We start from the raw sequence: 115,497 nt of genomic DNA on the forward strand, positions 1-115,497 counted from the left end.
TTAGTGTAGTATCTCAAATGGAGATTTTTATGGTAACTGAAAAAAGTTGCTAGCACCCCTGCTTGGCCTTAAACTTCAGAAATGACGAAAACTTCTATTCGAGTCTTTCCAGTTGTTGTGAATGCCAAGGGTGGGAGAAGCGACTCCGACTTTTTCCTGGAGAAGCGATTAGTCTCGGGGGGAGAAGCGACTGGCAGGTGAGAGCCGTGCAAGACTTCGCGCAGGCACCTCTCCACCACCACCTCAACACTAGCTCTCTGAGTATCTCCTTGCCAGGACAACTCCAGCTTTGAAAGTTGTTAAAATACTTCCGGTTGCAAAATTTATAAATGACCTTTATAGAATTATTAACTACTTAGCAACCTTTTTGTCACCAAAAGGAGAGTTATTAGTACAAAGAAGCGTGCTATCGAAGTGTAATAAAAAATTGGTTTTTAACCTTAACACAAAAATAAATTATAGATTTCAATCGGAATAGTTTTCTCTTGATAAGCATCGAATAACGCATAGCTAATGTGATTTTTAAATTTTTAGCTCCACTAGCGACGGAAATAGAGGGGGACACGAAAATTACTCACATTTTCCTGTGTGATGGCACCATTTTTAATTTAAAAATTATATTTTAAACATACTCATTGAGCTCTTTCCAATGGTGTAGTTATAGGTTGTCGACAATTTTATCCCACATTTTAACCCCCCCCTCTATTTCTCAGACAAATTTTTGTCAACAACGATCAATATGGCATTATGTTGGTCCACTTGATGTGCAAACTCATGCAAAATTTCTAGTCAATAGGTTGAGTGGTTCCAGAAATACAATGCTGTGACAGACGGACAGACAACCGAGTGACATTTTAAGGGTCCTTCGTTAGACTATGGCCCCTAAAAATAATAAGTAGAAACAATTTTATAATAAAGTTTTTGTAGAATCTTCCAAATTTTTATTGTTTTCATCCGATACCCTATGTTGACTTCTTTGTGTGTGTCGGTTGCTAAATAACGTTTCCGAAGCAGCCACGAATCAACATATTTTGCTGGATCGAAGCAGGTCAGCGGTGGGCATACAATTTTAAGAAACAGTAGTGAAGAAACTGTTTTTGTCATCAACGAAGCTCTGGTTGGGCTACAATCATATTCATTTGTGAAAATCCTCATTCATATTCAATCTGAATGAGGATTTGAATAATAATAAATTTTAATTTTTTTTTTTTGAAACTGTCCAAAATGTCAGTGTCATTCGGATATTCTGGTACTGTGACCACGTAAACAGAGATAGGGAAAATTTACAGAAAAATGTGGATAACGCACTTCCGTGAAACAACAGATGATTATTTGTCGGGGTAAAAGAAAATCACTTTTCTAATTCTCGAACGGGGGCCGCTTACAGTTGATTCACGAAGGTGTCCAACCTACGGCCCACCAGGAAAGTGAATTAAACAGCATTTTAAATCTTGTTAATTATCAAAAACATTTTATAATTAAATGTTTTGTTCATTAAATGTAATTGTGTATTGTACTTAATAAAAGTTTTGAATATTTTCAATTTTACTTTTACAAGAAACAAGATATGGAAAATGTAACACACTAAAGAAATCTAAACTTTGAATTTTTTTGAATATGGCCCCTGTATGGAAAATGTTTGAACACCACTGCAGTAGGTGGACCAGAGCCCATTGGGAATAAACCTTGATCTGCTCACTGCAGACCAGCGCGACTTCTCCGTACGTGGGACGGGTGGTCGAATAGTTTTTACCAGGTACCACTAAGTTGTAGAATGGTAATCCCTTCAGCTCTCTTAATTTGCACAGCAGCACACTGCCTAAATTGCCTGAAGGCCAGAGAAGCAAACAGGGCGTACCGAGTTAATTCTCTCTTAATCCATTTGCTATATGAAAATTTTCTCGCTCAACGGAAACTATTTTAAATGTAACTTCCAAGGGAAGGTCAAAATAATTCGCTATAAAAAGACTTTGTTAAACAGAGGCCCGACTGAGTAATTTAGAATTGCAAAAATGGTTATAGTTTTATATAGAAAATATCTTAACAATAGACAGTGAAAAATGTAAATTTAGTTAAATAATTTTAAGCTTATTTGAATAGTAGATAAACATGTTAAAAAAATTTACGGAATATTACAAATTTCAAAGTGCACTATTTCCAAATGTCACACGTCACTGTTAATAAAGGTGCCGGTACGCCGTATCGTTACAAAAAAAGCACTGCAAATAACTATAGACCTGTTAGTTTAACTCGAGTTCAGGGGAAAATAATGGACTCACTGGTTAAAGAAGCATTGCAGGATCATCTAGACAAGACTGCAGTAATTGTTAAGACACAGCATGGGTTTGTTAAAGGGAGGGCAGCTTGTCTGACCAATTTGATTGGATACTATGATGTGGTCACAAAGGAACTGAACGCCAAAAATAATTTTTATATCATATACTTGGATTTCAGGAAGCTTTTGATAATGTTGCACAAATTGGAGATGGCATTAAGAGTAAGCTGCTACAATGGATAAAGGGACGGCTGAGTGGGAGACGACAGAGAGTGGTAATCAATGGACACTACTTTTCGTGGACAAATGTTATTAGTGGAGTTTCCCAGGGTTCGGTGTTGGGCCCATTGTAGTTTTGTATATTTATCAATGATATTGATGAAGGTATATCAGGTTTATGTCCAAGTTTGCAGATGATACAAAGGTTGGATCTAGATAAATTGGGCAAATGGGCTGAGAAGTGGCAACTGAAGTTTAACATTGACATAGGTTAAACTGCATATGGATAGCAATAATCGAAGAGAAATGTACCAACTGTGTGGTACTACACTCAGGGAAGTGGAAAGTGAAAGAGACCTGGGGATAATTGTGCAATCAAATATGAAGTTCGCTGAGCAGTGCAGATGGATTGCCAAGACAAGTCATGGAGTTTTGTCAATGATATATAGGAATTTTGCTAGCAGGGACAGGGAGGTGATTATCCCATTATACATGGCAATGGTCAGGCCACACCTAGAATATTGTGTACAGGTCTGCAGGCCTCATTTTAGGAAGAATGTAGAGTTGCTAAAATGAGTACAAAGAAGGGCAACAAGATTGGTGATGGGAACAAAGGGGTGTTCATACCAAGATAGGCTTAAATTCTGCAAACCGCAGCGCCTGGAAAGTAGGCACTTGTGAGGTGATCCGATTGAGGTATATAAGACCTTGAATTGGTTGAGCAAACTGAATGCTGATGGGATTCTTCCTCTTGCTCAGATTAAGAATCTGAGGGGGGCATAGATTCAAATTATGGAAAAGCAGTTGCAGACTAGATCTGCAGAAATTTGCCTTTAGCCAGCGGGTAGTTGATTGGTGGAACAGACTTCCATATTTTGTTGTGGAAGTTGATAGCCTAAATAAATTTAAGACCGAGCTGGACAGGCATTTGGAATGAATGGAGAGGTGAAATGGGAGGGTTTTTTTTTTTTTTTTTTTTGGCTGATGCTGCATAAGCTTGCTTTCTTGCATCGTATGCTTCTATTATGGCTAATGCTAATTAGCGGAGTCCCCCAGTGTTCAGTGTTGGGACCATTGTTGTTTTGTGTATTTATCAATGATATTGACAAAGGTATATCAGGGTTAATGTACAAGTTTGCAGATGATACAAAGCTTGGCAGGGTTAGTGGAGAATGAAAAAGACCTGCGGGTAATTGTGCAGTCAGATATGAAGTTTTCTGGGCAGTGCAGACAGGCTGCAACAGTAGCTTGTGGTGTCTTGTCAATGATATACAGGAGTTTTGCTAGCGGAGATAAGGAGGTGATTTTTCCCTTGTATAAGGCAATGGTCAGGTGGTACTCTACTGCAGCAGGATGTAGAAAAGTTGAGAAGATGGGCTGAGAAGTAGCAACTGAAGTATAACATCGATAAATGCAAAGTACTGCATATGGACAGCAGCAACTCCAGAGTAACGTACCGTGTGGTACTACGCTCAGGTTAATGGAGAATTAAAAAGACCTGAGGGTAATTGTGCAGTTAGATATGAAGTTTTCTGGGCAGTGCAGACAGGCTGCAGGAATAGCTCGTGGTGTCTTGTCAATGATATACAGGAGTTTTGCTAGCAGCAATAAGGTGATTATTCCCTTGTATAAGGCTATGGTCAGGCCACACCTTGAGTTCTGCATACATGTCTGGAGGCCTCATTTTAGGAAGGATGTAGAGTTGCTAGAATGAGTACACAGAAGGGAAACAAGATTGGTGAGGGGGATCCTGTTAGCAAAAAAAAAAGGCTTTAGTCCTGCAAATTGCAAACATGACATGGATTTTCTCCATTGTCCCTGGCTCCCACATTTACCTGATCTCAATCCTATTGAGAATGCATGGGATATGCTTGGAAGAGCTAACGGGCAACAAAGTTGCCCTCTTCCTTCAATTTTTTTACAGCCACATGACATTTTGCTGGAAGAATGGTTGGAAAAACATACTAAAGCACCTTATAGAATCCATGCCACATCGCACACTTCCTGTTATTTGAAAGAAAGGCAGCCTGATTTGATACTAAACAAAATTTCGTATTTTTTTGGCCTGTGCGTGCATGCGCGCGCGCACACACACACACACACACACACACACACACACACACACACACACACACACACACACACACACACACACACACACACACACTTCTTTCAGGTAAGCCCTCCCAAAATATATCATCTTTATACATTCACAAATGTATATTAATTAAACTGGCACTGAATTTCTGAGCATCATCCTACATATTAAGCTTTTGTTTTTTGTTTTTTGAATAATAAACACAGAAATAGGGAAGGTGATAATCACTATGAAAAGTGAGTGTCGTGCATCATATTCAAATTTCATGTTTCATGGTGATCCGAATTTGAAATAAATTAAAAAAAAATTTTTTTAATGAAAATTATTCTCAGAGCAAACTCAGATATATGCTCCAAGAATAATTTTTTAGCACATATATTTAAGATTTCAGATTTTGAAGGCAAAAACAAATTCTTAGCCTATTTATAAAAGCTTTCCTTAAATTTATTTTAAACTATCTGTACAACCTTTTAAGCATGCACATTATCTGAATACAGAAGTTTCAACATTATATAATTTTATTATTACATTATTCCTCTCAGAATTAAATTCAAAAGTAAAAAAAAAAAAAAAAAAAATCATTTTCAAAAGCATTTTAGTGTACTACATTAGCAATTGTTTTATTGTTTAATATTTCAATCCAGTAGCCATCAGGATCTTCAACAAATGCAATTCCTTTCATTTTCCCTAAAATTAAAAAAAAAAAAAAAAAAAATGTGATGATTTCAAATAGTAGTACAGGCAATCAAGTTTTATATGACAGTGTGTGTTCTTAGAAAGCATGACTTAAATCAAAATGTCTTACTGCTTCTTTAATTAACCAATTTATTCATTGTACAATTCAACTTCATTCAGATGACAAAAAATTATTAAGCCACACCAAATTACTCTTCTGGGGAGTTGTTGGTAAAAGAAGTAATGTGGATCATCTTTACAGGAATAGAATTAAAGGAAATCACTGCATGGATTTGTCTGACCAATCTGATTAGCTACTATGAAGTATTCAAAGAAACTGGATGTAAAAAACAATTTTGACATTTTCAGTCCTCCCCGAAATGTTACCACCTTGTCGCGGTGGGGAGGCTTGAGTATCCCAATGACCCAGAGAGCTATGCTGGTGGTAGCTAGAGGTAGAGCCACCCTAGCTAGACAGGTCAAAGGGAGGGATCAGAGAAAGAGTAACACACTGGTCCTCCAGGTTGGGATTGTGCAGGAGGCTGGTTCTCTCCCCATGTAAAAAAAAAAAAATAAAAGCTTAAAGAGGAAAACCGGACGGACGTGACTCGGACTAGAAAAGGAATAACAGGCATTTTAAATATTGTAACATGGAACATAAGAGGAGGATTAGGATATAAAGAAGTCGAACTACTTAAACACTTAAAACAGAAGAAAGTAAATATAGCAGTAATAACAGAAACAAAGAAAAAATTAAGGTACGAAAGGTTATGATTCTTATACAATGATATACAGTGGAGTAGATCAAAAGGAAAGAGCCAGTGGAGGGGTAGCAGCAATATTAATCGATTGGAAATGGAAAACCAAAATACAGAGCTACACATTTATATATAATAGAATAACAACAGTTAGATTTAAATTAGACAGGGGTTATTTATGAATAATTGGAATTTATGCTCCAGAAGATGGAAAAAAGGAAGAAACATAAATTTTATTTAGAGTTACAAAAAGAACTAGATAAGAATGTAAAAAAGGACCATGTAGTTATTTTGGGAGATTATAATGCTCGGGTAGGGAATAAGCCAATAAAAAATATTATGGGATGTTAGGGAGAAAATAAAGTAAATGGAAATGGATATAAATTAAGAGATTTTGCAACATTTAATAATTTAAAGATAACAAATACATTTTTTAGAAAATGTGATATACATGGTCGGCAGGAGGTACACAATCAATAATAGACTATGTAATAGTAAATCAAAAATTAGCAAAACAATGTCGAGATACTAAGGTGTTTAGAGGATATGATATTAATTCAGATCATTTTTTAGTGGCTTCAAAAATAGAGTTATGGGCTAAATGGAAGAAGAGAAAAGCTATTAAAGAGAGGAAGGAGGAATTACGCCAAAGTATATCTACTTCAAGAAAGAAAGTATACAAAATTTATATGAAAAAAGGCTTAAAGACGAAATAAGTAAAACATCGGAGAAAGACGAATAGAAGAAGAATGGAATAATATACAATATATAATTCAAAAGAGACACTAGGACAATTCAGGAAAAAGTATAAGGGGGGGATAAAGATATAGAATGAAGAAATAGCTAAAGCAATACAAGACAAACAAGATAAATATCTTAAATATATATACAAAACAGGACAAGTGGGAATGAAGAAATATATAAACAAGAATGTAGTTGTTGTGGGCATCATTTGCTCTTTCTCAGCACAATGTGAAGCACAATATGAGAAAGAGCAAATGATGCCCACAACAACTACCTTGTAGTTTTTTAAGAGTTGTCTATGGTGTATCTACACACCGATATTATATAGATATTAAACTCTTAATGTATTATGCCTTGTGCATTTAATTATTTTAAATAAACAAGAATGTAATAAAACTAAAGATATAACAAGGAAGGCTAAAGCAGAGTCGTGATAGATTTATAAATACAATAGAACATGATATTCACGGAAGACAAAATTTGGGCATATAAAATGATGAAACACTTGAATAGCACAGAGAAAGACACTTCAAGAATATAATAAAGGAAGAACAATGGAAAAAACATTATGAAGAATTGTGGAAAGATCCTACATATCAAACAGAAGAGATATAGTTAGACCCAGTTAGTGACATAGCTCCGATAATGAAGGAAGAATTGGAAAAGGCATTGAAAGCTACAAAAAATAGGAAAGCAGTGGGAATGGATGGTATAAATGCAGAACTGATCAAGTATGGAGGAAGTTTTTTAAAAGACAGGATACTAAATTTATTTAATAAATGTTGGGAACGATATAAAATACCATTGGGAACGATATAAAATGGAAGATAGCAAAAATTATTTCAATATTTAAAAAAGGAAACAGAAATGATACAAAGTATAGAGGGATTAGTATATTAAATACAGTATATAAAATGTATAGCAAAATAACAAATAATAGAATTAAAATTATCTCTGATGAAATATTAATAAAAGAACAGGCAGAATTCAGGAAAAGATTGCGTACAGATAATATATTTATATTAAAACAAATAATAGAAAAACGAAAAGAGTTTAATTTAGAAATAAATTTAGCATTTATAGATTATGAAAAGCATTTGATTGAGTAAACAGACGAAAACTACAGGACATATTGGGTAATAAAGGATACCCAAAACATCTTACAAAAATAATAGAGTTTATATCAAGGAACAAAAATAGTAATAGATACAGGTAATAAATTAACAGAAAAAAAGTATAATAAATCAAGGAGTTAGACAGGGATGTAGCTTGTCACCAACATTGTTTAACACATATATCGAGGATATGATATGATATGTAAATGGAAAGAGGAAATTAATACAGGGATACATTTAAATACAAAGAATAGGATTAATACACTGTTATTTGCAGATGACCAAGTAATTATTCAAGATAGTGAAAACAATTTACAAAGAGCAGTATAACCAAATAACAGAAGAATATAAAGTTAAAATATCAACAATGAAAACTAGAATAATGGCTTTTAAGGAAAAAAAATACAGTGATAACAAAAATAGTTATAGACAATAAAAAATTAGAACAAATAAAACATTTTAAATATCTAGGATGTGATATAACATATGATGTCGAAGAAGATATGAACCAGAAACTGAAAAAATTTCAAAATATATGTGGAACAATAAAAAGAACTCTGGATAAGAAAACAAGGAAAGAAACACAATTGAAATTTTACAAAGTAATGGCAATACCAACACTTCTTTATGGTTCTGAAACATGGATACTGAAACAAAGAGACATTAATAGAATACAAGCTGCAGAAATGAAATTTTTAAGATATGTTAAAGGATGTACAAAATTAGATAAAATACCAAATGTAAATATTAGAAAGGAATTAAAGATTTACTCAATTAATGGAAAAATTATAGAATATAGACAAAGATGGAAAGAACATGTGGAAAGAATGGAAGATAATAGATTCCCTAAATTAGCTTACACATATAGAGCAAAAGGAAAAAGAGACAGAGGAAGACTGAAGAAAAGATGGGCAAACCTCTTTGAGATTGGAACGGGCGGATTGCCTAATCCGCGAAGGAAGACAAGACAAGACTTTTTCAGTAAAGGTTTTGATACTTTTTTCACATGAACAACTACTATACAAATTGGAGAAGTATAGCACTGGAGGGGGGGGGCAATATACTGCTATAGATAAAAGAAAGGTTCAGTAGCAGGAGACAGCTTGGTTATTCATGGCCACTGTTCTTCATGGACTGATGTTATGATCAAGATCTCTCAAGGTTCAGTGCTAGGATCCTTATCATTTTTAATTTTTATTAATATAGGCATATCAAGGTTAATGACATGATACTGACAAGGCCCATACTTGTCAATGATAAAAGGGTGAGCTGGGGAGTTAATCAAGATATGCTATTCTAACAATACTTGATAATAAGCAGACAGGCTTAAAAATGGAATTTCAGGTTTAAAATGATAAATGCAAGGTACTTTATATGGGTAGTAATAATCCAAAAATAACATACCATTTGAGAGGTACTGAAATGGTATGAAAAAGACCTGTTGTTATTGTTGTTTGGTTTTTAGGAGCATTAGCAACTAAGGCCATATTGCTCCGGTGCGGTGGTCATTCCCTGACCTTTCCGCATCCTCCGTATTTGGTGGTGATGGGCTCGAACCCCGGTCTAATCAAGAAGTGTGTGCTACGCACTGCTGCTCCTTCCCACCTGGCTACGGAGGCGCCTAAAAAGACCTATGAGTAATTATACAGTGGCGACTGCTAGAACAGCTCATGAGGTGCCATCAATGATTTAGAGGAAATCTGCCAGGAGTGGAATGGAACAGAGTAATCACTGCATTGCATTATATGTAAAGTAATAATATTTATTACTTTACATACTTTTTTTTAAGTCTGCGTGCACTCACGCGCACACACATTCACAAATGACATTATGTTCACAATGTCTTATTAGCATTAGCTGATGCAAGAAAGCAAGCTTATACAGGATCAGCCAAAAACATGTTCCCATTTATTTAAGCTATCAACTTCCACAACAGATGGAAGTCTGTTCCAGCAATCAACTACCCACTGGCTAAAGGCAAACTTCCGCACATTTATTCTACAATTGTCTTTCCTCAATTTGAATCTATGCCCCCTCAGGTTCTTAATCTCAGCAAGCGGAAGTATCCAATCAACATTGATCCTGCTCAAACCATTCAAGGCCTTATACACCTCAATCAGATCACCTCGCAGGTGCCTAGTCACAGACACAGCATGGTTTTGTTAAGGGGAAGTCTTGCCTGACCAACTTGATTGGATATTATGATGCAGTCACAAAAGAACTGGATGCAGGGAATAACTTTGATATTATATACTTAGATCTTAGAAAGGCTTTTGATACTGTTGCACATGGAAGACTGCTACACAAATTGGAGCAGTGTGACATTGGAGGCAAATTGCTGCTATGGATAAAGGGGTGGTTGAGGGGGAGAAGACAGAGAGTGGTAATCAATGGACACTGCTCATCGTGGACTAATGTTATTAGTGGAGTCCCTCAGGGCTCAGTGTTGGGTCCATTATTGTTTTCTGTATTTATAAATGATATTGATGATGGTATATCAAGCTTAATGTCCAAGTTTGCAGATGACACAAAGGTTGGCAGGGTTGTCAAGGACACTACTGACACTATGCTGCTGCAACAGGATCTGGAAAGGTTGAGCAGATGGGCTGAGAGGTGGCAAATGAAGTTTAACATTGACAAATGTAAAGTACTACACATAGGAAACAGCAACCCCAGAGCAACGTATCAACTCTGTGGTACTACACTGACAGTGGTAGAGAATGAAAGGGACTTGGGGGTGGTTGTGCAGGCAGATATGAAGTTCTCTGAGCAGTGCAGATGGGCTGCAAGAGTAGCTCATGGAGTATTGTCAATGATATACAGGAATTTTTCCAGCAGGGATAAGGAGGTGATTATTCCATTGTATAAGGCAATGGTCAGGCCACACCTAGAGTACTGTATACAGGTCTGGAGGCCTCATTTCAAGAAGGATGTAGAGCTGCTGGAACAAGTACAGAGAAGGGCAACAAGATTAGTGAATGGAAGAAAGGGGTGCTCTTATGAAGAAAGGCTTAAGTTTTGCAAATTACAGTGTCTGGAGACTAGGCACCTGCGAGGTGATCTGATAGAGGTGTATAAAGCCTTGAATGGTTTAAGCATGCTCAATGCTGATGGGATTCTTCCTCTAGCTCAGAAAAATCACCTGAGAGGGCATAAATTCAAATTGAGGAAAGACAGATGTAGGATAGACGTGAGGAAATTTGCCTTTAGCCAGCGGGTGGTTTGTTGGTGGAACAGACCTCCATCCCTTGTGGTGGAGGTTGATAGCCTAAATAAGTTTAAGGCTCAGCTGGACAGGTATTTGGAACGAACAGAGGGGTGAAGTGGAAGTGGGTTTTTTTTTTTTTTTTTTTTGGCCGATGCTGCATAAGCTTGCTTTCTTGCATCAAATGCCTCTACTAATGCTAATGCTAGTCTCCAGATGGTGCAACTTACAGAATTTAAGCCTCTCCTGGTAAGAGAACCCCCTTTGTTCCTCTCGCCAATCTTGTTGCCCATCTCTGAACTCGTTCTAGCAACTCTACATCCTTCCTACAATGAGGACCGCAGACTTGTATGCAGTACTCAAGGTGTGGCCTGACCATTGCCTTATACAAAGTGATAATCACCTCCTTATCTCTGCTAGCAAAATTCCTATATATTATTGACAAAACTCCATGACCTGCTCTGGTAGCCTGTCTGCACTGCTCAGAGAACTTATGTAACAATACACACAAACAGTTGCAGATTCTGTAAAGCTAACAATACTGCATTAAACCACATTTAATCTATGAATTTTTTCTTTCCATAAAAACTGTATGAAAAAAAAAAAGAAATAGTTGCCTGCCAGATTTATATTTGTCAAATTTGAAAGAAATTTGGGATGGCTTTGGTTTACTGGAAGTCAAGTTGTTATGTGCATATGAATGGATGTGCAAAGGCACTTATGCACAGTGGCAGCCCCATAAATTGCATCTGTAAATCTTCTTCCAAAACAAGCACTGCAATTAAAATTGCCACTATAGCCTCAAATTTGTTATACACTAATGAAATATGTTTATGCACTTTATTGATAAAATAAATTAAAGAAAAACTATTTAGACATATTTTTTACAAATAATCACAGAAATACACTTCAGGACATACAAATGCCTTTTCATTGTCACTAATGTTTGAAATTAACATTAAGTAATAAGATGGGAAAAAAATATACCATCAACAAACATATATGGTTATGATACCATTATGTTTTCTATAAAAGACATCAGAATTTTGCTGGCTCACCACAAGCTTTAATTACCACCTCGCACCTGTCTGGCATGGAGTGTTATAATCACTTGCTATAATCACTGCTTATGATACCAGACTTGTGAATAACAGTTTCTTGCAATGTTATCTAGCTTGATGACTTTTTAGGGGCAATTTTCTTTCCCATAACACCCCATCAGTTTTCAAGCAGGTTCAAATTGGGAGTATTTCCTGGCCATGATAAGGATTGGATATGAAGTGCTTACATTAACTTCTTCACCTAAAAAAAAAAAAAAAAAAAAAAAAACTCAAGTGTTTGAGACAAATTAAAATGAGCATACTAAATATTGTATTAAATAATTATGTAATGTTGTACTAACCTTAAGTTACATTACAATATGGTAAAGTGCAGAATCATGTTGGAAAACAAAATTTTCTGTTCCTTGAAACAGGTTGCTGATGGCAGGCAGAAGAGTCTCCTTTAAAATTTGTGTAGTAGTTACCATTTACAAAATACATTCTGTCCACTACTTTACTAGTTATGCATCCATCGCAAGCCATCTGACCCAATGAAAACGATTGTTGTTGGCTGTAAACAGGGTGATAAGTTTCATTAGGTCTATGCTGAATGTAGCTGTTGTTGTTTTTTGGTTTTTAGGAGCATTAGCAACTAAGGCCATATTGCTCCGGGAATATGCGGTGGTCATTCCCTGACCTTTCCGCATCCTCCGTATTTGGTGGTGACGGGCTCGAACCCCGGTCTAATCAAGAAGCGTGTGCTATGCACTGCTGCTCCTTCCCACCTGGCTACGGAGGCGCCTACTGAATGTAGCATTCACCACCCGATCCATGGAGGTTAAATTTGGATTCATCAGAGAATATTAGGTTCCCATTGCTCAATTGTCCAATTAGCACGTTGTTTTCCAATTAACATGTTCTTTAGCCCAGTTTACTCATTTTTACCTTGTGCATTTTGTCAATAAGGACTTCTTACAAGGTCAGAATAATTCTTCAGCAGACAGTTCTGATGAAGACAGTTCTTCATTTCATGTATTTAGCTCTGTAGCATGCTCCTTCCACATGGATTTTAGGTCTGTGGAACTTGCATAATGACCACAGAAGCACAGACACTTCAAAACTGTCACGTGCTGCAGTACCTTTCCATTTCAGTCTGGCTCCAGATTTTCTTTTCACATCTGCAGTCCTGCATTCCTTTTTAAGTAACATTGACACAGTAGACTGGTTACAGCCAACTTTTGCAGCTATATGTCAACAAGAAAAGCCCTACCAATCAAGAGTAATAATTACGCTTTTGTTCCTTGGGGTTAACCAAGTATAGCATATTTGGTTAAACCAAAGGAAGAAATAATAGGAAATGAAGAATAGGAAGTGAAGACAGATAGCATCAGATGGATGCTTTTACAAACAAGATGATGCAATATCACACTAGTTTTACAGGATGATGTAACAGTGTCTTCATATGACATAATTTTAACTGCAGAGGGAGTTAAGGAAATATTAAACTTAATTTTATTTTAATTTCATTTGACTCACTCTTGTATGTATACAAATATATATCTCTAACTTCCTTTTCTTTATCTCATTACTTTATATACCCCACACATACAGACACACTTTTTTCAAGTTAACAAACAACTCACATTATAGACAAGCCTTGCTAGAACCCAGAATGAAAAAAGAATCTGAAAAAGAAATTTTTTTCCAGCGATCTACACGCTTCGCCACTGACGGTATTTATTCCTAAATTTATATCCTGCTAAATATCTTATATAAGAGAAATTTTTTTCTCCCATATAAAACTAAAATTAATTAATTAAATTTAATTAATGAATTAATATTTGAAAAAACTGTATTAACATCAAGTGTCATCTACTACAATTTTAAAAAAATGTATTTGAACTTGAGTGGATGAATAACAAAAATTTATCAAAAAATTATTGATTTTCGCAAGAATTGAACTCGCATTCTTCACCTTCACGTGAAAAATACTGAAATCCTTACCGATTGAGCTACTGCCTGTTGATTTCAATTTTATTCCTAAATTTATATAAGAGAAATTTTTTTCTCCCATATAAAACTAAAATTAATTAATTAAATTTAATTAATGAATTAATATTTGAAAAAACTGTATTAACATCAAGTGTCATCCACTACAAGTTTAAAAAAATTTATTTGAACTTGAGTGGATGAATAAAAAGTATTTTATTAATGATTGAAAATTTGAACAAGATATATAAATATATATAGGGAGAGTGTGAACTAATAGTAGGAATTGAATAAAAAATATTAAAACACATTGTAATACTGTATTTTACTGCAGTTATCAGAATGGAGTAGCAGAGCTTGAAATTTTGCTGTATTGCACATGTTGGTGACTCTGACCTAGAGGATCAGATGACAGTCTACTAATGTCTGAACACCTCACACTACTGTGTGGGATACCCAGATTGTGGTGTACATAGGAGTCTGATAGAAGACTTAAGGATCACTCCTGTTGATTACAAGGTGCTATTCAGATAGCAAACTTTGAATACTAATGGTGGGAGAAACACAAATACCTTTATATCCGTAGTTCTGTTTCCAATACCAATTATAACAGAAGGATTCACATTCACCCTATAATAGAGGTTATTATTCTGCATATAATGACTGATGATGCAATACCTATAAAGCTTTGGTATTCATTGATTGCTGTCCACTGATCCCAAAAAATGTTCCTCCCTCCATGTGTTTTTCTTTTTTAATCCCTTTTTTGTATCTCCTTATCTGTACTGTGATATGAGTTGATAAAGAACTCATTGTTTACAATATTTTTATGCTTTTTATGTTTACAAGCAGTTTATTTATCATTTTTTTGAGTTAAATTTATTTAGTACAGTCAGCAGAAACAAGAATTTGTTTTTTCCTTCCATTAATATTAACCCTTATGATGAAGATCTTTTTATTAACATTTTAAAATTTGTTTTTTAAAAGATTTTTGAATATCAAATCATTTTGGAAGTAGGCACTGAACTCATTTAAGTGAGAATACACCTTCTATTTCTTCTAATGAACTGCTAATATATTATCTAACTTTAACAACTAAAAGTCCTAATAGTTATGACAGCCACAAAAGAGTAATACACAAAAACTCACCATCTGATGGTTTCTTTATAAATTTGATGCCTAACTGTTCAAATCTTTGACATGCCTCATCCACATTTGGAACCATTATGCCAATATGTCCTGTAAGAAAATTACCATTTTAAAATATGGCTAGACAAAAATGATAAATATATGAATATAGAGATGAAATTAATTACTTTGCAATACAACTAAGCACACATTATTAGTATTACATTGGTGTGCAAAATTTAAGGACCAGTCAGGCTTTCACCTGTAGCTTCTCACAGGAGTGGCCTGGATATGGGAAAAGCATACCAAAGGAACCTCACAAGGTACAGAAATGATGAAGGAAACAACACAGACACAACAACGGAAAAAAAACGGTACAGAGGGACTTTATTCAAAAATGGCAACATAGCACTGGCTGCCATGATACAGATGCATCACTGCCAAAGATGGAACAAAGGGAAGAGGTGGTCCTCAGTAGGAGATATGACCACCCCTAATGTCGATGTAGGCTTTGCACTGCCTGTCCATACATAGAACAATGTTGTTGCTAAGTTCTTGCAGTAACATCGTTCATTCCTCTGTCAGCACCATCTTCAGCTGGTGAACATTTCTGGTAGATGTGGATGTGCCACTAGGCATCTCCCCAGCACGTCCCATATGTTCGATGGGATTTAGATCAGTAGAACGGGCAGGCCAATCCATACGAACAATGCCCTCACTTTCCAAAAGCATATCAACAGCTGCAGTGGGATGAGGTGTGGTGTTATCATCCATAAACATGAACTCGGGGCCAATGGCACCTCGGAACAGATGTACACGGGGAAGGATTACCTCGGTACGGTAGCGTGCACCAGTTACAGTACCGCCTTCCAGTATCTGGAGTTGTGTACGTCCATCCAAGATAACACCTCCCCAGATGAGAACATTGTGATCACCATATCGATCCCTTTCAGTGATGTTTGCGGGGTGATACCATGTGCCAACCTCTCGCCGGATTAGCAGACATCCATAATTGATGCTGAGACTGAATCTACTCTCATCAGTAAAGAGTACCTTACGTAAAGATTTTGTGGTTGTAACCTTTATAAATAGTGTTGGTCCTTAAGTTTTGCACACCAGTGTAGTAGTGGCAAATTATGCAAGAAGGAAAGCTTATACAGCATCAGCCAAAAAAAACACATCACCTGTCCTATCTCCAATAGTTTGTCTAGTTCTTACTTGAATTTACTCAAACTAACCACTAAAACAACAACAGGTGGAAGTTTGTTCCAACAATTAACTTCTGCACACCAAATGAGGCCTACAACACCTGTATGCAGTATTAAAGATGCACCCTGACTATTAGCTCAGACAAGGGATAATCATCACCTTGTCCCTGCTAGCAAAATTCCTGTACACTGCTAAAACCCCATGCGCTGTCCTGGCAGCCTGTCTGAAGTGCTCAGAGAACTTCATATCTGACTACATAATTAACTACATCATCTTCATTTTCCACTACCCTGACTGTAGTACTGCACAGCTGGTACACTATCACACATTACATTTGATACTTGCAAAATATAATAAAAACTTTTAAGCAGCCATACTTGTTGAAAGTACTTCTACATATTTTAATAATAAACAGCATAAGTTACGGCAATTTGCTAACTCATTATTTAGACTCCTCTTACTTGAATTTACTCAAAGTGAGTGAGTTTCAGAAGATTAAAGCAGAGTAGTGATATTAAGTCACACAGAACAAAAGCAGAGTAGTGAAATGTAAATTACACAGAACAAAAATGAAGCAACTCAAAATCACTTATGCCAATCTACAAAAAAAAAATAATAAATAAAATAATAATAACTGATCAAAAGCATTAAATTTTGCAGGCATCCATCCTATGGAGGCAAGGTAGATATGACTGAAACCAAAATAAAATTTAGCTCAAAGTCACTTGAAAGGCCTATGTCAGGTTAATTGCATACAAAATTAGAGTTTCGTACCTTTATAGCATAGGTGGGCTCATAGTTTTTCTAATAATTTTCTACCAAAGCTACAAATCTGAAAAAAAATTATTACAACTGCTACAAATCACATAACGGTTGTCATTAAACTACAGTGCACTAATAGTTAAACTGTTTTACCACAAATACTAGTAGCATGCCAGTAACAGTGAGTGAGTTTCAGCAGATTAAAGCAGAGTAGTGATATTAAGAGAGGTTCATCAGATTAAAGTGCTACAATGACAACTGAAACACTTGAAAGGGATGGAAAGAAAATGATGGCAAAGTATAGCAAAGCATAAAGTAAGATGAAAACCTATTCCTATATGATGTATTATTGTAGCAACAGAGGAAGATGCATTTATGAATGCAAATGGAACTAGCAGATAAATGTATGGTGTTGCATGTTACCTTGGTCTGTTTCATACATGAATCATTTGAATTTGTGACAAATTATATGACAGCAATCTTGTGACAGCTATCTCTTCTGGTAAACTGGAAAAAAAAAAAAAAAAAAGAGATGGTTTTATGTAAAACATCCTTGGGGGTACCTACAATGGATTTATGATAACTAAAGTAAGAGATGTATACTTGTGATTGCAACGTATCTAAATGTCACTGGAAAACAGCATTGAATGAGGTACCCGATACTTATGACCTTCGTCTGTATTGATGTGATTTGTTGAATAGTATGATTACAACAATACAAGTATTTGTCACATGACTGTAACAATACAAATATTTGTCAACGATTTCTTTGGAATCACTTCCATAACTGATCAGATTTACTCCAAGGATGTTTCACATAAAAAAAAAAATAACTTCAGGAACAGCTTCTTCCACTACTGAAAGTTTTCCACTACAGAAAAGTTGTAACGTTTTAGGTCTGTACAAGTGTGCACTCATGGGCTGATTTGTATGTGTGGGCTAAAAAAACTTGGAATAACTCACCGGGTGGGGGGGAAAGAACCCTACTCCTTCTGCCTAAGTCTGGCTAACTATAGCCTTGACTAAAAAGGACTTTTGAAATTCCTCCATTCACAGATGAAATGGATCCACACACCTCTCCAAATATCTGACACGTGGAAAACCACTCTATTGTCATAGAGGATACTAGTGCAAAGCCATTTCCACTTAAATGGCGGTGTTAATACCAACAAACTATAGAATTTCATTGATTCAGGAAATACAGTGGATTCTGGTTATTTGGAACATCGGGACTAGTGCATTTTGGCTCAATTAAGCAGATGTCCCAATTATGCAAAATTTCACATAAATAGTTAAAAATACAGTATCGATCGTAACAATCAATTCTCTGTACGATCAAATCACATTACGATGTACTCACCCATAGTAAAGTACAGTTCACCATATGATATGCAGTAAGTGCCAGCCATTGTAATCACGCTTGTGAATTGAATTTTAATTCTATTAAACAGCGATTATAATAAGCGAAAATAGGAGGAATATTATCCACAGGCTATAAAAGTAAAGATATATTAAGCACAAATTTACACTTTAATACCTTACCAATTAAAAAATTAATATTTTACGCAGGGGTTAGCAAAATAAAAATAAATTTACTCTTACATGCTAGCTTAATTAATACGTACTGTAATATGTACATACTAACTAGTTGATATTTCTGTTCACTGACATTTTGGTGGGGGGGAGGCTTAAAATTTTAAACAGTAAAAAAGATAAGCAATCATAACAAAGAACACAGCACGCACAAATTGCAACTAACACAATATATGCAAGTGAGATATGCAGTAATGAGTTAAGCTTAAAAAATAGGAATGAAGAGAAGATTCTGAAAATTTATGTTTTTTATATGAGTAAAGATTTCATGGAAGGGGAAACATGTTTCACTATAATAATGTAAAAACCCACAGAATTCTAGCTGTCGGTATTATCGCAAATTCAATAAGATCGAGTTTACTATTCATTTATAATAGATTACACTAACAGAAAAGCCCAATAAACTGGAAACTGCTAATTGTTTTTGTTTTATGGTTGTGAACTACAGAAATCCAACCTGACCACGTGATATGGTCGGAGACAATCATAGGGTAATCAAGAGTGCTGCGATCTCCTACCTCGATTAAACAGGATGTTGTCCCAATTAAGCGAAGAAAACCCTGGCTATTTTCTCGATTTGCTTCTATTTTTTTTTGTCCATTTATTTGTCCCAAATAAACGGCTTCCCTGATTAACCGGTGTCCCAAATAACTGGAATCCACTGTATCACTACACTAATCTAAAGTCACTCTGTGCTGTACATCCACATCTAAAATTGTTACTGGTTTGCTCTGTTTTAAGATATCCACCCATCACAACCTATTAACCAAGCTTCAGAAATCCCAGGTCCAGATCCTCACCTTGAAATATAACCATGGTGCCCAGACTTTGTGATATTATTTTATCAATATTTAGCATATAAATAACTTCAGATGCATAAGAGAAAATATTCTCATGAAAAATCAGCTTTATCCTACATTCTCATTACAGTTGCATTCAGGTAACTTTTTTGCTGCACAAATGGAGTTTAGTTCAAATTATTGACAAAGTGCCAACAGTTCAAAACACCAACTACTTGAAAACAATGACACTTTAAACACTGATAAGTTCAAAAAATTAAAAAAATAAACAAACACAATTAAAATACCAAAGTAATCATAATGCCAAATTCTTAAAAATATGCTGTTTCAAAATGCTAACTGCTCAAAAACCAAAAGCTTAAAACAGGTTATAATACTAATCAATTGCACTGTTGTTACATAAACTGTATGCGTTATAAGTAATTTAAAAGTTCCTGACAGGAAGTTTTTCGACAAGCTTCATGAGTTAACATGAGGCTATAAATACAAGTTTTCTCAAAAAAACAGGGATGTATTACCAACGTTTGATTATTACTGTCATTATATGGGAACCAAAATAGTTTATCTTCTAACCTAGTTTTAGTGGAATCAATGAATTTTTGGGTTTTTTTTTTCCTTTTGTTACCCTTACTAATTTATTTTAGCTTTGTTTTCATTTATTTTTTTATTTTATTTATAAGAGATTTTATAAAGATTTCTAAATCCTTGAAATTAAGTCCTATCCCGAAAAGAATTGAACAGGCAAATGTACCTAAAGGATTATTACAGCTCTAACACCTCCCCTCACATACACACCCAAGAAACCACTACTGTGAACATCCCAGGCAGAGAGAGACCCCTTCTTTCAGTGACAATATCATCAACTCCCTTTCATGGATAGATTCATTCCATATCAAATATTCAACATGATGTTGATCTTTTACAATTGTCAAAGAGGTAGGATATCATGGAGACATACAGGAGCAACTTAAGCTAACAATTAATTTCTAAACATCCAACTTTTCTCTTTGTTCAACTCACCTAATTGCTGTGCAGCTTTACTATATCCACCCTCCCACCAGTGATGCAACAAACAGCTTCACTAATTGCCAAGAAACCTTAGGTGTTTTAAGAAAATTATTTAATGCCATGAAGAGGCAATTATAGTTGTCCTGTATAGAAGATAATTCTGCCATAAATATATAATAAAAGCAATCAAGTATTTTCTTTTGTCATGATGTTACAAACAGACATGTAATAAAGATAATATATAGTTGGTTAAAAATCCAAGTCTTCATCATGATTCCTAGCCAGAGTACACCTTGGTGGGGGGGGGTCGGATATCTCAGGTCTTCTGCAAGGGATTTATAAGGAGCATATTGCCATGGGCCTGGTGAAAAGGTACTTTTTTTTAAATTAACTTCTTTATTTGTCAAAATTATTAACAGCACCTTGCTATGTTTACTAACTCTTTCCTGTACATTCAAGTTTTCCATATTTTATTATCAGTGAACTTAATTTACAGTACACAGAGCACTAACTGACTTTAAGCATAACAGCAGTATATATATATATATATACAGGTGACCCCCGCTTAACGCTGATCATTCGTTCCGAAAAACAGAGCGCTAAGTGAATCCACGCTAAGCGAGCGCCGCTTTCCCATAAAGTAACATATGTATTTGTGAGCTGCGGTCGGTGCCATAGGATATTTCCTAATCAACAATAAACGGTAATGAAAAGATGCACAAATGTCGGTCAAAATATTTAATATTCAAATATTTGCACATATAAAATATTTTGCATTACATACGTATAATTATGTGGTAACTACTTGCGTATCAAAAGTAAACTTAAAATTCCAATTAAAATAATGAATTTAATTGATTTAATTTAATGGATGAATTTAATCATGAAAAATGTGTGGATTTTGAGTTGAACTTTGGCCCTCTTCCAAATAAACTAAAAGGGGTATTAATTTTAAATGGCCCGCAGTTTAATTACCACCCAACAATAAAGTCAACTGATCCTTCGCCGCTTTGAAATTTGGCATATTTTTTGTTCTTTCAATATGAAACTTCTTTTAGGCATTCGTTTCCACAAAAGTCCCGCTTCATCTATGTTAAAAACTTGTTGAGAAGTATAACACACAATACCCCTCTTCAATAATTTTAACAAGTTCTTTTTTGAAAGTTTCAGCTCCTTGATCTGCACTAGTGGCTTCTCCCTGGATTTTAAATATATTCTACTAGCCCTTACCAGTTTTAAATGGTTCCACATTTTTTTTTTTTTTTTTTTTTTAGGCAAGTTTTCTTCAGATCATCATATTGGCATCATAATCTCTTTCTCTCTCTCTCTTTTTTTTTTTTTTTTTTTAAATATTTAACTTAACTGACTTCTGCATTGGAATATTATCTTCAATAAAATTAGTCTTTCCATTTCAATCCTAATAGCCGGCCTAGTCCTAGTTGCTTGCAGTGGAACAGCTATCTTTCCCGCTGATAAAATTAATTTTTTATAATTGTTCTTACAGTTAAACTTGCAAGTCCTAAATTATGGCACACATCCGCTTGTCATTGACCGGAATCGATTCGCTTCAAAACGTGTAATTTAATTTTCAAATTCAGTCTTTTTCTTACATTTATAGTCTTCATACTGCGCCCAGACGTTGTTGCTTTTTCATTCCTGTCGGTCATTATTAGCTCTTCGAAAATATAACCGCGTTGGTTGAATTAATTATGATACAATGTTCAAGTAAACTTTCCGTTACGCACGATGTCTAATACTGTACTGAGTGATGACTAGACTTCGGATAAATGCATATAACCCAAATATTACATGCAATATATTTGATAATTTTTTAAAATGTTGATCTCGGAACTACGTAACAAGTCACTGTACTGCAATTAAATTAGCGTGCGAGAAAATTTCACTGAGCGTGGGAACATTTTTCAAGTCGGCGTGGGAAACATTTTAATGCTGTTTTGCTATTCATTTTCAAGCTATTGACTCCATCAAATGAAACGATTTCGTTAAATATGTCAAAAAATGTAATCTGTAAAAGAGCGTTATAGTGATCTGCGACAGCGTTATAGTCAGATACTGGTTATAATATAAGAACAGCGTTATAGCGAATCAGCGTAAAGCAAACCGCGTTATAACGGGGGCCTGCTGTACCACCTTTCTTTAAATCAGTATAATTATTATTGGTAGTAGCAGCTGGGAATCCAGCAGAAGTGGATACCATATTCACATTCATGGAGAGGGAGAGAGGACTTTCTGCTTAAGTTGAGACAGAACTGGGTGAGGATTATATCTCACTGAGAGTAAAGCCTGTAAGACACTCGAAGAATCAGAATATAAAATGAACCGTTGGTATTGGCATTTACTAATAAGATCCAAGGCTAACTCTGCAGGGCGTGCAGCTCTGCAGGAAATATACTGCATTCAGGGAGAATCTGCTCTGACATAGTGGTCACTGTATAGACAGCAGCAGATCTTACATATGATTCCAACTTTGAACTATCTGTGTAAACTGGTGCGAAGTCAGAATGTTCAGCTTGGTGTGCTGAATAGAGCTGCAGGTAGACAGACGATGGAGTATCTGACCTTCCCCAGTTTTTAAGGGAAAGTCACATGTAGGAACGTGAGCATGGCAGGTTGGAATGGGGTGCTTTGGTGACCGGGCAACATTGTCTACCTTGATTTTAAGTTCTCTGAGTAGCTCTTGGAAATGAATACCAAAAGAAAGATTGGCAGTCTGACAGGTGTTGTACAAACTTTCCCATCATGGCTCAAAAATGGATGGCCACATAGGATGGTCTGGCAGGGATTTCAGTTTTAAAGCATACTTCAGAGATAATTGCTTATGTCAAAGCAATAAAGATGGCTCATTTGCTTCAACATATAGGCTCTTGACAGGAGATATTGATATGCTCCAGTAGCAATATGGAGAGCCTGACGATGGATAGGGTCCAGCCATCAAAGTACACTGCTTCTGGCTGATGCGTTTATTTGGGACCCATAGTCTATTCTAGACTGTACAAGTGCACAATAAATATGTAGTAGGATGCATCAGTCTGCACCCCAAGATGTAGAGAAGAGAGCACGGAAAATATTCAGGCCTCTCAAGCACTTTGTACGGAGTTAATGGATGTGATCCAGAAAAGTCAACTTTTTATCAAATATGAGTCCCAAAAATTTTGTCTGACACTACTGGAATAGCATTTTGTCCAAGCCTTAATTCAAGTTCAGGATGATGATTACACTTGCTACAAAAGTGTATGCAAACAGTCTTCAGCGAGAACCTGAATCCATTATCAAGTGCCCAGGAAATAAGACGATTAATAGTTTGTTGCAATTGGCTTTCAATAACTCTTGTGTTACATGACTGAGAAAATATGTTAAAGTCATCAACATAGAGGGTGCTGTTTACCGTTGGAGGAAGTTGTTCTGTGATGGAATTTACTTTAATGGCAAAAAGTGTTTTTCGACAAGTTGTTCTGTGATGGAATTTACTTTAATGGCAAAAAGTTTTTCGACAAGCTTCATGAGTTAACATGAGGCTATAAATACAAGTTTTCTCAAAAAAACAGGGATGTATTACCAACGTTTGATTATTACTGTCATTATATGGGAACCAAAATAGTTTATCTTCTAACCTAGTTTTAGTGGAATCAATGAATTTTTGGGTTTTTTTTTTCCTTTTGTTACCCTTACTAATTTATTTTAGCTTTGTTTTCATTTATTTTTTTATTTTATTTATAAGAGATTTTATAAAGATTTCTAAATCCTTGAAATTAAGTCCTATCCCGAAAAGAATTGAACAGGCAAATGTACCTAAAGGATTATTACAGCTCTAACACCTCCCCTCACATACACACCCAAGAAACCACTACTGTGAACATCCCAGGCAGAGAGAGACCCCTTCTTTCAGTGACAATATCATCAACTCCCTTTCATGGATAGATTCATTCCATATCAAATATTCAACATGATGTTGATCTTTTACAATTGTCAAAGAGGTAGGATATCATGGAGACATACAGGAGCAACTTAAGCTAACAATTAATTTCTAAACATCCAACTTTTCTCTTTGTTCAACTCACCTAATTGCTGTGCAGCTTTACTATATCCACCCTCCCACCAGTGATGCAACAAACAGCTTCACTAATTGCCAAGAAACCTTAGGTGTTTTAAGAAAATTATTTAATGCCATGAAGAGGCAATTATAGTTGTCCTGTATAGAAGATAATTCTGCCATAAATATATAATAAAAGCAATCAAGTATTTTCTTTTGTCATGATGTTACAAACAGACATGTAATAAAGATAATATATAGTTGGTTAAAAATCCAAGTCTTCATCATGATTCCTAGCCAGAGTACACCTTGGTGGGGGGGGGTCGGATATCTCAGGTCTTCTGCAAGGGATTTATAAGGAGCATATTGTCATGGGCCTGGTGAAAAGGTACTTTTTTTTAAATTAACTTCTTTATTTGTCAAAATTATTAACAGCACCTTGCTATGTTTACTAACTCTTTCCTGTACATTCAAGTTTTCCATATTTTATTATCAGTGAACTTAATTTACAGTACACAGAGCACTAACTGACTTTAGTTAGTTAGTGCTCTGTGTACTACTCTTGGCAAAATGAACTAGAGAGTAAGGATCCTACATGAACTTGGAAGGACTGGTTGGGTAGAAAGTTTTTAATAAAAATGGGTTGATGCTCTCTGAGGTTATGCAAATCTTTTAAGATGCCAAATCTCCAAGTTGTGTCATATACTTTCTCCATATCAAAGAATACAGACACCAGATGTTCATGTTTTATGAAAGCACCCTGGATGGATGTTGCCAGTCTAACAAGGTGGTCCAGAGTGCACCTGTTCCTTTGGAAGCCACACTGGATGCTGGAGAGAAGGTTTTTTGATTCCAAATACCATATTAAATGAAAATGAACCATTCTTTCCAGTATTTTGCATAGACAGCTAGTCAGAGCAGTAGGACAGTAATTAGTAGGAACTTTAGGACCCTTTCCTTGCTTTGCAACGGTAAGAATGATTACCATGCACCAGGCATACAGAAACTGCTAATCCACAGAAGGTGTTTAATCATTTCATAACAGATTCCATCTGGTCTAACAGCAATTGCTTTAGAAAGGGTGAAAGCTCTTAAGTTCCTCTATAGTGAATGGACCGTTGCAGGGATGAAGACCCTTTAATGAGAAATTAAGTGCCTCTTTTTCACATTTTTGTTTCGTTGTTTGTTTGTTTGTTATTAGGAGCATTAGCAACTAAGGCCATATTGCTCCGTGAATATGCGGTGGTCATTCCCTGACCTTTCCGCATCCTCCGTATTTGGTGGTGACGGGCTCGAACCCCGGTCTAATCAAGAAGCGTGTGCTACGCACTGCTGCTCCTTCCCACCTGGCTACGGAGGCGCCATTTTTGTTTCAGGACCAGGAATTCTGGAGAACAGGAACATATCACAGAGATTTTAGAAAAGGTGTCCCCAAGAGAATTGGCTATTAAGTTGATATGCTCCAGTAGCAATATGGAGAGCCTGACGATGGATAGGGTCCAGCCAACAAAGTAAACCGTAATGAATGCACTATTGGGTAGGCAATAGTGCATCCATTATACTCTAGGATTGAGGAAGGATAAGATGTATATTTTCTCTTCATTTCCCTGATTTTATCGCATACCACCTTAGTACTAGTGGACTTGGTAATTGATGATGTGAAATGGATTCACGATTCCTTTTGACTCTGACAGTGGATGTAGTGTGCTTTGGCTTGTGCGAATTTTTATAAGCTTGACAGTGGAAGGATATCGTCGAAATATTGTTTTGAGCCTTTTTGCTGCATTCTACCATGATTTAGGAAATGGTGGAAACCAGGTGGATGTTTTGGGAATTGCAATTGAAGCTGCTTGGATGATATTTTCTGTAATGTACATAACTGCATCATTGATAGGTTCCTGACTGATCACAGTGATGTCAAAATTTGCCTGATGTTGAAAGGCTTTCCAGTTAGCCAGATTGATCTTCCACTGTGATAACCTAACAGGAAAACACGATCTCCCATTAATTAGGGTGGTCATCATGGGGAAGTGATCACTTCCGTACGTGTTTTCCTCCACCTTCCAAGTAATTGAAAGAAGGAGAGCAAACAGAAAGATCAATGGCAGAAAACGTATGGACAGGCACATGGAAAAAAGGTTTTGATTCCCACATTTGGGAGGGAGATGTCACTGTCACTGAGCATATACTCTATGACTCGTCTCCCTCCAACTGATGCTAGCACTACCCCACAGGATGTTGTGTTCATTAAAATTCCAAAGAAGTAAGAAGGGAGTGAGGCAACTGCATTATAAGATCATCAAGGTCTTTCTGGGGGATATCAGTCCCATGCAGCAAACAAATAGAACGTATAGTTAACAAAAATCCCATTGTAAGGTGAACTGCAACAGCCTGTCTATGCCGATTGTAAGATGCAAAGGCTGAAATAGGGTCTGGGTGCCCACAAGGATAGCCACTTGTCAATGAGTAGGTTTGTTATTTGTTATTTTGATTTTTAAGAGCATTAGCAACTAAGGCCATATTGCTCGGGGAATATGCGGTGGTCATTCCCTGAATTTTTCCGCATCCTCCATATTTGGTGGTGATGGGCTCGAACTCTGGTCTAATCAAGAAGTATGTGCTACGCACTGCTGCTCCTTCCCACCTGGCTACGGAGGCGCCGTCAATAAGTAGGTCCATCCACAATTCTATCCTTACGAAAAATTGTGATGTTACACATGGTGGGGCTAGCATTTGCCTTTAGGTAAGTCTCATGCAAGCAAAAGCAAACTGGCTCATACTTTTGCAGGAGAGCCTTGATGTCATCAGTATTTTACCGGAATCTATGACAATTCCATTGTAGGAATTTAGTCATTGCTTGGTTCCATCAGGTGGCTTCTGAGGTGCTGACGGCTTACTTTTCTCAGTCTTGGATTTATCTCTTTTGGGAAAGTATGGATGCTGTCCCGTGTCCATTTTCTTCTCCATAAAGAGTTCCAAGGCTGAATTATCTGGCACCTCCTCCTAGACATCCATTTTTTCTTGGGAGTTATGGGGTATTTCAAGCTTCTTGTTCTTTTCTCCAGCAACTTCTTTCCTTACTGGAGAAGCATTAGGAGGTACAGATATAGGGGTGGCAACTGACTGATCTTTATGAGCTTAACAGGTAGCATGCAATAGGAGTGAATAACTCTTTTGGCAGTATAGTCATTTCTGTTTGGGTTCCAATGGAACATCTCCCTACTACCTTCTGAACGTAGGTAGTTTTAGGTTTTTTTTTAAGGGTTTCACTGCTTTTCTTGCCTCCTGATATGATATGTCCAGCTCTGCCTTAAGTCTCTGAATTTATTTTTATTCTTTCCACCTCTAGCATGCTCGTGAATAAGCAGGGTGCTCTCCTTGGTGCTCTCCTCGTCATCATGTTCAGTTAATGCTGAACATGATGAGGTTTCATGGTCCTTTGAAGCACAGCAAATGCACACAAGGGATCCACGACAAGCCATTTGCGAGTGTCCATATTTCTGGCACTTAAGGCACTAAAAAGGATTTGGCACACACAGATGCACTGGATAGTTAACATAGCCAGCTTTGATCTCATTAGGAGATGCTGGTGAATTAAACATCAAAATGATATTTCTAGTGGGAACAAGTTTCCCATCCCTATGCATAAATATACATTTTGCAGCTGTCATTCCCTGGGGTTTTAATTCAGAACAGATATCCTCTTCAGTCACATCCATAAGATCCCATTCGGCAATGACACCACGGAATCAGTTCAATGTCTTGTGCCCATCACTGTTATCCCCACAAGACATTGAACTGATTCAACGTCTTGTGGGGATAACAGTGATGGGCATTTTCCCCATAGATGTAACTCAGAGGAGCTGTTTTGAATGTTTGTCACTTTGATTGCCTGATCAAAGCAGTTTGACAGATTTTGGAGAGCCTGCCAACCTTTCCAAACCCTTCTGGATAAAGAATGGTTTGGAAGGATTGACAGGATATCCTGCCTTTACCCAGCATGGATAAAGAAGGGTGACATTTTTCTTAAGGGCTTCTCACTAGCGGAGTGAATTATCAGGTAACAAAGTGTTGGACCTGATATGACTTTGGTTTTCTGTCTTTTTTCAGAAGTTACATTATCTGAGTCAACAGTCAAATTTTCAGATAGGGACTGGGTTGGGGGGGCCCCCCAGAAGAAATACTTTTATCAGGATTCATGAGGTTTTTATTTCTGTTCAGCATCCAGGCTCTCCACCCACAACGTAGCCTAAAGGGATACCCACTACTCTACCCGGAAAGCAATAAATGCACTCAGGATTGGGACACCATGGCTACCTGGACACTATACCTGCATTGCTGCCATCCTGAATTCTGTCCCTCAGACCATGAGGGCAGGGACATGGCATTGACAAGGTTGAACCCATTAGCTGATTGATCTTGGTCGAGCCATTCAGTACCACCCGTCCTGCTGAAGCAGGGGGCAAAGTGGTGTATTGAAGCTGGGTCCCTCGACCACCAGGATCCCCTCTTTCTGAATTTTCACAGGTTGCAGCGTACAGCAAACATGTCAGATTCCTATGATGTTGGCCTGGAACCTAGGCTGGAACTGGATCCCAGTGATGCTAATCTGGCAAACCAGCAGTGTCATTGGAAGGTCCCCTCACTATGCGCAGGTGCTCACATCGAAGGGTCATACCAACTAAGAAATACTCTTCAAAGCATACAACTAAATGGAAGTCAGATGAACTAATGAGACTCGTGGCAGAGAAGAAAAATGCATATAAGTTAATAGGTGATACAGAAGCCTATGGGAGATATAAACTAGACTGCAATCAAGTTAAAGAGATGAAGCAAGCTATGGCAGATTACAAGAAGGAACAGACTTCCATCTGTTGTTGTGGAAGTTGATAGCTTAAATAAATTTAAGGCTGAACTAGACAAACATTTGAAGTGACTGGATGGAGGTGAAATGGAAAGTTTTTTTTTTTTTTTTTTCCTGATGCTCTAAGGATTGCCTTCTTGCATCATATGCCTCAACTAATGCTAATGCTAAAGAAGTCTCTTGAAAAGAATAAAAGATCATATAATATAAGTAAAGAAAGAATTCTTTACTTATATTAACAGTGGAAGAAGGAATTGAATCACATTGGTACACTTGATATTGATGGTTTTAACTGCTGACAAATACAAGGTGCTGCATATGAGTAGCCCAGATTAATGATCAACTATGTGGTAATACACTCAGGTTGATGGAAAATGAAAAAGATCTGGTGGTAATTGTGCAGTCAGATATGAAGTTTCCGGATCAGTGTAGAGAGGATGCCAGAACAGCTCATGGGGTTTTTGTCAATGATATATGAATCTTACTAGAAGATATAAGGAGGCGATTACATTGTATAAGGCAATGGTTAAGCCACATCTTGAGTACTACATACCAGTCTGCAGGCCAGGCTTCATTTTAGGTGGGATGTTGTTGTTTGGTTTTTTTTTATGAGCATTAGCAACTAAGGCCATATTGCTCCGGGATATGCGGTGGTCATTCCCTGACCTTTCCGCATCCTCCATATTTGGTGGTGACGGGCTCGAACCCCGGTCTAATCAAGAAGCATGTGCTACGCACTGCTGCTCCTTCCCACCTGGCTATGGAGGCGCCTTAGGTGGGATGTAGATCTGCTGGAATGGCTGCTGAGAAGTGTAAATAGACTGGTGAGGTCAACAGAATGGTAGTCTTACCAAGAAAGACTTCAGTCCTGCAAATTTCAGCATCTAGAGACTAGTCACCTGAAAGGTGATTTCATTGAGGTGTTTAAGGCTTTGAATGGATCGAGTAAGCGCAATGCTGATGGCATTCTTCTTCTTGATCAGACTACACACATGAGGGGGCATAAATTAAAATTGACAATGGATGGTTGCAGGATAGAAGTATGGAAGTTTGCCTTCAGCTAGCTGGTGGTTGTTGTTGGAACAAAGTTTCACCTGATGTTGTGGAAGTGGGTAGTTTTAAAATTCAAAGAAGAAGTAGAAAACTATTTGAGGGGATGGTCAGGTGATGTGTGTTTCTTTTTTTGGCTGATTCTTTATAAGCTTGCATTCTTGAGTCATTTGCTGCTACTAATATTAATACTAATTTCCTTATAAGTGGGATTACGACCTCACCAAATCTACTAGCATTTGATAAATTGATAAATCATTCTGCACTTTTTTGCATTAAAACATAGACACCACTTTTCCAACCATTCTTGAAGCCTATCCAAATCATCTAGAACGAGAGATGTTTGGATCTAATCATTAACTACTCTTCCGATCTTGACATCATCAGCAAATTTTGACATCACACTCAGTATGCTTCTGTTGATGACATTTAAGAAAATAAACAAAACAACAGAGTTCACAGTACCAATCCTTGAGAAGTCCCAACTTCTGATATTAGCCCTATGCTTTATTTTGAAATTTAGAATTTCAGTAAAATAAGAGCAAAATGTTACTGGTGCATTTCCTTTAAATAGAATGGCATGGATACTACTTTTTCATAATCCATTATGATTGTTAAAAAGTAGTGTTTTGTTACTTGTAGAAAATGGATTAAACTAATAATGTCACTTCCAGGAAATGGATTAAAACTAATAAAGCTGCTTTCTTCTATGAAACAGATGAACTAGAATGGCAATTGTTTGTATCATGAAAAACAGGAGTGTTATCTTTCAGGGAATGTGTGCACAAGTTGAAAAAAATTGGTGTTTGACACTTTTCTAGTTCTTTCATGTAATTACTCTGTGAAAAACCTAAAATATCTAAGATTTAAAAACATCCTGAGTAAATCTAGGTCTATATTTAGGAAGGTAGAGGAAGTTTCAGTCATTAATCTTCCACCTAACAGGTCCAGTGCAACCACTGTCAGGATGAATACGACTTTCCCTTTAGAAAACTGTACTGTATTTTGATTGAAAACATAACTTTTGTTACATGATGTGTATTCTTCAGAATCATATCTATCTTAATGTCTCTCAGGCTAAACCGACTGGTCTGTAACTACTACTTCAATATTAGAACTGCTTTTATGTGGGGGGGAGAAATATTACCTCTTCCCCATTCTAAAGGAATTTCTCCCAAATCCAGTCATTGGATTTGGGAGAAATTCCTTTAGATTGGGGAAGTAGTAATGTTCCAACTGCCTCCCGCCATCAACTTCATACGACTTATTTACCTTTAGGCGCAAAAGGTTTTCTAATAAACAATTGAGTAATTAAAATATTACTAATTTCATACTGCTCAGCTTCACTCAGTTTCTCCTCGCCACAAAGGGTTTTTCTTCCATAAAGATCAATGCAAAGTACTCATACAATTCATCAGCAAAATGAGTCAGGTAATCCAAGACTTTCCCTCACTCATTACAAAGTTCAGATCTGATTTATTCTTTTCTTTATATTTTTCATATGTGTAAAAATAAGAAACAAGCAGATCTTGACTTCTGATTTGGTCTTTCCTCTCTTAGTCAGCAATTTGTCATAATCAGAATTTTCTTTAGATAAACTTGCTGCTATTACAGGCTTCAGTTCTTATGTTCTACAATTTTCCTATGCTAACTTTTTACTCTCTATTAAATCGAGTAGGTCTTTATTTATCCGTCTTGGCACACACACACACACTATCCCTGTTCTGTATTTTCTTAATGGCATGTGTATGCGTTTCTGACTGCTGTGACTACATCAGAATTGCTTTAAAGGAATTCTGAAGTATTTGTCCCTCATCCCCATTCATGCTATCTGCTCATATGATAGCAGCTGTGTAGTACCTTAAGGAATCCCAGTGCCCTATCCTGAAATAAAAACACATGCCTTTAATAGCTGCAATCTCTCTCTCTCTCTCTCTCTCTCTCTCTCTCTCTCTCTCTCTCTCTCTAAGAACTATAATTAATCCCCACTAATGGTTTTTGCAATTGTGTTTTTAATAAAATTATAACAATTACAATACATTACAAAAAGTTTTAAACAATTTCACACCTGCTCAAGTTGGTGATTGCTGGCCAAGCTAATGGGAGTAGTGTTAAAGTAGTTTTGGGTAAGATATTACTGATGAAAGGGGAGTATGTGGGTGGGGATAAATAAAATTTGTAGGTAATAAAATAATAATTCTGTATTCATAAAATTCAAGGCTCCAAAATTCACATGCATGGTGACATAACAAAGAAAAAATGAACTTGAAAAGACATGACATCGGTATGATGTGGGAATGCCTGTATAACTGATAATACGCCAGCTGTTTGTTTGTTTATTTGGTTTTTAGGAGCATTAGCAACTAAGGCCATATTGCTCCGGGGATATGCAGTGGTCATTTCCTGACCTTTCCGCATCCTCCGTATTTGGTGGTCACGGGCTCGAACCCTGGTCTAATCAAGAAGCATATGCTACGCAATGCCGCTCCTGCCCACGTAGGCGCCCAATACGCCAGCCCTATAATTTTAAATGTAAACTGATTGCTATTGGATTTAGACAACATTTTAGAGTCAAAAGCAAGGAAGTAAGCTAGGGAAACAAATACTCACCAAATCCCCTAGGTTCACTATTTCCATTATGGTAATGAAAAGCTGGATCATCTTCTGTACCCCAGTTACTGCAATAAATAGTTTAAGTTTTATATTTAGTTTATATTTTTCTTTTATATACAGTAGACTCTCAATTTCTGGGATAGATGGTAAAAAAAAAAAAAAAAAAAAAAAAAATTCCCATATAATCAATTTTCTTGTTAATTGAAAAATACAGTAAGTCCCTGACATACGGTAAGAGATACGTTCCAAGACTTACATAAATCGAGTTTAACGTAACTCGTGAATGACTAATAAAATATTGCTAATATATTCCTGATATGCCAAAATTACAAAATATCCTTAGAAGAATGAAGAAAAATAGTTATATATTTTTAATTAGTTCAATTAAAGTAGCCAGTGAAGTAGCCAGAGTGGCACATAAAAAGGAAAAAAAAATGCATGTTATTGTACTGTAAAACTGATATGTATTTTGTAGTCTTGGTTATTATAGTTGATTTTATTGGTGCCGATCGCTTCACCGCTTCTCGTATTCTGTCTTTCTCCTTTATTGTGTTCACCGTTGTCACTGACAAATCTGAATTCCACACGATATTTGTTAATTTTTTGGCCATTTTCATACATCCTTATTATTTTAATTTTCTGATGCAACTTAATCACTTTCCTTTTCAACCTAGATTTACTAGTACCACTGTCACTTACTGTCTTAGTCAGCACCATGATAACAGTCAAAATTAAATTTTCTGAAAAGAACTTCACAGGGTTAAGGCGAAAACTCACTATTATCACCCCACTCACATTTTACTAAAGCACATTTCTGGAGGTCACTACCATAAAACAATAAAAACAATTTGCACTTTCCAGATTATTGGGCTTTTCTGTTAGTGCAATTCATTATAAACAGGTAGTACACTCAATTTTATTGCATTTGCAATAATACCGATAGCTGGAATTCTGTGGGTTTTTATGTTATTATGGTGAAATGTGTGTCTCCTTCACCGAAATCTTCAGTCTTATTAAAAATATATAAATAATGTAACCTAAGTCCAAAGCTACATAAGTCTGCAACTTACTGTATTGAAAAATGTTCAGCAACCTACGTAAAAACTATGGTGACAGATAAAAAAAAAAAAAAAAAAAACTTACCATGCACTACTTGCGTGTCCAATACGATGCTTCCCTTTATTTTTTACAATGACGTGTATGGTTTTGTCACCAATATTATAATGGTTCTTTAGAGATTTAACGGATGCACTGTTTTCAAACTTTTGAATAATTTCAAGTTTTTATTTAATTGAAAGCACTATACAGTGCTTTCAATTAAATTTCAATAAACTTATACAGATTAAAATTAAGTAAAGGCGTGGGAAACTTCTTAAAAATCAAGCCATTGAAATGCAGTCCATTCCCAGTTCCAAACAAGTACATTATAGCCATCAGTGTGCTATTATCACTGGTAGAAATGGCACCAGTTATCTTCAATCTTAAGTTCATTTTAGTTCATTTTAAGTTCCGGATCAGCTAGTGTATAATCTTGCTACTTCTACTCTGCCAGATAGTGACTGGAGGGAGTCCGAGTAGTGTGTATGCGGGGAGCATTGTCGAGGCCACATTATGGTCCTTGAGGTTGTCACAGACATTCTCTCAGATATGCCAGACAAGCTGTTCTTGCTACCTGGGAGTCTAAAACACTGATGGAACTGATATTCGGGTGACACTCAAGTCAAGTGGACCCAATTTCGGCGAAGTCCGGACCGTCTATGACAGCCAAATCCTCTGCTTGCACCTTCACGATGGTGGGACTGTTAGTAATCCTGGGTATAACCTTCATGCACAAGTACATGGTGGGTGACCACCCAGGTGTGAACCAATGTAAGCAGGGGTCGAGGTGTGGCGCCCACACCACATGGAGGAACGCCGCCCTTCTATGTTACCAGGCAGTACTAGGTGGTAGATGACTCTCATCAACCGGTGAAATAACACCACTTTGCTTATTGGAGGCTTGAAGTGGTGGAACCCATGTTTAGTCTCTAGAGCTAAGTTCCGGCCAACCCTTCCCTATCTCTTCCATCATGCAGTATGATTGATGATTTTTGAGGTCATGATGAATGTCGTGGCGAGATCCAATATTCCTTACATTTCGAGGGTACAGCTCTAAAACGGTGTTCGCAGGCCGGCCACTAGATAGTACACCGGACCAAACCTATTGGTAACTCTCTAGGAGGCTTCCGGATCAGCTAGTGTATAATCTTGCTACCTCTACTCTGCCAGATAGTGACTGGAGGGAGTCCGAGTAGTGTGTATGCGGGGAGCATTGTCGAGGCCACGTTATGTCAAGGATCAGGGTATATTCTTACCACGTGTACACCATATCCAAAAATTTCATTACTTCATACAGCATGTCCCACCCACTTTTTCTTCCTATTGAATACACCATGAATTGTCAAAATAATAGAGCAAGCTTATCTGCGAAAAGATCTAAAACTCCCAAGGACTTCCTAATTCATTTCACAAATATACGTGGTCTCAATTCCAATCACAACGATGTCCATTTCGACTTGCAGTCTTCCAAACCCCATGTACTTTTTCTGACTGAATCTCAGTTATCAGTTGATTCAACTACTGCTCATCTCAGATGTCCAAATTATTTGCTGTATGATTCCTTTCGCCTCAAAGGTGGTACTTGTGCTTATGTCCATTCTGATATTCCCTGTCAGAGACTTGGCAATTTGGAATCTCCTCTCTTTGATCTTTTCTGGCTAAAAATCTGTTTGTTTGTTTGTTATTTGGTTTTTAGGAGCATTAGCAACTAAGGCCATATTGCTCCGGGATGTGCGGTGGTCATTCCCTGACCTTTCCGCATCCTCCGTATTTGGTGGTGACGGGCTCGAACCCCGGTCTAATCAAGAAGCGTGTGCTACGCACCGCTGCTCCTTCCCACCTGGCTACGGAGGCGTCTGGCTAAAAATCTCTCTACCTCATTGTGTAAAATTCATCTGTTGTCTCTACCGTTCTCCCAACTCCACTAATCACTTGGAGCTCTTTGACTTCCTCTCTTTGCAACTTGACTTTCTCCAGTCCAGCTTTCCTAACAGTGAGGTAATTTTCTTTGGTGATTTTAACGTTCACAACTCCAGCTGGCTTCCATTTTCTAGTCACACCGACCCAGCAGGTCGAGATGCTGAGGCTTTTGCAATTACTAATGACCTAGCACAGATTGTTCATTTACCTACAAGAATACCGGACAATCCTAATCATACAGCCAATACGCTTGATCTTTTTCTCACAAACAACCCTTCTAAGTACAAGGTTGAAGTGAGAGGTCCTTTAGGCACTTCAGATCACAACTTGGTGATTGTCTCTTCTCCAATGGAACCTTTATCTCATGGCTATTCCCAACCTCGTATTGTTTGGCATTACAAGAATGCAAAATGGGATGACCTGTGAGACTTCTTTTCTTCTTTTCCTTGGTCGGATTACTGTTTCAAAACTTCTGATGTCAACGTTTGCTCAGATCGTGTCAGTGAAATTATTCTTGCAGGAATGGAATCCTTTATCCCACACTCCACTTTAAAATCTCGTCCTTTATCTAAACCTTGGTTTTCCAATAAATGTGCTAAGGCTGTCCAAGAGAAGAATGTTGCATATCGTAATTGGCTTGTTTCTAATTCTTCAGTTTCATTTTCTGCCTACACCAAAGCTCGCAACAATTGTAAAGCAGTTATTAATCAGTCCAAAATAGAGTTTGAACAGGCTAAGAGTAGAAAACTTGCTTCTTGCCCTAATGGTAGCCGAGCATTCTGGTTTCTTGACAAAGCTATTGGCCGCAACTTTCGCCCATCTCTGCTCCCACCTCTGTCCAAACCAGATGGTTCTGTTGTCACTTCAGCCAAGGATAAAGCTGACCTGCTAGCATCCCATTTTTCTTCGAGCTCACGTATTAATGATCTTGGTAAAACACCTCCCACCATTCCTAACATGCTCCATTCAATGCCTCCTGTGGTCTTCCGTCAAAAGGATATCAGAAGGATTTTGATGAATCTTGATGCTAAGAAAGCTCCAGGTCCTGATGGTATTTCTTCACTTGTTCTCAAAACCTGTGCTCCTAAACTTACTCCTATTCTTTGCTGCCTTTTTTCACTTTCTTATACCAAAGGTGTTTTTCCTTCTGCTTGGAAATTTGCTCATATCCAGCCAGTTCCTAAAAAGGGTGACAAATCCCTCCCATCCAATTATCGTCCCATTGCAATTACTTCTACTCTTTCTAAAGTAATGGAGAAATCAATTAACCGCCAACTCTTAAACTACCTAGAAACCTTCCGTCTGATCAACGATTGCCAGTATGGATTCCGTCAGTGTTGATCCACTGGTGATATTCTGGCTTATGTTATCCATTTATGGACTAATTCAATGGAAAGGTTCGGTGAAACACAAGTAGTTGCGCTTGACATCTCAAAGGCTTTTGATCGTGTTTGGCATAAAGGTCTTCTAAACAAGCTTCCATCTTATGGTTTGCCAACTGTTTTTAGTAATTGGTTATCCAGTTTTCTCTCTATTCACTCACTGAGGGTGATGGTAGATGGCTCTCTGTCTTCTTACTTCTCCACTAATGCCGGTGTCCCCCAAGGTTCAGTTCTTTCCCCCACTCTTTTCCTCTTGAATATCAATGACCTTCTTCCATTGACTCAAAATCCTATCCATAGTTTTGCCGATGATAGCACATTGCATTCAACTTTCCATTTTGAGAAACCTTGTCCAGCTCAATCAGCTTCAAGTTCTCGAAAATCTGCTGCCAATTCCTTAAATGCCGATCTTCAGGTAATTCTTCAGTGGGGCAAAGACAACTTAGTTGATTTCAACCCTTTTAAAACTCAGTCTTGTCTTATATCTCGCAAAAAGGATTCTTCTGCTCCTATGCTTATCTCCGATTTCTAGGCAAAATGATATATCTCTTTTGGGGATTACCCTGACTTCTAATCTCTCTTGGTGGCACAAGCACATTACAAATATTGCTTCCTCTGCATCTAAAAAACTTGGTTTTCTCTTTCGCTCTCGGCGTTACTTTTCTTCCAAACAGCTGCTCACTCTGTATAAATCGCAAATCTGCCCTGCCATGGAATATTGTTCCCACATCTCGGGTGGTGCCCCCAAAACCTCTCTCAGGCTTCTTGATTCCATTCAGAAGAGGGCATTTAGGTTAATTAATGATTCTTCTCTAAAAGAGTCTCTCCACTCGCTTTCTCATAGATGCACTGTTTCTGCTGCATGCCTCTTCTACAGATACTTCCATGGGCACTGTTCTTCTGAATTGGCTTCTATAATTCCCGCTCTCTCTTTCAAAACAGTCCGAACACGTGCCGCCAACATCCATTTACTGTCCAACTTCAAACCCACAGAACCAACTTTTCATCTTCCTCATTTATTCATTCAACTGCCGTTTTCTGGAACAACCTTCCTTCATACGTATTTCCTGAAAATTACAATCTACAGAAGTTCAAGTCCAATATCAACAAATATCTTCTTTTGTCTTCTCAACCTCCAACCCAAGCACAATACTAAGTACTATAGGTTCTAATACCTCTCGTGTTTGTGGTTCTCATAAAAAAAAAAAAAAAAAAAAAAAAATTTAGCTGGGATATTTCTGGTAAACCTTGTTTGTCAAATATCCCAATACAAATCCTGCAGGGCGCAGTATTGATGGGCTGACACTACTTTCTGTTGAAAGGTGACAGATAGACATTCTGACTTCAGGCATGTTGCAGCTACAAGAGGGCATTGGGAAATTCTGCGGCCACTCAAAAAAAAAAGAAAAAAAAAAAAAGTTATTTACTGATATTATATACACATGTTGAATCCTTTGTGTCATCATACTAATCAAATAATAAAGTATTTTTTTTTTTTTTTTTTTTACAGAACACTTAAAATATTAAATATCAGAAATTTGTTGAAATGGAAAATGAAAAAATTAGAACTGTTATAAAATAGCTGTAGAAAAAAAAAATTATCAAGAAAAAAAATATTCAAAGTCATGCAAGAAACAGGAGCCTCTGCTAGTGCATATTCAATACCTAAAGAAAAATGGTGTGTTGAATTAAAACATGGATGACAGTCTTTTAAATACCTAGATGGCCATCAACATCAAAAATCTCTGAAAACATTTTAAAAATCCTATATATAACTGTTTGATAGACGGCTAACCACTGTAAAGATAGCAAAAGAGACATCTCGAAAAAAAAGTACAATTAACATGATTATAAAAGATCAACATGGAATGTATAAGGTCACTGTTCAATCTGATGGCTGAGCAGAAACACTATACTAGTAAGTCTCACATTCTTATGGCTGCAAGATAGGGTAGATTTTTTTCAATATGCAGTCATGCCTCAATGAATACTTTGAGAATGAAACCTGGTTGTAACAGTCAACAATCTTTTTTTATTATTTTCAATTTTTGGTAATAGTTGAACACATTCTGACCAAACCATGGTAAGTCCCTTGTTTTGAAGGGACTTCCTCTAGTGCACCTCAGTGTACACACGACAGTTGTTTCTGTGCTTGTACTCTGTTCAATCTGTTATACAATTTCAAAAACTAATTCTGTCAATGGTCAAAGTGTCACAGTTAAAAGCATTTGCAAGTGTACAAAGAAAATATTAAATATGAAAAAAGGAAAAAAAAATCTTATTCAGCAATGTCATGAAATGAAAAGCAATAAATTTAGAATCAAAAATGGACATAATAAAAAGAGTAGAAGCTGAATTTAACATTTCAGACTTGTGCCAACTTTGAAGATACTTTTAAACCAATCAGATAAAATTAAAGCATCCATGCAAAATCATATGGATATTAGCATAACCCAAGTTAATATACACCTGAATTAGTGTTATAGAAAGGATGGAGAAAACATTAAATGTCTGGGTGGATGATATGGCACCACATGACAGTCTCAGTTAGCAATACTTGGACTTATAATAAATGAGAGCATCCTTGGACTCAGGGGAGGTTCCCACGGACTGGAGATGTGCAAATGTATCCCCAATTAACAAAGGGGAATCGAAGGGTGACACGAGTAATTACAGACCAGTTAGTTTAACTTCTGTTCCGGGTAAAATAATGGAGTCACTGGTTAAAGATGCATTGCAGGATCGTCTAGACAAGACTGCAGCAATAATTCAGACACAGCATGGGTTTGTTAAGGTAAAGTCTTTTCTGACAAATTTGATAGGATATTATGATGTGGTTACAAAGGAACTGGATGCAAAAAATAATTTTGATATCATATATTTGGATTTCAGGAAAGCTTTTGACACTGTTGCGCATGGAAGACTATTGTACAAATTGGAGCAGAATGGTATTAAGGGTAAGTTGCTACAATGGATAGAAGGATGGTTAAGTGGGAGAAGACAGAGGGTGGTAATCAATGGGTGCTGTTCTTCGTGGACTAATGTTATTAGTGGAGTCCCACAGGGTTCGGTGTTAGGTTCACTGTTGTTTTGTATATTTATCAATGATATTGATGAAAGTATATAAGGCTTAATGTCGAAGTTTGCAGATGATACAAAGGTTGGCAGGGTTGTTAATGACAGTAATGGCAGTGTGCTACTGCAACAGGATCTAGATAATTTGGACAGATGGGATAAGAAGTGGCAACTGAAGTTTAACCTTGACAAATGCAAAGTACTGCATATGGGTAGAAGTAACCCCAGAGAAATGTACCAACTGTGTGGTACTAGGTGGTAGAAAATGAAAAAGACCTGGGAGTAATTGTGCAGTCAGATATGAAGTTTTCTGAGCAATGCAGACAGGCTGCCAGGGCAGGTCATGGGGTTTTGTCAATGATATATAGGAATTTTGCTAGCAGGGAGAAGGAGGTGATTATCCCTCTGTATAAGGCAATGGTCAGGCCACGCCTTGAGTACTGCATACAGGTCTGGAGGCCTTATTTTAGGAAGGATGTAGATTTACTTGAGCATGTACAGAGAAGGGCAACAAGATTGGTGAGGGGAATGAAGGGATCCTCTTTCCAAGAGAGGTTTAAGTTCTGCAAATTGCAGTGGCTGGAGACTAGGCACCTGTGCGGTGATCTGATTGAGGTATATAAGGCCTTGAATGGGTTGAGCACGCTGAATTATGATGGGATCCTTCTACTTGTTCAGATTACAAACCTAAGGGGGCATAAATTCAAATTAAGAAAGACAGATGTAAAATAGATGTGCGAAAATTTGCCTTTAGCCAGCGGGTGGTTAATTGCTGGAACAAACTTCCATCTGTCGTGGAAGTTGACAGGTTAAATAAATTTAAGGAGGAACTGGACAGGCATTTGGAGGGAATGGTGTGATTTTTTTATTTTATTTTATTTTATTTTTTTTCTTTTTCTTTTTTTTTTTTGGCTGATGCTGCATAAGCTCATACAGTTGCTTTCTTGCATCACATGCCACTACTACTAATACAGCACAAAAGCATTAAAGTTTATTTAATTATTTAAAAGTCCAGAAAGATGAAGTAACCACCAAAAAATTCAGGGCTTCCCGTGGATGATTGAAAAATGCTACAAATTGGCACATTTAAAAAAAAAAAGTGCCAATTCATAGCATTCACATTACAAGTGTAGCAAGTGTTATCAAAGCCACAGTAGAATTTATCATACAACTAAAAGCCCTATTAAAACAAGGCAGATTACTACCAAATTTAGTATTCAATGTGGATGTAACGGGGAATGTTTTGGAAGCGAGTAAGTAAGTGTTTAAGGACACATCGACATCTGAGGCTATAATGCAGAAAGTCAATGTTTTGGACGCGGCTGCCTTTTAAGACTTTTATTTCACAATATGAAAGAAGAGCTTCGGGCTTTAAAGCAACTGAAGATCACCTGACTTTCTAATTAGATGGATATGCAGCAGGAGATGTGAAACTCCAAGTACTTCTCATTTGCCATTCTTAGATGGCTAAAACAATGAAGGGTTTCCCCAAATATAATTTACTTTTGCTATAGAAATGCACCAAAAAAGCTTGGGTAATAATGGATTTGTTCAGTGAATGATTCGTTAATCATAATCATTTCTGTCCTACTGTAAAAAGCTATTGCCTTAAAAAAAAAAAAAAAAAAAAAAGTGGGACTCAAAGCATTATTAACCACAAAATAATGTTCTGAGCCATCCATCAAACCTTGACTCACTCACTTGATTCCTGTAGAGGTGATGATTTTTCCACGAAATATGACATCACTTAAACAGCCAATAGGCCGAGCTTGTTATAGCCACATATAAGGCCATATTACGACACAGACACACTTTTAGAAAATTAATCGAAGCTAATGACTCAATGGCCAATCAAAGAATTTTGGAAGAATTATAACATAATGAAAAAAAATATGCAATAATATCAATGAATGGAAAGAAGGCATGGCCTGAAGCAGTACAAGAACATCATACACTAGAATCAGATATTTCTAACATTCAAGAAGACATTGTGCAAATGGCACGGGAAGTTAACTTCCCGAGGTCACCATAGACAATATTCAAGAGTTGTTGAATAACAATGGCAAGCCTCTAACAAATGAAGAACCACAAGAGAGATGAATCTATAAACAAGTAGTAGAAGAAACCATGGATTCTACGAAAATGAAGAAATTCTTCTGGAGAGAGATCATCTCAGTGATGTCTTCTGCCAAGCCTCACTTTATCATTTGCCTCGATCACTGCTCATCTCAGTTATCCTAATTATTTGCTGTAAAAATCCTTTCACTTCAAAGATGGTTTGTTTGTTTGTTTGTTATTTGGCTTTTAGGAGCATTAACAACTAAGGCCATATTGCTCCAGGATATGCGGTGGTCATTCCCTGACCTTTCCGCATCCTCCGTATTTGGTGGTGACGGGCTCGAACCCCGGTCTAATCAAGAAGAGCGTGCTATGCACTGCTGCTCCTTCCCACCTGGCTACGGAGGTGCCTTCAAAGATGGTACTTGTGTATATGTCCACCATGATATTCATAATGAACATAGTAAATAGAGTGGCCAAGTAAATCAGAATGTCTAATAATGGGCATTTTTAACTTTCCAGATATTTACTGGAACTCATGGGTTGGTCATTCACACGCTAGCAAGACTTTTGCATATTTATTGAATGACTGTTTCCTACAATGGCATGTTAGAGAGGCAACAAAAGGAAACAGTATTGTTGATTTGATTATCATGCATTAAGAATCTGCAGGTAAAAGATGCACTGGATGGCAGTGAACACGTCATACTGATGCGAGATTTACTTAGACATAACTACTGTCAAGAGCAGAGGGAAGAGCTTTTGTTTATGTAAGGGTGAATAAAATGATCTCACACAGTTTTTAAATTCTATGCAGCAGAACCAAGTGATTATGTTATAAACAACAAATTCTGAATGGGAGGCATTCAGAGAAGTAATTGTAGAAGCTACTAGGCTTTTAATACCAATGAAGAATTTACTGTTCACGGGTTAGACTGAAATGGATGTCAGATGAACTACTGGGACACGTGAGAGAAGAAAATTCATGGGATGCATATAAAATACCAGGTTATACAGAAGCCTGTGGTAAACATAAACTAGTCTGCAATCAAGTCATAAAGGAGGTTAGGCAAGTTAAAGCAGATTACAAGAAGTCTCTTCTTGTAATCTTCTCTTCTGAAACCTTCTGATCAATGATCACCAATATGGATTCTATCAGCTGATCCACTGGTCATATTTCGGCTTGTTACACATCTACGAACAAATTCAATGGAAAAGTTTGGTGAAACCCGAGCTTGCTATTACACTTCTAAGACTTTGATCATGTTTGGCATAAAGGCTAAAGCTTTATCTTACAGATTGCCGACTGTTTTTTTGCAATTGGGTATCTAGTTTTCTCTCTGATTGTTCTCTATGAGTGATCTTTCTCCTACTGACTGGAAGTCCTATCATAGTTTTGCTGAGGATAGCAAATTGCATTCTACCTTCCAATTCGAAAAACCTCACCCTGCACAAACAGGTTCAATTTCTCGAATATATATCACCAATTCCTTAAATGCTGATCTCCAGGTAATTCTCCAATGGGGCAAAGATTTGATTTCAATCCTTGTAAAACACAGTCCTGTTTTATATCTCACAAAAAGGATTCTTCCTCTTATGCTCAGCTTCCCCCAGTTTTCTGGACAAGATCACATATTTCTATTAGAGATTACCTTGACGTCTAATCTTTCATGGCATAAGCACATCACAAATATCGCTTCCTCTGCATCTAAAAAACTGGTTTTTCTCTTTTGTACTTGGCATTACTTTTCTTCTGAACAGCTACTCATTCTGTACAACTCTCAAATCCCCACCCTACAATGGAATATTGTTCCCACATCTGGGACTGGGCTCACATAACCCTCCCCCCTCTCTCAGGCTTCTAGACTCCATTTAAAAGGAGGTAGTAGGTTAATTAATGACCCATCTCTTACAAAATATTTCCATTCTTTCTCATAGATGCTCTGTTTCTGCTGCATGCTTTTTTATAGATATTTCCACAGGCACTGTTCTTCTGAATTGGCTTCTGTAATCCCCCCCCCTTAAAACTAGTCCAAACATATGCCACAACCAGTCAACATCTTTTTACTATCCAAATTTTCTTCTTCCCCATTTATGCTTTAAACTTCTGTTTTCTGTAACCTCCCTTCATACTTATTTCCTGAAAATTACAATCTACAGAAATTGAAGTGTAATGTTAACAAGTATATTCTTTTATCTTCCCAATCTTCAATCCACGCAGAGTACTAAGAACCACAGGGTCTAATATCTTTCTAGTTTGGAGTTTTCATTAAAAAAGAAAAAAAAAAAGTTATTTGATCGACAAAATGATATCAATCATACATTAGAAGTTCTAGCTCAAAACATTCCCAATTTTGCACAGTGAAGAGAAGTGTACAGAAAGCATTAAAATTCTTATAGTAAGATGTTAAATGAAAAAAATAAAGAACATGAAACAATTTATATTAGATTAATTTTTGAGAAAACCTTCAAGTGCAAATAAAAAATAACTACATCATTCTGCATTTGTTTGTTTAATTATTATTTTTGTGCTGTGTTTTTTTTTTTTTTTATTTAATTGTGAAGAGCATCATGTACCATTTATTTAGAATAAAAAAATTTCTTTAAACATGTTTAATTTTGCACATATGAATATATCCCTATTCTTGTTGCATTATTTTTCCTCTGATAATGAAGTTTTTGTTAAAGAAATGATGTTCTAGAACACATCTACTCTGTTAAGTGAAGTATAACTATACTTACAACTGTCACCATTATGACTCAGAATCAAAATTACCAAGTTTGCAATGGAAGCACCCTCATCACCAACCCCTAAAAGTCTCAGTTGTTTCTTAGAAAGATTATAGCCATAATTTTTTGGAATAGCAAGGGTATTTTTAGTAGGCTTTTTGGAAGGGTTCACACTATTATAGAGGAGTATTATAAATCTCTCATACCAAATTAAAAGAGATCAGGAAAAAAGGAAGGACAAATATTTAAGCCTTCAGCTGAATGCTTTTTAAGATGCATGCATTAAAATCATATCCCACCCTCCCAAAATCACTCACCCAATTTATTAAATGTCTTCAGAAACTTCTGAATAGAGGGAAATATAGACTACTGTATTCTGAATACATATTGTCATTAGAGAAATGCTGACTTTGAAAAGTCAACATTTCCCTAATGACAATGCTGATAAATGTGCTATATGATTTTTTAGGGGCAGATGATGACTTCTTTAAGAAGGGACTGCAAGCCTTGAATACTGTTTGAATATATATTTGAATACCGTCTAGCACTTGGGGGAAGGGAGATGCTTATGTTTAAAAATAATGTACTTTTAGGTTTGCACTTTCTTTCTGATTTAGGCTACACACTTTCTGGATATCTACAACAGCCGCTGTTGGTAAGGTTGTTTAATGGCACAGGGGCTGTTAGATGTGCCAAGATTTGTTTATTTGGTTTTTTAGGAGCATTAGCAACTAAGGCCATATTGCTCCAGGGATATGCAGTGGTCATTCCCCGACCTTTCCGCATCCTCCGTATTTGGTGGTCATGGGCTTGAACCCCGGTTTAATCAAGAAGCGTGTGCTAAGCACTGCTGCTCCTGCCCACCTGGCGTGCCAAGATGTGCCTAGCCAGAGATTACCAGACTGCCAGTTCATGAGACATCTATAATAAATCAGAGTTTATGATATAACTGGATCTTTTTTAAATAGTTGAAAAGGTCAGTCAGATTTGCATAGTTATCTATAAAATGTTTTAATGTCAATGGCTCCTGTAAGTTCATTACAGATTGCAGATTTGATGTGCTAGCATTATGTTAGTAATTACAGTCAACAAGGATGTGCTTAACTGAAATCTGTGTATTACAATGTATGTACTGAAGAAAATTCTCACCCATTAGTAGATATATGTGAGTGAGATATGCATGGCCAATATATGAGCGAGATATGTATGGAAGAAAGGAGCATAGTATACCACCTAATTTCCAAGGATTTCAATGACAAGACCCACACACACACACACACACACACACACACACACACACACACACACACACACACACACACACACACACACACAGCAATACCCCGCATAACACTGATAATTGGTACCGAAACTTTTCTGTGTTATGCAAAACCGTGCTGATTGAGGTATAATTATAATGGGTTTTAATTGAATGCGTACCAGAGAAACAGTCTATAAAAAAATTATAATAAATCTATAAACAATTTGCACTTGATAGCCAATTGAAAGGATTTGAAATAAAAAAAATATTACAAAATGTTTTTTAATGAAAAGGTAACACAAGAGACGAGAAAAAAAGGCGGTTGTTTATTTAGGTATTTCAAAATTGAAGTCTGGTGAAGTCGCCTTTTCTTTTTCTTGGTGTTCAAGTCTTTGTAGCATCGAATCCCATCTTGTAAAATTTGCCATATCTTGATGCTATGTTCAACATTTGGATCTCCATTCATAATCGCCTTGCAGGCCATGTCAATCCCCCAAAAAACTTGCTCCAATTTTCTGTTGAAAATACTTCTGGTGCCACTTCAGAATTGTTTTCCTCTTCTTCATATGCAGTTTGCTCATCAATTTTAAGGAGAGTTGCATCTAAGTCACTTGCATGCAAGTCAATGCAGTCACCATACATTGACAGTGTCCAAATTTTCGAATCCGAATCCCAAGTCAGTTGTCTGAACTTGCCATTTAAAACCAGTGAAATTATTTACCAAATTTTAAAGTTCCCTTTAAAACCCCATCCCAAATGGAGATGGGGTTTTAAAGGGAACTGGGTTTGAGTACTCAGTTCAGATCGCCAAATGGCGTGTTGTGTCGATTCCAGTAGGATGGTCAAACTGCTCATCCTGCTCCGGGGGTAGGATATGTTCGCTGACGGTGGGGAAGAGAGACATTTACTTCATTTACAACCTGCATTCTCACTCTATTTGCATTCTATTTTTATACTTTTTTCTTATATTTTATAATATATATATATATTTTTTTGTTAGACTACACACATATATATATATATATACACCGATGAGCCAAAACATTATGACCACCTACCCAATATGACGTTGGGGCTAAGGTAAAGAAAGCCTGCACAAGAAGCATGCAAAAGTTAGATGAAATTTACTGGTAAAAGTACTTTGCTGTAACAGCATTTGTATTGTTGCTCGCTCGGTAAACAGACTGTGGGTGTTATCGGTCTGGAGTAGAAGTCGAATCCCACGGGAGCTTGAAACCCTCCTGAAGTGGAGGGGGGCTAATCTGAACTTTTTTTTCTTTAGAATCACTAATTGAATCAAGAACAGAGTCATATTGGAAGTTGTGGTGTCATAAAAATTGTTTGTAACACAGTTTCACTGGTAAACTTTTTCGAAGTTTGCCTTGCTTCCTTTGCCTTTTTTTTTTCTTAATAAACAATTTATCCACTAGTCCACAAGTGATTCTAAAGAAAAAAGGGTAGGTTACTCCCTCCACTTCGGGAGGGTTTCAATCTCCCATGGGATTCAATTTCTACTCCTGACCGATAATGTCCACCATCTGTTTACCGAGCGAGCAACAATACAAATGCCGTTACGGCAAAGTACTTTTACCGGTAAATTTCATCGAACTTTTGCATGCTTCTCATGCAGGCTTTCTTTACTTCACCGATGTTGGTCCTCCATGTGCAGCCAAAACAGCTCATACCCGGCGAGGCAAGGACACTACAAGATTTCTAAATGTGTCTTGTGGTATCTGGTACCAACACGTAACCAGCAGATCCTTTAACTCCTGTAAGGTCCGTGGTTGAGATGCCGCAGATCAGGGTTGCTGTTCTAACACAAACAGATGCTCGATGGGATTGATGTCTGGGGAATTTGGAGGCCAGAGCAATACCTGGAAGTCTTCCTCATGTACCACAAACCAGTCTCAAACAATCCGGGTGGTGTGGCATGGCGCATTATCCTGCCAAAAGACTGCACCGCCAGAGGAGAAGACCATTGCCATGAAATGGTGTACCTGGTCAGCAATGATGTTTAAGTATTCAAAGTATTTTATTAAATTTTTGCGGGCTCCAGGGTTTCCCCTATCTGCTGCTAAAAGGTAACAGTACACATTGTGTGCAATTTAAAGCAACTATATACAATGATAATGATACATAAATGCTATTTACAATGATAATGATACATAAATGCTATTTACAATGATAATGATACATAAATGCTATTTACAATGATAATGATACATAAATGCTATTTACAATGATAATGATACAAAATAAACACTGGGCTTCGGAGTCCAGCAGACTGATCAATACATCAGGTAAGAGAATCCAAAAACGGAAACCGTCTACAAAGAAGCCAAAGTGATCAGTCCCCAACAACCAGTTGAGTGTTAAAGATTTATACTTCAAAAGAATAGTTACAAATTCTGGTTTCCAAAACAAGAGAAAGGACCGTAAACCCTTCCATCTAAAATTCAAAAAACCCAGTAAAGTCTTTCCAACCAACCAACAGACGGTGGTCTTTTACTATCAATTGACATTAAGTTAGTATTTTACTGAACCTCAGGAGTAAGAATTATTTTCCCCCGTTTAAACATTTTCTCTGCATAGGTGGAGAAGGCTGCATAATACTCAGGACAGTTAACTAATCTTGGCAGTTCAGAGCAATCGAATACATTTGTGAGAAGTTGAAAGTCCAGTCTTAAATCATCATACAGAGGACAACGAAAGACAAGGTGCTCAACAGTTTCATGAGCACCACAACTGCAGAGAGAAGTGTTACTTAATCCTAATGAGAACAATTTAGAGTTAAGACTGCTATGACTGGTATATAGAAATGTAACATATAAGCCAGGATTGAACCAGTCCATTTTCTTATCATAATCAGCAACCTCGGGAAAAAAACTTAAAGGTCTCCCTACCCAAGGTAGAAGTAGACCAAGTATTTTGCCACGCTCTACAACACTCATTTCTCATTCTTTTAATGTCTACATTTTCTTGTAAGTCAGTATTATAAGTAAAATCATTTACAACCACAGGAACATTTTTTCTTCTACAATATAAAAGATAGTGTAACATTACTTCATATTGGATTGGCAATCGATGACCGAGGCCCTGGAGAGTAGCTGTAGAGCCAGTTTGAAAAGATCTACTTACAAGCGAGAAGAAAAAAATCTTTGTGTTTGAGTAAGATATTTTTATACTGCCTAGTTCTCCTAATAATTTCTCCATTTAGCTTAATAACAGGTAGTCTATTCACGTCGAGGAAGCCCTTTAGCAACATTTGATTTGTTTTGTTAGTCGAGATTTGAAGTTTATGTGCTTGACACCAGATATTCAAGTCCTTGAGAACTTCATTTGCTCTGTGCTCAAGCTCCTGGTGGGAATTGCCAAAAATCAGACTAACAAAGTCGTCTGAAAAAACAGAGCCACCCATCAAGGATCATGTTCCAGCACAGAGGGCCAAGAACAGATCCAAGTTACAGATCTTGTGATCTGTAACTTGGATCTGTAACTAGGGGGTGCCCTGAGGGCAGCCCCTAGTTACAGATCTTGTGACAGAACAAAATCCTGAAGTGACTGTGATGCTGCAAGAATCACAATAATTTAAAGGAGGCGGTAAATGGGAACAGAGACCTGGTGAGGTCCTCTCTGGACCTCACCAGGACACTCTGCCACCAAACAGCATCAAATGTCCCTTTGAAGTCAACAAAGAGACCCAGGACATATTTAGAAGTGGAATTTTGAACAGTATTCAGAATCTGGTAAATAGCATCAACAGAAGACCTTCCACAGGTAAAGCTAATTGAAGTGGGGAACTTAGATTTCTATCTAATAGTAATTTAGAAAACAAGAAACAATTTTTCTAGGACTTTGCCAATGATGGGTTTAGGTAGGTGGTAGACATCAGAGTGTCCGGCACATGGATGACTAGACTCAGGGTATCCTAGCAGAACATCGCCCAAAGCATGACAACGCCGCCACCGGCTTGTTTTCGACCCGCAGTGCACCCAGGCACCATCACTTCCCCAGGTAAATGAAGCACACATACCAGGCCGTCCACATGGTGCAACAGGAAACGTGATTTATCGGACCAGACGCCCTTCTTCCAATCACTCAAGGTCCAGTTTCGATGCTCGCGTGCCCATTGTAGGCGCTGTTGCCAGTGAACCGGGGTTAGCATGGGCACTTGGGTGGCCTGCAGCTATGTAGCCCCATTCTCAGCAGGGTTCTATGTACTGTGTTGTGACACATTACTCCTGTCACCAGCATTCCAATTATCGGCGAGTTGTGCCACAGTCGTCCTTCTGTTGCCACATACCATCTGGGAGAGCCTTCACTCATCTCGAGTATCGATGAGCTCTGGTCATCCAACATCTCACCGACGGTTCAGGGGTTTTCCCTCCTTAGACTACTTTCGGTAGGTACTAACCATGGCTGACCGTGAGCATCCCACCAGCTGTGCCATTTCAGATATGCTCTGACCCAGTCATCTGGCCATTACAATTTGGCTTTTCTCAAACTCGCGTAAGTCCGCTGCCTTTCCCATTTGAAGAACAAGAGTAACACTGATTAACAGAGCTCTGTATCAGGTATTTTATATACAGTGTCCTGACCCGCACATGCACCTGCTTCGGTTTGCATAAAGACTCGCTGGTCAAAATGTTTTGGCTCATCGGTGTGTGTGTGTGTGTGTATAAATATATATATATATATATATATATATTTTTTTTTTTTTCATTCACTCATTCATTCATTTTTTTTCTCACAGAAAAAAAAAATATATATGCAATGATTTGTAGTGAAAATTTAATATTAATGCATAATAGTTAAATAAGTAAGAATATAAATGATTGAAACAACTAACATTTATGTTTTGTGTTCATTTTCTCAAACAGTTACACTCATTCATTCTTCTGGCATTCATTTTATTTGTTCGACTCTTGCTTTCTGCACTGCACTCTCTGGGCACCTTAACTTACTGTTATTCTTCAGTTGTGGTACAGGCCTGGCCGCAAGTTTTTTGCAGGCCTTCATGTAGACGTGTTTTTGTAAAGGGTGGATCGGCTTCTAGAACGTCGGTTCAGCTCTGTCTCCTATCTCTGTGAAGAACTGTTTCACTACCAATGAGCCAGTTATGTGTGTGTGTGACAGAGGTTTGTGTGTATTATTTGTGTGTGTGTGTGTGTGTGTGTGTGTGTGTGTGTGTGTGTGTGTGTGTGTGTGTGTGTGTGTGTGTGTGTGTGTGTTCTGTTGTTGTGTTTGGCCACTTGGCTACCCAGAAGCATCAGTCACCTGGACAGATGATTCTGGGTCCTCGTCCACACCATGGGAAGGTGGGCCAGTAGTGCTTGTAGTGTCTCAATTCGAGACTCTGACCCACCCAATGTTGCCAAAAGGTGGGCCAGATTCTTCCGGGGGGGGCACTCCAGAGGAAGAAAAAAAAAATAATAATAAAAATAAAATTTAAATTTAAAAAAAAAAAAAGTTCCTGTGGTGTATTTATAATAAAAAATAAATAAATAAAAATTTTGGAAAAAAAAAAAAGGGGAAGAGAGAAAAAAATGTGGACAGCATGGCCTAGAGGAACTGAAGGAAGAGCATTGCCATTGTGGAGAAAAGCAGCTTTTAAACTTAGCTTTGATGAGTCCATGAATAGCCTCCAGTGGGTCGTGCTCCACATTCAAAACCACTGACATCACAGCAGGCAACAAGGTTGTTTTCGCTTTTAAAATATGGAGTCAAAGCATTCTGCCTACTCCTGTACACGGACACCTTGACATTTGGAAGATTCCAGAAGCTCTGTTTTATCTTTCAAATTAGATCACTTAGTTCACCTTGAGTGATTCTGTGCGACTCACTCGGCAACTCAGGTTCTGGCACAAAATCAGGATCCTGTGATGTCGAAGCCTAGGGTTGATCATTATTCCCCACACTGTCCCCATCTTCATCAGACTCCAAAGTGTACTCTTCCGGAGGGTAAAGTACAGGCAGACCATCCCCATGTGATACTGGTCGGATAACTGACAAGACGTTGAGGTATTCCACAATCCACTTCCTTTTTTTTTTTGACATGCCATGCTGAAGAGGAGGCACCATGCAGAAATAAGTCATTTACGTGATTTGAAGATTCCCTCTAAATCAATTTGATGGCAAAAGGCATTGAACGTCCTTTGTTATTCAACCATCCATGGAGATTTACAGCACACGTGTTGCAACAAATATGAGGTGCCCATGGTTTGCCTTCATTCCCTACCTTATAGCCAAAATAATGGTAGTAGGCTGTCTTCACAAGTGGAAAATGTCACATCACCACACACATAACAAAAATGGCAATACTAATTTTTGTCCATAAACCAAAAAAAAAAAAAAAAAAAAAGGAAATGAAATGAACATCAATTGCAAGGTAAATGATACCAAAAAAAAAAAAAAATGCCATATCGGTTTCTGTTTCGGTGTTACGAACCTATCTATTCTCTAGACTCCAAAATTCCCTAGTATTCACCAATATTCCCCTAAATCATAAGAAGGGCTATATCACAGAACTGAGAGCTAACTAAGAGTTTTAAATGTTATATTCGTTTTTCTCATGCTGAAATTAAGAAGAATTGACTATTTTAAAGCCAGAAAAATTTTTGGTGTTGACCAGTGTTATCAGATGCTACAGAAGCATATGGTAGATATAAATTAGTCTGTAATCAAGTCACAAAACAGGTAAAACAAGCAAAAGGGAGATTATGAGAAGTCTCTGGCAAAGAATGTAAAGAAAAAACAGACTTCTATGCTTATATTAACAGTAGAAGGAAGGGGATGAATCACATTGGGCCACTTGAGGTCCATGGGTTAAGTGTTAATGACCCCTTCTCAGGTTGCAAAAAAATAAATAAGTATTTTCCATCTACATTCACACATGAGGAATTCTTGGGGATGCCAGTAGTTTATCAAACTCTAGCGAGGAGCTAAATGATTTTGTGATAACTGAGAGGAAAGTGAAAGAGAAATTTTTGAAACTAATAAAAAAAAAAATTATGTAATTATGTACCAGGTACATAATGAGTTGCTGCCGCTCTACTCTGAGACAGATAATGTCACAGCTGTTAAAAGCGGCAGCCGTTAAAAACATCTTTACTGCAGCAACTCATTATTAAACTAAAATTATGTGTAAAGTTACCATTTCATGTATATGTTCACGAAGACTTGTATTATAATTCCGATACCGAATTATTTTTGGAAATTGTCTTTTCACCCATCTCCCATTTTCTTTTCGATAATGAGCAGTAAATTGTGCAAGAGCATAAATTGTGCATCTTTTAATGTTTCACCCTATTTTTCGTATTAATCAAAAATAATATCTTTCCATATATCCAAAGACTCACTATCAACTTGTTAATCATCCAATTCAGCTTTTGATTTATGTAATTTCTGACGCTCATGTGGCCATACCATTGGCACATATTCAATCGCTCTTGAAGACAGGGACTTTGGGTATCATAATAAATATCAAGCTCTTGTGAACTCATTTCCACAGAATTCAATACATCTACACTTAATGCTCATGTTAGATCAGTTATATCCATATCAGGATATTCTTCTTGTAGCTCTATAATTTTCCTTTCAGGTTGCTTATTCCTTTGTCAGTTTTATTCAAATATTCAACTACATATGCTGCACATGAATATTCTATGATAAATTGTAAATCTGAATTAGACTTGAGCACTCCTAAAATCCAAGGATTGTAATTATTCATAAATTTCTCTTCTATCTTGCATTTAAGAAATACATGTAGTCATTTGATACCAGCCCTCAAAATATTTAGATATTCTTCTTCTGATTGGCATTGATTTGATTTAAGGTATTCCTCGAAATTAACATGATTATCCAATTCTAATGAGTCGTGCATTTTGCAATAAGCTAATCTTCGATTGTTATCTGTAGCCATCAGTATCAATATAAGAGTTTGCGACACTGGCCAAAAAAGGTGCTTCAAATCTTAACGCAAACCGACATTCAGGTCGGTTTGCATTATTATTTTATAACAAGTAAAAGTATGTTTATGTTGCTGTAAATTCAAATAATCTGAAGTTCTCTCCATAGAACATAATGCATCTATCATTTGGATTGCTTCTTCCATCCCACCTTCTTTTTCTTCTAATGGTGTAGAGGGTGCATTGTTAATCCATAATAATATATGTGCACGTGGACTTCCTCAATGTTGAAATTCAATGCATTTAAAGAAATTCACAACATATTTCCCAAAAGGACTATAGGTTTTCCATAACTTCATTAGTTGTAATTTCTCATTTATATCTGAATTTGTATAACATACATAGTAATACAGGCTGTGTTGGTTCACACACACTCAACGTCAAGAACACTGTAGGTTTTTCTAATTGATGAATTTACACTGACTCCAATAATATGCTGAATTGATTTTAGAAATGCCAAGTTAGACTCTAATGACTTGTTTATAAATTCTTTCGATTCCAATATAGAACAAGTAATGTTAGCTGTTATTCCGACTGATTTAAATGGAATTTGGAAATTTTCGGCGGTATGCATTCACATAATTTTCGTTGCCACATATAGCAAATGTTGGGGAATATCTCCACGACAATCGGATCTACGAATTCCACTCGATGCCATCATAAAGGGAGTAATTTTCAATCCATTTTTAAATTTGTGCATGTCCCAAATATATCACTGGAAAAGAAAGTTATTCTGCATGTATATCAAGTATGAAACTTGTTGGAGATGATTTCTGACCCGGTGCTATACATAAATATTTATCTTCAAGACCATAATAATGTTTGTTATTGATTTATCAACAGTTCATCATCACTGTTGACAGGTTCCAATTTCATCTGAATGTTCCTGTTCTCTATCATCATTTGTCCCCAAGAAATTGTCACTCACTTTTATGACATAGATACAAAGGTGAATTTATCAAATACTACAACCATATTTTCACTATTTTCTTCTGCACACATCCTTGTAGATATGATAATTTACATATGCATCTTCATTTTATATGTACATTAATGGCATAATCATCATCTAATTCTCTAGGTAATTGATGAACCATCATATTTACATTAACTGGTATATTTATTACTTGTGCAACAATCCCATATTGTCCATGTTCATAACGTAAAAGATGAATTTGCATAAAGGATAATCTTGGTGATATCAAACGCTCAGTTACAACATCCAGTGGAGGCAAATGAGTAGGATATGTTGGATATATAAATCCATTTGACGTGGTCATAGTTGGTATCAGTCCCTCTTTTAATGAAGTATGACATGTAAACTTCTAGTAAATGAAATTCATTTTGAAGTAATTCATATGAAGTTGTTGGGAAAAAAAACCATAAATGATCACAAACATTACAACTAAATCCAAATGGGTTTTTGTACACTAGTTTTTCAAACTCACTGTCAGCTCATGTAGACACTATAGGAATGCAATCAGGAATCTCATTATTAGCCATTTCTAATTTTACTTTTTTTCGTGCACGATATTCCTTCATTCGTTCTGCTGGAGTTTTAGATTCCTGACAAGTATCAGGCATAGTAGAACTCTGTAGATGAATTTCATTATGATTCAGAATAGTTTGAATTTCTAATTTCCTTTTCTTCCGACCACAATATTCCTTCATTATTTCAGCTCGAGTTTTTTTGGGTGCAGTTTGAGAACTCCCGGGCTTAACAAAACACTCTTGTTGAATTTCATTCTGGATTCACGTTTCTGTCCAACTTCCCTTTCTTTCTTTCACGACATTCCTTGGAAAGCTGGGCTGTAGATTTTGGCACAGTCACTCGCATATTAATCATTAGGCTGATATAACGGTATAACATAGCATGTCCCTGCTCAATTGTACTTGTGTTACGGCAACTTGTTATATCACTGCACTTGTTACATACAATTGGGTTTTCCTGGGTGCATGCATGGTACTTGTTGCGTCACTGCATGCAACAAGTACAAAACATGTGTATCAGGTTTTGTGATGATTTCTAGGTAACGTGTAACTTTTTTTCCAAATAACACCGGTAAAAACATCTTTAACGCAGAAAAAAAAAGCCTTGGATGGGATCTATCCAATTATAATAATGGAAACAGCAAAGGAAGTAAGCAAACCATTATCCATAATTATGAGAGCATCCTTGGATTCAGGGGAGGTCCCTGAAACCCCAATTTATAAAGGGGGATCAAAAAGCACCTTGAGTAATTACAAATTTACTTGAGTAATTACAATTTGTTCCAGGTAAAATAATGGAATCACTAGTTAAAGAAGTAATGTGAGACCGTCGGACAGGATGAAATTATACTGCAATCACAGTATAACTTTGTGTATTTGTTAAGGGGTGGTCTTGTCTAACCAATCTGATAGGTTACTATAATGCAGTTGCCAAGGAACTTGAAGCAAAAAATAATTTTGGCATCATATACTTGGATTTCTAGAAGGCTTTTGATACTGTTGCACATAAAAGACTGCTCGGCAAACTGGAGTAATATGGCATTGGGGGCAAGTTACTGCTATGGATAAAGGAATGGTTAAGTGGAAGAAGGCACTGAGTGGTTATCAATGGGCACTGCTCTTTATAGACTAATGTTATTAGTGGAGTTCCCCAGGGTTCAGTGCTGGACCCATTGTTGTTTTCAATATTTATCAATGATATTCATGAAGGTATATCAGGCTTAATGTCCACGTTTGCAGATTATACAAAGGTTGACATGGTGAGATACTGCAACAAGATCGAGAAAACTGGGTCAATAGGCTGCAGTTGAAGTTTAACATCAACAAATGCAAGGTACTGCATATGGGTAGCAGTAATCCTAGAATAACTTATTAACTGTGTGGTACTACACACAGGGTAGCAGATAATGAAAAAGACTCAGGGGTGGGGGGGATGTGCAGTCAGACGTGAAATTCTCTGAGCAGTGCAGACATGTTGCCAGGACAGCTGATTGGGTTTGTCAATGATATACAGAAACGTTGCTAGTAGGGATAAGGAGGTGATTATCCCATTGTAAAAGGCCATGGTTAGACCACATCATGAGAACTGTATACAGGCCAGATGCCTCACTTTAGGACTGGTTTCATTTGGTCTCTTTGGGTTTTATTGCCATGTTAGCAACTGAGGCTATGATGCACCAAAACCAGGTCATAAATGTACACAATTAAAATTTTAGTGACCAAAAGAATTAGGTCACTATGTCAAAGTAAATAATGAAAAAGAAAAAATATAACACATTTTTTTTTTTATGAAAACCCCAAACGAGAGGTATTAGAACCTATAGTACTTAGTACCGTGCTTGGGTTGGATGTTGTGAAGACAAAAGAAGATATTTGTTGACATTAGACTTGAACTTCTGTAGACTGTAATTTTCAGGAAATACGTACAAAGGAAGGTTGTTCCAGAAAACAGCAGTTGAATGAATAAACAAGGAAGATGAAAAGTTGGTTCTGTGAGTTTGAAGTTGGACAGTAACTGGATGTTAGCTGGTGGCAGCAGGCATTCGGAGTGTTTTGAAAAAGAGAGCGGGAATTATAGAAGCCAATTCAGAAGAACAGTGCCCATGGAAGTATCTGTGGAAAAGGCATGCAGCAGAAACAGTAGGTCTATGAGATAGAGTGGAGAGACTCTGTTAGAGAGGAGTCATTAATTAACCTAACTGCCCTCTTCTGAATGGAATCTAGAAGCCTCAGAGAAGTTTTGGGGGCACCACCCCATACGTAGGAACAATATTCCGTGGTAGGGCAGATTTGCGATTTGTACAGATTGAACTGTTGTTTGGAAGAAAAGTAACACCAAGAGCAAAAGAGAAAACCAAGTTTTTTAAATGCAGAGGAAGAAATATTTGTAAAGTGCTTGTGCTGAGAGAGATTAAATGTCAGGCTAATCTCCAAAAGAGTTTGTTTGTTTGTTATTTGGTTTTTAGGAGCATTAGCAACTAAGGCCATATTGCTCCGGGAATATGCAGTGGTCCTTCCCTTGACCTTTCCGCATCCTCTGTATTTGGTGGTGACGGGCTCGAACCCTGGTCTAATCAAGAAGCGTGTGCTACACACTGCTGCTCCTTCCCACCTGGCTACGGAGGTGCCCCCCCAAAAAGATATATCAACTTGCCTAGAAATCGGAGTGTCACCAAAGGTAAGTATAGGAGCAGAAGAATCCTTTTTTGTGAGATATAAGACAAGACTGAGTTTTAGAAGGATTGAAATCAACTAAGTTGTCTTTGCCCCATTAGAGAATTACCTGGAGATCGGCATTTAAGGAATTGGTAGCAGATATTCGAGAAGTTGAAGCTAATTGAGCAGGGCAAGGTGTCTCAAAATGGAAAGTGAAATGCAACGTGCTATCATCTGAAAAACTATGGATAGCATTTCCAGTCAATGGAAGGAGGTCATTAATATACAAGAGGGGAAAGAACCGTCTTGTATATTAATGAAAAGAAAAGAGTGGGGGAAAGAACTGAACCTTGGGTGACACCAGCATTAGTGGAAAAGTTAGCAGACAGAGAGCCATCTACCATCACCCTAAGTGAGTGATCAGAGAGAAAACTGGATAACCAATTACAAAAAAACAGTTGGCAAACCATAAGATGGAAGCTTGTTTAGGAGACCTTCATGCCAAACACGATCGAAAGCGTTTGAGATGTCAAGAGCAACTGCTTGTGTTTCCCCAAACTTTTCCATTGAATTAGTCCATAAATGGCTAACATAAGCCAGAATATCACCAGTGGATCGACACTGACGGAATCCATACTGGCGATTGTTGATCATATGGAAGGTTTCTAGGTAGTTTAAGAGTTGGTGGTTAATTGATTTTTCCATTACTTTAGAAAGAGTAGAAGTAATTGCAATGGGACGATAATTGGATGGGAATGATTTGTCACCCTTTTTAGGAACTGGCTGGATATGAGCAAATTTCCAAGCAGAAGGAAAAACACCTTTGGGATAAGAAAGTGAAAAAAGGCACAAAGAACAGGAGTAAGTTCAAGAGCACAAATTTTGAGAACAAGTGGAGAAATACCATCAGGACCTGGAGCTTTCTTAGCATCAAGACCACAGACCATTTGATGCAAGACCACAGGAGGCATCGAATGGAGCATGTTGGAAATTGTTTTACCAAGATCATTAATACAGGAGTTGGAAGAAAATGGGATGCTAGCAGGTCAGATTTATCCTTGGCTGAAGTGACAACAGAACCAACTGGTTTTGACAGAGGTGGGAGCAGAGATGGGCAAAAGTTGCAGCCAATAGCCTTGGCAAGAGACCAGAATGCCCAGCTACCATTGGGCAAGAAGCAAGTTTTCTACTCTTAGCCTGTTCAAAATCTAGTCTGGACTGATTAATAACTGCTTTACAATTGTTGCGAGCTTTGGTGGAGGCAGAAAATGAAACTGAAGATTTGGAAACAAGCCAATTACGATATGCAATGTTCTTCTCTTGAACAGCCTTGCACATTTATTGGAAAACCAATTGGAAAACTTAATGTGGAGTGTGGAATAAAGGATTCCATTCCTACAAGAATAATTTCACTGACACAATCTGAGCAAACATTGACATCAGAAGTTTTGAAACAGTAATCCGACCAAGGAAAAGAAGAAAAGAAATCTCGCAGGTCATCCCATTTGGCATTCTTGTAATGCCAAACAATACGAGGTTGGGAATAGCCATGAGATAGAGGCTCCATTGGAGAAGAGAACCACCAAGTTGTGATCTGAGGTGCCTAAAGGACCACACACACTTCGACCGTGTACTTAGAAGGGTTGTTTGTCAGAAAAAGATCAAGCATGTTGGCTGCATGGTTAGGATTGTCCGGTATTCTTGTAGGTAAATGAACAATCTGTGCAAGGTCATTAGTAATTGCAAAAGTCTCAGCATCTCGACCAGCTGGGTCGGTGTGACTAGAAAACCAAAGCCAGCGGGAGTTGTGAACATTAAAATCATGAAGGAAAATTACCTCACTGTTAGGAAAGTGGGGCTGGAGAAAGTCAAAGAGCTCCAAGTGATTAGTGGAGTTGGGAGAATGGTAGAGACAGCAGATGAATTTGATACAATGAGGTAAAGAGATTTTAAGCCACAGAAGATCGAAAAGAGGAGATTCCCAATTACCAAGTCTCTGACAAGGAATATTGGAACGGACATATGTACAAGTACCACATTTGAGGCGAAAGGAATCATACAGCGAATAATTTGGGCAACTGAGATGAGCAGTGGTTGAATCAACCAATAACTGAGATTCTGTCAGAAAAAGTACATGGGGTTTGGCATACTGCAAGTGGAAATGGACATCGTTGAGATTAGAATTGAGACTACGTATATTTGTGAAATGAACTAGGAAGTGTTTGGGAGGTTTAGATCTTTTTGCAGATAAGTTTACTCTATTAGTTTGACAATTCATGGTGTATTCAATAGTAAGAAAAAGTGGGGGGGCATGCTGTAGGAAGTAATGAAATTTTTGGATATGACATACACATGGTAAGAATATACCCAGATCCTTCAAATAACGTGGCCTCGACAATTCCCCCACATACACACTACTCGGACTCTCTCTAGTCACTATCTGGCAGAGTTGAAGTAGCAAGATTATACACTAGCTGATCTGGAAGTCTCCTAAAGAGTTATGAATAGGTTTGGTCCAGTGTACTAACTAGCTGCCAGCCTGCGAATACCATTTTAGAGCTGTACCCTCGAAGTGTAAGGAAGATTGGATCTCACAATGATGTTTATCATAACCTCAAAAGTCATCAGTCATACTGCATGATGGAAGAGATGGGGAAAGGTTGAACGGAACTTAGCTCTGGAGACTAAACATGGGTTCTTTTTTTTTTTTTTTTTTTTTTGATTTGGTAGTTGTTGGTGCATCGGCTTTTGTGGCCATATTGCACCTCCCAAGGTTTTTGCAGTACTTTGATCCAAGCCCGAAGCGGGAATCGAACCCGCGACCTTTGGGTTGCCGGGCAGGTACTTTACCCACTCGGCTAGCCCGGTCGGCCAAACATGGGTTCCACCACTTCAAGCCACCAATAAGCAAAGTGGTGGTATTTCACCAATTGATGAGAGTTATCTACCACCTAGTATTGCCTGGTAACACAGAGAGGTGGCATTCCTCCATGTGGTGTGGGCACTACACCTCAACCTCTGCTTACGTTAGTTCACACCTGGGTGGTCACCACAGTGTGCATGTGCATGGAGGTTATAAGGAACCATGTGCATGCTGTCCATGCACATGGAGGTAACCCAGGTTTGTTTGTTTGTTTGTTATTTGGTTTTTAGGAGCATTAGCAACTAAGGCCATATTGCTCCATGATATGCGGTGGTCATTCCCTGACCTTTCCGCATCCTCTGTATTCAGTGGTGACGGGCTCGAACCCGGGTCTAATCAAGAAGCGTGTGCTACGCACTGCTGCTCCTTCCCACCTGGCTATGGAGGCGCCTAGGTAACCCAGGATTACTAACAGTCCCACCATCGTGAAGGTGCAAGCAGAGGATCTGACTGTCACAGACCATCCAGACTTGACCAAAATTGGGTCCACTTGACTTGAATGTCACCTGAATATCAGTTCCATCAGCATTTTAGACTCCCAAGTAGCAAGTATAGCTTGTCTGGCATATCTGAGACAACCTCAAGGACCAACACTGTAGAAATAACTTTGCAACAGTGATGGCATGTTGCATTACCAAGGTACCTGCCCACCCACTGATGACAAAGCCCACTAACTTCGAAACGATCGTCTGGGTGGTATCCACTGAAAATAAATAACGGTGGTCTTCTCTACTAGAGAAGAGTTTATTTATTTATTTATCTTTTGAAGTAGTGCAATACCAGCTATCTCACTGTGAAGGCACCCACAATATGAGATTCAATTAAAACGATGCCTTTACACTATATAAAATATAACAATAAAAAGGTAAATTTTAAATAAAAGTAAAAAAGTTAATTGATTTTAAATAACTAAAAAAGAAATACATTGTTATTATCTGATAAAATCTGACTGAGTATATAAGGCTCAGCTAGATGAATAAAAGCAGTAAAATATAAACAACTTTCCTCTCTATAATGTGGACACTCAGTTAAAATATGATGAATTGTTAAAAATGAGCCACAGTTCTCACACATAGGAGAGTCATTTGTCCTAAGCAGAAATGCATATATAAGATGATTGTGTTCTATGCAGAGGCAAGCTAAAACAACTTCCTTTCTGCAGTTCCTGTGCAGACTAGACTGCCAGTAACAGAGTAAACACTTTATGTGATATAACTTGTGACCTACCTACGCCAAGATTTTTGCCATTGGGAGAGTAATTTACATTGTATCAACTTCCTGTAGTCTGTATAGGGAACTAACAGGCATTGAGTATTGTGGGGTTCAGGTGATTTGGCCGTTGCATCTGCCAGTTCATTCCCCTGATCCAAATGTGGAATCCAGCAGAAACGAATTTCAAATGAACATTCAGAAAGACAATGTGTCTGCTGAATCCGGGCCAGGAACGGATGACTATTATGCCTCATTCCCGATAAAGCATGCAGTATACTTAGAGAATCAGTATACACCTTGGTGTTTGTGGGTATTAATATGGTCCAAGGCTAATTGTATAGCATACAACTCAGCTATACACAGTGGCAGACAAAAAAACTGCATCACCTTAAAAAAAAAAGTAGCATTTGTAGTGAAATGTATAAGATATTGTTTGATTACAGTAATTTTGTTTGTCACAAAGCAAAGATATTGTGTCATAACGCTTCTATTGCATCAGCCGTTTCTATAAATACGGCGTTGGAAGGGTATACACGCTCATTAGTATCCTGTTTTGCGGAGGTGTAAGCATGGCTCCATATGTTCAGTTGACACCAAGAAAAAAAAAAAGCGTGGCTGTTGCTCTGTTCCAGGAAGGGCTTTCTACGTGTGCTATTTCTGATAAAACAGGTTGCCACCAGCCAACAGTATCCCAGGTGCTGAAATTAAAGCGTGAAACTGCTGATGTGAAGAGAAGACCGGGATCAGGCCATAAGAGAGTGACTACACCTTCCCAAGATCGATATTTGAAACGGCTATGCCTTCGCAATCATCATGCTTGTGCTCCTGATCTAAAACTGGACTTTGAGATGGCCTTTGGTGTTGAAACAGTGCACGAACTATCAAAATGGCTTTCAGAAAGTGGTCTGCATGCCTATCGACCCAATAAGATGCCTTTGTTGACCCAACAAATGAGGAAGAATCGACTTTTTTGAGCTAAATCACATTTCATGGACAAAAGAGCAATGGGACATCTTTTCTGGCAAACCGAAATTAACCTGCATGGCTCGGATGGGAAGCGATATGTCAGAAGACAAAAATCAGAGGCATACCATCCTGACTGCATAACACCGACTGTAAAGTTCACCACCGGTCAGATAGTCTGGGGATGCATAACAAGCAAAGGGGTGGGGTAAATTAAGTTTATTAACAGAACAATGAATGCAGAAACCCACACTGCTATCTTGCAGGAGTGCCTGAAACCCGTTATTAGGGATCACTACACAGACGTCCAAAACTGCATTTTTCAACTGGACTCAGCACCTCGCCACACAGCAAAATTGGTAAGTTTTACGTTATTTGGATTTAATAATGAGTTTGTCTTCTTGTCTCACAAGGCTTAAAACATACTTATACATGTTTTTCTCCCTTAAGGTGCAGTCATACCTCAGAAATGCTGGCATTACAGTGTTGGAGTGGCTTGGCAACAGTCCAAATTTGAACCCTATTGAAAATTGCTGGTACATAATGTCATCTAAAATTGCTCAGAAGAAGCTAACAAGTAAGATTCAGCTGCAGGAGAGCATTATAAGGGTGTGGTACCACTAAATTGGGCAATCGTATATCCAGAAGTTGATTAACTTTATGCCAGATCGTTGTAAGGCTGTAATTGCAGCTCGAGGAGGGACAATAAAATATTGAGGACTTATTTTGCTGATTTACAGTACATAATACTATCATGTTAACTTGTCATTTCAGTTTGTACACGTAAATGCAATAAAATGTATGTTTGGTTGTCATGATTACCATTTTTGCATGATTTCTCATATTTCCATTAATTATGTATTTTACCCTTTGGGAAGATATTTATGGCAATTAGGTATATCAGGTGGAGTCTTTTTTATTGGATTTTATTCACAGAGATATATATCCCATCTAACAAATGCATTGCGAACATTTCTGCAACCCACAATGCAGCGCAAAACACATTATTGGAAAAATTCACAAGTGATGCAGTTTTTTTGTCTGCCACTGTATATGCTGCAATCGTGGGGAATCTTCCCAGATATAATACTATCTGGAAAGACAGCAGCAGATACTACAGAAAACTCTGACTTTGAGCCATCAGTGAAGACAGGCAAGAAGTCAGAGTGTTCGGCTCTGTGTACAGCATAGAGTTGTTGGTAGACAGAAGAAGGGGGTGTTGGCCTTACCCCAATCTTTAATCAAGCACTTTGTGACTGGGCAACATTGTCTTCAGTGATGTCAAGCTCTCTGAGCAGCTCTTGGGCACAGATATCAAAGGGATGGTTGGCAGTCTGATGGCTGTTATAAAGAGTTTCCCATTGCGGCTCGAAGATGGAAGTCCACGTATTGTTGTCTGCCAGGGATTTCGATTTAAAAGTATATTTTAGACAATTGTTTTTATCAGAGCAATAGTGGTTATTCACCTGCTTCAATGTATAAACTTTGGACAGGGGATGTTCTAAATTCTCCAACAGCAATACGGCTTGATGGTGAATTGGGTCTAGCCACCCACTTAGTATGCTGTTTCTAGCTGATGCGTACACTTGGGACACACAGTCTAATTTAGACCGGACAAGGGCATGATAAAGGTGGAGCAGTCTGCTCCCCATTTATTGGAGTAGGTAGCACGTAGAAGGTTCCATCCTCTTGTGCACTTTGTCCACAGTTGACGATAAGAAGTTAGCAAAAGTGCCAACTTCTTAAAGAATATGGCCTCGGGTACTACTGGAATGATGTTTTGTACAAGCGTGAGTTCTGATTCAGGGTGAAAGTTCCGTTTGCGACAAAAGTGCATGCAAACGATCTGTGGTAAGAACCTGAAACCAATAGTCACTGCCCAAGAGTTGACGTGGTCAATGGCATGCTGCAATTGTTTTTCGATAACCCTCATATTGCATGACCCCAAAAAAAAAAAGATGCTAAAGACGTCTACAAAGAGGTCACTGTTTATGATTTGAGGAAGTTGTACAATAACAGAGTAAATAGTAAAAAAGGCCTACGTGCTCTGGATTCATTACGAAAACTTTTTATTTTTGTTGCTCAGAGCAAAACTATAAATACAACTAATGAGCTTTCGGCTGGGAGGCAGCCTTCTTCAGATTGAATACATGAATGGCAGTTGGAATAGAGATGTGCACTGCCAGGATGGTGCGTGAGGCGCGTGGTTAATTGTTTGATGCTTGTGGCTGTGACATATCGTGGTGACGTGGCCAGCGTTTGTCTATGGATAGAATTACTGCCTCTGTGATGGGGTTAACTTGGCAACCACTGTTCCTGTTCAAGGAGGCATCCGAGCATTTTATATTTAACGATTCCAACCAGGTGCGCTTTAGGTAATGGTGGGACCTGTCCACAACCACGACATCGCGGTATGGGTCGATGTCGTGGCGGGTTGTCCAGACATGCTCGGCGATAGCTGAGTGTTCTATATCTGCCAAGCGGATCGCCCTTTTATGTTCTGAGAGACGTTTCTCGAGTCGACGTCCAGTCTCTCCAAAGTAGCAGCTGGTGCAGTCACGGCAAGAGATGCGGTAGACCAAACCGCTCTGTAGAAGAGTGGGGACGGGTGTTTTTACGTTGGAGATAAGAGAACGCAGTTTCTTGCCTGGGAGTTCGATGCACTTTATCCCATATGATTTTAGAATTCTACCGATCTGTTGTGACAGGTTGGGGTAGTATGGGATAAATGCCCTCGTGGATGACTCGTCCCTGTTGGCGTTGTTGTTGGTCGTCACGTTGTCGCGTGCCTGTAGATCACACCTGTCAAGGACGTCGATGGGATAGCCACACCTCGCAAGGTCTACTTTGACTCTGGTGATCTCTTTGCGTCTTTCATCTGCGGAGCTGGAGTGTGTCCAGGCGCGAGTTAGCAAGGTTCGGGCAGTGGAGAGGAGGTGGCCCCGCATGTGTGCTGACCGGAAGCTGGTAAATTGGCCAGCACACATAGGTTTGCGATAAACTGCCGTCTTCAAGCATGTGCCTTCGCGCCGGACAAGTGTATCTAGGTATGGTATAGAGTTGTTCGACTCCAGCTCAATCGTAAACTTTATGAAGGGCGATAGTGAGTTGAGGTGGGTTAGGAGTCGTTGACCTGAGTCTCTAGGGATGACAACGAACACATCGTCTACATAGCGACACCAAAAGGCGATGTGATCTGGCGCGTGTGTAAACGCACGTCCCTCTAACTCCTCCATCACGATGTTTGCTGTGACAGAGCTGACAGGGGAACCCATGGCTGTGCCATGTATCTGCTGGTAGATGGAGTCGTTAAACATGACTGCACCCCCTGTTAAGCACAGTCTCTATTCCAACTGCCATTCATGTATTCAATCTGAAGAAGGCTGCCTCCCAGCCGAAAGCTCATTAGTTGTATTTATAGTTTTGCTCTGAGCAACAAAAATAAAAAGTTTTCATAACAGAGTAAACTTTGGTAGCAAAAAGCATAATACTTAGAACTGATCCTTGTGGAACTCTCTCTTCTTGACAAAATAGATGAGAGAGAGAGAGAGAGAGAGAGAGAGAGAGAGAGAGAGGGGTGGATCCTACATGAACTTGGAAAGACTGGTTTGAAAGGAAGCTTTTAATAAAGATGGCAATTTGTCCCCTAAAACCAAAGTTAAAAATGTCTTTTAAAAGTCCGTATCTCCAAGCTGTGTCATATGCCTTTTCCATATCAAAGAAATCAACACCTGGTGGACTGGAAAGGAGGTCATTAGCTTCTAAATACTGCATAAGGTGAGCGTTGATCATTCAGGATCCTGCACAAGCAGCTCCCCAGAGCAATAGCACGGTAATTTTTTGATATTTTAGGGTCCTTTCCTGGTTTCAGAAAGGAAGGATGGTTGTCATATGCCATGTGTCCAGAAATTCCTCTTCAATATAGATTATATTATAGAGACAGAACAAGCAACCCATGGATTCTGATAAAAAGTGTTTAGTCATCTCATAATGGATGTCGTCTGGCCCAACAGCACTCGCATTGAACAGTGAGAGTACTTCTTTCAGTTCCCACTGTGTAAAGGACTGATTGTAATCCTCGCAATTGTTAGAAGATAACTTTAGTTGATGTTTTTCTGATCTTTATTTAAGCGTGGGTTACTCTGGGGGGGAGGGTACAATGTTTCTGAAGACTGTCTCTCTGAGAGTATTTGCAATTGCAGTTAGGCCTGCAATTGTACATCCATTATGTTCCAGGATCGATGAAGGGTGTGAGGTGCATTTGCCCTTCATTTTCCAAACTTTGCCCCAGATGGCTTTGGGATTGGCAGCACGTGTGAGGGAAGATGCAAATTGGATCCAAGGTTCCTTTTGGCTCTGACGCCTGATGTAATGTGCTTTAGCACTTGCACATTTGAAGGCTATTAAATTATATGTGGTGGGGTAATGACGAAATATTCCCCATGCTTTGTTTTCAGCTTTTCTAGCTGCTGCGCATTCTCCATTCCACCATGGTTTTGGAAAATGTGGAAACCGGTACGATGTCCTCAGGATTGCAATTGCCGTTGCTTGGACAATACTTTCTCTGATGTGCTTTACTGCCTCATTCCAGGTGGGAAGGAGCAGCAGTGCGTAGCACGTGCTTCTTGATTAGACCGGAGTTCCAGCCCGTCACCACCAAATACGGAGGATGCGGAAAAAGTCAGGGAATGACCACGCATATTCCCCGAGCAATATGGCCTTAGTTGCTAATGCTTTCAAAAAGCAAATAACAAACAAGCCTCATTAATTGGTCCCTGACCAACTGTAGTGGTGTTGAACGCTGCTAGGTGTCTAAAGGCATTCCAGTACTAGGTGTCTAAAGGCATTCCATTCGGCGTGATTGATCTTCCACCGTGGTATCCTCGACAAGTGGCATTGTCCCTATTAGAAATGGTGGATAACATGGGGAAGTGATCACTACCATAAAGGCTGTCCTCCACCTCCATGTACAGAGAAGGAGAAGTGAAGAGGAACATATAGAGAGATCCACAGCAGTAAAGGTACGGGCAGACATGTGGAAGAATGTGTTAGAACCAACATTTAGAAGGGCCAGGTCATTGTTTTCAAGCATACGCTTGATAATCCGTCAGAACTACTCCACAGAGTATTATGTCCATTGAAGTCCCCTAATAATAGAAAAGGGGATGGTAGTTGCTTAATGAGATCATCAAGGTCTGCTGGGAGATGTTTCCAGGTGGCAAACAGATGGAGCAGACAGTTAAGAGGAACCCTACCCTAAGATGAGCTGATACAGCCTCTAGGCTGGTGGTAAGTGGTGTTGTTTGAAAGGGGGGGGAGGCTACCCACAAGGATGGTGACTCCTCCGTGGGCAGGTTCATCCCCAGTCCCGTCTTTTCGAATAATTGAACAGTTGCATAAGTAAGGGTACTCATCTGCCTTTAGATACGTCTCCTGTAAGCAAAAGCAAGTTGGCTCATGCTTACTCAGGAGGGCCTTGATGTCATCACTATTTCGACAGAATCCACGACAATTCCATTGTAAAAATACGAATGCACCCATTATTTAAGTTTGTTGAGTCCATCTGATGGTAAACAGATGGTGCGTGTTATCGGTAGCGGCAGTAGAAGTCGGTAACGCTGTATTGATTAGTTTTTTTCTTATTATTAAAAGCAGATTATCAGAGTTTGTGAGTGGGCTGAAATTTACTTATGGGTACACCCTCCAGACTGCCTCTCTTAGGGCGTTTATCCCCCCCTTCCCGCTGTTTTAACCCGATACGAAAATGGCTTCTACAGACCGTGCGTGTTATTGGTAGTTGCAGTAGAAGTCATTTTCCTATTGGGTTAAAACAGTGGGAAGGGGGGGATAAACACCCTAGGACCGAGGCAGTCTAGAGGGTGTACCTGTAAGTAAATTTCAGCTGCAAAGGCATAATACTCATGAACTCAAATAATCTGCTTTTAATAATGAGGAAAAAACTAATCAATACATCGTTATCGACTTCTATTGCCATTACCGATATAACATGCACCATCTGTTTACCAAGAATACAGGGAGAAGGTACAGGGAAACGCGTTTGACTGCTAAAAGTTTCCCTAAGTTTCCCGTGGGTCTCGTGCTGGCTTTCTTTACCTTTGCTGTCTAATGCTATACAAGCTTGCTTTTTTTGCATCATTTGCCACTACTACTATACCCTCACTCAATAATGCTATTCTTCTGAACATCTGTAATTCCACTCTTTCTTCAAAGTGAGTCAAAACTCATGCATCATTTAATCAACATCCATTCAAACTCACCAACTTAACTCCTCCACCCTATATTACCTCTCTTATTTCAGTTCTTTGGAAGACCCTTCCTTCTTTTACATTTGCTGAAAATTACTGTCTCTAATAATATTCAAGTTTAATATCAACAAAATTCTTTTGTCTTTTCAACGAAGAGATGATACTATAGTTTCCAATGAACTTTTTCATTTGGGGTTACAAAAATTCTTAATAGTTTCAAATATTAAGCTTAAAATAAAATATACAAGACAGCTGAATATAATTAAGGCAATATTTGTAATTATTTTAAAATTTTATTATCCGAACTTTACAAAATTCAAGTTACAAACTCACTGTGTCAATTCTAGAGTTGCTTTCTGTGAAAATGTCCATTCAGTACGTTCCTTCAAATCAGATGGTATATCTTCATTTGAATAGCCAAGAAAATATAATGAAAATTTCATCTCAGGAAAATCTAATTTTTGAAGTAACCTGAAAATAACACACAGGTTTACTGTATATATATATATACAACACACACACACACACACACACACACACACACACACACACACACACACACACACACACACACACACACACACACACACACACACACACACACACATCATCAGCCATTTTCAATCCACTGCAGGATGAAGGCCTCTCCAGCAACTTTCCAGTTCCTTCTGTTTTGAGCACTGGCCATCCATTTACTACTCAAAAACTCATGGATTTCATCTATCCATCTCTGCCTTTGTCTTCCAGGTTCTCTTCTAGCTCCTCTTGGGTACCATTCTGTTATTTTCTTAGTCCATCTGTCATCATGTCTTCGAGCTATGTGTCCTGCCCAAGACCATTTTAGTTCTTTAGTTTTGATAAGAATGTCCTTTACTTGAGTTTGCTGCCTAATCCATGTGTTTCTCTTCTTATCTAACAGTCTGATTCCCAATATAATTCGTTCCATTCTTCGCTGTGTAGTTCTTAGCTTCTCTTCCATTCTTTTGGTGAGTGCCCAAGTTTCACTTCAATAAGTCATGGTGGGGAGTATACATTGATTCATTATTTTACGTTTCAGACAACCTGGGATATTGCTCTTCAGTATGTGATTATATTTCCTGAATGCTATCCATCCAAAATTTATTCTTCTCTTGACTTCCAGCCATTTATCATTATTACAGCTAATAACTTGTCCCAGATAAGTATATGACTCCACCTTTTCAATTACTGCTCCTTCAATCATTATTTCCCTTTCCGTGGCATACTTGTTCATCATTACTTTTGTTTTAGCCATATTCATCTTTAGTCCAAAATCCTTACTAACTGTGCATATCTGATTAAGATTTTCCTCTAATTCTTTGGGATCGTGGCTTATGACCACAATGTCATCTGCAAATCGTAAATGGTTTAGGTACTCTCCGTTCACATTGACTCCTTTCTGCGACCAGTCTAATATTCTGAAAGCTTCCTCATGGGCAGCAGTAAACAGCTTCGGAGATATTGTGTCTCCTTGTCGAACTCCTTTCTCGATTTTAAATTTCCTACTGTCTTTGTCTAGTCTAATAAAGGATGTAGCACTCTCATATACTTTCTTCAAAATCATAATATATGGAGTATCTATGCCTTGTCTTTCCAGTGCCCGAAACATTGCCGTATGCTGTATGGAGTCAAATGCCTTTTCATAATCCACAAATGCCAGGCATAATGGTGTTTTATATTCATTTGCTTTCTCCATTAGCTGTGATATTACGTGAAGGTGATCCATAGTTGAGAATCCTGTCCTAAAGCCAACTTGCTCTTTCGGTTGATTCTCATCAAGTATTCTTTCTAATCTGTTAGTAATGACCCTTGTGAGCAACTTGTAGATATGGGATAACAAGCTAATTGGTCTATAATTTCCAATTTCTGATTTATCTCCTTTCTTATGCAGCAAAACTATGATTGCATTATTCCACTGCTTAGGCATCACATCTTTTCTAATGCACTTTGTGAAGAGCCTTGCCAGTTTTTGTGTTATGTCTCTTCCTCCCAATTTTAACAACTCTACAGTAACTTCATCTTCCCCCGGGGCTTTCGATTCTTCATTTTCTTCAATGCATGTTCTACCTCATCAGGAAGAATATCGGGTATGTCGTATGTGTTGCTACTTTGCAATCCATCTTCCCCACTGCTGGTATCATTCCCTCGCTCCTTGTATAATTCTCTATAGTAGTCTTCTGCTATTTGAATTATGCCTTCTCTGCTGTTTATAAATACACCATCGCTATTCTTCAGTTTCAGTATCATTTGTCTTTCTGTATTACTGCTCATGGCTACTGATTTAAATCCTTTGTTTTCCCTTAATGCTTGTTCTACTTTTCTTGTGTTAAATCTTCTTATGTCCTCTCTGAGTCTCTTTCTAATGGCTTTGCATAACTCAGTATACTCAATTTTCTCCCTGTCAGTGTTTTTCTTGCTCTTCATTTGTGGTCTTTGGTTCATCATGACAAGTGTTTCTTGACTAATTTTTTCTTCTTTGGATTTCTGTTTCCCTATAGGTTTCTTGGGCTTTATCACTTTCAGAAAGTTGTAATAGTCCTCGTCGATATCTTGGTCCTGAGCAGTCTGAAGAAGCTCAAACTTGTTCTTAAGTTCCAGTACATACTGCTTTTTCTCCTCCTCTGTTATTTCAAAGACCTTTGTATTATTTACTCGAGTCAGTTTTTTCCTTTCCTTTCCTACATCTATATCAAGTGTACATCTTACCATTCTGTGATCACTTCCAACATTTACCTTATTCAGGACGGTAACATCATTCACAATATATCTTCTGTTAGTGAGGATGAAGTCGATTTCATTAGTTGTTAATCCATTTGGACTCTTCCATGTCCACTTTCTGTTCACCCTTTTCTTGAAAAAAGTGTTCATTACTGACATTCCTTGAGATTCTACAAATTCCACAAGTCTTTCACCTCTTTTATTTCTTTCACCAATTCCAAAATTTCCTATAGTTCCTCTTTCTGCGCTGTTTTGCCTTTTTCCAACCTTAGCATTGAAGTCCCCCATAATAATAGTGTAGTGGGTTTTCTGCTCATCTAGAAGACTCAATTTCAGTGTACATTTCTTCAACCTCTTCATCATCATGGCTCGATGTTGGTGCATAAATCATTATAATCTTTAGCTTGTACCTCTTAGAAATCTTGAGTATTAGTCTTGACACCCTTGATGATGTACTTTTGAATTCCAAAATGTTGTTTTTAAAATCTTTATGGACCAGAAACCCAACTCCACCTTCACTTCTTTCACTGTTTCCATTGGTGTACAGCAGATTTCCACTTGATAAACTTAAGTGATTCATTTCTTCTTCTTCTTTCAGCCAAACCGATGATATTCCAATTCACATTTTCTAATTCCTTTTCCAGCTCTAATATCCTGTCTTCACACACACACACACACACACAATTTTCCTTTAAAAATTTTTTCAATAATTCATACACCATAATTGAACATATAGTTTATTATTGGAAAAATAACATTTGTGGCAGGTATATATAATAGTATGTAAATGACAAAATTTATTAGGACCAAATTTAAGCTTAAATAATTTATAAAAAAAAACTAATTTTTTTTAATAAAATTGTGATTGAATCTCAAACCACGGAAGAGAAGAATGGTGATGATCAAAATTTGGCATTGATGATAAAAATCTATCACCAATGCCAAACCAAAAATCTATAAAAATCTATCACCAATGTCTACTACAGAATAATAGCTTACTTCATCAGCAAAGTAGCTGGTATCAGTTCCCTAGCATGAGCAATCCATTGGGGCACATTTTCTATTACCGATTATTAACCTTAAAATAATTCAGTAGTTTAAAGTGATATTAAAATTGTACTAATTAACTAACATGGTTTGAAATAGCACTATCTCAGTGAAGCAGCATAAAATATCAGTTTATTAGTCACTCGTCAAAGGAATAACACTGACAAGGAAGAGGATCCACCCTACATGGCACGTGGCCAAAGGAGCTTAATATTAAAATTAATATAACAAACAAAATATTAGATTACAAGTCAACAACTTGTATGCATAACAAATTTACACTTTGAATATTACTTACAGTTTTAACACTAATGGTTAAATATAAATTTAAATATCATCCAGAATAGGCAGCAGAAGAAAACAGAAAAGTATTTTCAGTTGTGCCTATACATACCAATTAACTACCTTTAATTGGTTTAGATTCAAATTACTTAATCTCTGGATTTTTTATATTTTATATATCTTAGCAGATATTGATCATTACAGAAACAGAGAACTGCTTGTCGTTTTTTGCCTTCAGTCTGGGTGGTTGGCCCCAGTTGAAGTCATCTAGATTGTGGGTAGACAGCGATAAGTTTTATGTATATATATATATATATATATATATATATATATATATATATATTTTTTTTTTTTATATACCTTGCATTTCTTTAAATCCAGCTTGGTATTGTCTGCCTGAATTACCTTCTATATTATTATCTTCAACATTATACAAAATATTTTATATATATACATTAAATATAAATAATGAAATATATAATATTATATAAATATTTGTTATTTATTTATTTTTTATTACTGTTATTGTATATTTTTTATACACATAGGCTGTTTCATAACATGTGGGCTGTAATTTCAGAATCAATTCAGGTCTTGAAATTACAAACCACATGTTCGAATAATAAAAAAAAGTGGCTGTGAAACATTCAATGATAAAAATATGAATAAGCAAACATGTACCTAGTATGAATAAATATTTTACTGGATATGTCTGATTATTATTTTATTATATTAAACACTCCACAGCCATTTTCTTAAAATTCAAACAGCCATAACTTTCTAACTTTTCAGAATTGAGCTGTTGTTGTTTGGTTTTTAAGAGCATTAGCAACTAAGGCCATATTGCTCCGGGATATGCAGTGGTCATTCCCTGGCCTTTCCGCATCTTCCGTATTTGGTGGTGCCGGGCTCGAACCCTGGGCTAATCAAGAAGTGTGTGCTACGCACTGCTGCTCCTTCCCACCTGGCTATGGAGGCGCCTCAGAATTGAGAATCATATGTTTCTACACATCTGGTTTATGAAAATTGATAACATTAAGTAGCTGATACCATTAAAAAAGAGGAATTTTTTTTTTTTGATGAAATATAAAAAGTTGTTTATCTTTACTAATCTTTATTTATTATTCAGTATAGTATATATAGCACTTGACACACATAACTATAATATAAACACATATCAACCAATTTCAGTGCCCAAATTAAAAAATATAAAATAATAAAAAAAATACTGATTACAAAAACATATAAACATACCAAATGTATTTAAAAATTTCTTCAATGTCTGGTGTTTAAAATCCTTAATAGTTAAATTTTCAACAAATTCTTGTAACCTGCATAATAATTTATAGGCTTCACTTTTCCCTCCCTTAAGTGCTGATGCACTCCATAACAAAAGATTTCCTAATTTCTCTGGTCATTGGCATAACTCTCTGGACCTCGATATCTTAGTTTTCAGAATTTTCATTTTCCTCAGTGTCAAGTTCATCTGATATAATTCCATCCTATATTCTTTACTCTAGGTCAGCGGTTCTCACTGGTTTGCCATGACCCTTTTCAAGTGTACCGCAAGATTATGAAAAATTCCATTGAATTCTATGGCAATCACTATTTCGGTGTGCCGTTAATATTTGTCTTTTAACTTAAATCATGACTTGGGTATTGGGAATCACTGCTCTAGGTAAAGGATGAAAGTATCAGGTATAATTCCATCCTATATCCTACTTTCAGACAACAGATCACCTGTTGTCGGAAATTTTTCATCAATTTTAATATATAATTTTTAATAACATTAGTCCAAGAAAGACAGTGCCCATTACTAACCACCCTGTCTTCTGCATTAACCATCCATTTATCCATAATATTAACTTGCCCATAATGACACATTGTTCAACTTTGTACAGCAGCCTTCCATATGGAACCATGTAAAAACTTTACTGAAATCTAAGTATATGATGTTAAAATTATTTTTTGCATCGAGTTTCTTTGTTACTATGTCATAGTAGCTAATCAGATTGGTCAGACAAGATCGCCCTTTAACAAATCCATGCTGTGATTTGTGTATAACTCTAATCCTGTCAAGATGATTCTACAATACTTCTTTAACAACCAACTCCATTATTTTCCTTATTTTGATGCTCATGTTTGAGGTAGATTTTGAGATATCTTGCCTGACACTGTTGCCATAATGGTTGTAATCACCATTCTTAATATGTTTATGGCTCTGATCAACCAGCCTACAACTATCCTACCAATAGCCATCCCCTTCTCTGAACTTTACAAATGCCCATGTTGCACTCTACAGAAAGAGAAAAACCTATCAGATGCATTAGTACTATATTAGTAATGTTGTTGTAATATGCATTTTTAGTCTACCAGAATTTTTTATTTGAGAAATTAAAATCATATTCAGATTTATGTTAAATCAGATTTACAAAATTCATGTTTTTAACAATTTATACAATTGCATTTTTAAAAAAATTGTAATTTAGCCTTTGGACACTTAATGTTAATATTTTCATATATCTTTTAATTCCATTTTAAAGTCATACCTCATTCCCAGAACTCTTGTGTAGAAGTCAAGAGACATTTTTGGATTTTTAATTCTAAACATCGTCTGCTGAAAAATATAGTCCTTCAAAAAAATAAAGAAAGAAACATTACATTTTAAATTTATAAAACTTAATTTAAAATAATGTGAATATGTAAAATAGTTGCCAACCTTTGTTGTGGGATCCGGTTTTGAGCATGACTGCTCTATTTCCAAATCGCTCAAAATGGAACTCATGCTTTTCTTATGTCCGTATTAACTGCAAATAATGCAAAGGTAAATATATATGAATTTAAAGCAAAGAAATTGTACTTACTATTCTTTACACTGTTGTTATAATTAGTTTTTTTTTTTTTTTTAAATAAAAACAAAAGAGAGATCTGTTGGTCTCTTTTTTCTTTTTTGTGTGTATTCCAAAGCACAATCGCCTAAAAAATTATAACTGCTGTTTTTTATTTATTTTATTTTGATTAATTAACGGCAGTGATCACACTGGACCTGTTTCTCTCGCAATTTTTTTTTTTTTTTTTTATTCAAGTTTAATGACAAACTTTTTCTACCTCCGTAAATATGGACCTAATTTAATTGGAGTTGCTTTTGAAGGCAACATTTCATGATTTTCAGTGTAATTAGGTGAAAGCACCAATTGAGAGACATCACAAGACCCTTTAAGCAACTTTTTTTTTTTTTTTTTTTGGCCTGAGGTGCATGGTACTTCACAAGTCCTCATTATACATTGTTCCATTGTATCACTTTTTAAATATAGCATTGTCTCAGTCTTGGGAGGAATATTTTACAGCTTTTCTTGTGATCTTCTTTCTCCCAATTCCTTTCCAATATCATTCCATGAACTTTCTACAACTTCAGTAGTCATTATTTAGAGAAAAACCTTTTCTCTAAATCTTTCAGCCTCAGAATTCATAATCCTCAAGTTAATCTAATCCCCAAATCTCAATAATTTTTAAATGGCTCAGGCAATTTCTGCTGATCTCCCTTATTCCCAGGAGCTATATCCATCTTTCTTCCCATTGGTTTCACACTAGTGTTGTCTAGCCTGAAACATGCATCAGACAATATTCCATCTAATACACAATTTATTCAATTATCAAGCCATATCCCTCCCCCCCCCCCCCCACAACTCCCTTTAGCTAAATTAGTCCATGAAATTTCTGCAACTTCAGGAATCATTATTTCCTCCAAAATGTTTAGCATTATTCATAGTCTTCGGTCAGTTAATCTGGACGATAAACCTCAACTGTTCAATGCCACTTGAGATAATTCCATCTGATCTCCAATACTCTTGGAGATCAGATGGAATTATTTCCAATACCCTTGTTCCCAGGAATTTTAGCGACACGTTCCATTGGTTCACACTTGTCTACCTTAAGGTTTAAGCCCAGCACCTCCATATGATCTGTAGTTCTGGTAGGTTCATGCCTGTTCGATCCAACTTCCGGGTTCCAGTAGCTAAAGCCACTTCTATCCAGGAGTCTTTCCAGTTCCAGTAGTTCAAGCCTCCTCCTCCATACAGATGCCTCTCCAACATGTAATCCTTTTTGATGCTTTTTTTTTTCCCAACTTTTAGGTTCAGTATTTCCCTCAAATTATATATCTTCCACTAATATCATATATGTGTGTATGTGTGTGTACATATATAAACACAAACAGACAGACAGAGACAGACACACACACACACACTGCTAAAAAGTATAAATAAATGACTGCTGGTCTATGTAGAATTCTTTTTTCACACTCCAAACATTCAGATTTCAGTACATGTATGTGCAACAATATATATATATATATACACACACAGTGGAGTCCTGCTAATCCGAACACGTTTTGGTCGACGGAGAGGAAATTGTTTAGGTCACAAAATATACGTTAAATTTAAATGGTATTAATGGTACGAAAACATTTAGAATTCCACCAAAAAATTGTATTTTATTGTAGTATTGCATTAATACAAAATTAATAAATCAGTATCTGACATAGCCTATTAAAACTCCAGATCTATGCACTTACACACCAAAACAGGAACAAAAGTCAATTTTCAGAAGTAACAAACTCTGTTGGTTTCTTTTGACGTAACGATGAAAATTGGCTAGAAGATGCTATGTTTTGCCACCGCTTCATAAAAATGTAGTCTGCCGGTGTAGTGCTGGGATGTTGTTCTAAGTAGCGTAAAGCGAGGTCAAGGGCTGCTGCCACATCTGCGGGCGACACAAGTTGTCCTGCAATACCACTGGGCTAGTCATCATTCTGCTTATAGTCTTCTTGGGTGACAGCTGCCATGATGCCCTCATCCGACAGGTTTTCATGACCTATTCCATCCACTGCAATCTACTCGTTAACGTCAGATTCTATTGCTTCCTCGCACTCAGGAATTTCCTGTACGAGCTGAATTAATTGTCCTGTGTCACTGTTTTCGTCAGAACTATCGATAAAGCTGAGAGAGGGCCATAATTTCTTCCATGATTTTTGTATGGACTGCTCGGTTACACCCTCCCACAACTCAGCAACCCAATATACAACATCTTTTAAGTTCACTTGTTTCATTTTCTCATGTAAAGAAAGTGAATTGGTGTTATCTTCTATCAAGGACCTAAGATATTTCTTTCTGTATGCAAGCTTGATAGACTGTAACACCCCTTGGTTCATGGGCTGTAACAACGGTGTTACATTAGGTGGTAAGAAAGCTGCCTTTATATCCCTGATGTCAACTCGGAAACGTCTGGGTGGGACGCTGCATTGTCTACGAGGAGAATGGCACGAGGTGGCAAATTGATTATGAAACCACTCAATGAAAAGCTGTCTGTTCATCCAAGCTTTTTTTTGACTTTTGTAATGAACTGGAAGATTGTTAATGTTCATATTTTTAAAAGCTCTTGGCTTCACTGATTTACCGATCGTCATCAAAGGTAGCTCGTGATTTCCTGAAGCATTACTACAAGCTATCAATGTCACTCGCTCCTTATTCATTTTAAAACCTGGGGCATGCATTTCTTGTTGAGATGCTAGACTTTTTGTGGGCAAAGCCTTAAAATTTAAACTTGTCTCATCAGCGTTATATATCTGCTGAGGTGAATAATGTGATACCAAATCAGCGATCTCACCCAAATATTTCTCTGCTGCAGCATGATCAGCTGATAATTGCTCCCCGGTGATCGTTAGCTGGCAAATCCCATGGCGCTTCTTCCAGCGATCAAACCAACTGGTACTCGCACTAAATGATTCATCACCTTTCACTAGTTTGTTGAGATGGACTTTTCTCTAACAAGAGGTTCACTTAGGGGTGTTTCCCTTTCTCTTTCCCGAGTGAACCACGTGAATAAGGCTTCATCAAGCTTGTTAAACGATGAGGGCCTTACTGTTTGTCGATTTTCAACTGATTTTTCTGAAGCAGAGATACAAAACTGCTCGATCTTTGCGCGTTTTTTTTTCCAGTCAGTTATGGCCTTGCCCGCTCCAAACTCTATTGCCAATTTCATTGCAATTTCAGCCTTTTCAAAACTTCCAGCTTATCTTTCAACATACACGCTGTGTGTTCCGTTTCGTGGCCATTGTGGCAGCAGACTGAACTAAACTAAACTACAATAATGTAGAGCGAAGATTTAAACATTCACGTTTAATGCACAATGTGGCGTGCAATGAGTCATAGCACGGAGTGGGAGGGTTTGCTTCCGGTGTGTCATGCTCGCGTACAAACGCTAGTAGGCCTACTATACATTCATTCCTTAATAAACCAGACCTGTTTTACTGCTTGCTTCTGCATTATTGCAGTTATTCAGCTAATCCGAACAGGGCTCAGTCCCAATTAGTTCGGACTAGCAGGACTCCAGTGTATACAGGATGTCTCAAAAATATTGGTACAAATGTTTAGGGGAGGTAGGTAACATCTAAAGGAATGTGAATCGCATAGGAACCCATAACTAAACGTCACCGCAAGTCGGTAGACGGCGCGATAGTCGCCGCACAAAGAGCATGCATCGATATATGAACTGTGAGCTGGCAGACATGCACCTAGTGTATGGATTAGCAGAGGGCAATGGACGAGCCACTCAACGAATTTATGGAGAATGCTTCCCAGACAGACATGTACTGGACCACCATGTGTTTGCGCGTGTGCATCAAAATTTGTGCGATTATAGGTCATTTAGAGGTAACTGGAGTAGTGCGGGCAGACCACGTTCAACGCGAACTCCCGTCATGGAAGAAAGTGTGTTGAATGCCGTCCAGAATAATCGTACTACCAGCACACATGACGTTGCCTCTGCCTTAGGAGTGTCTTGTTGCAGGGTACAGTGTGTCTGGCACGACGATTCCTTACACCCCTTTCACCTCCAAAGGGTTCAGTTACTGCTCCCCCAAGATCATCCTGCACGTGTGGCTTTTGCGCAGTGGTTTCCTCCAAGAAAGTGTACAAGACTTGAATTTTCCAGCCTATGTTTTGTTCACGGAGGAGGCTTATTTCACTCAGGAAGGCTTATTCAATCAGCACAATGCTCATATATGGGCTCACGACAACCCACACGGTGTGCACCCCCATGCGGCACAATATCACTTCGCAATAAATGTGTGGGCAGGTATGGTCGGTGACTGCTTAGTCAGCCCATACCTGTTACCATCCCGCATGAACTCCACTAAATATCGGATATTTCTTGAACAAGTTCTACCAGGGTTACTTGACGATGTTCCAGCAAATGTGAGACGCAACATTTGGTTTCAACATGATGGGGCGCCTGCCCATTATGGAAGGTGTGTTCGTGACCATTTGAACAGGCATTTTGGGCATCGATGGACTGGCCGTGGTGGACCCGTTGCCTGGCCCCCACGCTCACCTGATTTATCGAGCCTTGATTTCTTTCTGTGGGGGGGCCCTCAAATCTATCATGTATGAATCGCCTGTGGAGACGGAAATGGATCTCGTGGCGAAATTCGTCTGCGCTGCTGCTACTGTCAAAGAAACTCCAGGTGTGTTCGACCGTGTCCGCCAATCCATGCTGCATTGGTGTCATGCATGCATCGCGTCTCATGGTGGAACCTTCGGGCATCTGTTGTAACATCATGAAATGCATCCATTTCATACTTCTTTGTTAATATTATGTCAAATAAATGTTTACCACTAATTACTGTCTTGTGTCATTTCTGCTTCTTGTGCCTCTGCTACTATTTTCCCGTGACGTTTCCGGTTATGGGTTCCTATGCGATTCACATTACTTTAGATGTTACCTGCCTCCCCTAAACGTTTGTACCAATATTTTTGAGACACCCTGTATATATACTTTGAAGACTAAATGCTCAAGACATAATATGCTATGGGTTGAAATTAACTATATAATATCTGTGTAAATACACCATAGTTTACCCATAAGTTTAACTACATACATAATGTAACAGCATCATTTAGATTTTATCTAGGTATTGCACTAGTTCAAATAAATAATGCTTCTCTAGTAGAGGAGACTACTCTTATTTATTCTCAGTGGGCACCACCACCTTCAGTGGGCAGGCAATGCAAACATGCATTGCCCTGGTAATGCAAACATGCTATCACAGTTGTGAAGTTAATTGCACAATATGAGAGATGTCAAATAGTGAAGATAATGATAATATTTTGAAGCCTGAATGCTCAATGCATAATATGTTATGGGTTGAAATTAACTATATAATATCAGCACAAATATAAAATATATTATCATACCTTCACCATTTAGGTAATTTTTATATTCTCAGTGGATACCATCACCCATACGATACAGCTTCAGACCTCATTGGCTCCTCATCGGTGGGTGGGCAGGTACCCTGGTGTTGCAATGACAACAACCCAGTTGCGAAGGATAACTCCACAATATGAGAGATGCTTGATAGTGTAGGGTAATTTAAATCGCAGAATAGTTTGAAGGGCTGAAGCCTCATTTAGGGTTGAAGCTAAATATTCAGAATATGAGATATACTTAATGATGCCAATTTATAGCTACTTAAGTAGTTGGCTACGTACAGAAATGATGCAATTGCACTAACTTGTACACTAGTTAACTCCCTACATAACCCGAGGCTGCAGCCCTAAACTATTCTGTAATCTATTCTGTGTTCTATAAAGTTATTAATCTTAGTAATTAATCGATAAGGAGATTATTATATTTACTTTTTACTTTTACTAATTACAGAAAAAGATAAAAAAAAAATTAATTTAAGAAAAAAAAAATCGAATGCACCGGACATGTACCGGTGCATAAAAAAATGCACTGCATACATTTATTTAACTAATTGTTTTTTATTATTTTCAGCAGAATTACGTGGGTTTTTTTGTTTTTTTTTTTCCCTGGAAAGAAAATGGCTAACATTGTTCAAATTCATATTTTCATTAAAAAAGTAAATTACATTTAAAACGTATAGCAATCCATAACAGGTTATACACTGTATACACCAAGCAGAATTTAAAAATAAAAAATTGATTCCTGTCAGGTGGAGCATCGCTTGTTTATTATGATGGGGTGAGAACAACACTACCAAGTTAAGGGTTAGAGAGGGGAAATAAGTTACGCATGTTGGTAATAATGATATTAAGCTTAAGGCAATATGAGAATTTATTAATAGATATTAAGCGAAGTTTAGAGAAAGCTGCAAATCAAGGAAGAATTTGAAAGTGTCTGGAATTTTGCCAATGCATTATAGGAGAGAATTCATGTTGAGAGCCTTGTCTATCAATTTAGTCCTGGCGAGATTATGCAGGATTATGGGATAGAATTTTTCCCATAATCAACACATACAATTGTCTCATTGTATGACATCCACTAGCCAACCAATAAAATCAGCTATATCCGATTGCAATAGACAAGCCCATCGCAGAGCCTTACAGCTAGTGCCAAGAATTAATAAAAATTTATACACATTATAAAGAACACAACAGGATTAGATATATATATATAAAACCCTTAACTAGATTTGAAGGCAAAATTTTGTACATAGAATTTAGTTACATACTGAGATAACATTTGCTACTGTTCAGCAACACTGAAATTGACATTAGCCTGAGCCTGTTGTGCAGATTTGATGAGACTTCAGACAACGTTTCAGCAATTTGTGATCTCATCTACTCCAGTCACACAGCTGCAACTCCTAAACTGTTTCTAGATCTAATTATTATACAATTAAGGAATTATCCAGGAGTTAAGTTAAACCTAATTATATATACATGCTCAGTTTTGTTTTGTTATTTGGTTTTTAGGAGCATTAGCAACTAATGCCGTATTGCTCCAGGAATATGCAGTAGTCATTTTCCGCATCCTCCGTATTTGGTGGTCACGGGCTCGAACCCCAGTCTAATCAAGAAGCGAGTGCTACGCACTGCCACTCCTGCCCACCTGGCTACGGAGGCGCCTCCCATGTTCAGTGGCATCTGTCACGTATGATAACTGATGGTGAAATGGCTTTCTTGACATGCATTTTCCTCCCATCAGTAATGCTCTCTGATTTCTTGACTCTGAAGAATCATCTGGAATCAAACTGTTGTTGCATTAGCATTCATCATCATCATCATCAGCATCAGCCATTTTCAATCCGCTGCAGGATGAAGGCCTCTCCAGCATCTTTCCAGTTCCTTCTGTTTGGGCACTGGCCATCCATTTACTACCCACAAACTCATGAATTTCATCTATCCATCTCCGCCTTTGTCTTACAGGTTTTCTTCTAACTCCTCTTGGATACCATTCTGTTATTTTCTTAGTCCATCTGTCATCATGCCTTCGAGCTATGTGTTCTGCCCAAGACCATTTTAGTTCTTTAGTTTTGATAAGAATGTCCTTTACTTGAGTTTGCTGCCTAATCCTCTTCTTATCTAACAGTCTGATTCCCAATATAATTCGTTCCATTCTTCGTTGTGTAGTTCTCAGCTTCTCTTCCATTCTTTTGGTGAGTGCCCAAGTTTCACTTCCATAAGTCATGGTGGGGAGTATACATTGGTTCATTACTTTACGTTTCAGACAAACTGGGATATTGCTCTTCAGTATGTGACTATATTTCCTGAATGCTATCAAACCAAAATTTATTCTTCTCTTGACTTCCAGCCATTTATCATTATTACAGCTAATAACTTGTCCCAGATAAGTATATGACTCCACCTTTTCAATTACTACTCCTTCAATCATTATTTCCCTTTCTGTGGCATACTTGTTCATCATTACTTTTGTTTTGGCCATATTCATCTTTAGTCCAAAATCCTTACTAACTGTGCATAACTGATTAAGATTTTCCTCTAATTCTTTGGGATCGTGGCTTATGACCACAATGTCATCTGCAAATCGTAAATGGTTTAGGTACTCTCCGTTCACATTGACTCCTTTCTGCGACCAGTCTAATCTGAAAGCTTCCTCAAGGGCAGCAGTAAACAGCTTCGGAGATATTGTGTCTCCTTGTACTCCTTTCTCGATTTTAAATTTCCTACTGTCTTTGTCTAGTCTGATAAAGGAGGTAGCACTCTCATATATTTTCTTCAAAATAATAATATATGGGGTATCTATGCCTTGTCTTTACAGTGCCCGAAACATTGCCTTATGCTGTATGGAGTCAAATGCCTTTTCATAATCCACAAATGCCAGGCATAATGGTGTTTTATATTCATTTGCTTTCTCCATTAGCTGTGATATTACGTGAAGGTGATCCATAGTTGAGAATCCTGTCCTAAAGCCAGCTTGCTCTTTCGGTTGATTCTCATCAAGTATTCTTTCTAATCTGTTAGTAATAACCCTTGTGAACAACTTGTAGATGTGGGATAACAAGCTAATTGGTCTATAATTTCCAATTTCTGATTTATCTCCTTTCTTATGCAGCAAAACTATGATTGCATTATTCCACTGCTTAGGCCTCACACCACACCTTTTCTAATACACTTTGTGAAGAGCCTTGCCAGTTTTTGTGTTATGTCTCTTCCTCCCAATTTTAACACTCTACAGTAACTTCATCTTCACCCGGGGCTTTCTTATCCTTCATTTTCTTCAATGCATGTTCTACCTCATCAGGAAGAATATCGGGTATGTCGTATGTGTTGCTACTTTGCAATCCATCTTCCCCACTGCTGGCATCATTCCCTCGCTCCTTGTATAATTCTCTATAGTAATCTTCTGCTATTTGAATTATGCCCTCTCTGCTGTTTATAAGTACACCATTGCTATTCTTCAGTTTCAGTATCATTTGTCTTTCTGTATTACTGCTCATGGCTGCTGATTTAAATCCTTTGTTTTCCCTTAATGCTTGTTCTACTTTTCTTGTGTTAAATCTTCTTATGTCCTCTCTGAGTCTCTTTCTAATGGCTTTGCATAACTCAGTATACTCAATTTTCTCCCTGTCAGTGTTTTTCTTGCTCTTCATTTGTGGCCTTTGGTTCATCATGACAAGTGTTTCTTGACTAATTTTTTCTTCTTTGGATTACTTTTTCCCTATAGGTTTCTTGGGCTTTATCACTTTCAGAAAGTTGTAATATTCCTCGTCGATATCTTGGTCCTGAGCAGTCTGCAGAAGCTCAAACTTATTCTTAAGTTCCAGTACATACTGCTTTTTCTCCTCCTCTGTTATCTCAAAGACTTTTGTATTATTTACTAGAGTCAGTTTTTTCCTTTCCTTTCCTACATCTATATCAAGTGTACATCTTACCATTCTGTGATCACTTCCAACATTTACCTTATTCAGGACGGTAACATCATTCACAATATATTTTCTGTTAGTGAGGATGAAGTCGATTTCATTAGTTGTTAATCCATTTGGACTCTTCCATGTCCACTTTCTGTTCACCCTTTTCTTGAAAAAAGTGTTCATTACTGACAGTCCTTGAGATTCTGCAAATTCCACAAGTCTTTCACCAATTCCAAAATTTCCTATAGTTCCTCTTTCTACACTGTTTTGCCTTTTTCCAACCTTTGCATTGAAGTCCCCCATAATAATAGTGTAGTAGGTTTTCTGGTCATCTAGAAGACTCAATTTCGGTGTACATTTCTTCAACCTCTTCATCATCATGGCTCGATGTTGGTGCATAAATCATTATAATCTTTAGCTTGTACCTCTTAGAAATCTTGAGTATTAGTCTTGACACCCTTGGTGATATACTTTTGAATTCCAAAATGTTGTTTTTAAAATCTTTATGGACCAGAAACCCAACTCCACCTTCAATCCTTTCACTGTTTCCATTGGTGTACAGCAGATTTCCACTTGATAAACTTATAAGTGATTCATTTCTTCTTCTTGTTTCAGCCAAACCGATGAAATTCCAATTCACATTTTCTAATTCCTTTTCCAGCTCTAATATCCTGTTTTCGCTGATGAGCGATCTTACGTTATAACAGGCCAAGTTCAGTTTCCGTGCATGGCGGCCTGGTCGTACCCAGAGATTCTTAGCACCCTCTGCTTCTACTCTGATCCTCTCGCTGCCGTAAGAGGGAGATTGAAAGCTGCTGGGGACTGAGGGCCATTTGCTTTGTCGTGCTGTCATATGCTGGAGGGTTTGGTCTTTTCCTCTTCACGCTGACCAGGCGTCTTGAAGAGAACCACTCTACACATTCGTTGTCAACTAAGTGACGTAACAGGGCTCACCAGCGACAAGGTGTGCATGAGTGGATTTTAGGGAGGCAGGCCAACCGGACTTCTCCTAAATCTTCTGTAATAAAGAGATATTGGATCCATCAGTGTTTTAGTCTGAGTGTCTGATAACACACAGGATACCTGTTCCCCTCAGCCCCTCTATGATGCAAGAAAGCAAGCTTATTCAGCATCAACCAAAAAAAAAAAAAAAAAACACCAGTTCCATTTCACCCTTCCGTTCGTTCGAAATACCTGTCCAGCTGAGCCTTAAATTTATTTAGGCTATCAACTTCAACAACAAGTGATGGAAGTCTGTTCCACCAACCAACTACCTGCTGGCTAAAGGCAAATTTCCGCACATCTATCCTGCATCTGTCCTTCCTCAATTTGAATTTATGCCCTCTCATGTGATTATTCTGAGAAAGAGGAAGAATACCATCGGCATTGAGCATGCTCAAACCATTCCAGGCCTTATACACCTCTATTAGATCACCTCTTCGGTGCCTAGTCTCCTGACTCTGTAATTTGCAAAACTTAAGCCTTTCTTCATAAGAGCAACCCTTTGTTCCATTCACTAATTTTGTTGCCCTTCTCTGTACTCGTTCCAGCAGCTCTACATCCTTCTTGAAATGAGGCCTCCAGACCTGTATACAGTACTCAAGGTGTGGCCTGACCATTGCCTTATACAAGGGAATAATCACCTCCCTATCCCTGCTAGAAAAATTCCTGTATAGCATTGACAAGACACCATGAGGTACTCTTGCAGCTCGTCTGCACTTTTCAGAGAACTTCATATCTGCCTGCACAATTACCCTCAGGTCCTTTTCATTCTCTACCACTGTCAGTGTAGTACCACAGAGTTGATACGTTGCTCTGGGGTTACTGTTTCCCATATGTAGTACTTTACATTTGTCAATGTTAAACTTCATTTGCCACCTCTCAGCCCATCTGCTCAACCTTACCAGATCCTCTTGCAACAGCATAGCATCAGTAGTGTCCTTAACAACCCTGCCAACCTTTGTATCGTTTGCAAACTTGGACATTAAGCTTGATATACCATCGTCAATATCATTTATAAATACAGAAAACAACAATGGACCCAACATTGAACCCTTAGGGACTCCACTAATAACATTAGTCCACGATGAGCAGTGTCCATTAATTACCACTCTGTCTTCTGCCACTCAACCATCCCTTTATCCATAGCAGCAATTTGCCTCCAATGCCACACTGCTCCAATTTGTGCAGCAGTCTTCCATGTGCAACAGTATCAAAAGCCTTTCTAAGATCCAAGTATATAATATCAAAGTTATTCCCTGCATCCAGTTCTTTTATGACTGCATCGTACTATCCAATCAAATTGGTCAGGCAAGACTTCCCCTTAACAAAACCATGCTGTGTCCGAGCTATAACTGAAGTCTTGTCTAGATGATCCTGCAGTGCTTCTTTAACCAGTGCCTCCATTAATTTTCCTGGAACAGAAGTTAAGCTCACAGGTCTATAATTACTTGTGTCAGCCTTTGATCCTCCTTTGTGAACTGGGGTTACATTTGCACATCTCCAGTCTATGGGTACCTCACCTGAGTCCAAAGAAGCTCTCATAATTATGGCTAGGGGTTTGCTTACTTCCTTTGCTGCCTCCTTTAATATAACTGGATAGATTCCATCCACCCCGCGTGCCTTTTTTATGTTTATCCTCAACAATTGCATGTGCATGATGCATGTGCTTCACATTTCATGCAGTGGTGTTCCTGTAGTGACAAGTTGAAATCTAATTGGTTGTTGAAGTGCACATGTTTTTTGATTCGCACCTCTCCCAATGACAGTTTTAATTTCAAAAATTAATTAAAAATATGTTTTAATATAAGAATTGGATTTCTGCCGTTGTGTTCAGAAAACATTGAAAATAAAGGTGGCATAAAAAAAGTAAACATTCTGAATTATACTTTGCTGATTTTTTAAATGCACATGTATGTGGGGTTGAAACAACCCCAAGTGCATAGAGGAAGAACAATCTTTTTCGTCACTTCTGACAAGTCAAATTCATCTTTGGCTAACAATGATGTTTTGAACCTCCAGACAGAGGTGTCGATCTGCAATACCATTGGCTGGCCTGAAAATTCAGATAATGTATGAGGAAAGACTTGGACTAGGTGGTCTACAGAGCTTAGCAACCAGATACATTAGAGGGGTCCTGACTGAAGTCTATTAAGGCTTTGAGAGGGGATAGTAAAATGACTGAAGCTACCATTTTCACTGTTATAAAAAAAAAAAATTTCAGAACTAGGGGTCACAAATTCAAATTACAGGTTAAAAGGTTTAGACTGGATTTCAGGAAGTTTTCTTTTAGCCAGTGAATTGTTCATTATTAGAATGGATTGCCTCCAAGGATGGTTAAGGCTGACAGCTTGGAGGAATTCAAAGGTCAACTAGATAATTAGTTACATGAGGTGGGAAGCACATAATTGGTCTATTTTGTTATCTACTTTTTTTTGTTTTCTTTCTCCTTTCTCTCTCTCTCTCTCTCTCCTTTTTTTAAAGCCTGTGGCTTCCTTGCACTATATGACTAACACGAATAATACTAATGTGCAAAATAAATGAGGAAATTTTTGAGAGATTTAGACCTTTTCACAGATAAGGTTGCACTTTTAGGCTATTAGATAAGTGGAGAGAAGAACAATGAAATTTTTGGTAATGGTGTATAACAGCAAGAATATATCCAGCTCCTCACCCCCCCCCCAACATACACAATACTTGGACTTCCTCCAGAGAGGCAGTTAGATAATATACTAAAAAGTTACCAATAGGTCTGGTCCAGTGACTTATCTAGCAACTAGCCAATGATTACCATTTTAGAGCTGCACCATGCCCTGGAAGGAACCTTGCCCTGATGCCCATCATAACCTCAACATCAATCATTAACATTAGCATATGATGCAAGTTCATACAGCATCAGTCAAAGCAAAACAAAACAAAACAAAAAAAAAAAACTTTCCATTTCACCTATCCATTCCCTCCAATAGTTTTGTCCAGTTTCCTGAACTCACTTAAGCTATCAGCTACCATAACAACAGATGGAAATTTATTCCAGCAATCAACTATTTGCTGGCTAAAGGCAAACATCCACATATCTATTCTGCCACCCTCCTTCCTCAATTTGAATTTATGTCCCCTTGTGCATAGTCTGAGGAAGAGGAAGAATCCCATCAGCAGTGAGCTTGCTCAATCCATTCAAAGGTTTAAACACCTCAATCAGATCGCCTCACAGGTGCTTAGCCTCCAGATGTTACAATTTGCAGAAGTGAAGTCTTTCTTGGTAAGATCATACTTCATACTGGAAGTGATGGGAGTTGCCAGAGTTTTAACATGGAGGCTAAACATGGGTTACACCACTTCAAGCCTCCAATAAATGGTGGTCATGGTGTTGCACTGGATAAGCCATCTACCACCTAGTACCGCCTGGTGACACACTGGGTGGCATTCCTGTGTGATATGGATACCACACCTCAACTCCAGCTTATATTGGTTCACACATGGGTGGTCACCTCCAGTATACCAGGTATACAGTGTTTCATACCTTGAACATGGAAGTCTACTTAAGATTATTAACAGTCAAATGAATGTGAAGAGGCAAGCAGAGGATTTGGTTGTTGCAGAATGACAGGAACCTGAATATCTGTTCCATCAGTGTTTTAGACTCTCAGGTAGCAACCCCTAGCACATCATACCTGGAAGAATGTCTGTGACCATACAATACAATAAACAACATATTATATTGTATATATTTTACATTTATATACAGCTTGTTTCTTACCTCCTCTCCCCAGCTTCTAATTTATGGTGGTGCCTCCTTGATATTTGGGAAATTTGTAAATTCATGCTCGTAACTGAGATACTCCACTCATGACTGTTCACTTAATGATAACACTAGTTTACAAATTTAAGTTTGTTCACTGGGGTTTAAATTTCAATAGGTCCTACTGCCAAAATATGTTGCTGTGATTTCAAATATGACTTAGATTTTTTTCTATTACATCCAGATACATCGCAATTTAAGAAATAAAAAAGTATTGTTTTTTACGAAAGTATATAACTTTATTGTATTTAATAATGACAAATTGATAGGATTACATTTTCATACATCAAAAAATACATAAATACTAACAAGTATTAACCAAAATTCTGAAACTTTCATTGAACAGACCTTCATCTCTTTGTTTGAAAAGAACGTTTAATCATTTTTCTTTTATGTACAGTGCCAGGTTTCTCTCTTTTTAAACACTAGCACCAGCAGTAGTCGGCCATCATGCTTGTATTCCACCTTCCCTTGTACCTCTGCTCCATTTCCTTTATGTCCTGATGGAATATCTCTCCCCTTGTTCTTCGCTCTTCTGTGCAAGATTTTCGGGGAAAAAATCAAGATGGGCATGCAAAAAGTGAATTTTGGTTGCTCATATTGCAACCTAAATTGCGAAGCTTTTCGCGTATATTTTGAACAATTTTCTCATAATCCTGTGATTTATGGTTTCCTAGAAAGTTTTCCATTACACTTTTAAAAGCAATCCAAGTTTCCTTTTCAATGTCAGTCATAATAGTTTCAAACTGACTGCCTAAAATCAATTTTCTAATTTGGGGACCAATGAAGATACCCTTCTTAAGTTTTGCGTCAGATAAACTGGGAAATTTACTGTAAAGGTACTTAAAGCAGTTGCCATCCTTATTCAAGGCTTTAACAAATTGCTTCATTATGCCTAACTTGATATGCAGTGGAGGTAAAAGTATTTTATCTGGCTTCACCAAACTTTCGTGCACAATATTTTTTTACCACGGTGTAAGAAGAGGAGGCACAAGGCCATTCCGTCTTTGTCCAATGCAGCACTTTAGCTCTGCTATCCCAACCACAAATAAAGCAGAGCATTTTAGTGTACCCACCCAGTTGCCCCAACAACATACATAACACTTAAGTCTCCACATAGTTGCCATTCGTGATCTTGATATTTAATTTTCTCCAGAAGCAACTTTAGATTCTCATAAATTTCTTTTAAGTAGACTGAATGAGCAACTAGCACAGATGTGTAGTTGTCTCCATTATACAAGAGAACACCTTTTAACATATGATGTTCCTCCATTCACTAGGAACATATGATGGAGCTCCTAAGGCACTTATTAAACCAGCGATATCACTGCAATATACGAGAAGACCTTCTTGTGAAAAATACTGTATAAACTCCCTTTCACGATTTCTGCACCAGGAAAATGATGTACCCGGAGCAAGTAAGTTCTTCGCTTGAAGTCTGGATCCCAGAATTTCAGCAACATACTTTGGAAGACCTAAGTCCCTTACTAAATCATTCAGTTCGACTTGCATGAATTGCTGTGGCGTTAAAATATTTTCTGGTTGATAACATTCCTCTTCACTAATCTCTTTAGCTTCTGCTTCGGTGGAAGAAGCTATGGACTCCAAAGTTTCTGGTGGAGGTTTTACAGGCAGTTCGTTGTTATTGTTGTTTGGTTTTTAGGAGCATTAGCAACTAAGGCCATATTGCTCCGGGGATATGCGGTGGTCATTCCCTGACCTTTCCGCATCCTCCGTATTTGGTGGCTCACGGGCTCGAACCCCAGTCTAATCAAGAAGCATGTGCTACGCACTGCTGCTCCTGCCCACCTGGCTACGGAGGCGCCGACAGGCAGATCAGGTCCATGCGGAACTGGTCTTATGGCGAACGGTAGATCTGGATATTTCATGTCCTTATTATTTTTTGAATTGTAACCTTTAACGTCACATATACAAAAGTGACATTCAGCATGGCTTACTGGCTCGCATCACACCATAGGAATAGCAAATGGCAAGCATACCTTTTTTCCTTGACTCCATTTTCTGAGATGTTCGACACATATAGCATACTTTATGCGGTGCCAACGATGTATCCTGATCGCCTAGTTTTATGTCAAAGTATGCATAATACGATTTTTTTACAAAATCAGTAATATTTCGCCTCCGCTTTACAGGAACAAAACAACCACATATGTAACAAAATATGTCGGGACTGTTTACACACTTTCTGGTTGCCATACTAAAAGAAAACTAACATACAATGAGAGCTCATGACGGTTTTTACAGGAGTACTGTGACAGCGTAAGGGATGTGCCACTTATATGTGCCACTTTTTTTTTTTTTTTTTTTTTTTTTTTTAATGCAAACCCCAAACACGAAAGGTATCAAAACCTATAGTGCTTAGTACCGTGCATGGGTTGAAGGAGAAGTATGGGGGGAGGGGGATGCCGGAAACTTTGCTCTAGAACTAAACATGGGTTTCACCACTTCAAGCCTCCAATAAGCAAAGTGGTGGTATTTCACCGGTTGACGAACATCATCTACCACCTTAAACTGTGGTTGAGTGGACTGTACAAACAAGTGAGTGCATGCTCAGACAAGTTTAACCCGTAGCTATACATAGGAGTCTCCCAGACTCCACTCGGAAAATAAAATTCTGGAAATCACAGATGGGCTGGAAGAGCGGGGTGGGAGGGAGTCTACCTTTCTAGGTCAAGGTCAGCTACCTTGCAGTGTGTGTAATTACGGGTTAAACATGCACAATTTGTTGTATTTGAGGCAAACATTTAATACTGATTTCGAATATAGGGGAATAAAATTTGTAAACCATTGCAGAAAGTATAGTTATGTACACATTTGCGTATAATACCTAAGTAATATTTTGTTAATGAATTGGGAAAAATCTTTACGTGATAGAAACAAACGGACTTCGGTTTAGTAATCAGTAAACATGCATAAATAACTGCAACATACTTTTACTCAAACCACAGATACACTGTAACCAGTGTAATCGATAACACTTAACTAACTTTTTTTATCCATGTAATATCTTACCCCGAACTCAGTAATGGTCCATTCTGTAAAAAGATATGCATGTGGTGAAACTCAGTCAAAAGCATTGCAAAGGTCCAAGAAAATTATTACTTTTTAGCATTAGCATTAGTAGAGGCATTTGATGCAAGAAAGCAAACTTATGCAGCATCAGCCAAAAAAAAAAAAAAAAAAAAACCCACTTCACCCCTCTGTTCGTTCAAAATACCTGTCCAGCTGAGCCTTAAACTTATTTAGGCTATCAACCTCCACCACAAGGGATGGGAGTCTGTTCCACCAACCACCCGCTGGCTAAAGGCAAATTTCCGCACGTCTATCCTACATCTGTCTTTCCTCAATTTGAATTTATGCCCTCTCAGGTGATTTTTCTGAGCTAGAGGAAGAATCCCATCAGCATTGAGCATGCTTAAACCATTCAAGGCTTTATACACCTCTATCAGATCACCTCGCTGGTGCCTAGTCTCTAGACACTGTAATTTGTAAAACTTAAGCCTTTCTTCGTAAGAGCACCCCTTTGTTCCATTCACTAATCTTGTTGCCCTTCTCTGCACTCGTTCCAGCAGCTCTACATCCTTCTTGAATGGTCTTGGCGCATTATAGCCTTAGTAGCTAATGCGCCAATAAAACCAAAACCAAACCAAACCAAATCCTTCTTGAAATGAGGCCTCCAGACCTGTATACAGTACTCTAGGTGTGGCCTGACCATTGCCTTATACAATGGAATAATCACCTCTTTATCCCTGCTGGAAAAATTCCTGTATATCATTGACAATACTCCATGAGCTACTCTTGCAGCCCGTCTGCACTGCTCAGAGAACTTCATATCTGCCTGCACAACCACCCCCAAGTCCCTTTCATTCTCTACCACTGTCAGTGTAGTACCACAGAGTTGATACGTTGCTCTGGGGTTGCTGTTTCCCATGTGTAGTACTTTACATTTGTCAATATTAAACTTCATTTGCCACCTCTCAGCCCATCTGCTCAACCTTTCCAGATCCTGTTGCAGCAGCATAGTGTCAGTAGTGTCCTTGACAACCCTGCCAACCTTTGTATCGTCTGCAAACTTGGACATTAAGCCCGATATACCATCATCAATATCATTTATAAATACAGAAAACAATAATGGACCCAACACTGAGCCCTGAGGGACTCCACTAATAACATCAGTCCACGATGAGCAGTGTCCATTGATTGCCACTCTCTGTCTTCTCCCCTTCAACCACCCCTTTATCCATAGCAGCAATTTGCCTCCAATGTCACACTGCTCCAATTTGTGTAGCAGTCTTCCATGTGCAACAGTATCAAAAGCCTTTCTGAGATCCAAGTATATAATATCAAAGTTATTCCCTGCATCCAGTTCTTTTGTGACTGCATCATAGTATCCAATCAAGTTGGTCAGGCAAGACTTCCACTTAACAAAACCATGCTGTGTCTGAGCTATAACTGAAGTCTTGTCTAAATGATCCTGCAGTGCTTCTTTAACCAGTGCCTCCATTAATTTTCCTGGAACAGAAGTTAAGCTCACAGGTCTATAATTACTTGTGTCAGCCTTTGATCCTCCTTTGTGAATTGGGGTCACATTTGCACATTTCCAGTCTATGGGTACCTCCCCTGAGTCCAAGGAAACTCTCATAATTATGGCTAAGGGTTTGCTTACTTCCTTTGCTGCCTCCTTTAATATAACTGGATAGATCCCATCCACCCCGGGTGCCTTTCTTGTGTTTATCTTCAACAGTTTCTCCTCCACTTTACTCCCAGTTATTTCAAGATTCTGTAGCTTACTGCTAGAGTTGAATACACCTCTGGTATTCCCCTTGCTGAATAACTCCTCATGTGTGAATGTCGATGCAAAATACTCATTTAGTTTGTTAGCTACCTGAGCAGGATCATCAACAGTTGACCCATCAATATCAAGTGGACCAATCTGATTCATCCCCTTCCTTCTAGAGTTTAAATAGGTAAAGAACTCTTTGCTGTTTTTCTTTGCATCCCTTGCCAAGGATTTCTCGTAATCTGCCTTCGCCTGCCTAACCTCCTTTGTAACTTGGTTGCATATCAACTTGTATCTATCATAGGCTTCTGTGTCATGTGTTAATTTGTAGGTATCCCATGCATTTTTCTTCTCTGCCATATGCCTCATTAGTTCATCTGACATCCATTTTGGCCTAAACCTTGAACAATATTTCTTAGTTGGTATGTAAAGCCTAGTAGCTTCCAAGATAAGTTCTTTGAATGCTTCCCATTTTGAATTTGCTGTTGGTAACATCATCAGTTGGTCCCACTGTATAGAATTTAAATACTGTCTCAGTCCATCATTGTCGGCTTTACGGAAGCAATAACCCTTCCCTTTACCCCTAATGGTAGTTACTTCTTTGAGTAAATCCCACTTCAGCACACTGTGATCACTGCCACCTAGTGGTTCATTTATCTGCAGATTCTTAATGCATGAAGAATCACTGCTGATAATCAAATCAAGAGTATTACTCCCTCTAGTTGCCGAACATTCTGATGTAGAAAACAATCATCCAATAAATCCACAAAAGCCCTGCTAGTGTGTGAGTAACCAGCCCCCAAATTCCAGTCAATATCTGGGAAATTAAAATCTCCCATTATAAGACTCTCTGATTTACTGGCCCACTATTTCCCTGTACAGTTCCTTATTATACTCATCAGAGTCATTAGGCCTATAGCACACTCCTACTCTCAATTTTGATCTCCCAATGCTTATGTCACACCAAACTGACTCAACACTGCACTGTCCGGCGATGTCGACTGGCTTCACTTCCTTGGTTTTTATGTGTTTCTTAACTAATAGCATAACCCCCTCCCCCCCTTCCTATCCTTTCTGTAGACGTTGTACTCCCCAAATTGCAGTTCTGCATCCCTTATATCTGTGTGACACCACATCTCTGATATCCCAACAATATCTGCCTTTGATGTTTTGAGCAATACCTCAAATTCATCAAATTTATTTACTAAACTCCTAGCATTGGTGTACACACAAGTATACCTGCACCTGTTTCTATTCTTAGCTACCCTAACACAACCCATGTGTTTACTTGTACCACAATGGCTCCCAGCAGTCTCTGAAATACCATGCATCTTGTTTTTCAGGCTTCTGCTCATAACTCACTTGCACATAACTATTTGATAATTACTTACAAAGTTGGTCAGGAAACACTTCACCTTAAAAAGCCACACCTGCTATTCATTTATAATTTCATTTTGCTCTATATGACCCTGCACAACATCCTTTATCATGGACTCCACTACTTATCCTACCATTGAGATCTATAGTTATCTATTTCTTTTGTGAACCAGCTGTGTGGATGGTTACACTTTTGTCTCATTATATTTGAATAATTAACTATGCTATGGAATATGTCAACATCTCAATTAGTATTATTTTTATTATCATTAATGTTTTAAGCTCTTGAAATTTTCTGGGAGAAATAGACCACGAGACTGGCACATTCCAGATATCTGGCAGACAAACAATTTCCTTCTCAGGTTATCTTATATATAAAAGATGAACATTAAACTTCTATATCATATAGTCTAAAAATAACATGGTTATATGTAGGTATAAAATTACTTGACAACACTTCACTGCATAAATTATTGAATGCATTTAATGGAGCAAATGGAATATTACACATTGCATTTAGTCTAGGATTTAAATTTTATTAAAACTAAATGTTGTACCTCTTGTCAGAGAGCCTTCACCAGTTTTAACAATATTTACAAAGAGCATGCTACATAAATACAAAATAATCTATAATTAGCATTAGCAGAGACATGTGATGCAAGAAAGCAAACTTATATAGCATCAGCCAAAAAAAAAAAACCCTTCCCATTTCACCCATCAATTCACTCCAAAAGTTTGTCTAGTTCAGCCTTGAATTTATTTAAGCTATCAACTTCCACAACAACAAATGGAAGTTTGTTCCAGCAATCAACCACATGCTGGCTAAAGGCAAATTTCTTTCCTCAATTTGAATTTATGCCCCCTCGGAAGCCGAATCTGAGCAAGAGGAAGAATCCCATCAGCATTGAGCTTGTTCAAACCATTCAAGGCCTTATATACCTCAATCAGATCACCTCGCAGGTGCCTAGTCTTCAGACACTGCAATTTACAGAACGTAAGCTCTATCTATCTTGGTAAACGCACCCCTTTGTTCCACTCACTAATCTTGTTGTCCTTCGCATTTCTGCATTAGGTATACATTCTAGTAATTTGACATCTTTCCTAAAATGAGGCCTCCGGACCTGTATGCAGTACTCAAGGTGTAGCCCGACAACTGCCTTATTTATTATTTTTTTTTTTATGAAAACCCCAAACACGAAAGTATCAAAACCTATAGTACTTAGTACCGTGCATGGGTTGAAGGAGAAATGGGGAGGGGGATGCCGGAAACTTTGCTCTAGAGACTAAACATAGGTTTTACCATTTCAAGCCTCCAATAAGCAAAGTGGTGGTATTTCACCGGTTGATGAAAGTCATCTACTACCTCTATAAAAGGGGATAATCACCTCCTTATCCCTCTAGTAACATTCCTATATATCATTGACAAGACCCCATGAGCTACTCTTGCAGCCTGTTTGCACTGCTCAGAAAACTTCATATCTGACTTTTTTCATTTTCCACTACTCTGAGTGTAGTACTGCACAGTTGGTATGTTACTCTGGAGTTACTGCTACCCATAGGCAGTAACTTTGCATTTGTCAATACTAAACTTCAGTTGCCACCTCTCAGCCAGCTTTTCCAGATTCTGTTGCAGTAGCGTACTGTCCTTACTGTCATTAACAACCCTACCAACTTTTGCATAATCTGAAAACTTGGAAATTAAACCTGATATACTTTTATCAATATCATTAATAAATACAGAAAACAACAATGGAGCCAACACAGACCCCTGGGCAAAATTACTATATACATGTATCATTAGCATGATTTCAATAATAAGTTTGAACTTAAATGCTCCAAGCACTGAAAAGAAAAAATTTTTTTTTCAGTGTCTTACATTTTGCAAGTCCTATACTGAAAACAATTTTTTTTAGTATATTGAAGCCAAATTGACAAATCATTACAAATAATTAATTAAGTAAAGGTAAGTCATAAAGCTAATCAAGTTAATCTGTGGATAATATTATTCACTCAGCATTTAAACAGTTCCTTGGAATTGTTTATCCACTGATGACAATTATTAGGGAAGTGCTGTGCCATTAGTTTAAAAAAAAAAAAAACATAATGTAGTGAAAGTTCCTCTGATGTTACAGAAATGGATACTTTGAATAAATTTAAAGAAGAACTAGACAAATTATTAGAAGGGTCACACAAGTGATGTGGGAAGTGCTTCATTTTTTTCGCCTGATATGTATAAGCTTGATTTCTTACAACATCTGCCAGTATTACTACTAATAATCTGCTGATCAAGACATCAAATGCAAACATTGTTGGGATATCAGAGATGTGGTGTCACACAGATCTAAGAAAATCAGAATTTGAATATGGGGAGTACAATGTGCATAGAAAGGACAAAGTACTTTTGTTTTGAGGTGGTCTCCAGGGTTTTCCCTATACACCACGGTTTTGTCCATAAGGCATGTGCCAAAGTCGTCAGTATGTGAGAATGTGGGTGTGTGTAGTCCTGTTATACGTTGAGTGCCGGTACCTGGTGACTTTGCAGCCGGGGGGGGGCAGTGTCCCACCTGACACCCATCCTTTTTCATGTGGAAGCGTGTCAGGGACTGTACACAACACTATTATTGGAGCTTTCGGGGATTACCTAAAAACCACAAGGGTACTTTTGAGAACTGAAATAGGAATAAGTTGGAAAAGGGAGAAGTAGGGGAGAAAGGGGGAAGGGAAAAAGAGGATAAAGTTCAGGAGAAGGAAGAGACCTCCCTGGAAAATGAAAACTGGATGCTTAGGAGGAAAGGTAACAGAAAAGAAGACGACTAGCAAACTAACCTGGTTTAGCAAACCTCATAAATAAATAAATTAATTAAATTGTCTGTTTATACTCCTTATGTTAATCTAGTATTCATAACAAAACTTATGTTATGGATAAAGAAGTATGTTAAACCATGATGAAGCCCACTAGCTTCGAAACGATCGTCTCAGTGGTGGTATCCCCTGAAATAAATAACAGTAGTCTTCTCTACTAGCATTATTTATTTGAAGTAGTGCAATACCAGCTATCTCGTTGTGAAGGCACCCATAATATGAGATACAATTAAAACGATGCCTTTTACACTACATATGTAGTTCAAATTTATGGGTAACCTATGGTGTATCTACACTGATATTATACAGTTAAACCATGAATAAGGGTCATTACATGTCACGTGGCCTAGGGGTCCCTGCTTGACCATCTTCAATTTTGTTGAAACTTGGTGTGGATGTTTAAACAGGTTTCAAATGAAGCTGTGCAAAATTTAAGTTCAAAATATAGTATGCTTGAGGCACCAGCACTTTTTTTGTGGAGGTCACTTGTGTTATGTGGAATAAATCACAAAAAAATTTCAAAGTTTTAAGTGTTACTGTTGCACAATGGTAAGAAGTAGTGCTCTGAAACTTGGTATGCCTAGTTAACTTTTGGCAGAAAATGCAAAACGTTTGGTGTCCAGGCTCAAAAACCTTCACATTTTTTTACAATGCAGCCAAAACTGGCACCAAAAATTTGTAGCAACAAATTTAAGCAAGATTTTTGAAAGTCATAACTTTGAAATGAAAACCTTTGGTACCTTCTTCTTTGGACATTCCACTTACTAACTGCATGAATTCAGCTTAACTAAATATCAGCTCTTATACTTGTTTTCTGGCTGAGATATTTTCCTTCAAAGATTGACTCAAAATTTGAAAGTCAAATTTGACCTATCTTAAGGGGCAAATATCTTAATGTGGGACACCTTCAATTCTCTCATTTTTGCCACCAAAGCTGGAAAGTGGTGAGAGCAGAGTTTCAGTTACAAGGATCGTGGTTTATCTGTTTTGTGTCTTTGCAGTTAAAGCCTTAAAATTAAGCCTAAATATCAAGTAGTTTTATGCACCTTATTGTTATTTTGTGAGATCTTTTTTGTTGCAGAACACTTCCTTAATCTTGCCTAATGTTTAGAATAATCTAGAAAGAGTATATTCAAGAATTCTGGAATATTCTAGAATATTCTACAATTTCATACAAAAAGTGTATAAATAGTTGATATTTAAACCATGCTATTATTAATGTGTTTTATCTTCATGATGAACAATTTGTTTATTTTGTTCCTCTATTTTTTTATTGTTTGACTGCAATAAAGTTAAGTTTTCATTGCTTGCAGAAACGTCGCTTATTAGTCAGCACTGATATGGATAATTCTAAATGTCATGTGCTATCCTATACATGCAAAACTGGGTTAAAATTATTTAAAGAATTTAAAGAAAAACAGCTGATAGGTCAATGTTGTGGATTAAAACTAGGTGAAGGCGGCACAATTTGTCTACATCACGAAGCTTTGCTTTTGACAAAATTTAAATTTTTGCAGTGTTCATGGTGCAATCCTTTCCAGAAGAAAAATCATATGGTGAAAAAAAAGTTTACAACCAATTGATTTCTCAATGGCAGACTATCTGAAAGACCTAACAAAGGTAGACATAAAACCAGGCCAGAAGCTGAGCTCATCATGCCAAAAAGAGTCTAACGGCCGAAAAGCAGCAATAGGAACATCAACTTCATCTGGATCAGACCATGATGGCAAAATGCATGTGATTGAAAGCTTGAACACAAGTTTGATGGCTATTGGTATTTCTTCTCTGAAATTTCAGCCAATAGCTAAGAGAGACTCACAAGGTTATGTCAAAAGGAAGGCAAGTCAAGTACAAGATGTGATTGCCAGTAAAATTGTATCTATTGGTGGCTTGAATCCAAATGACATCATGGAGCCAAGTGCAAGTCATCGGTGGAAACTGCTTAGATTACAATGAGCTGCTGAGAGAATTGAAAGAAAAGTTGATGGTATCAAGTGATTCAGAAATACTTCAAATATTAACACTAGTTCCAGTTAGTTGGTCCGTAAAGAAAACAATGGAAGAGTTTACTGTCTCAGAAAGAATGGTCAAGAAAGCTAGAAAACTTAAAGCAGAAGGAATCATAGTCATACCCGGAAAAAGCAAGGATGTAAAGTAAAACAAAAGGCAATGGAATTTTTTTGAAGATGAATTTAGTCGGATATCCCTTGGAAAGAAAGATTACATTTCCATTAGAAATGCAGATGGAATAAAAATGCAAATGCAAAAGTGACTACTATTCAGCAACTTGAAGGAAATGTTTATAACTTATCAAGACAGAAATGGATCTGACATTGGGTTTTCTAAATTTTGTGAACTTCGACCCAAGTGGTGTGTCACAGTTGGTGCACCAGGAACACATTCTGTATATGCACAATCCATCAAAATATCAAGTTAATGCTAGCAGCAAGTCCTGTTGAATGTGATTACAAGGTTCTCATTGGTAAAACAGTCTGTGATTTGGAGTCAAAAGATTGTATGCTTCATAGGTGCAAAAAATGTCCAGGAACAGATGAATTAAAAAAGTTTTTAGACAATATTTTTGAAAACAATGAACCAGAAGATATTATTGAATTCAAGCAATGGATACACATTGACAGAGGTACACTCTGTCAGTGTGTATACAAACCAATAACGATAGAAGATTTTATTGAAGTGGCTGTCCCCAAACTTTTTTTTACTTGCGAACCCCTTTCAACGTAATATTTTTTATCGCGAACCCCTTTCAACATATTTTTAATGCGAAACACTAAGCCTATATTATTTGAAATCATATAATTTTTCTGAATTTTTATAAGATATTTCCAGTACTACGTTTTTATAAGCGACATTGTATAATAATAAAAATTATTATTAAATATTATTTATACTTTGTAAAGCATTGATTATTCAGTCCAAACTAGATTTTGAACAAGCTAAGAATAGAAAACTTGCTTCTTATCCAAATGGTAGCCGAGCATTCTGATCTCTTGCCAAACCTATTGGCCGCAATTTTTGCCCATCTCTGTTCCCACCTCTGTCAAAACCAGATGGTTCTGTTGCCACATCAGCCAAAGATAAAGCTGACCGACCTGTAGCATCCCATTTTCCTTCCAACTCATGTATTGACGACCTTGGTAAATCAACTCAACCCATTCCCAGTACACTCCAATGCCTCCTGTGGTCTTTGGTCAAAAGGATATCAGAATGATTTTGGATGATAAGAAAGCTCCAGGTCCTGATGGTATTTCTCCACTTGTTCTCAAAACCTGTGCCCCTGAACTCTTGAACTATCTGGAAATCTTTCATCTGATCAATGATCGCCAGTATAGATTCTGTCAGTGTCGTTCCACTGGTGATATTCTGGCTTACACTGTCCTACCGAACACCCCTCCTCCATGGATGAGGAAACAGGTCCTGTGCATGCAACACGTCACAGAACCTGCTATAAATATGCACACTGGCTTCGAACAGACAATTGCAAAAGTGGACATACACGTTCAACAGAATTACCTCAATAGTTCAATAGAATTGATCACCTCATCAAATGCTAGATGCTGATAAACATGGTGTAAGGAGTGCAAATCCTGGACTGTAGAGCAGTGGAAAACAGTCCTATAGACAGGTGAGTTGAGGCTCACAGTCTACCAGTCTGATAGCTGTTCCTGGGCGAGGCAAATGCCAGGGGAACACTTCCTTCCTAATTGTATCCTCTCTACAATGAAGTTTGGTGGAGGCAGTGTCATGGTATGGGGCTTCTTTCATGGTTTGGCTTGGGTCCATTAGTCGTTATCGACAAAACCATGAATGTTGTGGACAATTATGCACTTCCAACATTATGGCAATACTTCGGAGAAGGCCTATACCTGTATCAGCAAGGCAACACGCCAGGCCATACTGCTCGGATTGTAACAGAGTGGTTTGAGGAATGGGTGTGGAAAAGTTGGATTGGCCAGCCCAGAGTCTTGATCTGAACCCTATCGAGCATCTTTGGGATGTATTGGATCGTCAGGTATGTGCACGTCGAGATTGCCCAAAGAACAAGGCCAAGTGGAGTAACATATCGCCTGACATTTATAAAATGCTGGTTGAGAATATGCCGCGAAGATTGAAGGCGGTCATAAAAGAAAATGGTTTCAGCACAAAATATTAAATGATACAATAAAAGCTCTTTTTTTTGTCTAAAGGCTGGTGTCTGGATATTAATGGTAGGGCAGTATATGTTACCCATCTATGGACAAATTTAATGGAAAAGTTTGGTGAAACTCAAGCATTACTCTTGACATTTCAATGGCTTTTGATCACGTTTGCATAAAGGCCTTCTAAATAAAATTCCATCCTTTGATTTGCAGCTGTTCTTTGTAATTGGGCATCCAGTTTTCTCTCTGACCGCTCACTGCAGGTGATGGCAGACGGCTCTGTCTTTAACTTCTCCATTAACGGTTGTGTTCCCCAATGTTCAGTTCTTTCTCCCACTCTTTTCCTCTTGTATATTAATGATATTCTTCCATTGATTGTAAATCCTATCCATAGTTTTGCTGACTATAGCACATTGCATTTCACCTTCCAGTTTGAGAAACCTTGCCCTGCTGAAACAGCTTCAACTTCTCGAGTATCTGTTACGATGTATACTTTTCACTTATACATCACAGCCAACCCGACAGAGACCAAAAGGAAGGAATAAACTTCAAACATTAATAAAAAATAAGTATATAAATATAACATAGAGTTAAAAATCTAAAATAATGCCAACTAAATCTTGTTAAAGTAAAAATTATTGAAAGTTTGAATTCAAAAAGACAAAATATAGTATAAAATTTAAACAAAGTAACTGTAGATTACGGAATAAAATCAGGTTAATGCCAACTTACTGTGTGTTTGGACCGGAATCAGTGAAATTAGCTGCATGTGGTGATTATATATATATATATACAGTGGTACCTTGGATTATGAGTAACTTGGTGTGCGAGTGTTTTGCAAGACGAGCAAAAATTTTTAATAAATTTTAACTTGATAAACGAGCGAGGTCTTGCAATACGAGTACAGTCAGTCCTCGTATAACACGTGTTTACACTACACAAATTCAATCATACACGATTTATAAATACGGGAACGATATCTTATATAACACAAACCGAATTCACTTATGCACCTTTGTGTTTACAAGAAATGGCAGTCGAACGCAGAATCACCCCAACCGAATGCAACACAATAGGAATGAAGAGAAGATTTTGAAAATGTATTTATGGTTTTTTATATCAGTGAAGGGGAAACACATTTTACCATAATAACGTAAAAACCAACAATTCCAGCTAGTATAATCTCAAATGCAATTAGATCAAGTTTACTACCAGTTTATAAGATTCCACTAGCAGGAACGCAACTGGAAATTGTTTTTGTTTTATGGTAGTAACCCCTATAAATGTGCTTTAGTAAATGTGAGGTGTTAACAGTGTATCTCTGCCTTTACGGTGTTGTTTATTCAGTTGCTACACGCACGCAGCTTTGTTTATGTGTATGAAGCGTGCCTACTCATTTTGTAATAGTGCGAGCGATGAATCTGATTTCCGTGAAATCCTCAAAAGGAGGCAAAAGCAAGTGTCATTGGAAAGATTCCTTGTTAAAGTCGCACAAAAAGAAAAAGTCAACAGGTAGCAGATGGAATCTCTAACGAAATCTCTAATGATTCCGTTAGAGACAGTGAAAGTCGTCCTACCCAATAATTAATAAATTTGATTGCTTTATGTATATTAAATTTAAATATTAAAAATATAAAAAGGTATGTATTTTGTATTAATCATTTTACAGTATATGAATATTTTTGAGTTTTGGAATAAATTATCTGGGTTTCCATTATTTCTTATGGGGAAATTCAGTTTGATATATGAGTGCTTTGGATTACGAGCACATTTCCGGAACGAATTATACTCACAAACCAAGGTACCACTGTATATATATATATATATATATATATATATATGTGAAATGTTGATTGTGCATATGCATGTATATCTATACAAATTGTGGCAATAAAGTTCCCAGATTGATGCAATAAAAAGAACACCAAATGGAGGACCTGAAAAATGGTTTTATTTTTAATGAAATTAATCACCACTTGACTGAATGTAATTTTTACACCATTCTAAAAGTTTCTGGAAAGAGTGAGCGAAGGCATCCAAAGAGATGATGTTCAGTTCAGCAGTTATGGTTTTCTTTGTCCTCAATATTTTGAAATCTCCTTTGAAGGCAATTTTCACCTTTGGAAAGAAAGAGGAAGAAGTCTGTTGATGCTAGATTGGAAGAGTAAGGTGAAAGTTGATCTGTATAATGCCATGTTTCATCAAAAATGTCTTCACAATTAGAGTGGAATGTACAGAGACTCTACCTTGCAACAAGAACCAGCAGTCTATCTCTTGAACTCGAAATTGTGGCCTCACCCAAGAAATGCACTTCAAATAGTCTTCAAAGCACCCATACGTAGAACACACCATTGCCCTTTTCCCCTTCAGGGTACAAATTCCTTGTGAATCACATCCTGTTTGTTGAAAAACACAATCAGCATTGCCTTGACTCTGGATTTCTGTAAACAAAAAGTTTTGATCCTTAGTGATGATTTTGAAGTGCCCTGCATGCAGGGCCAGATTTACACATAAGTTAAACAAGCTACAGCTTAGGACCCCATATTACAAGGGCCTCACTCCACTTTAAAAATTCTTTTTTAATATTGTCACAGTGAACCACCACTTGCTCCAGTGAAGGGCCTCATACAAGTTATAGCTTAGGATCACAAGTTTAATACTGGCTCTGTCTGCATGCTCTGTCTCTGGGTCATAGGGAAATACTCAGCATTCATCTCCAGTAACAATAAAGTCAAGGAAATTAGGATTGTCTCAACAAGTCTTTGCATGACAGCACTCTTTGTTGCTTCTGCTCATTTGTCCTGAACATCAAGCTGTTCAGGACAAATTTTGCAAAGATCTCCCCTTTCCCCATATTGTCATCCAGAATTTGACAAATCATCTCCACAGATTGATGGCCAATGAGTTGATATATTCTTTGATGGTCAAAAAATGACCTCTTGCCACAATTTCCTAAACTTTTGCAACTGTCCTCATTTCAAGAGGTTGACAGATACCCACTTCTTGGTTTATCACAAACATTCTCATGTTTGTCTTTCAACCGCTTGTACCATTCAAACACATTACTATGATAATGTTTCATCACCATAAATTTCTGTTGTACATTTGTTGCAGATTTTCTATTTAAAGCAAAATATGATATTCATTCATTGCTCCAGTGCAAACTCATGACATGGAACGGTAATGCTACTTACAAAACTGGTTGTTACCTGCAATTTGTCAGCCTGCTGGAAAATCTCAGTACCACATTCTGTTGGAGGAAGTTTGAATTACAGCATACCACTTCCATTTATTTTCAAACTCATCGAACATGATGGAAACAGCATCAGTCCAGAAACTTGATTGCTATTCCTCATATGTTTTTCTTTCTCTACTTAATGGAACATACACCCCCACCTCTAGTAGCAAAATTAGAAATTCTGTAACCCCCCTCACTAGCCAGATTTATAAACTAGTCAATGGTGCTCATTAAATATCATGCAATACTATTCATCATGTTCCTTATCTCTTTTCCCCCCACTCGCAGCAGCAGACCTGGCAGTATGGTAGTTTTGCCAATGCATCCCATCCACCACACAAAATTTCAGTGTGCAACAATTTACACAATTAAGTGCTTCCTGCAAGGAATTTGGGTTAATATTTACAAGTGGGTACCCCTTCCTAGGATTTTTGTGGAAGTGTGGTGTGATAGTGTTTGGCAAGCGTAGTCTCCCCTCTACAAACTGGCCACATGACATTTATGTTGCCATGCCAGTGGTTTTCCTTGGATCTTTGCAACAATCAATGATAGTGAATACGGGTACCCTTTCCTTGTGACAAGCAATGCGAGCGAATAACTCATTTCCAAATTTTAAACCAGCACAGAGAGAGAGGGCGGGGGGGAGTATAGTTCGCGATTTTAAACCAGTATCGAGAGGGAATGGGGCGAAAGGAATATAAATACAAAAAAGGGAGAAGACGGCATTCATTCAAACGCAAACCATCGTTAATTAGCAGCCCGTCACTGCAGTATCCGACGAATCGCGGCAACATTCGCACCTTTAGAATATAGTAATGTGTATTCGTATAATCTAACGCAAACTTGCCGGCTTTAGTCGGTGGAAAGACGGCATTCACTCTAACGCAAAGTCCTGGTAATTAACAGTTAATTAGCAATACGTAAGAGGAGCTATACCTGTCTCTCAGTGCTTGTCGCAAAAAATTTTACAGGCGGGTACCCCATCGTATGGGGTACCCGCCTGTAAAATTTAACCATAATCAGTTTCCTTTCATATTCCGATACATCTTCCCCCATCCTGCGGGCAGCGCATTTTATATTTCTCTTTCTACCGCTAATGCTATCAGATATACTTGCACTAGTACTTATAACAACTAGCAATGCATTCTTTGCGGCGACGTATGGTTTTAATGGTACAAAATCGGTTCCTTCCTCTAAAAATTTCATTCCATAACTGTGATTTCCCTATACATGGAAGAGCAATAATAAAAAAAAAATTTTTTTTTTAAATAGTGGTAAATGTTAATTCACTCGGTCTAAATTAACTAGCTTTACTCACTCCAGTGGATATATACTACTCTGCGACTCACTCTATAAAGATTACGACTATGGAAGCATGGTGCAAGGGCACCACCTTTGAATGTCGAAGTAATAAACAATTTTTAATATTCTCATTAATTTATTGAAACATTGAAACAATACAAATTCTACAAAAAAAACCCAGAAAAGATTAATTCAAATCATTTATTAAAACAAGAACAAAATTAAAATAACTCTTGAAAAACAGAATTAGACCCCATTAATTTTCGTCATTATCTGATGAAAATTGCAATCTTTTCGGCTCTCTGCGAATATATTTACCCCAGATGCTCACATCTGGTGAGTATGGGGTTGGCACACCCAGTGTCCTGAGCTGGATATCATCATTCTTCTCTTCCTTGGCGATTCCCTTCTACTTCTGACGCTCTCTCTCTCTCTCTCTCTCTCTCTCTCTCTCTCTCTCTCTCTCTCTCTCTCTCAGGGTAATTCAGAATTTTTTTTTTTTTTTCGGCTGATGCAGCATAAGTCTCAGGTTTCCTTGCACCATATGGCTAATAATAATAATAATAGTTTGATATACATCAATGAGCCAAAACATTATGACTACCTACCTAATATGATGTTGGTCCTCCACGGTCAGCCACAACAGCTCGTACCCGGCGGGACATGAACGCTACAAGATTTATAAATGTGTCTTGTGGTATCTAGTACCAACACGTAATCAGCAGATCTTTTAATTTTATCATAAGAAATATGTAAAAGGAGGGGTGGGAGTTTAGAAGCAATTAAAATAGGAATAAATTAAAACTCCATTATGACAATTGATCACCCAAATGCGCTTCAACCCTGAAAACCACCTGCTGGAAGATGAGGCATCATACACAGCACTGATCAAGTTTGCCAGAACCTATATGCCAGACGTCTGACTGTCCCTCTGCCTATGAACTTCGAATAGTCGTGATAAACACAGTCTCCCAGAGTTCACCCGAACCATATATGAAGGATAACTGCTTGATTCTTCGAGGATGACAAATCTGGAACTCACCACAAAAGTGACAAATCTCCATTCTCCCAAATACCGATCCACGGATGGTTGTGCGATTATTTAATGATCATGAATCTAAAACCAAGAAGAGAATTATTTCAGTTCTCCTAAACATTGACACACGGACGGGACTCAATCCCATGTATGTCTCTCTACAATGACCAAGCAGAACCACTATTGAATCGGATCGGTTCTGGTCCGGACAACTGACATTACCAGGGAGGTGGGGCTCTGACTCTTCATCGATCGGACTGCAACCTCTGCATCTACGCCCTATGGGCGATAAATTAAAGTGCAGTGTTCACGGTCTAACGGCCCCAGGGGTTCCCCCCATCTCCTCATTGTGTACTCTGTTTGTGTATCAGAGAACTCTGTGAAGACCAGAGGTTTAAAAAGTGTAATGTGTGTGTTAGCATTGTGTAGTGTGATGTTATGTTGTTCTGTTGACCATTTATCAGTTGGGCCTCTAGTGGAATCCCCCGTTGTCCACACAGCCCCGAGGAGGCAGGTCAGGCAGTAAATAAATAAATAAATTTTCTGTTTATATTCCGGGACCAAACGGTCAGAGGAGTTCACAAGATAGACAGAATACAAGAAACAGCACCGTATTCAGTAGTCACGGGCTTGAACCCCGGTTACTGCTGAAATTAAAAAGAATTGACTATTTTCAAGCCCGAAACATTTTTGGTGTTTACCAGAGTTATAATTTGAATTTGCAAAATATTTGCCTTTCAAAATATCCTGCCGGCACCCATGATTACATTATCATTTTAAGTGATAACAAGTGCACTCTTAAGAGACTGCCGAACTACATTGCCTCCTCTCTCATTCATACTGAAAATATTAAATATATTTTGAATATTTCTTTGAATTTTTTTGTCCTATCCCGTTTAGAGTAGATCAAAATAAATCGCATTTACGCAATGAATACGCGATTAAGGATTTTCATTATTTCTATTTCTTCACTAGATTGCGAAACTGCAGGGATTTTTGATGCACCAATACCGGTAAACACCAGTCACTTAAAAAAAAAAAAAAAAAAAAACGACATAAATAAAAAAAATTCCAAGAGTTTTAGTAGTGAAGAGTTCAGATGCTTGTTTGTTTGTTATTTGGTTTTTAGGAGCATTAGCAACTAAGGCCATATTGCTCCGGGATATGCGGTAGTCATTGTTACTGAAATTAAAAAGAATTGACTATTTTCAAGTCCGAAACATTTTTGGTGTTGACCAGTGTTATAATATGAATTTGAATTTGCAAAATATTTGCCTTTCAAAATATTCTGCCGGCACCCATGATTACATTATCATTTTAAGTGATAACAAGTGCACTCCCCGGATTCGGTCCTCTGGGTAAATATTTACCCAGATCAAATTACAATTCATAAATTCTATAATTTTTACACTAATTACGAAGCTGAAACTCGGTATAGCTGGAATCAGAACTTTTTTCTTGAGTTTTCCTACTTAAAATTTCAGAAGTTTCTATTGAATTTCACGCAAATGACAAAAATGTGACATAAAGTATGCATTTTTTTAGGCCTTTTTGAATTATTTTTTTAATTTCCATCGTAATTAGCCTAGGGCTCATGAAACGCGATATTCCATTGTTTTTTTTTTTTTAGCGAGCGCGAGCTGTGTTTGCGAAACTTTTGGCGTGGGAAACATTTTCCGTATGACGCCAGAGTTCTCCGCACGTACTCCAAAGGGGGAGGAGGGGGGGGGGAATCACGCATCTATTTCTACAGTATACTGTATTATAACCTAACCATAAGAAACATTTGTTTTTGAAAAATAAAAAGACCGTATTTCTTTTCAATTATATCTAGTAACACAAAATCAAGGAAATTCATTTATTGATAGCACCATTATAAACTTCGAAAACTGCTATGAATAACGGATTGTTTCTTGAAATATGTATTCTTCGCAAAGCTGCAATATTTTCTAACAATACAAATTGTGAGAAAATATTACAGATAACGGATTACTGGCAGCAATATGTCTCCAAGAGAACACCTACAAGGAACAACAGAAAGTCGCAATCCTGAATACCTGTCGGACAGTCAGATTTTCTGACTATCCAACAGGTGTTCAGTAACACGAGACATTACAACCACCCTGTGTACTTGGTAGCAGTACCCATCACGGAGTGGAATCCCCCAATCAGGGAGAAATAATATAAGAGCAATAATAATAATAATAACTCCTTGGTGTGAGGTGAGAACACTTTGCGAGAATGCGTCAGGGTTTCAAGGGAGAAATTCTTTTACAGGGAACCGAACAAGAAAAGTCTGATTTTGGTCCCGTTAGGGTTAACGGGACCAAAATCAGGCTTTTCTCATTCCAAATCGGGACCAAATCGGGCTTTTCTGAACTTCGGTATCCTAAGATGAAGTTCAATTATTACAACTTCAGCATCAGTGATGAAACTTCCTGCACACCGATATTGTTGGCTACAGCAAATACGTAAACAACAAGGCAAAACTGAAACAAAATGAAACAAAACTGATTTTTGGTGGCATCAAATGCATATCAAGTAAACATTGAAGTATTCAGTAACAGTATAAATTTGAGAAAAAAGAAATCCGTTACTCGTTGCGTATTTTTATTATTTTTTTCTTCTTCGTTTACACACAAGGTGAAATGCATGCGAAGTTGCTTCGACACGTTTTCGAAATTTATAACGCAACTATAAATAGAAACATATTTTTGAAAATTTTTTTAGAAGATCAAATATATATCCAGAAGCCGACCGGGCTAGCCGGGTGGGTATAGTGCCTGCCTTGCAACCCAAAGGTCGTGCGTTCGAATCCCGCCTCGGGCTTTGATCAAAGTACTGCAAAAACCTTGGGAGGTGCATTATGGCCACAGAAGCTAATGCGTCAACAACTACTAAAAAAAAAAAAATATATATATATATCCAGTATCCGATATTGTTGCCTACGACAATTACAGTAAAACAGTAATGCAAAATATTGTTCTACAAAACAATTACAGTAAACTGAAGTTTTTTTTTTTTTTTTTTTCAAATGCACATTGTGTTGTCAGTTTTACGCCAGTTTTTTTTTTTTTTTTTTTACCGTTTCCACTGTGGCTTCCAATAGATGGATTTTCTTGATTTTTGGTTGGTAGGTACAATACATATTGAAGAAAGGAAATACGATGTTGTTATTTTTCAAAAACAATTCGTTGCAATTCTTTCCGTTAGTTTCTTATGCCAAGAAACAGTTGTGTACATATATTTTTTTTCTCCCTGTCGGCTACGTCAGTCACCTTGGTAACGCTGACGTGAAACTACGTCATCACCTTGGTAACTGTGACGCACTTAGCTTCAAAGTCAATTACGGCTCTGTGTAAGTTGATTCGTTCTAGCCAGCTGCGAAACGATCTGGCGCGAATTTCAAACGTATGGAGAGACGCGTTATGTAAATCAAACGAATTTCGCTGACTGTTTTTGCGCTCATAATTATAAAAGTGCAAATATGATCGTACATTTTTGCTGTTTTTGAGTTAATTAATAGTTTTTGCTGAACTTTAAAGGTAGGAAATCAAAGAAAAATATTCTGTTTATGTATATTGAGAGTTTCAACTTTGTATATTGAGAGTTTCAACTTTGTATATTGAGTAGAAATTTCAGAAATAATTAGTTTCTATCATGAGGCCGGGTGTCTGATTTCAATAAAAAATTACGCTAAAAAGTGCAGGCCTCAAGTGGGGTTAAGAGACTGCCGAACTACATTGCCTCCTCTCTCATTCATACTGAAAATATTAAATATACAGTATTTTGAATACTTCTTTGAATTTTTTTGTCCTATCCCGTTTAGAGTAGATCAAAATAAATCGCATTTACGCAATGAATACGCAATTACAGATTTTCATTATTTCTATTTCTTCACTAGATTACGAAACTGCAACTGCGGGATTTTTGATGCACCAATACCGGTAAAACTCCAGTCAATTAAAAAAAAAAAAAACGACATAAATAAAAAAAATTCCAAGAGTTTCAGTAGTGAAGAGTTCAGATGCTTGTTTGTTTGTTATTTGGTTTTTAGGAGCATTAGCAACTAAAGCCATATTGCTCCGGGATATGCGGTAGTCATTCCCTGACCTTTCCGCATCCTCCGTATTTGGTGGTGACGGGCTTGAACCCCGGTCTAATCAAGAAGCGTGTGCTACGCACTGCTGCTCCTACCCACCTGGCTACGGAGGCGCTAGTTCAGATGCAAGAGCAAGAAATGACGTTCAAGTTATCTGGTCGTTCCAACCGGAAATGAGGACCTCATGGGTAGAACAGTTATCATAATCACTGTAATCTCTCACCTGGATTTTGACATGAATTCAAATACCATCAATGACAGGACTAAATTTTATGGACCTTTTCAAAATGTGGCTGAGTTAGTTGGTCTCAGGCGATGGTAGCATGGTTTTTTCTCCCAGAAACTCGGGTTTTCGTCCAACAAACGTCAAATTGACCGGAGAACACACACAAAATGTTAAGAGGAGCGACTGCTTCTACACGAATGAAGACACTTAAATAGAAAGGGTGCAAGAATATTTGCTGATACTATCGAAGCAGTGTTGGGAGGGATCGGAAAACTGAAAGATTAAAGGTATACACAGACTAATAGATTAGCAATAGCCACTGGCTTAGGTGAAAGTGATTCTTTTATTACCGGTACATCTATTAAAATGAGCAGCAACCTGGAAAGCAAGGTGCCAGGGATTACAAGGACTGATGGGAGTCATGGAACAAGTAAATGCATTGGTTGTGTTTGAGTAAACTAAGAGTAAGAACATGTGCATGTACTGTATACTTGTATGGACACTAATGCTAGAAGTATAGTAAATAAATTCGATGATGTGAACTGCTGGTCAAGACATCAAATGTGGACAGTCTTGGACTCAGAGAGATGTTGTCACAAAGATATTAGGAATGCAGAATTTTAATTTTGGCAGTACAATATGTATAGAAAGTACAGACAGGATAGGAAGGGAACAGTATTATGCTGTTAGTTAGGAAATACAAAATCTAAGGCAGAACATCCAGGTGACATCAGTACCCATGCAATGATGAGTCAGTTTGGTGTGAAATAAGCATTGGAAAGCAAAAATGAAAGTAAGAATGTATTATAAGCATAATGACTCTAACGCAGAGGTTCCCAACCTTTCTCGGTTCACGGCACCCTTAGCGTCCCAGTAATTTTTTCACGGCACCCCTAGGCCAAAAGAAATACCTAACACAGTGGTTTTGACCTTTTAATATATCCCTATACAATAATTTTATTCTTTATATAGAGGTACTAAATAAAGATCAATTATTGATCACCACAAAATTAAAAAGATACAGTACAATGGATATTGTACTGTACCCTTTATATTGTATCTTTTTATAATGAAATAAATATATAAATTTCAAAATAATAATAATAACTTTAACTTAAACCCAATTACACGGACCCCAAGAATGTTGTTGCGGCACCT

The 115,497-nt window shown here is 37.7% G+C and overlaps 1 protein-coding gene across 2 annotated transcripts; it reads right to left on the reverse strand.

Annotated features, from left to right (window-relative positions):
• Nucleotides 1-5,171: 5,171 nt before the first annotated feature.
• Nucleotides 5,172-109,061, reverse strand: Glo1 (Glyoxalase 1). Of its 2 annotated transcripts, none has more exons than XM_090379856.1 (7): nt 108,992-109,061; nt 76,982-77,069; nt 76,812-76,894; nt 70,531-70,668; nt 33,194-33,261; nt 15,268-15,357; nt 5,172-5,279 (listed from the first exon to the last, which is right to left on the reverse strand). In XM_090379856.1, exons 2-7 carry the CDS (start codon nt 77,045-77,047, stop codon nt 5,188-5,190), a joined length of 537 nt encoding a protein of 178 aa, XP_090235982.1. In that variant the 5' UTR covers nt 77,048-77,069; nt 108,992-109,061; the 3' UTR covers nt 5,172-5,187. The 2 variants fall into 2 exon arrangements, with proteins under 2 accessions (XP_090235982.1, XP_090235983.1); XM_090379857.1 differs by lacking the exon at nt 5,172-5,279 and adding an exon at nt 12,284-12,391.
• Nucleotides 109,062-115,497: the final 6,436 nt, after the last annotated feature.

The sequence above is a fragment of the Mastigoproctus giganteus genome, chromosome 8 (genome assembly GCF_048544385.1).
Source record: "Mastigoproctus giganteus isolate SK-2022 chromosome 8, ASM4854438v1, whole genome shotgun sequence".
NCBI classification, from domain to species: domain Eukaryota; kingdom Metazoa; phylum Arthropoda; class Arachnida; order Uropygi; family Thelyphonidae; genus Mastigoproctus; species Mastigoproctus giganteus.

Coding starts and splice junctions, on each gene's coding strand:
- Glo1 (XM_090379856.1), bottom strand. CDS start 77,047: ATGAGTTCCATTTTGAGCGATTTGGAAATAGAGCAGTCATGCTCAAAA. Junction 76,895..76,981: donor AACCGGATCCCACAACAAAG/GTTGGCAACTAT, acceptor ATTTTTTTGAAG/GACTATATTTTTCAGCAGAC. Junction 33,262..70,530: donor GCAACTCTAGAATTGACACA/GTGAGTTTGTAA, acceptor TATTTATTGCAG/TAACTGGGGTACAGAAGATG.